Raw genomic sequence first — 144179 nt, forward strand, 5'->3', positions numbered from 1 at the left:
ACAAAATGTGTCATGTAAAATAAGTGACTGCATAATTATTCACCCCTTTTAAAGAAACAGACCTAATTCAACAGAGATTCAGCCAACTGACCAGCTACAGCTAGTAGTCTCACAGTTAATGAAATGAAGATCACCTGAGTGCAGTGAATGTGTCTCAAGTGGTTGTAATGTAAAGACACCTGTGTCTGGAAGGGACAGTCACTGCTTTATCAGAATTCCTGGCTACCATCACACCATGAAGACAAAAGAACACTCCAAGCAACTCAGAGGAAAGTTTATTTAAAAGTAAATGTGACGGGGTGGACATCCCCCAGAGTTCAGTTAAATCCATCATCAGCAATATGGAACACATGGTAGTCTTGTACTGGGTGAGCGTGCGAGAAGGAGACTAGTGAGAGAGGACACCAAGACACCTATGACTACTCTGAAGGAGTTCCAAGCTTCAGCAGCTGAGATGGGAGAGACTCTGCAGACAACAACTGTTAGCCAGTCTTCACCAGTCAAAGCTTTATGGAAGAGTGGCAAAGAGAAAGACACTGTTGAAGAAAACTCAGATTCAGTCTGGACTAGAGTTCCCCAAAAGGCATGTGGGAGACTCCATGGTCAAGTGGGGGAAGGTTCTTTGGTCTGATGAGACCAAAATGGAGCTACTTGAGAGAGAATTTGTGGTTGGACTTGAAAAGGGCTGCTCATGCCCAATCCCTGTGCAACCTGACAGAGCTTGAGCAGTTTTGCGAAGAAGAATGGAGTTAAATTGCAGTGTCCAGATGTGTAAGCCTTATTCAGATGTATCCACTCAGACTCAGTGCAGTCAAAGGTGTATCTATATATCCTACTATAGATGCCGTTGTCAACTCTAAACTCTGCGTTTACTGTCAGACCAGAGCACTATACTGATGACTTTCAATAGACTATTTAAATTTAAAATGTCTTCATAATTTGGACAAATGCCTGATGGGACAACTTTTACTTTCAGTTTTGCTACTTTTACAAGGTTTTTAGCTCCTTAAAAACCTTTAAACATTGTAGTTTCAGACTTTATAGTTGTGCTTTTGTTGTTGGATTCTCGTAAACTTGTATTGATAGTTATCAGCCTCTGTTTCACTTTGTTTTTAGACTTTTGTTCTCAAAGTTTTATCACATCACTTAAAAAATAATTTGTTTTCTTGGCTTTTCTCTGTTATACAATATAAACAGGTGAAAATCGAGATTATGGATTTGCTTGTATTATCAGTATGAATTTATAAGAAAAGGCATGGATACTTATTTGACACCTGTACTCTCCTAGAGTTTCTTTTGAGACAGTCAGAATATTATCAAAATGATTATCCTTTTAAAACATGTCTAGATATATATTTTTCTTAATCTGACTCTGATGGTTCAACCTTGTATATAACCTTTTTTTTAATAAATTCCCCCAGCATTTTCTCTTTCCATAAATGCACTGGTTAATCCAGAAGAATACATCAGAATTTTAAACATGTATAACAAAGCTTTAATGCCAGGAAACAGCTCAGAATAAATGTGAACGTTTGGTTGGAATAAAGAATTTAACTCACTCTCTCTGCCCTGCCATCCTTTGACACCAATAACGCCTCTGCTGTATTTATCACCATTAAATATAAAGCAGTGTATGGTAGACACAGCAGAGATAATGAAGGCTCACTGAGATGGATCTGTCTGAATCCATGTAGCTGATCGCCTGTTTATGTTTGTGCATTATTAACCATCTTCACATTAGGAAGAATCAACTATGGTAATATGCTTTATCTCTATTATTAACAGTACAAATCTGATCCTAACAGGCTCTATATTTAAAGTGTCATAGGATTACTGTAGCTGTGGTTATAAATATTAAACAATATCAGACTGACAGGCTGGTAGCCAGCCCAGTAGTTTGTTTTTAGCTTCAAATTAGAGCGACACATTCAGATCACATTAAGTCATTCATATACAATTATGTAAATCACTGACCTAAAATTCTTTTCAGCATTTACATGCTCCCTCTCGGTCACATCATCCACAAATACAATCTCAGCTTCCATTCCTACGCCAATGACACAAAGCTCTATATACACATCACTCAGTTTCCTCCCAGAATCCACCATCTCTTTCCAGTCCCATATACAATCTGTTACTAAAACTGTCTTTTTTCACCTTAACAACTCCGATCATCACTTACAGAGTCTGTGGCAGAAGCCCTCATACATTAATTTATCACCTCACATCTGGATCTGGATGGACTGTAACGGATTCCTGTCACCCGCCCAATGTGATAGGACACAGGAAAAAAGGTGTCAGGTCTCAGGAACAGAGGTGTCCCAGGAAAAAGGTGGTTCCTTTGAAAAGAGGCATTAGGTCACAGGAAATAATGCCTTAGGTCTCATGAACAAAGGAATCATATCTCAGAAAAAAAGCTGTCAGACCTTAAACAGCATGGTCCTAGGAAAAAAAGTAATCAGTTCCCTGGAAAACAGGATTTAGGTCACAGGAAGAAAGGTGCCAGGTCATAGAAAAAAGGTGTCAGGTCCCAGGATAAAAGGCATCAGGTTACTGGAATAAAGGTGTCAAACTCATACGACATAGTCTCAGATAAAAAGGTGTCAGGTCCATTGAAAATAGGCATTAGGTAATGGGAAAAAGGTGTCAGGTCTCAAGAAAAAAGGCATCAGGTCTCAGGAAAAATGGTATTAGGTCACAGTAAAAAGGCATTGCTCCCAGGACAAAGGGTGCCAGACTTCAAACCAGGAAAAAAGGTTAAATGTCCCAGAAAGAAAGGCATCAAGTCTCAGAAAAAACATTATCAGTTCATGTGAAAAGAAGACTTTAAATCCCAGAAAAAAAACAGGTCTTAGGAACAGAAGCATCAGGTCAAAGGAAAAAAGCTGCAGACTAGACAAGATAGTCCCAGGAAAAATAGGTGTCAGGTCGCAGGAAAAGAAGCAACATGTCTCAGAAAGAAAGGTATTAGGTCACAGGAAAAAAAGTGTTGGGTCTCTGGAAAATGTGCCAGGTTCCAGGATAAAAGGCATTAGGTCCCAAAAAAAGAGGCTTCAGATTCCAGGAAGAAAGGTAAAAGTGAGAAAAAAATAAAAAGCATCATGTCTCAGGAATTAAGGTGTCAGATTTCAGACAACAAAGTCTCCGAGAACAGGCATCAAGACTTCAGACAAAACATCAGAAAGAAGATAACTTTACCTTTGAATCAAGTATGGAAAAAGTGCAATGCCCTTTTTTTGAAATCTGGAGGTCTGAAGTCTAAAAACTTTTTCCTGAATCTTGTACCTTTTTTCCTGAGACCTTTTCATCTGAAGTCTGACACCAGACAGAAGTTTTCCTGAGACCTTATGCTGTTTTATCTGAGATCTGACAGCTGACTCTGAGACCTGATGATGTCCTAAACTGTGCACGAGTCATGTGCATAAATGTAAAGGGGTTTTGAAACCTAAAGCCCATGGGCCACATCAAGCCTCGGTCCTCCTGGTCTTTCTATACTCTGGTAAGGCCTGGATGCTTACTGATGGCCAGGGATGCTGACTGGGCTCCTTTGTGAGTTCCTTTCAGCACAATTGTGTATCATTGCATTGGCCATGTGTCTGATACTGACAGGACCTGGTGGTTTTACCAGGATTTTGGGACACCTGCATCAGGGAAGAGTCTGCTGGGAGGATACCTAGAGCTATGGAGGAGGTCTGGGTGATGGTCACAGGAGGACAGCGCTGTACACGGTGATGCATTTGCCTCCATACCCTCATTGATTGGTTAAGAATTTTAACCATATAGGCAGTTACAGAGATGCCAGTATCAGAGTAGGGCACAAACATTAAGGATAGCTCCTGAATAGAGTGAATGACGGTCCTGTAAGGTGTTGTTATGTAATGAAAGTTTCCTGACAGCTGTGATGGGACATATGTGCGTGTCAGCTCTGAGGCTGAGACGTCTGTGCCATGCTTCAGCCTGTTTTAGGATGATATAGTGAAGCTGACGTGAGGCGTGGTGTTACATCTCGTCTTTAATCGTGTGGAGAATTATGAGGCGTGGGGCCTGCGCTCATCATGTAACACATGGTTTAGGGACGCTCAGATGAACGCTCACATAATTCAGACAGGAAAACGCCGAAGGCAAAGCTCAGCCGCTTAGTCGACTCCTTTACTCAAGAGCTAAATTAATTAAGAGGTTAAAATACTGTCACTAGGTGAGTGAAGGGAGTTTTCTTCTCTGCACGCAGACTTAGGGGAGCTCTGTCCATATCACTGGTTTGAAGGATTCAAAGTGAGAGTGTGCATGAAATTAGAACCGTGAAGCATTTGGGAGCTGCGTGCATTTTTAACGGAGCATTCCTTTCCCAATGACCCTGAGAGGAAACATGCAGGCAAATGAATAAATGAATAAATTTAAAAATATTGTGCTTTACTCAGATTGTTGGCATTATTGACCACGTTGGCTACGGCCTTCAGAGCTGTTTAAGTTGATAGAAGGTGTTTCTGGATCTTTGAATTTTTGATTGTGAGCACTTTTTCCTCAATCCCTGAAATAAAAACTCCAAAAGAAAGTTTAGATTTGGACGATCTGAATGCAGACGCCTAAAAACAACCTTGAAAGTCAGAGTACCACACTGTCCTGAGCACATTTAGCACAAGGCTGAAAACTCACCAAACATCTGAGCACATCTCCTCCTAAAGGAAGCGTTTCTTCCTGGGTTATTGATTTACTAAGAAATGGACATAACTTGAAAACAAACTAGAGAAGTTAAGAAAGGCAAAAAACAGGAAAAAGAGAACAAATATCCCAAATATACTCATGGATCTGGGATTTAAAGATGTGACAGCAAAGACGGAAGAAGAACTCACCATGAAACTCACAAACTTAAATAATACTGCTGTCGTAGGAACATGCAGTACAAATAAAAGTTGTTCACCTCTTTGGGTGTTTTAACCTTTCTGAAATTTATAAATCCATCATTGTCAATGTAATTTGGCTTTTATTTACAAAAAATATTATAATGTCGAAGTGACAACTGATTTCTATGTAGTTATGTCAGTTTAATGAAAATAAAAGGTTCAGAATAAATGATCACATAAACATTGACCCCCTTTAAGTCAGTATTGAGTAGATGCACCTTTGGCTGCACTGACTCCGTCAGGTTGCACAGGTTTTGGGCGTGATCATCCCTTTTCAAGTCCAGCCAAACTGGGCTTTGACTCAGCCACTCCAGAACATTCACTGTGTTGTCTTTAAACCATTACTGGGTAGTTTTGCTGTATGCTTGTTGGAAAATAAATCTTCTACCTAGCCGCAGTTAACCATCTACCTCTACAAGCCTTCCAGGGCTGGCGGCTGAGAAGCATCCCCACAGCATGATGCTGCCACCGCTATGATTCACAGTGGGGTTGGTGTGTTTGGTGTCCGCCAAACTATAGTGTCTTGTTTGATGGAGCTCCATTTTGTTGTATAGTTTCTGTATGAGTAATACAATGTATGTTCACAGTACAGGTTTTAAAACAATGGGTAGATTTGAAATGACTGGTTGTTTTCATGTTGTTGGCAGAAAGTTTGGACCTCCTTGTTGTGGCTTTTAGTGTTTATGTTTTTATTCAACACTCTAAAAATGTAAATAAGTACAAAACTTCACTCAAAATATACTTCAGTAGAAGTAAAAGTAGTGATTTTTAAAACTACTCAAAAAGGTACGAGTACACAAAAAAGCTACTCAGTTACAGTAATCTGAGTAAATGTAATCATGTACTGTCCACCCCTGATTTCCTGATGATGGATTTAGCTGAACTCCAGTGATGTTCACTGCCTTGGAATTTTGTTTTGTATCAATCCCCTAGCTTATACTTTTCAATCACCTTTTCTCTGAGTTGCTTGGAGTGTTCTTTTGTCTTCATGATAAAATGGTAGCCAGGAATGCTGACTAACAGTGGATGGACCTTCCAGACACAGGTGTCTTATCACTTGATGCACATTTTCTGCACTCAGGTGATCTCCATTCCACTAACAGTGAGACTACTAGCACCAGTTGGCTAGACCTCTGTTGAATTCAGTCCATCACTTTAAATATTATTTATGCAGTTACTTATTAAATATTATCTTTTATTCAGTTGACATTACTTTGTAGAAATATGTTTCTTTGACATTAAAGTTTAAAGTTTTTTGTTGTAATTTTTTTTATAAAAAAAAGCCATATTATCTCAAGCATTATTGATTTATATAATTGAAAGGGTAAAACATCCAAGGGCATGACATGAAGTGAAATAGGGTGGGTCTGACCACATATTGCAACTGACTTACTTAACCATACTCAGTAGTTACGTCAAACTCCTCCTTTAACGATACCAAAGTCAGGCTGAAGAAGGTTGAGAGAAAAGTGAAAACTTCTCTGTCATCTAAAGCTTTAAGTGAAGTTCTTAACTCTTATTTTAATGAATAAACATCTAGTTCTGATTAAACTGCTACTATATTAGAGCTATATCTAAGTTAAATGCTACACCAGCAGCAGCCATTGCTGCCCTCTAGTCCAACTAAACCCGTCGTTCTCCTCAAACGAGGCTGATTGGTCTGATCTGTTTTAGACCTGGCACAATCGCTTCAGATTGGAGCCTCACCTGATGACAGACCTGGGATCTGGACAATCCATCTGCTTTATGAGGCTAACCTCTGTCTCTTTAACCATGGTCCCAGCCAATCACTGTTCAGAGAAAATCTACATACTGTTACTATCAGTGTCCAAATATTACAAGCGTAAGTGTCTTTTCTACAGGCATGTTTGCTGTCCTCTTCGATGCGCCCTAGATCACACTCAGAGCTGTTTTCTACTTCTTCTTACTCGTCCTTTGACCTCAATTTAAAACCACAACAATGTCCAAGAGCAAAATCAATAATGATGAAAGATTTGATCATCACACACTTGCCCTTTGGTGACCATATTATTATCTCCTCCCCTCGTTTATTTCCCCTTCCAGTTTCTATATTTATACCCTCTTTTTCCTCCACGTCCTTATCTTCTCCTCTTCATTCAAACCTTTTGTCCTTCTCTCTCTCTCTTCCAGGCTTTTCTGTCCCTTCAATCTTTCCTTCTTCTCCCTGAAACACAATAATAGATGTAATTGTTCCTGGGGGCGTCAGGATGCTGTAAACAACAACCATTGTAGTCTACCTTTTACACTAACCTTCTTGAACTGAATCTCACAGATTCTTACTTTTTTCCACTGGTAAAGCAGGATCACCAGCAGTACCTTTTGTCATTTTTTTCAATTTTCTGCTTTTTTCCCATTTATTGCCACTTTATGACAATTTTTACCCATTCATGCCACATCTTTGCTCATTTTTTGCCACTTTTAACATTGTTTTTGTCAGTTTGTGTGAATATTTTTTGTGTTTTGTAAGCCTGTATTTGCTTTTTGTTATCCCATTTTAGCTATTTTTACAACTGTTTACCTACTTTAGTTGCCTTTTGTCATATCTTGCCCATTTTTGCCAGTTTTAGCCCCGTTTTTAACCTTTTGGGAATTCTTTTTACCACTTTACTCCATTTTTGCCACGTATTATTCAATTCTGCTACTGACTGTTTTTCAGTTTTCACCCATTGATTTTTGCCTCCTTTTTGCTACTTTTCACCAATTTATGCCTTTTTCTTTTTAACTCTATTAATCCATTTCGTCACTTTAAAAATCAGTCATCACTGTTTTGAAACTTACAATCCTTTTGCAACTTTCTGCCTATTTTAGCCACCTTTTGTCATTTGTGTCCTCATTGCCCTTTTGTGACACTTTTAACCAACTCTTGCCAGTTTTTGCACGTTTGTTGCCTGTATTTGATCCTTGTTGCCACTTTTTTGCCACCTTAAGCCATTTTTGCTTATTTTTTTCCAATTTCACCCTTTTTTTGCCACTCTTTGCTCATTTCTGCAACATCTTTTTTCAACTTTTTGCCTTTTTTGGCACCTCCTGTCATTTTTACTACTTTTGCACGTTTCTGCAAAATCTTTCTACAGTTTCTCCTCTATTTTACTTGCCTTTAGTCATTTCTTGCCCATTTTTGCCACATTTTAATGTTTTTTGTCCCGTTTTGTTTAATTCCCCCTTTTTTGCCACCTTACCCCATTTCTGCTCCTTTTCCCCCAATACTGCTACTTCTTTTTTTTGCCACTTTTCACCTATTTCAACCACTTTTAACCCCTTTTTGCCACTTTTCTCCCACTTTTTGTCTCTTTTCACAATTATTCTATTTTTTTCCTAAAAAGCTGTCTCAGTTCCTTCATGTGTATGCATCCTGGCATTTCTGCACGTTATGGCCTAGCTATGAAGTCTGACATGACTTTTCTAATCATTTAGTTGAATGTGCAGATCCACATTGTTTATATCACTAACAAGAAGGTAATTTTGAAAAATGTCATGTTTGTTGCTTTGATTAGAGTGGTCACTATTAAGGTTTAAAAATTTATATTGTGATCACAGCCTAACTTTACAGTGGACCATGAATTTGTCGACCTCTATGGGCCCCCAGTTTGGCAGGGCCTCAGAAAGCTCTTCCCTTTTCCCCCCTTTATGGGTGGCCTTGGGCATGACCTTAATCAGGCCGCTCATGCTGAAAACCCTCCAATGTGGCTGAATTAAAATAATTCTGCAAAAAAGAGTGGGTCAAAATTCCTCCACAGAGATGTGAAAGACTAATTACCAGTTATTGCAAAAGCTTGCTGAAGTTGTTGCCACCAAGCATGGAACAACCAGCTGTTAGGATGGGGGCAATGACTTATTCACACGGGGTCAGGCAGGTTTGGATGGCTTTATTTCCTTAAAATGGGATTATCTGAAACATTTAAGTGTGACAGTGATACAACAGTCTATTCAAATCCATCCGTTTGCTCTGTATGTTTGTGTTAAAGAGAAAAAACAGTAATCTGGCTCTGCTCTAGCACCTACCTGAAATGTTTACCACTAATCTGACCATACTGTGAATGTTTTCCTCCTCATCTTCAGTTCTCTCCTCTCACATTTGCACATATCACCTCTGATTCAGTACAGTTGAAGATGGATGATTGACTAAACGCCATCCTGAGGAAACACCACGTTCCAAACCCTACTTTAATACATCACAGGTTCCTGTTTTATATCCCCTGGGTGAGCAGGGCTGCTGCCGTATGCAACATGGGAACCAACAGTAGTATACATAAGGCACTGTGTTTGTCTCCAGGGCTCCAGAAATGCATTACATCCTCTATATTTATTCTTTTCAGTCTCTGCATCTCCCTCCAAGACCAACACGTATATGTGGGTTTATGTTCCTCCCCATGGCCACAGCACAACAGCCTCTCCTTTCTCTTCAAAGCACAGAAATTATATTACACAATATCCTCTGCCTGTTTGCCATCTCCTCATGAAACATAGCATAGGTCCGGTATGGTCTCATGGCAATCCCTATAGGGATGCAATAACACAGTGTGTACCTCCACTCCATCAGCCTAATGTCATATTATTATTGACCATCTGAGAGATGATTGCTGCTGGATAATTATCTGCATGTATCACAGGCATGACTATTGCAGAAGCCAGGAGACAGCTCATAAAACTAACCCATATAATGAACCGCCAAATGATACTAGCAACGGCATTTAATGACACCACGAATGTAAAGGCAATACTGAGGCACAGAGAAGAAGCTTCAATATGAGCGCCTTCAAGGGAATATGAAGGAAGGAGATGGTGGTTCGAAACAGCGGACGGATAGAGGCATGTGGCCAGGACACTGCAGACTGTAGACGTTTAAGGTAGAGCTGGGAACACAGCGGTTAATTAGCATTACGATTTTTAAAATCTTAAACAGGGAGGTTCGTTTGAAAACTAAACTTCCTTTAAATTCTGTTTCTTTAACGTTATTCTCAGAGCAAATGGCCTCCTGTGCTTTAGAGAGCTGATTGAATAAGCCAAAATGCCCCAGGGATTTTATTGTGAAATGCTGCATCACCATCAGAAAGCTACATACCTAAGACAGACCATATTTCACAAACGTCTCTGTTATTTGCAGATTTAAAGTTGTCTTTTCTGGATGTAAGGTGCCCCAGATTCAATTTTCTGGATGGTGGGGGGTATTTTCTGATGCAGGATCTTTGTGGTGAGCGTGGAGATTTGAATCCAGAATGCAGGCAGTATCAGGTGTGATCAATCAGCCTCAGAGGAAGAAGAGTGAAGTTAGCCACAAACACAGGAGACACCGGAACTGGAACCCACCAAAATAAGATCAGTGCAGACGAAATCACCCAATCTTTGGGGTTCAGGCAGGTCAGGTATGGGAGGATACGCTGGTTTGACTCTTTGCCACATCAGCCTTGGCTCTGTACTGCTCTTGACTCCTGAGAGCAATCCTCCAGGCCTGCTCCAGGTCTATGCCCCATCTCTCCAGGTATTCCCCAGCTGACCCTTCCATGATGCAACAGGTCTGGTCAAAACCACCAGGTTTCAAGCACCCACTATACAGTGAGCTGGGAGAGGCCCAGGTGCCGTATCCAGCAGCTAACCCTTCCCACGTTAGCGTCAGACACTCGGTCCAACAACGATTCTCAAAAATGCATCGGAGAGAAGTCATCACAAAGGCGTTCAGCTGGCGTCCCTACCCATCAGTCCACATCCAGGCCTCACGAGTCTATAAACCAGGAGTACCAGGGACCAAAAGACTGAATTTCATCCACATGCTCAGATACCGTGACCACACCGCCTTGCCTATCAATTGCTCCTTGTACAAGGTCAAGTCTGTGGTTGATATCAGCCTCTAGTTGGCAGTAATGTTAGTGAAGAAAACACAAATTTACTCTCTGTAAATCAGAGAGAAAACAATCAGATATTGGCAAAATTCAGACATACAATCCATTCAGAGAGTATTCAGACACCCTTTACTTTTCCAATTTTCTTATCTAGCAGCCTGATGCTTCAGTAGTTTGGATTTATTTTTATTCTCATTGATCTACACTCTGTACCCCATAATGACAAAGTAAAAACAGAATTTTACTGCCTGCAAAGCTCAGAGGGCTTTGCAGGCAGTTCAAGAAGGACAGCCATCACTGCAGACCTCCACTGATCTGGACTAGACAAAACACATGGAAGATTATTAGTGAGAGAAAAACAAATTCAAATGATTATAGCATCAGGCTAAAACATACACATTTTAAAAGTGAAGGGGTCTGAATACTTTCCAAACACACTGTATTGTTTGTCCTTATTTTTATGACACATATTTAAGCTTGAAATGCTAATCCCATAAATACACATGGGGACAAACTTCTTAGCCCCCCTAAAATGTCAGTTTTTCTCAAGTATTTCCCAATTGTTGTTTGACAGATTGGAAAGTTGTTAACATGGTTTTTCCAAACATACTAGTTTTATTTTGGATGCTTACATTATTTTACTTTGCACACAGAAACAACATTATTTCACCAAAACCAATAACTAGGGTTGTTCCAATTCCGATACCATTATTGGCATTGAGAGGGACCCAACTGCAGTCAAGATGGCCGACATGGGCATCGCTATACATCCAATACATGGCAGAAGTCCCAAACGGAAGTTTCTTCCTTGTGTTGGACTCAGCTGCCAGTGTTCGTCAGTCTTTTTTGCGCCTAAGCCTAACCTTTTGGTCTGGATCTCAAATATATCACCTTCCCCACTGCCTTACCCTGAACCTAACCACTCGTGTTTTAATGCCTAAGCCTAACCTTAGACATACGGACTTCAGGTTGAGACTTCTGGTATGGATTAGATGTATGCTGCATCTTGTCTGCAGCAACGTGCTCTTGCTCGAGAGGGCACCAAAACCAAAAGAAATCAGTTCAGACTTGAGAAAAGAAGTGTTGATGCTCACAAAGTAGGAGAATGATCTACAAAGTTAAAGTCACAGCATTTTCAACAGTCAAGAACTGGAGTGAGAAGGATCATCAAGAAATTCAATGAGAGCCACGCGGTCCAGAACAAGCCTGGCAGAAGTAGGAAGACCCTGGACAGAAAACTAGTGAGAGATGTGTCTAAAGACTCCAGAAGAACTGCAACAACTCTAGAGAAGGACTTAGCCAAGTCAGGAATTGTTGTCTTAAAGAAGACCATCACTAGAGCCCTGCACACAAAAGGACTGTGAGGTTGCAGAACAAAAAAAAAAAAAAACTCCTCTTTAGCAGAAGAGACCCCTTCAAGCCAGACTGAAGTGTTCTTAGGAGAAGGATTTTGATACTGGAAGTGTGTCCTTTGGTCAGATGAAACTAAACTAGAGCTCTTTGGCCACAGAAACGTTGGTGATGTTTGGAGAAAGAAGAGAGAGGCGTGTCACCCAAAGAACAGCGTCCCCTCAGTGCAACATTGGAGGATTATGCTGTGGAACTGGAAACCTTGTCCAGGTGGAAGGAACCATAAAGAAAGAAGGATATGTGGAGATTTTGAAAGAAAACCTGAAGCAGTCAGCAACGAGACTGGGTCGTGGTCGTTGCTTTGTCTTCCAACAGGACAAGGACCCAAAACATACGTCGCTCCTGGTGAAGAACCTTCAGAAGACCAAAGTGAGCATTAAAGTGGCCTGCACAAAGCCCTGAATTAAACCCATTAAAATCTGTGGGGTGAACTAAAGACCAAGGTCCACGCCAGGAGACCAAATCTGGAGGAGCTTGAGAGATCAGCCAAAGAAGAATAGGCTGGGATTCCTGCATTTTACTGGATTAAAAATAGGATTATCTAACTCATCTTTATCATGGGCCCTCCACTTGTCTGGGCCCCAGAAAGCTCTTTCCCTTCCCCCCCTTAAGAACAGCCCTGCCTCTGATTGTAGGGCTGGTAACAGAGTATTTTTGCTGCTGTTTTTCATCTTCTGAAGGTAAGAAAGCCTGACTTACAGGATAACACAGAAACAAATGAAAGACCAACTGACTCAGAGGGATAAATAGAAAGTCACCATGGTGAAGAGAAGACGACTAAACGCGTCAGCCAGACAGGCGAGGAGAGAATCATCACAGAGATGGAGCGAGATGGACAAACAATACCCATCACAGGCAGTAAAACAGCGTTTGTTGTCGTGTCCATAACTCACTCTCCCCTGAGCTTTTCCTCTGAAATGAAAATCGGACATTGTAGTTCCTCTGCTGGGGCATCAGGGGAGGAAAAATCCATCCCTCTCGCCGCCTCTTCTCAGATCCCTCTCTAAATCTCATCTGGTTTCATCATAAAAAACGACAGGCTGTCTTGGTAAAGCACAGGGCTTATATCAGTATGGGGTCTGGATGAGTCCGAGACAAAGGCAGGACAAACAGGGCCAGCATGGAGCCGCTCCTTCTTCCTTTTTGGGAGTACAGTCACTGTTAATCCCTCACAAAGTCAAAACTAAAGGAGACAAACAGGTGAAGGGGCCATTCTGAAGTATCCGAATATGATTTAAGACCAATTTAAAGCATTAGAAAAAAAAACTGTATTATACCTTAAAGAATGAAAGCTTCAGACAAGACTCACTTTTGGGTTTTATTGGGTTTAAAGCCTATTAAATTCGAGTCTCAAACCCATCAGTTTATTTTATAATTCCATCAAGGTTATGAGTAATTTCCTGTTAAAGAGTCCAACCATTTTTAGTTTCAACAAACCTCTCAGAGGAGAGTAAATGTCCAGACTCCATGTCTGTCATCAGGTGGATCTGTGTTGCAAAGCTTCAAGCTGATTCTCTTGTTCCTGGTTAGAGAAGGAAATGGACCAATCAGCTTCATTTAAGGAGAAAGAGGTGTGGCTTTGTGGACTTGACTGCAAGCCTGTAAACAATGTCGGCAGGTGAAAAGTCTAGTGTGAATGGAGCCAAAGCAGAAGTTTGAGCAGAACCAACTAGCTCCACTGAAAGTGAATAACTGTGGAAGACATGACATATTGTGACACTACACTAGTCAGTGGTCATCAGGTGCATCTGCACAGGGCCAGATTTAGTCTTGATAGGGATTGTAGGGGCTGGACTTTCAAATATACAAAAAATAAACAGTTTTTACTAGTTTTATTTTATTTCAAAATGCATGTCATTTTTTTGCCCTTGAAAACCGAGAGACTGGGCCCTAACCAGTTGTGATTTGGCACCATTATTTACCCAGTTTTGACACTTATAACCCCTACTAATTACTTCAATCAGACATATCTGCAACATTTTGCCAATCTTAACCCATTTTTGCCCACTTTGCCACTCTTTAACCCCAAATTTCCAGTTTCCTGTCAATTTTTGTTCCTTTGTGCCACTCTTCAACCCCTTTTCAGTACTTGACCAAGCCATTTTTGCAACATTTTTGCCACCTATGTCCCATTTTTGACAGCTTTTGCCCCTTTTTGCCTCTTTAACCCATTGCTTGCCATTCTTTAATGCCTTTTGACTACTTTTCCTACACATTTTAGCCACTTTGTGCCACTTTCTTAATCAATTTCTGCCCATTTTTGCCACTATTCCCCTGTTCAACACTTTATCCAACCATTTTTATTTGACCCTTTCAACCCATTTTTGATAACTTTCAACTTTCAGATACATTTTTGCCACATTTCCACTCTTACCCTATTTTGCCACTTTCCTGCCCGTTTGTGCAACTCTTTAACCCTCTCAACTCTTTTCCTACATTACCAGGCTATTTTAACAATATGTCTTGCCACTTTTTAACTTTTTTTGCTCTTTTTTGCCCCTTTAACCCATTGTTTTCCATTCTTTAACCCATTTTGACCACTTGTGTGCCAAATTTTGCCAGTTTTAACCCATTTTTTACTATTGCTGCTCTTCTAACCCATTGTTTGCCATCCTTTACCCCCTTTTGGCCACTTTTCCTGCACATTTTTCCCCCTTTGTCCCAATTTTTGCCACTCTATAACCCCATTTCAAAACTTTATCCCTCCATTTTGGTGACATTTCTGCCAGTCTTTGTCTATTTTTGTCTTTTCCCTTTTTAACCCATTTTTTCTCACTTTTTAAACTTTCAGATACATTTTTGCCACTCTTTAACCCTGTTCTGCCAGTTTCCTGCCAATTTTTGTTCCTTTGTGCCACTCTTCAACCGCTTTTCACTACCTTACCAGACCATTTTTGCAATATTTTCGCCATGTTCATCCCTCTTTTGACTATTTTCCCCCCTTTTCCCATTGTATGCCATCCTTTAACCCATTTGGACCTTTTTTCCTGCAGATTTTATCCCCTTTGTGCCAATTCTTACCCCTTTTTACCCCATTTTGACTATTTTTGCCATTTTAACTCATTGCTTGCCATTCTTTAACCCCTTTTGACCAATTTTCATACACATTTCATCCCTTTTGTGCCACTTTTTTTTTTTTTTTACCAATTTTTTGCCACTTTTTGCTCATTTCTGCCACTCTCTAACCCCATTTCAAAACTTTCCTCACCATTTTGCTGACATTTCTGCCAATCTCATTATATTTTTATATTTATTTGACCCTTTTAACCCATTTTTGATACCTTTTTCAACTTTTAGATACATTTTTGCCCACTTTTTTTGCACTTTGCCCCTCTTTAACCCCTTTTCATTACTTGACCAGGCCATTTTGAAATAGTTTTGTCAGTTTTAACCCTCTTTTGACTATTTTTCCCCCTTTTCCCATGGTTTGCCATCTTTTAAGCCCTTTTGACCACTTTTCCTGCAGATTTATCCTCTTTGTGCCAAATCTTGCCCCTTTTTAACCCATTTTTGCCACCCCTCTGGGGACCGGATAGGAAGCTTTGGGGGGCCTGATATAAGGTAAGTGTACCCATTAAGCCCACCAAAATCTAAGTTCATGTATTTTTCATAGATACAAAGATGGTTTATAAACATGATCATTTGTTAAAATGAAGAATTAATCTCTCATTTGAAAGTATATTTATTTACTTATGCATATTTTAAAGAACAAATTAAAGAAATTTTATGAATAAACTCAAAAGTCTGGCATGGGCTTAATTGGTACCGAAGTACCATTTAAGCCCATGTGTGTTCCAAATAAGCCCACAACCACATTTATTGACAGAAATATATATATATATATATATATATATTTTTTTTTTTTTTTCAGGTAGTAAACACATATTAATTCAGTAACATGTTATACATGTTAAACAAAATTGATTTTTTTGAACTTGGATTTAATGTTTGGCTTGTAAAAATGGACCATCACACACATGACTAAGTAGGCCTAAAACTAATTTTCACTGGCTTCAGTATTTAACATTTCATTAAACATTTTATTTAATATTTACAAAATTTGATTCAATATTGACTAAATAGAAAAATGTATTTGTTTTTAAAAGTATTAAATGACATTACAGTGCATCAACAATATCTTATTGAACTTGGATTTAATGTTTGGCTTATAATGATTATTTTAGGACAGTTACTGTAATTCTTCCATTTTGTTGGTATTTTTCTCACTGTAAACAAATTATTTTGCAAAATTAACCGACGTAACAATTCTTCTGGGCAGTGTGTGATCTGTTAATGAAGTTAGTATGACAACATCCAACACAGGATTACAGTGAAAAGCTATCAAAACTGTCATTATTTCCTATTCAAACACATAAGGTGGGAACACACTGGGCTTAAATGCTTCTACAGTGACTTCCATGGAAATAAAGATAATATTTTCTCACCAAAATGAAACAAATGTATAAAGAAATGCCTGTAGCCTAAATATGCTGTAAAACTTTCCATCCCTCTTTAGCCAAACTTTCTGAATTATCAAGTAATTCTTGTTCAAAGTTAGCTTACGCTAGCTGTTTTTTGGGTCACTGTACCATTTAAGCCCACCTTGGAAAGACATTTTTTGAAAATATTTCACCCACCCAAACCATTTTTTGTGTCTTAATTTGAAGATTTATGTAAAATGAATCAGAAAACACTTAGTTTGTGTACTTATGTTTAATCTTTAAGCAGTGTATCTATCAGTAGGGCTACATGTATTGACTAGTGATTAGCTCGCTACGCTAGCTAGCATGACTCATCTTTTCACATGAAACTAAATAGTAAGAAATGACAAAAGAACTACTTGTTTATACACATTAAAACAAATCAATAATCTCTCAAATTACATAATATGAATGTAGTCAATGGCTGAAAATAGTTGAAAAGAGGTTTTTTCTGAGGGGCCCCAAAACACCAAAGTTTTGAGGCGACTTTATCTGAGCCTCCTGGGGACTGCACGAATGTAGGCAAGCCTTTTTCAGTATCGACAAATGTGATTGGTGTCAAACAAAAACTGAAATATAATTAAGAAATTGTGTCATTGGACACAATAATGTGTAACATTAGACAGGCCCCTCTTTTTTTTTTAATTGACTTCAAAGTTGCAAGTGGGCTTAAATGGTGCCTGGGCTTAATGGGTACACTGACCCTAGCCCTTGGGTCACCACTTGATGATCAGTGCTCTCCACAGCATGTACGGTGTTTCAGTTAGAGGTGTCTATCATTTAGGTGTGCCTGTTTGATCAGTGGTTTTTCTGACTGAGCGGCTGTCTTCCCTGGGTGTTACTATGATCAGTGATCAGTGCCAGGCCTGCCAGGCTCAGTCGCCTTGAGTAGGCAGTGATGAGTCTGCGTGTGGTATCATAATGGACGTCCCACAGTGTCATGGCGTTTCATGTGAACAATAGAAGCTGTCAGCCAGTCTTCAGGAATGTGGTTGCATTATCACAAAGCCACCCACGTTTAATGAGCTGCAGAGCTCATTGTTGCCATGGCGCACACATACCGATAGATACGGCTGTTTAAGGTCAGTACACAATCATCCTGCAATCAACAGGTCTATTATTACTACTTTACTAGATAAGTTACAGCAGCAGAAGGTTCACAGCTCTCCTCATCAGTGTCTGCATCTAATAGAGAGACTCCGCTGAGAAATGGATCGTCAGATAATGGGCTTTCATTTACCACCACACAATCCTGCACTAATGACTGGCTATAAGAGTCCAGTTTTCTATCGCCCCCTTTGGCAGACTCATCAGACCCTTAGACACAGAAAAGGGTCAAACAGGATACAGCTTTACTGACTTTATTAAAAGCCACCGTCTCAATATGGGGTTGAACTGGACCACCAAATATTCTATCATTCTCTGCATTTCATAAATACGAAGTATGCTTTTCTTCTGTCCCCAGTTCAGACCAGAGACACGATGCAGTTAGACTATTCTAAGGCGGCTTTACATAAGGGATCCCAGCCAAAATCTGGTTCTGTTTGGTCAATGGCACCATGTCTGAGTTTTCTAAGGCAAAATATTACACAGGGGCATACAATTACCCCTTTAAAAGCCAGGTTAAAATAATGTGTTTTCAGTTTTCTTTTGGCTTTCAAGTGGTTCACACTGAGGAGATGCTTCTGATCAGCCGCTCTGCTATAAAGTCCAGATCAGTGTGGGACTGCAGTGATGGTTGTCCTTCTGGAACTTTGTCCCATCTCCACATAGGATCTCTGGAGCTCAGTCAGAGTGACCATTGGGTTCTTTGTCACCTCTCATAAGGCTCTTCTCGCCCTCTCTAGCCAGGCAACCAGCTCTCGGAAAAGTCCTGGTTATGCCAAACTTTTACCACTTGACAATAATGGGGGCCACTGTGCTCTTGGGAACCTTCAGTGCTGCAGAAATGTTTTTTGCATCCTTTTCCAGATCTGTGCCTGTCAACAATCGCATCTCTGAGCTCTGCAGACAGTTCCTTTAACCTCCTGGCTTGGTTTTGGCTCTGATTTGTTTTATCAGCAGTAAGGCCTTCTATAGAAAGGTGTGTGCCTTTCTAAATGATGTCCAATCAATTTAATTTAGCACAGGTGAACTCCAATCAAGGTATAGAATAATCTCAGCAAAGATCCGGAAAAATGGGAGGATCCTGAGCTACATTTCAAGTATTGTTGCAAAGGGTCTGAATGCTTGGATCAATGTGATATTCCACTTTTTCCAGTGGCTTAGATTCTATTTCCACTTTGTCATGATGGAGTACTGAGTTTAGATTAATGAGAGAAAAAAATGGCTGAACCATCAGGCTGAAAGTGAAGGGAGTCTGAATACTGTCATGACACATGTATATACATTTAAATACATAGACATTAAATACATCCTAGGTCAAAATAACATTGATTTTTCATTCTGATTATTTATTTGTTTACTTATTTTTTTGTGTACACAAAATAACAAATAAACCTGGATAAATACTTTTAACAGTCAAGGCTTATTTATTCAAAATTATTTATTTTCCTCCTAATTTTAACATAGTCCATTACTTCAACTGTACTGTTGCTTTTGACATTATTTCTAATATATTGTACAGAGCAAATGGATCTTATATTAATCTCTAAAACACAGTGGATGGCCATGGATGCTGTCATTTTGACACAGGGGCTCTTATTTTGAAATATTCACTTTTCTCACTGGGTCACATGATTTCTCTTTTCTCAAGGATTTCATTAACGCACCAAAACAAAATAACTGAATTTTGGGGGAAAATTGCGTATTATGCCTTACGGGATAAAAGCTTCAGACAAGACTCATCTTTGGGTTTTTGTGGCTTTAAGGCCAATATCAAGTCCTAAACCTATCGGTTTATTTTTCAAAATTGTGCTATGGGCTCTATGCACGAACTGCTTCCACATTTGGCATTAGACCGCTCCCACACTTCCAGTGGGGAGAAGAGGAAGATGGATGATGGCAAAATCGTTGCGGTTTACTCGCTGTTTGCATGAGTTACCTGAGCTGACTGTCAATGAGGAGTTTCATTTAGCTGAAGATGTACATTGCAGCACGCAGCAACGATGTCCAGAAGTGCTTTAACCTGTTTTTGAAACATCATTTTAGCATGTTTGGATGCCAAGCGATGACGGTAGAGTAAACACAAACAACAATCAAAACAAACCAAAAAAAAAAAAAAAAAAACAACAAAACGGACAAATCAAGGCAGTATAGGAGGGTTTAGATTCCGTTTTATGCTTAGCACGTATCGTTGGGCGGAAGTTGAGAACCAGTCTTATTTTCCATTGGAAATACACCACCCCCTGCCGTGCACAGAGCCCATTTGTTTTCCTGTTTTGTGACCAAAAAAAAAAAACTGTGAAAACAGATTTTTTTTTCTTTTTTTTCCATTGTTTTTAGCAAAAAAAAAAAAAAAAAAAAAAAAACAAAAAAAAAAAAAAAAAAAACAGAAAATGGCTTATTTTTCAGTTTTTGTTTTTTTTCATTTTCTGTCCAGAATAAGTAGAGCTTTTCCTGATTTCAAACAGGAATTGGAACCGCCACAAAATGCACTGATCGTGGAGGAGGAGGTTCATTTAACTGGAAAATAGAGGAGCCAGCTACAAAGCACCAATCTCCTAACCTGACAGGCCAGATGGATGTTTCACACATCCATCTGGAATACCTTCATTACTAAGTGTTTGGGAAAGGGCAGAGGATTTGAAAAAACTTGGAGTGTGATTGGATGAACGTTCTGTCTGTCACATCTCTATGGGTCAATCATAGCAAAAAAACAGGTGATGTAGCAGCGATTGAGGGGAACGTGCTCAGCTACCGAGGAATAACCATAGACTGTAGAAAGCACTGGACAAACCCCGTGTGACGTCAGTCGTCTGCTTACAATAGGTGGACTCAAACGGTTCTTGAAGCCCTTTCTTGGAGGCTTCCATATTGAAATCCCGGTCTTAACTGATTTTTTGATCAACCTAATGGCCCACCCACTAAGCACAACTTCCTGTCAGCCTGCTAGCTAGCATTCTGGTTGACAGAAACGGAGCCTCTGCCTGCCGAGCTACCTGTCAATCAAATGAGAAGCGCCAATCAGCTTTAATCCTAAATATAATCCAAACGATGGTGGCACAAAAAAAATCACCCCCTGTACAGTGGGAGCACAATAAGACACTAGCTAATGAGACACATCTGGTGTTTTGAACCATGCTGTAAACCAGTTTATTTCTAGTGTCAAAACCAGCTGTTTAACATGTCCAGACGGGACTTCCGGTGTTCTTGCAGCCAGCCTCAAGTGGACACTCGCGGTATAACAATTTTTTGCACTTCTGCATTGGCTTTATTTTTCAGGACCGGAAGTTGCCGCTTGGGAATAATGCACCATGGTGACTGTAGACATGTCAATACATGACTCTTGTCGTTTTTGAAAAGAAAACAACTTATTGATGTTCTTTGTTCTTCTTTTAACGAAGAAATGCCGTCAAGTTCTGATAAAACTGGCACTTTAGCATCAACGTTAATGTCTTCCGCCATGACTGCGCCAGCTGTTGCTGCGTGCTTATGTCACGAATGGGGCCGCGCCCGAAAGTACTGCCTCTCGTCGCTAATTGGTCCTGTCACTTTCTAACCAGGCCCAAACTTTTCAGATGGGAGCTTTGCAAGATGGATTTGCCATTGAGAACCAAGGAAATAAGCGTATCCATCTATTTTGCAAGGTTAGCAATCCCCTCAATGCTTGTTGACATCTGACTGAAATGCGGTAGGATGTTGGATGAAGAAGCCCCTCCCCTCCTGCCTCTTTTGGACATGCATGTCCACATGATTTGATGTCTGTGTGGACCGAGTTGTTCACAGGATTAATAAAAAAAAAAGAAAAAAGCTATTATTGTCCCTGTTGTCAAAAATTTCGATACGAATGAATGGGGCCTACAGCAACATGCCTGGTCGCTGTGTGGTGCTGCAGATCTCAGCTGGGAAATGAAGCTGCCTTCAGATGGTCCACCTCCATGTGCCACTCGACCCTGGTGATGGAAGCCTGGGTTCTGGTCTGCTGTTGATGGGCCTTGCAGTTTCTCCTTGTTCGAGGAAGAACATTTTAGAGGTTCTCTGGTGGGATTTGCTGCTCCACCAGCTCTGCTAGCTTCCTCAGTACTTGATCAGGCCTCCACCTGTACTGTCCTTGTGTCAGTGCACTCTTGCAGGTTGAGAGGTCACAGCCCTGGTCTTAGCCCAGCCACTGCATCTACTCTTACTCATACAAGGACTTTGACTTCACTGAAGGTTGCTTTCTACATATGTAAAGGTCCAATTACAGCTGTAAAGTACTGATGGCAGTTCCCCACTTCAACAGCAACATGCACAAATCTGAGCATTAAATAACTGATCCTTCAAAAGTGTCTTTTTCAACCCCAGTTTTTGTCAACAAACTCAGTTTTTCAGTTCCTGTTTCTCTCCTGAGTGAAAGGCTGAAGGTAAGCTGCAGAGTAATGAAGGAAAGAGTGAATGGAGTGAAAGTATCCTTGACACTCTTAACGTCCTAGTTTGTTAAAGTTGTCGAGTTTCCACTGATTCTCTTTCGCTGATTTTGTCCTCGCTTACTCGCTCTTACTCTTCACCGCCTCCTCCACCGTCTGCCCGTCGCCTTATCTCTGCAACAACCTTATTGACTTCAGAACCGACTGCACAAAAATGTGTTTTCAAACAGTCTGAGAGCGACTGGCAGGACTGTGGCTTTTAATCTCCTGCTGCTTTGCATTTTAAACCAAGAGCAGAGGGGCAAGTGACAGAAAAAAATGCTTTATGTCTGTGTGCATCAGACAGAAGAGAAAAATGACAGAGAGCTACCCTTGACCTCTACGACCAGACGCAGAGTACTTACTAATCCCCTTTACCAGTTGCCAAGGGAACGCAGACAATCCAAATAAAATCTCGACAAACGACAGCTTCCCTTGGTGGTTATTTACTGCCACTGGTCGCTACACAAATGCCCTTAAGGCACACATGCATGCAGACATGAGCATTAACAGACGATCTTAGCACCAGCAGTGGAGCAAATCACATGTAAATAATTCCCATCACGGTCCAACTGGAGTTGGCAAGGACGTGGAAGTCAACAATAAACCCACCACACAGATATCAGACCCATTATTGGGTCAGCCAATCAACATTGGATGCATGATTTTAGAGGTTTGCTGTTTTTAGGCTGTTAGATGAGGAGAAGACCCCGTTTATGCTTTAACATCCGTTTTGAGCAATTGGATACCACACTCTGCATTAAAGGGATATTCTGTATTTTTGACTGTTTTGGTTGGTAAAATGGGAGCCAAAAAATTCCAAAATGGTATAAAGTTTTTTTTTTCTTCAAGTTAGTCATTTGTTATTGAAATTAACATGCAAGCTTAGTAATTAGCTCTGATGCCATTTGTTAACCAGATATCCATTTAAGGCCAACAAACGGACATCTGCCTTGAAATCCCCCTGGATATTTCTACCCAAAATCAGTGCTTAACAGGTCATTTTTGGTTGGATATGCATCAGGTTACAGGCCCTCTGCCCTCTGACCTTTCCAGAGGGTCAGATGTCTGTTTTTCAGGAATCACCCCATGGAAAGCTATGAACACTTGCTTAATTTATGAACAGGTGGAGAAATAACGTGATCCTAACCTAACACGCCAGGTGGATTTGTTTCACACATCCATCTGGGAAAGCTTCAACAGGAAACATTTGAGAAAAGGCAGAGGATTTGAAAAAACCTCGGAGTGTAACTGGATGAACATTCTGTCTGTCACATCTCTACGGGCCAATCAGAGCAACAAAAAATGAGACGTAGCTGCTATCAAGCTGCATGTGCCCAGCTACAGAGGAATAACACGAAACATGGCAACTATGACATGTTAGTACTCGACTTTTGTCGTTTTTGAAAAGAAATCAACTCACTGCTGTTCTTTGTTCTTCTTTTAAAGAAGAAAAGTCTGAAAAAACTGGTGCTTTAAGAGCATCCACGCTAATCTCTTCCTCCATAACTGCACCAGCTCCTGCTGCTACTTGTTTACATCACGACCCTGCTGCAGGCTGAAAGTACTGCCCCTCATCGCTGATTGGTCCTGTCACTTTCAAACTGGGCCCAAACGGTTCAGATGGGAGCTTGAGATGGATTCACCAGTGAAAAACAAGGAAACGGTCATATCGCTCTGCTTTGCAAGGTTAACGTGATCCATGATCAATAAACAAAAGCTGCACTCTCCACTCGCTGTGACACACACTTTGACGGAGAGACGCACACACTGTGCTGTGGAGCATGCTCAGTCCGGCTCCTTGTAAACTAACTAACTGTTTTTGAATCTCTCCTGTTATATTCCATCTTCTGTTGCTGTTTAATAAATAAATGTAATTTGGTAGTATAATCACCTTGAATAGGATCAATGTGATATTCGAAGTTCCCTCCTCACACATTTGTTTATTTATTCAAGATTTATTCATGACTCAGAATCAAGGTTAAAATAGTTTTTCCATTATAGTGTCAGTTTTTGTTTTGTTTTTGATTTTTACTTTCTTTTTCAGTTTCAGTTTATTTGTTTTTTTTAAGTTTAACTGTTAGTTTGTCAGTTTATTATAACATTATATTTCTAAAAACAAAAAAAACCCAACATAATTTTAGTTTTTTTTGCGTTGGTTGTAGTTTGTCAGGGGTGAGTCATCATCTTACATTTATAAAAACCCATTAAAATAGGCTTTTTCTCACTTTTCATTTTATTTATTCACGTTTTATATTTGAAAACAACAAATCGGGACATTTTACTCTCCCCAGGCTAGGTGTTAATGACAGCCAGGGTGCTGCTGTCTAAGACTAACTGCTTGCACTTATATAGACTCACATAAGCATGAGGGCATGAGGGTTGTAAAGTTCAAAACACACAGATCTATTTTCATGCTTGTGTAGAGCATAAATGAGCCTAAAGAGGAACCATATTCAATACAGAATCATGTCATACATAAAGGCATGATTCATTAGTGTGGACAGCAAGAACACCCTCTCACTTCTCTGTAGCTGGATGTCCATATGTGGGATGTTCTGGCTAATCAGCAGCAGCAGTGTGGGAAAAGCCATCGATGAGAGGAGTACTGTACTGAACTTTCCACAGTGTCTCTCTTCAGGACTAATCAAAGAGACCACTTTGGATGGATTTACTGTTTTAGCCTGGGTTACAGTTGAGATCATCAGTCTATGAAGACTAATATGGGGTAACTGATTTTAAGACTCTATTTTCACTTATAATGCAGAGTTCTAAGGTGGTGTCTAATTAACTGAACATTGGTAAGTTATTTGGACAATCTGTTGGAGTTGTCAGAGGTGGATGATATATGGCTATCATAAGCTGCTGAGTTATGGTAGCAGCTAATGTGCTAATGGGCTAACTTAGAACTAACGGTGCTAATGTGAAGCTAAGTGCTGTTGTTTATGTGTTAATCGTAGATGTATATTGCACAAATGACTGCATGTGTGTAAGAGAGCTCACAATTTTCTTTATGTTTTTTAAAATGACTTAAACAGAGACAAATGAGAGAAGATCTTTCTCAGTCATTTCCAACGTCAGGTCATGAGTAATATGAGTCAGGAACAGGACGTAATGATCGGGTAAAACTTATTCTGGTTTACCGTCATGCTCAGTTTCTCCAGTCTAATAAAATAAAGCTGTTTTCTAAGCCCTGTTTCAGCGCAGAAATAAAGCTTTATCACAGTGTTTTATATGTTTTTATTGCTGTTGAATGAGGGTTATTGGTCACATCTATGTTGCTGACTCCCAGGCCTTAAGTTCTAACTTTAAAAAGCTTTGATACAAAGCTGATCAGAGGCCTGCTTATTAGAGAACTACCAAAACTTTCCTCCATGTCCAAACAGAGATCATTGATGGCACAGTTAGTCGTCTGTCTGGTCTGCGCCCTGGTGAAAAGACAAACTGACATGAGAGTGGAGTGTTTTGGACAAGTGTGCAGCTTTGGTCAGCCCAGAGAGACTTTATAAACCGAGAGTACACAGAGAGAGTGAACAGTTTGGGACTGTGAGTTTGAATGATCACACCTGTCTGTAGACTTCCTGCTTTGTTAAAACCTGTCATTAAAACACATGATAATCTATAAATGCATAACTATTAAAGATGATACCAAGGCTCAGCTCCTGAAGTATTTTAACACACACAGCTGGCTCCTGCTCATCACGGCGGCCTCATCTATCTTCTCAGTATTTCTTATTATTTGGTCTGTGGGTCACAGACCCTGCAGATTTCACGGATCTCTGCTCCTTATCAAGATCAATTCCATTCAACTTCATAGGAGCTGAGGCCTTTTATTACATAATTGAATTTGGGTTGATAATGAGACTAGAGGAGAGTTACAGCACCTGTGGTCTGTGGAGACATAGGCCTGACCTCCTGCTGCTGCCAACACATGACACAAAAACTTCAGTCAGAGGGACTCAGAAACATCACGTTGAGACGAACGTGCAAGAGTACAGTTTAGTTTGATAACTGCAAAAGCTGCACAAGTCTACCTCACAGCCTCTGTAATCTTTTCTTTTTTATTCAGCAGTCAGTAAATCTATTAGTTCTTAGTTCCTCTGGTCTGAATTATTGACAGTTTGTTCTATTGTAGCATAATTAACTCAGCTACATTCTTTATTCACATGAGACGTTTACAAGTGGACTAATATGTGATGTCAGATGAACATGCTCTCCAACTGGTTGGGATTTTTGCAGTTGATAGACAATTTTGGATTTTTGCCAAGATCCAAAATGCTGATTTCCAAACTCGGTTTATACTGATATAGACAAACCTTTTTCATTGTAAAAACACCAGGTGTTTCCTGTCAAAGGGAGGATGAATCAAGCAGAGCTAAGAGGAAGTAGACAGTCTGGTAGTTGATTTGCATTTAGGGCTTCATTTAAAATGTTCAAGGCTCAGAGAGCCTCCTTGAGTGTGGGGCCTTAGACCAGTGGTTTCAACTGGTGGGCCGGGACCCACAAGTGTTGCAGGGCAGTTTTCAGTGGGTCACGACTAGGTGTCTGAAAAAAAATGGTGGCAAAAGTCCCGATGTCCTAAATGGACATGCATTGATACCTTTAATTTTACCCTGTTTTACTGTGAAATTGGGTAAATTTAAATGTTTGATCAATTTTCAACACATGTATCTCCTCCTCTCGCAATAAATGGCTACTTTTCCCAAGATAATTAAGTTATTTCACAATTTATCTGGAAATTGGCAAAAATGTACACATGATGATGGGGAAAGAGGGTAAAAAATTAGTCAGTTTTGTCCCTTTTCTTTTTTATATCAGGTGTTTTGGTCCAATCATGTTCCAAAGTGCAACATATTCAATTAACTAAACATGCGTTGTTGAAAATTTTTGGAATCTTGGGTCATGATCTGTCATAAAGGTCGGCTATACTCCTTTTACGTACAAAAATGTATACGTCCTTTTCAAACGATGTCACCGTCACTGCTCACATACTTCCATGCGTCCTTTACGTTGGCATGGATGTTAACCAATACATCCACGGGGGGGGGGAGGCCCAGGGTCAAAAGTTTATGACAACAACAAACTAAAAACAAACATGGCGACTGTGGAGGAGGTATTGATAATGTACCTCTTGCATAAATAACAACAACGGAGGCACCATTATAAGGAGGCGGTGGTCGGTGAGGCTGTTAAATACATCGCGACTGGAGGACGGAGAATTCTTTTCTCTAGTACTGCCAATCAGAGAAATTGAAGATGAGCGTCATTTTCTTGTCTCACTAGAGCTACGTATCAGGTGGTGACAGCAACACTGCCCCCATGGTTTCCGGTGGCACTGCTCTGTTTGACCTGTATCCGTAAGCTTTATGGAAACGTGCAGAAATACGGAAGAAATGAACGCGGAGCACGGACAGAAGGCTACGTCCATATCCAGATTCGTATTTAACGTTGAGCATAAATGGGCCTTAAGGTAGACTGGTGGGTCCTGAGGCTTGAACAGTTGAGAACCACTAAATATTTATTTATTTATTCAAAATTAATAAATAACGGGGTACCAACCTAAAAACTAGAACAACAACCAAAAAGGAGCAAAACCAGTCTCAGAATCCAAATTGAAATACTAATATTATTATCATTCAATGAATATTGCTAGTTAAATTAATAGAAGGTCTGAAATCATACACTGACCCTCTCAACCAGCAGTTTATTACAGTGTGTATGAAAAGTAATCACACACAGATTTTCTGTAAATATGCAGTATAATAGAAACCAAGTGCTGTAACACTACAGTTTGTGTTGGTGAAGACGCTGTCATGGACATTAATGGACATCTGCTCATCTTCATCCGCTTATCCGGAGCCGGGTTGCGGTGGTAACAGGCTAAGTCCACCCAGATTCCTTTCACCTGCAACACTTTCCAACTCCTGCTAGGGGATCCCGAGGCATTCCCAGACCAAACAAGATACATATTTCCCTCCAGTGCATTCCGGGTCTTTCCCGAGGTCTCCTCCCGGCTGGACATGCCCGGAATATTTCCCTGGGGAGGCAACCAGGAGGCATCTTGATCAGACGCCCAAACTACCACAACTGGCTCCTTTCGATGTGATGGAGCAGTGGCTCTACCCCTGCTTCCCTCTGGATGTCTGAGCTTCTTACCCTTTCTCTAAGGCTGAGCCCAGACACCCTCTAGAGGAAACTCATTTCAGCTGCTTGTATCCATGATCTCATTCTTTCAGTCATTACCCAGAGTTCATGACCATAGGTGAGGGTTGGGAGGTAGATCAACTGGTAAATTGAGAGCTTGGCCTCTCTGCTCAGCTCCCTCTTCACCACAATGGTCTGGTACAACGCCTGTAGTACAGCTGATGCTGCGCCTATCCGCCTGTCAGTCTCACAGTCCCTTTTACCCTTACCCCAAGATACTTGAACTCCTTCACTTGGAGCAAAGACTCACTCCCCACCCTGAGGGAGCAATCCACCGTTTTCTGGTGTCAGATTTGGAGGTACTGACTCTCATCCTGACCACTTCACACTCAGACGTCCCAATGCCTGCAGGAGATCCCCAGCCGAGGAAGCCAACAGAACCACATCATCTGCAAAAAGCAGAGATGAAATTCTGAAGTCCATGAACCGGAAAACCTCCTCCCCCCGGCTTTACCTTGAGATCCTGTCCATGAAAATCACAAACAGAATCGGAGACAAGGGGCAACCCTGGTGGAGGCCAACACACACCGGAAACGTGTCCGCCTTTGTACTGAGGATGCGGGCACAATTCTAACTTTGGTCATACAGGGACCTGATGGCTCGTCTCAGCAGCCCCAGGACCCCCTATACTTAAATAGACAAAGCAAAGTAACAGCAACACATAAGCATGAAGATAATAAATGCATATTTCTGCCAAAACAAAGCCTCTTATTTGTGTCAATCAAGTGTGATGTCCAACTAGATCCAGGAGTGAGCAGAGCTCCATACATTACTGTTCTTCTATAGTTTTTCCCAGCACATAGAAAGTCTTTAGCAGCAGGGATCGACTTTCTGATGAAAGCAAGCTTCTAACTTCTTTCTAGGGGCAGTGGACCAGTTCTTTCAATGTCCTCATTCAGATTTTTGGGGCTGTCTGTAGCCCTCGTATCCAGATACATTTCTTGACATTGGCGGAAGGATCGAGAAAGGAAAACTCTTGGTGTTCAACCAGGCTGATTGTGCTAAACCTGAACTGAAGCGGGGAAGACTGCTGTCCTGCTGATGAAATGACCAGGGTATGGGGGGTCATTTGAGCTTTTCTAGTCTTGGACTTCCTGCACTTTCTCCTCAGGTCTCCTCCTATCAAAGAAGAGAATGTGGTCTTTTCACACCTCAGCGTGAAGTGTTGCAAAGGATCCTGGGATGATGTGCCCCTTTGTTTTCATGGCTCTTAAAGTGGCATAAAACAAAACTCAAAAGTGGGGCCACCTAGAACCCACAGACAAACTCAAGTGGGGCCCATACTGTAGCCCACATATAACCCATGGGGGGCCCACAAGGACATGCTGTCTAGTAATAGGCTTACTTATGTAACAAGTTCTTGCAAAAAGATCTATGTATACACTATCAATTATTATGAAGGTAACTGAAGGTACCCAAGAGCACAGTGGCCTCCATAACTCTCAATGGAAGAAGTTTGGCACAACCAGAACTTTTCCAAGAGCTGGTTATCCCATCAAACTTAGCAATCAGGGGAGATGGGTCTTAATAAGAGAGGTGGCCAAGAGCCTGGTGGTCACTCTGACTGAGCTCCAGAGGTCCTGTGTGGAGATGGGACAGAGATCCAGAAGGACAACCATCACTGCAGCCCTCTGTACATTTGGGCTTTAAGGCAGAGTGGCTAGACATGAAAGCCCACTCAGAGTTTGCTAAAAAGCACCTGAAGGACTCTTTCTTTGGTCTGATGAAACCAGGCTGAACTGTTGGCCTCAGATCTATACTTTGTTTCAGGAGGAAACCACTCACCGCTCATCACCTGCCCAATAACATCCCTACAGTGAAGCATGGTGGTGGCAGCATCATGCCGTGGGGGTGTTTTTCATCAGCAGGGACTGGGAGACTGGTCAGAGTTGAAGGATAACTGGAGAGTCTGAATACTTAAGTTAATGGGATTTTCAGTTTCCTATCTTTTATAAATGTGCAAAGAAAGGCCAAAATTCAGTTTTCCCCTTGTCATGAGGTTCTGAATGGACATTCATGAAAGAAAAAAGAATTTAATCCACTGTAGCATCAGGCTGAAACATGAAGGAGGTCCAAATACTTTCTGAATGCATTGTGTATTTTGTCATTATAACAACTCTAGTTTCATGTTTCTTTTTCAAGGAAATCAAATGAAAGTGAAGCCCACTCCAAGTTTTTCTTCTCTCTGTGTCACGGCCATCTTCAAAGATGCTAGCTGTGCAGGAGCTCTGAGTGTCGGAGAGCAGGGAGAGGAAACATTTTGAAAGCTTAATGATATTTCAAACTTGATTTTCTGCTGGGGCAGTCCTCAGAAAGAATAGTCAATGACAGATTTTAAATACTTTATATTTACAAGCTAACTGTCGTCAGCAGGGGTTCAGATTTGAGCTTTCATTATGCAGACTGATGATCTGTCTTCTGTTGAAAAGGAAAATATCAAAGCCAGGGGACGTCATACATATGTTTTCTCTCCACCAAGCGCTGGCCCCGGCTGACATCCGCGGTCCTGCTGCTAATACAAATGAGCTGTCAGTGCTTTCTTCTGCCCACATGAACTCCATGCCCCCACTTATGAACCAGCATACCTCAGGCTCATTAAATGACAAACAACATGCAAGCTGGAGCACTCCAGGCAGAAGCTGTTGGGAAATTTAACAGCAGACTTCATAAAGGGTGTGAATGACCATGATTCGATTTAAATCTCAATTCAAACTGTGATGCAATTTTCTGACAATTTGTTAGATATAAAAATTTGGCTAGATTTGATTTGGCAAATTGAGGTAGTCTCAATAACTTTTTGCTTCACAAAACCGAGAAAAGCTAAGAAAATATCATTTAAAATAAGTGTCTTTGATTTTAATTATAAGGGCCAAAAGCACAGGCCTCTTTTACAATCAAATATTCTGACATTATGTTCATGAACTGAACTGTCCATGGCACAAGTAACACCAGTTTAAAACTGATGCCATGTTTTCTGCTTGACGGCTGACACATGTTTATTTGGGCTCGTACCATCACAGCTGTCATATATATAGAGTTATTATTATTGTGAAAATCGAGCATGTTTAAACGTGTTGGCAGCTTAGATTTTCTGATTGTGGTCTAAATTTCTCCTTGCTCTCTAATCTTTAGTTGCCTGCTCAAATTTCCTCCTCATTCAGGTTTCTAGTAACCTGACACACCAATGCATTTGTTTCACATGTCCATCTGGTAAACCACTCATAGACAAGGTTTGGGACAGGGCAGAGCATTCGAAATAAAAAATCGCAGGGTGATTGGATAAATGTTCAGTCTGTCACATCTTTACAGGCCAATCAGAGCAACAAAACACGTGACGTAGTAGCCCCAAACCGAGGTGTGCCGCAACAGACGAGTAAACTCCAGAGAGAGCCACATAACAGGAACCATGGCGACTGTAGACGTCAGTACACGACTTTTGTCATTTCTGAGAACAACTCAACGCAGTTCTTTGTTCTTCTTTAAACAAAGAAATGTCGTCAAGTTCTGATCAAATGGACGCCTTAGCAGCATCCATGATAATGTCTTCTGCCATAATTCAACCCGCCTCTTGTCGCTGCTTGCTTACATCCATTGACTGTAGAAAAAATTGAACAAACCCTGTGTGACATCAGCCATTTGCTTACAATAGGCAGACTCAAACTGCTTTGGAAGCTAATCCGTGGTGGCTTCCACATTGAAATCGTGGTCTCAACTGAACTTTGGATCAACCTAACAGCCACTAAGCACGACTTCCTTTAAGCTAGCTAGCTAGCATTCAAGTTGACAGAAATGTAGCTTCAACCTGTCGAGCTGTCTGCCAGTCAAATGAGACACGCCAATCAGTCCGCAGTGAGGTTTTTCCTGAATATAATCTAAATGACTGTGGTACAAAAAAAAATCACCCTCTGTACAGTGAGAGCACATGAAGACATTAGCTGATGAGACACGTTTGGTTTTTTTGAACCAGGTTGGAAACCAGTTTTTAAAAAACTGCTTTTTGACAGGTGTTCAGACGGGAATTCCCATGTTCCTACTGCCACTCTCAAGTGGACACTTCCGGATTGGCTTCATTTTTCAGGACTGGAGATTGCCGCTTGTTTACGACACAACTCTGCCACGCCCAAAGGTACTGCCCTTCGACGCTGATTGGTCCTGTCACTTTCTGCTCAGATTGGAGCGAGAAACACGGAAAACGGGCAAACCCATCTGCTTTGCAAGGTCAGGTTTCTAAATTTTGTCGGTAAAACTGCCACTTTGAATTTGTCTCATACGAAACTTTATCTGCATATCCCAAACACGTTTCTTGGATTTTTTTTTTTTTTGGTGAACAAACCAACAGAAAACAGGTAGAGGTTGGACCAATCATTCCTGCTCTGCCTGTTGTTGCTGTTCTCCAGAAGCTTTGATCTCGCTCAGAGTCCCAACATTCTACCACATACACACTCACTGTAAACGTCTGAGAGCCAAAAATCATCATAATACTTTTAGCAGTATTTATTAAAAATCTGTGTAAGTTATAAAAGTGGATTCGGTGTGAAAAGCTGAATAATTTGTCCACTTTTTAAAGCTAAAATAAAGTCTATAGGAGGAAGTGTGATGGAGTTAGGGAACTCAACAGTGCCATCCCACTTTTTTTGGCACCACTAGTTGGAGAAAAAAAATTCACCATTTATCCCCCCCCTAGAAATGTTGTAAAATCCTTGTGTTTTTTTACATACTGTGTGTTTAAAGATTTTTGAGTGAATCTTTCTATCTTTAGACGTGTTTTTAAAGTTGCTAGTGACACCTGAGGGCAGGCGATGTTTGACTCAGTGACTCAACAATGAGATGGTAGTGAAATCATTTCAGAAATTCAAAAGCAGCCTGTGTAGAATTGGATTTGTCTTAAACCTTGAAAGTGATGAAACCATTTGTATGCAGCATGAGAGCGCTGGAGTCACAGCTAGTTGAACCAAACGACTCACCAGAAATCCTTTGAAATAATTTCGTTCATCCTTTAAGCCTGATTTCTCATTCTGGCGTTCGCTAACTCTTTTCCATCTTCCTCTTAACCTTTGAGTTACTTCTCCTCCATCATCTCTCCCTCTCGCTCCTTTTGGAGTATTTACTGGACCTTGACTGTGCCGCACTCGTTTGACATTTCAGCGCTTTCACTGCAGGTGGCCGGCCTTTCTTCTACTTGAAGTGGGTCAGGATGTTGCTTTGGGCTGGTGTGCTTTCAAGAGGAGGTAACACATCACAGGTGAGAAAAAGTTCATCCTGCCAAACACTCCCGAGTGGGCGCAGCGAGAATGTTTAACAGGAGAAAATGCATTTTTCACTTGCACTCTTTGTCTGTCTCTGCATCGACACACATCATCATCATTATCAACCTCTCCCTGGTGGCTGAGATACCCACAGGTACTCTATTATTCACACCATGCACATTATGGGCCTTTCTCTATGCATGAGAAAAGAGACATCCACACATGAAAATGAGACATCCGGACTATCTGAGCGCCGCAATTGTGTGCTTTTCTCTACTGTATGTTGGAAATAAAAGGTTTGCATATCTGAGGACAAAGAAACTCATGCGTGCACTTGTGTAAAGTGATATGAAGTGGAGAGGAAAGCACTAAGTGCTTACACAGTAGAATGAATCATTTGTTATTATAAGGACCAGATATACTAGAAACTAAGAGGAAGAGTGTTCAACCTGTCCTTGAAAATGTTGTCAGATAAAATAACTGGGCACAAAAATCTACTTTGAGTCACGGAGCGAGGCTTTTTGTGTTATTTTGATGTGTGAGAATTAATAATAGAGTTTCCATTAACCCTTTATGGGGCAAAGAACCATATATGGTCACTTTGACCTCTAGCCAACTCTCGGATTCATTATAACCAGAATAATTTTTCTCAGCCAATCAGTGGAGATCAGTTTAGTTGCTGAACATGACATAATTTCATCTGACCAATCAGCAGTGGCTTAGAGTGTCCCAGACTTCCTGTTTCCCACAAAACTCATGAAAGGCATCTCTTTTGGTCCCACGCAAAGGCCCTAACATCAAAACTAACCATGGCAAGTAAATGAAACTGACATTAGGACATCAATGCTTGTTTGTTTTTTCTTAAGTCCTGTGATCATGCAAAGTCACTGGCAGGTGTGTGGTCTCCAGTGATCTCACAGTCGGACTGAGATGTCTAGTGTGTGTATTCAGAGGGTTAAAGACGCTGTAAAGTAAACAGGAATCTGAACATTTTTGTTGTATGACAGGTTGCTGTGTTGTGAACTCCTAAATCAGATTTCAGTCAAATAAAACACCTCTAAGTTTAAAAATCAAGCTTCAAAATCATGAAAAAATGAGGCAGTAAAACCTGCTCCAGGATGGTGTGGGCGTGTCTGTCGAATGAGCTGAAGCCACGCCCACTCAGGAGAAACAGGATCCTCTTCTGAATGTTGACTTTACGATCATAGAACAGCTGCCTGGCTCTCTACCAGAGAAGAGACAAAGTCTGTTTTCTGGCTCAAACCTCTGTTATGATATTTTAGATGATCCATAGACCAGTGGTTTCCAAATTTTTTTGCCCAAGGCACACCTAAGGTTAAGCCAAAATCTCAAGGCACATCACATCCATATCAACACGAAGCTAGACTTTTTAAATAAGATAACAGTCAAGGTGGCCCAAACAGTCAAGGTGGCCCATAAGGGGGGATAAAGGGGAGAGGTTTCTGGAGCCCAGACAACTGGGGGCAAAAGGGGCAAAAATTGGTCAAATGTGATGATAAAAACATGGCAAAATTGGGCAAAAAGTAGCAAGACAAAGTAAAAAAATGGGTAACATCTGGCATAAGGTGCCAAAAATGGGTTAAAAGTGGCACAAACATGTCGAAAGTGTCTAAAAGGTGGAAAAAAATGGTTACAAGTGGCCAAATTGGGTTAAATGTTGTAAAAAGATGGTAAAATTGGTTACAAGTGATAAAAATTGGGCAAAATCAGCCCAAAAAAAGTGGCTAAATAAAGGAAGTGAGTGAAAATAGGCAAGAAGGTGGCAAAATAGATTACAAGTGGCAGAAAAGTGGCAAAAAGGGTCAAAGTGTCTTAAAGGTGGTAAAAAAGGGTTAAAAGTGATGGGAAAAAATGGCAAAAAATTACCAAATAATAGTAGAAGTAGGCAAAACCCGGTAAAAAGGCTGAAAGCTAGCTAAAAGTTCCAAAAAGTTGTAAAAATGGGTATGAAGTATTTTTAAAAAGTTGCAAAATTGCAAAACGGCAGCAAAAATGGTTTAAGTTGTCAAAATAAGTGGCAAAACAGGTAGAAAAATTGGTTAAATTTGAAGGTGTCTGAAGGTTTATCACCAGGTGTGTAGATCCTGATTGCCTGGATTAGCTGCAGCTGTGACAAACCACGAGCAGTTTTGGACAAAGTCTTCAACTCCAGTACTTGAGTCAAAGTATTGATACCTGTGGTCAAATCTTACTCAGGTACAAGTAAAAGTTGCCCAGTGAAATTTCACTCAAGTTAAAGTACTAAATTACTTACTTTTAAAAATACTTAAGTATTCAAAAGTACAAAGTACATTTTCTAATATCAGTACATTGCTTTATTGTTTTCTCAGTGCTTTTACAGAACCTTGTAACTCTCTGAAACCAGCTAATGATGTTCCGACTTACATGTAGAACCACTCTGCTACAAAAAGTCTATAAAAACGCCGGTAAAATGGGTGCGCTGGTTTGTCAGCTTGAGTTTCTCCTACCATCTCCATTGCTGAGTTTTGTTTGAATGAAGGCGGGAGAGCTTGCTGCACAGAGCGAGGATGACGTAGCCTATTTCCAAAATCCATCCCAGGTGTGAGCGGTGACTGTGATTGGTTCCTTTCTGTGAGGAGCGCAGCGTGTGGCCGACTGCATTTTAGAAAAGAAAAACAACAACATCCGACTACAAAGCTATGCTGAACCTAAAAGGAACGAGTAACGACAAGATTCCTAGAAATGCAGTGGAGTGAAAGTCAAAAGTTTCTAAAAAAACAAATACTCAAGTAAAGTACAAATACTGAAAAAAAACTTAAGTACAGTACTTACGTAAATGTACTCTGTTACTGTCCACCACTACCCACGAGTGATGGCAGCTGAACTGAAACTGAAGTGGGCGTGGCTAAAGTTTTACTCCAGCAGATTTTCCTCTGTCTTTTTACTCCAACTCTGACAGATCCTCATTATACATACACTCAAAAATAATATATTTTTTTACTATTTTGGAGTGAAATATATTTTACTTTGGAAAATTTACTTCTGATGTATGTTTCTCTGAGGACATCAAAGTTGCCAGTGCCATGCACACGATCCACATCAACATAAGATTTTAACCTCTCCCTCCCTGTGACCTGGCAACCCCTGACCTAATTCAAGAGTGAGCTGAACTCTGCAGGTTGTGTCAGACTCCTTTTCATATGAGAATTTTGGAGGCCACTGTGCTCCTGGGAACCTGCAGTGCAGCAGAATTTTGGTTGTAGCCTTCTCCAGAACTGTGCCTTCAACGGTCCGTCTATGTTAGAAAACTGAAAAAGTAAATGGGTCTGAATTCCTCCTGTAAGGAGTGTTGAAGTCAGAACCTGACATCAAACTAACACACTATGTTGCTATAAAAATGTTTGAACATTTATAGACGTGAGTTGACTGAAATAGAGGAAAGTTCAGAGAAAGAGTGCATGTCGATTGATGTTTATGTCTTATGAAACCTTGACATGATGTCTGGTATAGAGAGACACAGGCATACATAATGTAACGTCTACATTTTCACTGGTACAACATTGTGTACGGGTCTGTCATGGTGTGTTTCTGTGCTAGTGCAGTTAGTGTGTCCTTAGCAGCAGCTCTCAACATCCTGCTGTATATAAAGCAGCAGAAATCACAGCTTAAGTATGTACAGCTCCTCCTGTGGGAGCCCTGGTTTAATTTTGCATGCCTGCAGAGAGTGTCATAACACATTCACATCACACAGCTCAACAAGCTCACAGGGTCACTCTGCAGAAGAAGAGAGTGTCTGCGTGTATGTGGACTCCGCCACAGTTGCTCCATACATATGCATGCGTACGTGGAGCATATATGATTGCATGCATGCATCACATGTTTGCTCATATGTACGCCTGTTTATGTTGATTCATGTACAAACACTTGGCTACCTCCTCGTTCAGCCTGCTGTTGTTGTGGCTAGTGTAGCATGGATCTGAGCAGACCACTTAACCTTAATTAACAGCTCATCTACACGCGGAGTCTATGATAACAGAGTAACCGCAGCAAATATTTAAAGGTCTGATCCATAGTCTAAAGGCCAACCAAAGGTCAAAGCAGACAACAGGAGAAGAAACATGGAGCCTTTTGTTCTTTAAGATTAACAGGCCCATTGTTATGGGGGCTTATTGGTCCCTAAATGTGAACGCTTATTGATTTATCGTCAGGCTGTTTAAAATGGGCATAAATCGCTGCTTGTGAGTAATTATTACAGCCAATCAGATCTTCAGTTTGGCTTCATGCTCTGGACAGATGCTGTGTTCATTGTTCCTTTTAACCTCCTGAGACCTGAGCTGTAAACATTCAGTTAAAAATTACCCAGAAATCCCATGTCAGTTCCTTAAAATTTTCCCCTTTAATTTTTTTTTTTAATCAGTTCTCTATTTAAAGTTTAGTTTAGTGTATTTTTTTTTTTATCAAGGGACAGTGTGCTATGAAACTGATCATTCATACAAAGTAAATGAAAACATGGTTGCACCAGATTTAGCAAGTCGCTAATTTCCATATACGGTTCCCTATAAAACTGATGCACAACATACATAAAAGTCCCCAAAAAAGGGCAGACACCTGACACCTAAAATACATATATACATTCCCTAAAATTTCATGTATTTTTTTAGATTTTCAAAGGACATAACTACTACAATTCCCAACCAGATTAATAAAAATTAGTTAATAAAATTCCCAATTTTCCGTAAAATAATCCTTAAACGTTGTACTTTTATAACATTTATATATATATATATATATATATATGTGTGTGTGTGTGTGTGTGTATATATATAGTCTTTTTATTATTTTATCTTATTGTTTTTTCTAAGTAATCTGGGTTTTTTTTCCAAAAAAGGAAATTCATTCAAATATATTTCCTAAATTTCCATGAAAATAGCCCACAATTTTTATTCATTAAATCTCTCCAAACACCCAAACAAAATCCTCAAAGCTTCCATGAAATCTTTTAAATTTTCAAATGACACAAGTACCAAAATTCCAGACTAGATTGAAAAACACAAGTACATACGTAGCAGATGATAGGATTGCAGCCTGTGAATTTCACCAAAACACTGATTTCTGGTCCTATTTTATGTTCAGAGTCTTTTCTCTCCTCTCCTGCCTGCGTTTTTGGAGCCTCAGTGTGCGTGTGAATGCGTAGCGACGTCGGTACATGCGCGTGCAGCACCCGCTCTGATCAAAGCTTTTACCAGCATGATCAGAGGTAGGTAGATTCTCAGCAAAACTCCACCAATAAACTGTTTTAAAAGTTGTTATTCGTCACTTTTTTACCTTAAAACTGCTGCGTTGAGTTTCATATGAACTCCGGTTTGTTCTGTGTCCGCTTTGTTGTTTTTGTGAGGTCGCTAACTTGAGTTTAATTGAGTTTTGTTGTGAGAGTGGGAGCCGAAGCTGTTGGGATGCAGCATTCATGCTAGGTGGGGAAATTCCCCCGTTTTGACGTGTGTGTGTGTGTTTTTTTATCAGAGAGAGAGATGTGCGCTGCAGCCAGAATCACACTGAGGATTTCTGTATTTTTCTCCTATGAACACAGGTATGGAGATATTTCTTTCTCTGTGATTTAATATGAAGTTAAGCTGTTAAAATGTGGAATTTCGGTTGAGGCAGCTGCACTTTTACGTTGTTTTTAGAGCTGCTTAAAATATGTTTAAATGCATATAAATGCTTATGTTGTTCAGATGTTATTTCAATGTTTGCCAAATAAGGAATGCTCTGAAAAAAAAGCTTTTACCAGCATGATCAGAGAGAGAGAGATGTGCGCTGCAGCCAGAATCACGCTGAGGATTTCTGTATTTTTCTCCTATGAACACAGAGAGCTTCCAAAAGTAAAGATCCAGAAAACATGCTTCGTTTCCCGTGTGGTTACTAAACAAGTGCAGAACACAACGCAGAGGACGAGCACTCACGCATGGGTTACACATACATAGCAATTATTATTGTTATCCATGAATTTTCAATGTTACTGATTTACAAAAAAAAGAAAAAATAGTAAAGCACATTATTATTTCTTGATTAACATGTCAAATTATAGTTATTTACTTGCATTCCTGAAGAGCAAAATGAGTTTTAGTGGTTGAATGTTATGCTTGATTCATTTCTGATTTCTCAGAGAAGCCCAGTGAGCTGGCTCAAATTTGGGTGAATTCAGTTTGAAATTCCTCATTCCTGTTCAAAACGGTAAAATGCGGAGAGCTGACTGAAAATGAAAGAGTCAGCATTACAGCACTTCATGATGCTGGATGGTCTCTGAGACAAATAGGACAGGTGGTCTAATACATTTGTTAAGCACTGTATATGAATATGATTTGTTCATGCCAATAAAGCAAAGTTGAAATTGAATGTATCGAAGAAAAAATAAATTGTTTAACACTTTTCAAAATCAAACTCCCCCAAACATCCAAACAGATTCCCTTTAATGAAAGTCCTCCCACCAAAACAAAACAAAACAAAAAAATCAATACAATAAAAAATAAAACGAATGGATTTTCAAAGGAAGCCCCCCCAAACATTCAAACAAATTTTCCAAATGTTCCAAATAAACTGAAAAAAGTATTCCATGAAACTCTTCAAAATATACAGATAGATTCCAAAACAATTCTTGTCAATAACAGAAAATTATCCAAAATAGTGGACCTTCTGGACAGTTATTAAATATATATATATATATATATATATATATATATATATATATATATATATATCAGAAATTATTAAAATGTTGCAGGAAAGCCTAAGTATAATGTCCTAATATAAACATGCACCGACTCAGGAAGTTAACTCATTTGAACTCAATTTAGTCAAATCATATCATCGTATCCATTTTATCCTGTATCATATCCTAGAATACTGTATAGTATTGTCTTGTACAATACTGTGAAAAAGTATTCCCCCCTCTCTGATTTCTCCTTTTTTGCAAATTTTTTACACTTAAATGTTTCAGATCAACAACAAAAACAATGATATGAGTAAATACAAAATGTCGTTTTTTTAAAATGATGATTTATTTGCTAAAGGGAATGAAGCCATCCAAACCCAACTCACCCTATGTGAAAACAGTCATGGTCATGTCAGTCTGTAAATGGTTACAAAATCATTTTTAAGACTTTGGGGTTTCAGTGAACTCCAGTGAGAGCCATTATCCACAAATGGAGAAAACTTGGAAAAGTAGTGAACCTCCCCAGCAGTTGCCGACCTACCAAAATTACCCCAAGAGCACATCCAGGACTCATCCAGGATGTCACAAAAGAGCCCAGAACATCTAAAGACCTGCAGGCCTCACTTGACTCAATTAGGGCCAGGTTAGGTTCAAACAAACCAATGTAGTCTGACATTTTTAGTGGTAATTTCCAACATATGACGGTGTTGTCCAAAACTTCAGTGTCAATTTTATATAAAAAACTAATGTAGTCAAAAGTTTTAAGAACTCATTTTTAAAATACAGGCCTATGTGATCCAAAATTTTCAACAGCAATATAAATACAAACCAATGTAGTCCAGCATTTTCAACAGTGTTTCAAACACAAACCAATGTAGTCCAGCATTTTCAACAGTGTTTCAAACACAAACCAATGTAGTCCAGCATTTTCAACAGTGTTTCAAACACAAACCAATGTAGTCCAGCATTTTCAACAGTGTTTCAAACACAAACCAATGTAGTCGAACATTTTCAATAGTGTTTTAAACACAAACTAATGTAGTCCAGCATTTTCTTTTTTTTTTTCTTTTTATTACTTCAGACGGTGAGTACAAATATACATAAGCATACACAAGCATATCGGCATACACATAGATATGCGCAAATGCATACATATATGTCCATATTGCATACCCAACATATCTACATAGTTACATTATATATACCTATACACACCCATATACACATGTTTACACATTATACATGTATATACATGTATATACATACATATACATACATAAACTCACATACACACACACACACACACACACACACCTACACATACACCTATACTGTACATATATGTACACACATACACATACAAACACATACATACTGTACATACATACGCATACATACATGCACACAGTATACCAGTGCCCCTATACAATAGGCCCGCCACAGGCAGAATCAAATCATTATTAGTATTAATATTAATAATTTTATTGATTCATTTACTTATTTATTTTTGGCATAAGGAAGGACCTTTCTGGAAATTTTGTAGTCTATGCACCTTGAGTTGTTGAAGGTTGAGAGTATTACCTCAATAACTTTTTTTTTTTTGCACATCCAAGTTTTTATGCACGCTTGTGCAGTGGGTCCGCCACAATATGCAAAAAAAAAAAAAAGAAAAAAAGGAAAAGAACAATAAAACAAAACAGAAAAACCCAAAACAAACAAAAAAGACCATCTGTCTGAAGTAATTTATTTTCATTTTCTCACCTGCGTGTACCCTAAATACCCCCCCATCCCCCTCAGCCCCCCATCCCAGCAAGCCAATCTTTAAAAAATGAACTGCATTGAGTTAAATTACATGATTTGTTTTAGAAAAGGCTCCCATATATCGTTAAATGCTTGTAGTTTTCCATTGATCTTATAAATAAGGCGCTCATAGGATGCAGTCTCTGATAGAGTTGTGAACCACTCTGTACACGTGGGAGTCTCTGGTGTCTTCCAGTATTTTAGGATTATTCTCTTTGCTGTAGTGAGGGCTACTTTTATCCATGTCGTCTTATTACGACTGACAGTTCCCTTTAAATTAGGTTGGTTCAAGATGCACAGGGTTGGTGTCAGATCAATATTTACTCCTACAGTGTTGCTCATCTTTCTTATAATTTTCTCCCAAAATGTTTTGATAACTGGACAATAGAAAAACATATGAGTTATATTACCACTTTCCACATTGCATCTTCAACATAAATCGGAGCTACTCAAACCTGCCCTATGCATTTTGACGGGTGTCCAGTAAAGTCTGTTAAAAATGTTTAACTGTATTAATTTTGATCTGGCATCTCTCATAGGTGTCAACATATTTCTGACCAACATCGCCCATGCCTTTTTTTCAACGTTCCTCTGGAGGTCTTTCTCCCATACTTTTCTTAGCCCGCCGTTTAAGTTATTAATTTCCTCCATGAGGAAGCTATAAAATAAGCCCACCTGATGTCACAGTGATTTGATTCTTTTAAATGTATTTTGAATTGATGGTTCAAGGGGAGTTTTAGGATTTGAATAACTTAATTTCTGTAGACAGTCTCTGAGCTGTAAAATTTCCAGAGGTCTTTTTTCTTTATATTAAAATTTAATTGCAAATCCTCAAATGATTTGATGGAGCCGTTGTTATATAGGTCCTCAATATGTTTTATACCTTGAGAGTGCCAGTCTTTCCAGAAAAATGTCCTGCCCCCAATCTTTAAACATGGGTTATGCCAAACGGATGTTGTTCTTGTTAGGAGGCATTTTCCTTTTGTGGAGTTGTTGCCAACAGTCAGTCTAATGGTGAACAAATTTCTGCTTCCAAATTTACCCATGGTGGTCTCTTTGTACTTTTGCCAAAAACTGATGCTATTTGAGTACATATAAATAATTGTTGGTACAATTTTATATTTGGCATGCTCAACCCTCCACACTCCTTTTCCACCTGTAGTCTCTTTAGATTCATTCTAGGCTTTTTACCAGCCCAGAGAAATTGGGTTGGCATTTTATCAAGATTTTTATAGATAGCCAGAGGGATATTAAGAGGTAACATACTAAACAAATAGTTAAGCTTAGGTACTACCACTATCTTTACAGCTTGAACTCTCCTCCATAGGGACAGTTTCAATTTTTCCCATTCCTTAATAAGCTGCTGAATCTTGCTTAATGCTGGATCAAAGTTGTTAGATATTATTTTGTCAAGGCCTGTACTTAAATAAATGCCAAGATATTTCACTTTTTGCAGGACCCAATGGAATTTCCCTGCTTGAAAATCATTTTTGGTAGAGAGACCTGTAAGTGGCATAACTTCACTTTTATCCCAGTTAACTCTATAACCCGATATACTGGTAAAAGAATTGACTAGGTGTAGAAGTGGTGGGACAGGTTTGTTGGGTTCTGAGAGTAAGATAAGTACATCATCAGCAAATACAGACATTTTGTTTTCTATGCCTGCCATTCTTATTCCAAGTATATCCTTTTTGGTCCTTATTGCTATGGCAAGAGGTTCCAGTGCAATAATAAAGAAGGGCGGTGAAAGAGGATCACCCTGCTTTGTACCACGTCTAATTTGGAAGGGAGATGAACTAAGGCCGTTTTTGTAACAATAGACTTGGAGTTTTTATATAGAGTCTGAATGATATTTTGAAATATTCTGCCAAAACTGAATCTACCCAGAACACATTGAAGGTATCCCCAGGAGACCGGATCAAAGGCTTTCTGGGCATCCATCGAGATTGCGGCTGTAGGCCTATCTAAATCTTTCGCCTTCCAAATTAGATGTAGTGGTTGCCTCATGCTGTCTGAAGATTTCCTCCCTTTTATGAAGCCAACCTGGTCTTGATGAATTATACTGGGTAAAAACTCATTGAATCTGTTTGCCATAATTTTTGTAAATAGTTTCCCGTCACAGCACAGGAGGCTGATTGGTCTGTAGCTGCTGCATTTCTAACGGGTCTTTGTCTTTCTTTGGGATGAGTGTAATTACAGATTCGGACATTGAGTTAGGGAGTTTGGCCGAGGCAATAATGTTACTAAATGTAACAAGAAGTTCTGGGCTGAGTTCCTCAATGAATTTTTTGTAGAGCTTGTTACAAATACCACCTGAGCCTCCCGCTTTCCCTCTAGGTGATGTAATAATAGCTTTTTTTACTTCCTCTGTTGTTATTGGTCTTTCCAAGTCACTTGCATTCTTTTCTGAAAGTTTGGGCAGATTTAAGGTGTTAAAAAATGTTTCAGTTCTGTTTATATCAAATTCCCTCTCCTGGCTGTATAATTGTTTATAAAATTCCCTAAATATACTGTTAATATTCCTGAGATTGGTCACTGTCTTGCCGTCTTTGTCTCTAATTCCACTTATTTGCTCAGCTGTTTGTTTAGATTTAAGCTGGCTAGCTAGAAGCTTGCCGGCTTTATTTCCCGATTCATACCATTTTTGTTTTAACCTGTATAGAGAGTATTCTGCCTTTTTGAAGAAAATGATGTTTAATTCATATTTTGCCTTCAGTATCTTGTTCAAGATCACATTGTTAGGATTCAGTTTCATATTTATTTACATTAAGTTGCTCTTCCCTTTAAATAATTGATGCTTTTTGTATAAAAATACCTCTAATAAATGCCTTAAATCCATCCCAAAGATATCCTTGTTCTGTTGTTCCTTTGTTAATTTTAAAATAGAAATTTATTTGGTCTCTGAGATATATTAGGAATTTGTCCCTGTCCAGTAAGCTAACATTCATTTGCCAGGATGTGTCTGTTTCTCTTCTCGACTTAATCAAGATGCATACCTCAATGGGAGCGTGGTCTGAAATACTTATAGTACCTATTTTACAACTAGTAACACTATTGATTAAAGAGTGTGAAAGCAGAAAAAAGTCTATACGGGTAAATACAGAATGTCTATTTAAAAAAAAAAAGGTATAGTCTCATGCAGCTGGATTTAGCATTCTCCAAAAATCTCTTAGGCCCATATCTGTGCAGATCTTTTTTATAGCCTCTTGAGATTTTGAGGGTCTAGGTATACGAGTAGTGCTTCTGTCCAGGAAGTTGTCCATCACTTGATTAAAGTCTCCTCCCCAAATAACTGGGAAGTCCCCAAAGTCTAGTAGATTGTCTTGACCTTGTAGAAAAAGGATGGGTCCTCCTCATTAGGTGCATAAATATTGCTCAAGATATATTTTTGATTACATATATACCTGCCAAAATAATGATAATTCTTCCGTCTTTATCTTTATATTCCTTTTGTATTTTAACTTTTTTTTTTTTTTTTTGAAAATAGAAAGGACACGCCTCTTTTTTTCTGATTGAAAGTGTTGTGGATAGTATATCCAATCTAGCTGTCTCTGAAGGTATGTTTTTTTTTCCCAGAAGGTGTGTTTCTTGAAGCATTACAACATCCGCCTTCATCTGTTTCAGATGATTTAGCACTTCATGTTTTTTTATATATGATCCTATACCATTAACATTCCAAGAGAGAATCTTTATTAGCTTGTGTATCATTTTTTCATCATGTTTGCAGATAATAAACCAAGCTGGAAAAGAGAAAATAAATAACTAAAAAGTTGGCTGGCTTGAAATTTCCCTATGACTCGTGCCCCAAAGGCCCCCCCCCCCCCCCCCAGTGAATTCTACCATAATTCCTGTGAAGTGTTCTTTTTGGGCTTGTCAGTGCAGACTCCTCAACAAAAACAGTGAAAGTATAAATAAATTAGTCCAGCATTTTCAGCAGTGTTTCAAACACAAACCAATGTAGTCAGCATTTTCAACAGTATTTCAGAAAATAACCAATGTAGTCCAGCATTTTCAACAGTGTTTCAGAAACAAACCAATGTAGTCCTAACCTGACACACCAGATGAATGTGTGAAATAAAGCTTTAATCGCAAACATTTGTGAAAAGGCAGAGGAACTGAAAAAACTCGGGATTGGATGCATGCTCTGTTACATCTCTACAGGCTAATCAGAGCAAGAAAACACTTGACGTAACCAGAGATGTCAAGTAACGAAGTACAAATACTTCATTACCTTTTTAAGTAGAAATTTTGGGTATCTATACTTTACTGGAGTAATTATTTTTTAGCCGACTTTTTCCTTCTACTCCTTACATTTTCACACAATTATCTGTACTTTCTACTCCTTACATTTTAAAAATAGCCTCATTACTCCTTTTCATTTCAGCCTGTTTTCATTCTGGCTGGCCAGCAAGGAAATAGTAGACGTATGTAGCCTAGTACGAAGATGTCCGTGGCAGAGACTCAAGAGAACTGGAGCGAAATGTCCCAACCAAGCACCAGGTTGGTAGCCAGGAAGACCAATACTTATAGGCAACTAGTCATCATATCTTCCGCTCCATGAAACACGTGTTAATGCTCAGTAGTACATATAAATGGTTCTTGAATGTGTTTTCATTGTACTAAAATGTGTTCATTTTCAATGGGCATAAATACGGCTGAAACAGGTGCATCCCAAATTTTTTCTTGATGTCATTTTTCCCCCTTACATTACTTTTACTTTTATACTTTAAGTAGTTTTGAAACCAGTACTTTTATACTTTTACTTGAGTAGAAAGCTTGAGCTGATATTTCAACTTCTACAGAAGTCTTTTTAAACCCTAGTATCTATACTTCTACCTGAGTAATGAATGTGAATACTTTAGACATTTCTGGACGTAACCACTACCGATGTGGTCCCACATTTTCATTTCATTCTCATTTTTCAAACCAATAAATTTCTACAATTTATGCAGTTTCTCACACCATAAACCAATGAAGCTCAGCATTTTCCTTTTATCCAAATAAACACCACAGTCTTCTGTTTTGGCATAAATTTTAGCACAAACCATGAAGTCCAGTGTTTTCAACACACCACTCTAGTCCTGCAATTTAAAAACTCATTTTTACACAAACCATTGCAGGTGGTGATTTCAGCATCAAATTTCAACACAAATCAGTTTAGTCCAGCATTTTCAGCAATGAAGGCCAGTATTTTCAGCTATAATTTCCACACAGACTTCTGTAGTCCTGTGTTTTAGCATCATTTTTTCGCACAAACCAATGAAGCCAACTACTTTTTCACAGCACTGTTAAATAGGTCAGTGACACTTAAGCCAATGATGTTGTTAGTTGATGACCTTTCCCTTCCATTCAGTATGTTAAGTCCCGTCACATAAGAACTGAAAGGTTTTTTGTTTGTGAAGAATCATTAAAACTGCCTTTGTAGTGTCCGTTTCTTTTATCTACAGTGGATGAAACAATGATGAATAGAGCCATGTAGATCATGCCTGTGTCCACACTACTGAGAGTCAAGCTGCACAGTAAACATGAAGCTACGATCACCTTTGAGTGAGGCTAGGGGGAGCTGCTCTCACACACCTAAGGTTAAAACACACACTAACACCCATGCACTCAGCACTTAGCACATCACTTCAACACTCCTACACCAGCCCTGTTTAATTCATTGTCTGTTGGTGTGACATGACCATCACATATATACATGCATTCACACGTATAGGCTCAGGACAGAATGAGGCCATTCTGCTCTAAAGATGATTAACATGTTTTGTTCAACACTTCCTACATATCCTATTCTGTTCTTCTTATTTCTGACGGGTCTTTGGTCCTTATGTCATCCCCAGTAGACAGATTGATAGTGTATAAAATTAACTATTCTCTTCATTATCTCCTTAATTCTCTTCTTTGTCCTCTCTCTGAGCTTCTCTAAGTGTATTTCTGTCATATTGTGTACAGCACCATAGGCCTGTTCTCTGGCTGGCTGTATAAACATCGCGGGGGGCAGGTCTTGTTCTGCATCCACATATTCCCCACCCCCAGCACAATGACAAGGTCGAGACCTGTGTTAGTGTGGCCTGAGAGCAACAGCGACACACACATACAGTAAAGAGACATGCTCAGAATACATGGACAAATGCTCTCAAGATAAACACTCATGAACTCCAGATAGGTGTTCTTATGCATCTGCATCAAAGGGGCCCATGGCATTATTTTTCCAGGTTACCTGTCTTTTAGTGCATTAATCTTCAACGATTAACTGATGACATTTAGGAGGTCATAGGTCAAGGTCAATGGACTTTATGTCCATCCCTTGCATGTGAATGTGATATTCACAGCAATGTCTGATATTAATGAGTTAATTCACAGTACATTTTTATTATCATTTCTTTTGTGAGAAAGTTAATACTAATGACCATTGTGGGTTTTTCTTTCTTTAATGGAAGCGCACCAACAATTTTGTCCACATGTCTACTGGACTACATTGGTTTGTGGTTTTTTGTTTTTGTTTTTTTTTTGCTAAAAATGCAGGACTAAATCAATTTGGACTTCCTAGGTCTTTGTTTAAGTTCTGTGGTGAAGTGCTGTTCTGCATTGGTTTGTTTTTAAAATTGAAAATGGTCACTACACTGATTTTTGTTGAAATAATGAGCGCTGAAAACGCTGGACTACACCTTGAGAAAGCGAGAAAAAGAGATGGTTCAGTCCTACAGACAGGTCAGAGGTGTAACAGAGTGTTTATTTGTCAGTTCACAGGTCTGGTACCTGTGTGTGTAGGTGACACAGCACAGGTAAGTGTGAAAACAATGAGATGGAGGTGTGACCTTGACATGCCACTGTTAGTCTGAGGATGGGAACTTTTATTCAAGTCTTTTATTAACAACCTTCATGAGTTTATTCCCCTGTTCCTTTCTCCTCTCATTCTTATTCTCCTCTTCCTCGTGCTGAGTGAGTGTCTTCTGTTAGAAATACATCTCTATGTGTTGGTTAAATGAATGGGGAAAAAGCCCCAAACACATACACTGTAAACACAAGGCTGAGAATTAAATTAATTTAAATGAGTAGACCGTTGGGATCCACTGGTCCCAGTGAGGGGAAAACAGACAGGTTAAGGCCAACATTACCCACTAACATTCAACGTGAGGGCAATTGGTGAGTTAGAAGCAGCCAATAGCAATAGGCATCTCCTGTAGAGCTTTAGTAAGGTGGTATTGATGTGCTGTGTTGTTAAAGATGGCTGAAATGCAGCAGAAATCCTCCTCAAGTATGGCTGCCAGGCTCAGACAAAAGGACTCTTATCTGTTATGACTTCTTGAAGACCCTGTGATCTTGAATACTTAATTCTAAGTGATTTTCAGCTTGACACAAGGTCAATAGCCCAATCCTGCCACCTGTAAGGCCATTTGGATTAGCAGCCAAATTGATTATCCCGTTCAGATCTTTCCCTCATCCACAAATCCCTCCCTTAAACTTAATATGTTCAGAATGGGGTGCTTGAGACATGTGATGAGTAGCGTCTACCCCTCCCATTTCCCGAGGGGCCCCTGACCCGACACAGTGAGAATGAAGTGATGTCACTTTAATCACAGCTTTCATGTTGTATCAGGTCAGAGGCATCACTTAGAAGACAAGAAGGCTCTTAGATGAAGAGCGTACGGGCAGCAGGGAATTAAATGTGACACAAGCTATGGCTGCGGCTGTCGTGACCAGTCCTAATGATTTTCTCATAAGCTGAATCCATTAAGGGAAGTCACACACTGTTTACACTTCACACAGACATCAACACATGATACATAACACTGAAACATGATATATATAACTGAAATATGATATATATAACTGAAATATGATACATATAACTGAAACACGATATATATAACTGAAATATGATACATATAACTGAAACACGATATATATAACTGAAATATGATACATATAACTGAAATATGATACATATAACTGAAACATGATATATATATAACTGAAATATGATATATATAACTGAAATATGATACATATAACTGAAATATGATACATATAACTGAAACATGATATATATATAACTGAAATATGATATATATAACTGAAATATGATACATATAACTGAAATAAGATACATATAACTGAAATATGATACATATAACTGAAACATGATATATATATAACTGAAACATGATATATATAACTAAAATATAATACATATAACTGAAATAAGATACATATAACTGAAATATGATACATATAACTGAAACATGATATATATAACTGAAATATGATACATATAACTGAAACATGATATATTTAACTGAAATATGATACATATAACTGAAATATGATACATATAACTGAAACATGATATATATAACTGAAATATGATACATATAACTGAAATATGATATATATAACTGAAACATGATATATATAACTGAAATATGTTACATATAACTGAAACATGATATATATAACTGAAATATGATACATATAACTGAAACATGATATATATAACTGAAATATGATACATATAACTGAAATATCATACATATAACTGAAACATGATATATTTAACTGAAATATGATACATATAACTGAAACATGATATATATAACTGAAATATGATACATATAACTGGAACATGATATATATAACTGAAATATGATACATATAACTGAAACATGATATATATAACTGAAATATGATACATATAACTGAAATATGATATATATAACTGAAACATGATATATATAACTGAAATATGATACATATAACTGGAATATAATATATATTTAACTGAAACATGATACATATAACTAGAATAGGATATATATAACTGAAATATGATAAACATAACTGGAATATGATCCACATAACTGGAAAATATGTCATATAACTGGAATATGATAAATATAACTGGAATATAATCCGCATAACTGGAGTATTAGTGATATATATAACTGAAATATGATACATATAACTGAAATATGATACATATAACTAAAAAATGATATATATAACTGAAACATGATATATATAACTGAAATATGATACATATAACTGAAACATGATATATATAACTGAAATATGAAACATATAACTGAAATATGATACATATAACTAAAACATGATACATATAACTGAAACATGATATATATAACTGAAATATGATACATATAACTGAAACATGATATATATAACTGAAATATGAAACATATAACTGAAATATGATACATATAACTAAAACATGATACATATAACTGAAACATGATATATATAACTGAAATATGATACATATAACTGAAATATGATACATATAACTGGAATATAATATATATTTAACTGAAACATGATACATATAACTAGAATAGGATATATATAACTGAAATATGATAAACATAACTGGAATATGATCCACATAACTGGAAAATATGTCATATAACTGGAATATGATAAATATAACTGGAATATAATCCGCATAACTGGAGTATTAGTGATATAACTGGAATATAATCCACATAACTGGAGTATTAGTGATATAACTGGAATGTGATAAATATAACTGGAATATGGTTCACATACCTGAAATATTATACATATGACTGAAATATTGTATTTATAACTGGAATATGATCCACACAACTGGAACATTAGTCATACAACTGAAATATGATGTATATGACTGGAATATGATAAATATAACTAGAATATGATGCACATAACTGAAATATTATAAATATGACTTAAATATGATATAAATAACTAGAATATGATATACAGCACTTAACAAATTTATTAGACCACCTGTCATTATGTCTCAGAGACCATCCAGCATCATGAAGTGCTTTAATATGGACTCTGTCATTTTCAGTCAGCTCTCCATGTTTTACCATTTTAAACAGGAATGAGGAATTTCAAACTGAATTCAAGCAAATTTGAGCCAGCTCACTGGGCTTCTCTGAGAAGTCAGAAATGAATCGAGCATAACATTCAACCACTAAATGTTGCGTGTGAGTGGTGAATCGTCGTGGGATTGAGTGCTGTACAACGCTGCAGGTGAGCGTGGAGTGAGGCACTGGAAAAGAACAGAGAGACACATTAGAAAATAGCCAACAGGCAGGTACTGGAAACATACAATAATGCACGAAGGTAATAAGGCCGAGCGCTGGAAGTTTACCACAGGTGAGTAAGAGCAAAACTCTGGCACTGCAGAGAATCATGAGCAGCCTCTTGTAGGTAGTCGAGATTGGATGATTCGCAGCAGGTGTGATCCTACTCTGCAGCGCCGTGGGGGATGGTGAACCTCAGGAGAAGCACTGACAAGTTACCCAACAAAACAACGGATGCCGGAAGTCGGCAACCGGAAGTATCATCAAAATAAAATACAAAATAAAACTCACAGTCTGAATACACCACAGTACCCCCCTCTCTTCAGGAATACAAGTATAACTATACTTTGACATATTAATCAAGAAATAATAATGTGCTTTACTATTTTTTCAGGTTTTTTTGTAAATCAGTAACTATGAAAATTCATGGATAACAATAATAATTATATTTTAGCATTAAAAATATCATTTGGGTCAAAGAGCTTCTACATATTGGTGTATTAACCATTGCAGAAACATAAAAAAATGATTTTGGTAATTACCAATGCTGTTAATTTAGGGCAGCTGTGGCATAAACCTTACTTTGGTTAGGGTTAGGGTGGTCTAAAAAATTTGGTAAGCACTCTATATATCTGGAATATGATCCACATAACTGCAATATGGCGTTAATCACTGGAATATGGTACATGTAACTGAAATATGGTAAATTTAACTGGAATGTGGTATAACCGGATTATGGTGTTTATTACTGAAATATGGTTCAAATAACGGAAATATGGTTCTTATTACTGGAAAATGGTTAGTATAACTAGAAAATGGTTCTTAGAATAGGAATATGGTTCATAAAACTGGAAAATGGTACATACAAGTGGAATATGGTAAATATAACCGGAAAATGGTAAATATAATGAGAATATGGTGCATATTACTAGAATATAATGTTTTTCACTGAAATATGGCACATACAACAGGAATATAGTGTTTTTTACTGGGAAATGGTAAGTATAACTGGAAAATGGTGCCTAGTACTAGGATATGGTTTATTTCACTGGAATAAGGTACATGTAACTGGTATATGTAATATATCACTGGAATATGGTAAATGTAACTATAATATGATCAATATACTTATAATATGGCATATATGGTGGTGGTACCTCTGCCACCTCCTGCTGGTGGAGATTTTCTAGTAAGGGCAATTACTTTTGTCTTTGGGACATTGATTCTTTTGTTCCTATAATTCCTAAAGTTCCAAACATGAAGAGCATAAAGGTGGAGGAACAGTGCTGGGCTGGTATAGAAATGATCACAGTAAATGTGAGCGCCAGATCTAAGGTAGTTTTCATTGATGAGTGAAATCACAGCATTGAAGGACAGCCCCTTCCCAGTTGCCAAAGTGGACTTACCTGTGTAGATGTTGAAGTTTACAGTGTAGCCTGTGTTGTCTGACGTTACAAAAAGTTTTACCCCTCACTTTGTTGGTTTGTTCTTTATGTACTGCTTCAGGGCAATCCTGGCTTTGCTGGCTACCATGTGCTCATTCGCAGGAAGCTTTTGCAGTGGGTGGTAAACAGCTTTGCAGGCTACACGTAAGCTCACTCATGAATGTTCCAGGTTATGTTGAGGAACCGGTCTCTGGACATGACCTCCAAGGCACAGGGTGCCTGAGAGGAGCAGGATGGCTCAGTCTCCTCAACATCATAAACACTGCACACAGAAGAAGCTACACAGCGTGTTAGATTATCATGGCTGTATCTCATTTTGTCTATCTGCGGTTAAAAATAGATATGCAAATGAGAGCGCCGGTGCTCCTGCAGGTTTACAGAGGTTAAGACATGAGACAAGGCCTATTGAATAATGAAAATATCTACTTGTGAAAAATAATACATACCTTTTGTTTACGTTTTGTTCTGCTTATAACCTCTGAAATGATGAAGTCTTTGTAGACTCTTAGGTGAGAGGCAGGGTCCAGGTGAGGAAGAGTCTTAAACAGCGGATCTAGTGCAGTGCACATGTGAAGGAAGTCATGCACCTCATTCTCTGAGCGTCTGTTTTGCAGATTAGCTTTCAGTAGCACGTGAGGTCCATCCATCTGTTGTCAGTGCAACAGCCGGGGCAGCAGAAGACTCATGCTCTGTGCCTGCTCAGGTATGACTACAGTGTAGGAACGCTGACTGGATGGAACATTGCACTGAGGCTAGAATACTTTCAGTAAAGTCAGGCTCCTCTACTGCTGAATACCAGCACACTGCTATTGGAATATACACTTATAGCTTTGGTAATGTCTTTGTCCCTCCCTGATTTCATTTCTAGAAGCTTTTTAAAACAACAGGGATAGGTTGTTGGGCAGCCGTTTTTCTTTTCTTTTGCCTTGTTCTCGTGAGTAGCACATCTCATCTAGCATGTTCGACATGTTTTCACAAATATACCACACTGCTGTTAAACAATGTCCACACTCCGTCCTTGAGCGGTCCACCACTTCATTGTTGTTGTAGTCCACTGGGAATCCAATCAATTTCCTATACCGCTTATTCAGTTCCGGGTTGCGGGGGGGCTGGAGCCTATCCCAGCTTACATTGGGCGAGAGGCGGGGTACACCCTGGACTGGTCGCCAGTCAATCGCAAGGCTGACATATAGAGACAGACAACCAGGCACGCTCACATCCACACCTATGGGCAATTAAGAGTCACCAGTTAACCAAATGAGCATGTTTTTGGTGGTGGGAGGAAGCCAGAGTACCTGGAGAGAACCCATGCATGTACAGGGAGAACATGCAAACTCCGCACTGAAGGGCCCTGGCCCTGACCGGGAGGTGAACCAGCGACCTTCTTGCTGTGTGGCAACAGCACTAACACCTGTGCCGCCGTGCTGCCCTTCTAAAATTTTCCTATGCAGCCAATTTAAAGGAAGCAGGCGGGTCTTCAAACCCCGGTCTGTCATCCGAACTGGCCACAGTTTTTCCTTGTGTGTTTTGTTTTGTCTTCTTCCTCTGTGTTTGTAACATAATGGCGGCTGGCAAACTGCTTTTGTGCTCTCTGCTGCCACCTGGATTGGAGTGTGGTAACTACAATGTGTGAGTGCTTTTGTTTTGCTCTCTCACTCAGACGTATTCGCTGTGTTCCTCCGTTCAACGAATGATGATTTGGGACTCCATGCGCCATCCGGCAGGTGCTGAGTTTACATTTGCAAGGTAATGTTAGCTATCTCAAACAGCACACGTGACTAAACTTTGCAAAGGGTAAAAGAGTAAATGTTTAACAATTATTTTATTTTATTTTTTTTAAGGCAAAGACTGAGTAAGAGAGGCAGTTATCTCCAGGGAGTTCCATGCTAAGTTATTTGAGCGGTGTTAAAATGTTAATGTCCTTTGTACATATCTACTGCAGATTTTCTTTAATTTCTCAAAAAACAAGTTATTGAGTATGAAGCCAACTTCAGGCTCGCTGAGACTGTAGAGCACTTTAAGTGGTGAACTCAGAGAAGCTGTGTTTCCTTTTCTTTGCCCTTAGAAATGCACTAAAACCTAAATAGCACAATAAAAAAAAAATCGTAATGGGAACTAGGGCTGAACGATTAGCAAAAATAATGCAATTGCAATTTTTTTCCCCCTATATTACGATTGCGATTTAATATGCAGTTATTACTAGAGTACTCAACTTGTGCATTTTTCAACAAATTCCAGCAATAAATCAATATTTTAACCTACATTCAATCAAGAACACTCATCTTACATTTTACCATGTCATTGCAGAATGGATATAGCCTACAGTTTAACTTGGCAGGGAAGGCTCTGCTCTAAAGATGCTACCTGGGTTAGCATCTTTAGAGCACATGGCTAGAAACCCCCATATGGATGGACACATAAATGACAATGTGTATTGAAAAAGATGTTTTTTTTTTTTTTTCAGAAGCACGAATCTGAATCTAAATATGAGGATGCAACAAGCTGTAAGCTATAAAGGAGGCAGCTGGGGTGGAGGAGGTTAAGCTTGTGAAGCTGCTGCAAAAAAAATAAATGTATTAATCTGCTTTATTGACATATTTCAAGTTTAAGAAACATTGCAACCTTTGTGATTTGTAAATTGCAGAAGGCCATATTGCAATTTAATCTAATTTGCAATTAATTGCCCAGCCCTACTGGGAACACCTTAAATTAGAAAAACCTCTGAAATATCGCTAAACAGTTTTTACACCCTCAGGAGAAGGTTTTCAGATGTTTTGAAATAGAAATAAATAGAAAAAGTGCAATGGAAACACTTTTTCTGCATTTACATGTCACAGAATGTAACGTACGGTGTCACATGACCAGTTCACTCCGAGACAACATGGCACAGTATGTGTGGACAAAAGAGGAGATGAGACTTTTCAACATCATACCCTTATACTCAGCCATGGCCGTACATATATACATACGGACTTTGCCTCTGAACTATCCTCCATTGCAAACACATAACAGGTTTTGAGCATCCATCCTTCTTGCAGCAGAGTCTCGCGAGATGAGATTTTACAAGAATTACTCGTCTCATGCCCAAAATTGCCTTCAATGAAAACTTATTCAAATTGGAATTGTACTTAGTCAAAATTTTAGGAATATCACTTTTATTTTATGAAAAACTGTAATGGAAACACACCTAGAGTTCAAGCAGTTTATGCACAAATTTTGAAATACCAGCAAAAAAAAATGTCAGCAACAAGAACCCAGTAATTCCATGGTTTTGTACCAGGAATGGGTGTAGCTTAAAGACTGTAAAGGGAAAATGAATCTGTATTTAGGTGTGTTGTGTGACAGGTCACTGTGTTATGAACCCCCAGGTCAAATTTCAGTCAAATAAAACATCTCTAAGTTTATAAAATTAAGCTTCAAAATCATGAAAAATGAGCTGTAAAATCTGATCCAGGATGGTGTGGGCGTGTCTGTTGAATGAGATGAAGCCACACCCACTCAGAGAAATCCTCTCAAATATAGAAAATGTTACAATCTGAATGTTGACCTTATGATCAGAGCACAGCTGCCTGGCCCTGTACCAGAGAAGAGACAAAGTCTGTTTTGTAGCTCAGATCTCTGTTATGATGCTTTAAACGATCCATAGACCACTGTGGCTGATAGATTTGGCAAATTTACCTCACAATGAACAAAAAAAAAAATGCATTTAACTGACTGTTAACTTTTAATAAAGGCAGAGACATCAGCTAACAACAGACTGGACTGGGATGAACTGCTCCGTGATTTTAGACTGTAGCGTTAGAGGGCCCTGCCCACATGAGACCAAGCCAGGAAAGAGGTAAAAAACTTTCTAACAGTCTGCATCCAGAATTCAGTCGCATGTAGATCTCAGTGTTTTCACATTTTTACAGCAACCACATTACAACATATCTAGCGTGTTAAGACAAAAACTTTGCACTTCACTTTATAGGGACTTTAAAACTGTCATCAGCAGGCCACAGAGTGGCATATTTTGTTTTTCATTTAAGAAATCCAGCTTACAGTTAAATGCTTACAGGGTCAAAGTGCAGTGACTGCCATACTGCAGCCAACTCAACTTGAAGCTGCAAAATAAGCAATAGGCACATTCGTGCCATTAAAGGGGCAAGGTTCCATTTATAGCAGGCATCCCCTCACCAAGAATCAGCCTCATGAAGTTAGCGTCTGCCTGAAGAGTCAAACCAGTGAAGTGATGACATTACTGTCATCTGCAGCCTGACATTAAAGAGGAGACACAAAGACTCTGCTGCACAGAGCTCACTTCTCTGTCCTCTGATGGTGATTTCAGGCAAACTTAAATGCACGTTCATCATTGTGCAATGTTGGCTGAAAGCACATAAGTGGCAGTGTGACATGCTTCAGGGTCTCCTTCTCCTTTTAAGTTACAGGACATGGCGTGCATGGTTTCAAAAAGGAATTTATTCTTTTTTTTAATCTGACCACAGCACAGTTTTCCATTTGCCTCAGTCTATTTTAAATGAGCCTTGGCCTGGAGAAGATGGTTGCGTTTCTGGATCCTGTTCACATTTGGCGTCTTCTTTGCATGATACAGCTTTAACTTGCATTTGTGGATAGCACGGCCAACTGGGTTGACAGTGATTTCTGGAAGAATTTAGCCCACGCAGCGATTTCCAGGACAAAATCGTGCCTGTTTTGAATGCAGTGGCCACCTGAGGATCAGAAGATCACCAGCATCCAGTGTTGACCTTCAGCCTTGACCCTTCCTCCCAGAGGTTTCTCCAGATTCTCTGAATCTTTTGATGACATTATGGACATTAGATTGTGGGATATTCAAAGTCTATGCAAGTTAGTGTTAGTGGACATCTTTCTGAAATTGTTCCTCAAGTTTTAGATGCAGTTTGTCACAGATTGGTGAACCTCTGTCCATCTTTACTTGTGAGAGACTCTGCCACTCTAAAATGCTCCTTTTATACCCAGTCATGTTACTGACCTGTTGCAAATTAACCTGTTACGTTGCAAAATGCTCCTCCAGCTGTTTATCATTCAATACTTCTCTAGCCTTGAAATGGTCAAATGTCTCAGTTAGAATGTCTGAGCTATGGGTCTACTGGGATTAAGCCATGGTCTACCCTAACCAAACCCACTGCTCGCGGGTTAAAGGGAGTATGGTTATGCTCATTTTGGTGCAAATGTCTGAACTGCAACTGAAGGTAAAAATCAACACGGCTCTCCCAAGTCCAATGAAACCACATCAGGGCGTGCCACGCTGTCAAAGATTTATCATTTTTACCGCCTGCGTTATCGCAAACAAACACTCATGCAAATAGCGGCACGGAAATCCAGGCACCGACACGTGCGTGCTCAAAGCGTTCCTGTCATTTCACAGGTCAGGACGGATTATTTAGAATCACTTTGTCTCCCGTCATGGTTTAAGAAAGCGTCACATCAGCATGAGAGGGATGTTTCAGAAGCCCGAGGTTTGCACTTCATCAATAAATACACACAGAGCCAAGCTCAAGTAAAAAAAAAACGAAGGAAATATCTCTGAGGCACAAAGGCGCGTTATTAAATTAGATAGAGAAACATGCGCCCAGTGCCTCTAAGACAAGAGCCTTTCTCTTTTTACCTAATCCCAACAAAGGGATGCTTACTGCTTTGTTCTACGCTCCCTCTCGTCTCCGTCCGGACAACGAACGAGGGATCCAGGGATGGGAGGAGTGCTTGCCAAGTCCAGGCGGAGAAGAGAAATCTTTCCCTTTCTTTGTTTGTTTGGTTTTCTGCAGAGTTAATCTCAGCGCTGCTGATTAGCGGGTGGTACAGGACTCGGTCGTCTTCTCCGAGAGGAAAGGACGGGAAGAGAGAAAAAAGAGGAAGAGAATAAAAACAAACAAGTGCCTCCATCTCCAACCATCTCAGGAGAGACGGGCTTTTGCCACACACAAACCAACACTTTCTGTACAAACACGAAGAGAGAGGAGATAAAAGAAGCTAAACTGACAACAAGAAAAAGTACAAACGCAATCTGGTCCCTCTGGGCCGTCCATCACCTCACACAACAAAGCATTAATATTGATCTTTTACAAGATTAATCACCACGAACCACGACTACGGCAGAGGGTTAGTCACCAAAACCAGAACAAAGATGACCACAGGAAAGCTAAATATTAGCAGGGATTACATCCTAATCTCACGTATGATGGCAATGTTGACAAAATAAAAACCAAGCAGAAGAAGATGAGGATAGAGCGGGACACGATGCAGAGAGGGGAGAGGAGATAAATTGGGTATTTTGAAGAATTAATGAAGGCTGCTAATAAACATTGGTAAGGACATGTGGGAAAACAAACTGCCAGGATTCAGGAGAAGAGACGGTTCCCTTCCCAGCGCTTATCAATATTCATAAATCAGTCGCAGAAATGACAAATTTAAATGGGACGTGCTGTGCTTATCTTTATCTCACTGAGATGTCCTGGCTCTGACCTTGTCGTCTAAAATACTGACTCAACCAGCAATCTGAATGATAATCTGGACTAATTAGTGGGTGGACCAATCAGGAATAACTCACGACTAAACGTCCATGAGATTCTTGGCTATTGATTTAAAGATCATTTATATTAGAAGGCCTAATGACGCTGAGAATGTGTCAGCTATGTTTATATCATGTCTAACCAGGGCCCTGGTAGCCTCATGATTTGTCTGCAAGTCTCATCTAGAGAGGCTCTAATCCTCACCATGGGTTAAAATCAGGCCTTTGGCTCCTTTCCTGCATGTCATTGAAATGTCATTCTCATTAAAAATCTATTTTAAAAGTGAAGTGTTCTTAACAGCATGTCTCAGTAAGCTTCACTTTTATATTTGTAAAGGAAAACAAGAGAAACTACAAGCCAGTATGTGATACTAATTTTGTAATTGTTATTGGTAAATATAGCCAAAAAAGCCTGACATTTATGACTGATAGAAGCTTATATTTAAATCCAAAATCAGCTAATATTTCCATCCACTGATATTTTTAATGCCAGTATTTTTGTGGTGAGATCAATGAATGAGTCAAACCTCTCTACATCTATCTTAGGGCAAACTGGCCATATTTACACAAAAATAAACCCAAAAGATGTACACTGCATTTCAATATTAACAGCTAGTAAAGCCTGATATTTAAAGCCAATATAGGCCAATACAAAAGGCTATTTAAACCAGTATATACTAAAAATAGAGCCTAGGATTTGAAGCCATATGGGCCAGTATTTAAAGCTATTAAAGGCCAATATTTCCAGCCAATAAAGGCCAATATTTGATGCTGATATAGACTAATATTTATGGCAAATAAAGGCCAATATTTTTATCCACTATAGGCCAATTTTCATAGCAAGTACAAGCCAATATTTGATGCCAATATTTGTAATTTCATGGTTGGATTTTTGCCAATAAATCTTGATGATTATCACCAATATAGCCGATACTATAATAATATTTTTTGATATTTCCATTCAATAAAGGCTGATATTTTTAATATATGACTAATATATGATATATTTTTAATAATGATAATAAAATAATAAAAGCTGATAGTTGATAGCAATACAAGGCAATGTTCTGGAAAATTTAACCTGATTTTTACAGACAGAAAAGCCTGATATTTAATGGCAATACAAGCCAATATTTCCAGCCAATATAGGCCACTATTTACAGCCAGAATATGCCAAAATCTAAGGCTGATATAGGTTGACATCGGTGGTCAATACAGTCTAATATTTTCATCCAGTATAGGTAAATATTTGTTATTAATATTGCTGGATATATCCAAAAATCACTGATATTTACAGCTAATAATGGGAAATATTTACAACTGAAATAGGCCAATATTTACAGCCAGTAAAGCCAGATATTTATAACCAATAGAGCCTGATATTTAATGCCAATACAACCTAATATTTTCAGCCAAAATAGGCTAATATGTAATGCTGATAAAAGCTGTTATTTGTGGTCAATATAGGCTCAAATTTTTATCCATTATAGGCCAATATTTGATGCCAATATTTGTAATGTATATGGGCAGATACAGCCAAAAATACTGATATTAACATTAGTAAAGCCTGATATTTATGACCAATATAGCCTGATATTAAATGGCAATATAAGCCAATATTTACAGCCAATATATGCCGATATTTACAGCCAAAATAGTCCAATATTTAATCCTGATATAGGATGATATTTATGGCCAAAATAATAATACTTTAATTGAATAAAGGCCAATGTTTCAATCAAATAATCGTCAATATTTGATTCCCAAATCTGCATATACAGGCCAGTATTTGTACTGATATTTACAGACAATATTGGCCAATATCTGCAACTGAAATAGGTCGATAGTTTTTCCTACAGTATTAAAACAAAAATAGAAAAGGACACCAATTTTCAAACTTGAACTGAGTTGTCATTTTAATATAACTGGGACCCTAAGAGGGTTATTTACTAAAAGATACACTATATGGACAAAAGAAGTCAGGGGCTGTATGTAATCATATTAGAATACATGTACTTAAATGGCCCCCTTTTGCAGCTATAACAGCCTCCACTCTTCTTGGAAGGCTTTCCACAAGATTTTGGAGTGTTTCTGTGAGAATTTGTGCCCATTCCTTCTGTAGAGCATTGATGAGGTCAGGCACTGTAAACGAGAAAGCCTGCCTCGCAATCCCCCTTCCAGTTCATCCCAAAGTGCTCAGTGGGGTATAGGTCAGGACTCTGTGTGGGCCATGCAAGTTCTTCCTCAGGAACTCATCAAACCATGTCTTTATAGTCCTTGCTTTGTGCTCTGGAGCACAGTCATGTTGGAATAGAAACGGGCCTTCACCAAACTGTTGCCACATACTTGGAAGTATAGCATTGTCCAAAATGTCTTGGTATGCTGGAGCATTCAGGGAGCCAAAAGGCCTAACCTATACCCTGGAAAATAGCCCCATACTATAACCCCTCCTCCTAAATAGAGACTGCATGGCTAGGTGCTTGATTTTATACACCTGTGGCAACAGGTCTGATTGAAACATCCCTCCATCCATCCATTTTCTATACCACTTATCCAGTTGGGGGTCGTGGGGGGGCTGGAGCCTATCCCAGCTGTCATTGGGCGAGAGGTAGAGTACATCCAGGACTGATTGCCAGTCAGTCGCAGTGATTGAAACATCTGAATTCAATTTTTAACAGGTGTTGCCAAATACTTTTGTCCATTTAGTGTACCAAGCCACAGGCAAAGAGGCCAGTGGTGCATCTTTAACTGTTTTTCGCACTCTTTTTTGTCATAAAAATGTGTTTAAAGAATGCAGTAATTTACTTCTTAGCAAATAAATCCTGTGGGGGGGCTGGTTATCTATCAAAATGAAAACTCAGTTCAAGACAACAAGAGACCAGCGAGGCACGTTGGATGTAAAAAAGCCTGAGAGCTGCAGAAACAAGGTACTGTATGTGGGTGCTGCTTGTATAAGAGGTGGGATATTTAGTTCCTGTTGCAGGTCATCACTGGAGATGTTTCGTCAATGCATAATAAAAAGGCACATATTACAGTGCTGTTGACTTGGTATCTGAATATAAAAGATGGATGTTAATGTTTGATGTAAACAGGGTTGTAGTTTCCAATCAAACACAGCAGGTTTAGTGAACATGATAGTGAATCTCCAGGGCTGCAGCCTTGAACAGGAGCCGATAAAGTCACTCACATGGGAACATCCCATCGGTCTTTGTTGGCTCTCCTTGTAAAGAACATCTGGCTCGTGTCTGTATACGAGTGCCTGTATGTGGCCAATCACGGCCCTCTCCACAGTCTGCTTGGGTTGCTGCTACACAGCCCTTTTTGCTGTCTGATAGAATCAAACCTCCCAGGGGGAACATGCACGGCTTTCCTGATTGGCTAGCGGCACCAGAGGGTTACACTCAGGGGGAAACCACTTCAGACTGAATCTCACACATCCCATCCCTGTGGTGAGTGGTATCTAGGAGATCAAGAGTGTGAAGAGAGCTCTTGCTTCATGCACACTTGTCCCTTCTTTATCTGTGGAGCAGACGTGTCTGGGGAGATGACGTCAATTTGGTAAATTAAAAGCCTCAGAAGCTACAAAGTCTCTTTTTTCATGGAGCAGCTTGAGGGCAATGAACTGCCTTAATGTAATCCTCCCTCTCCTAACATGTTATTATTTGTTCTCTACAGATTTTGTGCCTCTAAAGTCAGCGTCAGTCATGGACATCAAGTCTTTGGTTGTTGGCTAAATTCTAGATTGTCAAAGTTGTCTCTGCCTGAGGAACAGGGGCCAAAGCTTGGCAGAGTGAGTGTGAATATGCCTGCAGGACAAAATTGGTTCATTAGCAGAGCTGTGTACCCCAGAGAAAGTGATGGACTTTAACTGCACTCAGGTATTTCCCATTTCACTAACTAGGAGACTACTAGCTCCAAATAGCTGGACCTCTGTTGAATTAGGTCAGTCACTTTAATTAAAGGGGGTAAATATTCATAGTCACTTTTTTTATGTTACACGTTTTTATTTCATTGACATTTCTTCATAGAAATCTGTTTTCACTTTGACATTAAATAGGCTTTTTTGTCAAACACCAAATTGTATTGACAGTGATTGATTTAAAAAATCAATGAACATGTAAAACATTCAAGAAGGTGAATACGTTTTTTTATAAGCACTTTACTTTTATGTACTTCTTCTTGAGTAGAGATGATGTGTATACCACACTCACCTCTGACCACAAGGTCGTCATTCAACTTAGAAAACACCCCATTAGACATGACCATGCCCCTGACCTCTGGGCTCTGTCATAGTCTGGCCAAAAACATTTTGGTAGCTCAACCTTTGAAGGGGAAAACAGGAAGTGTGTACAGTTACAACATATTGGACATGTTGTGGAGGGCTGGTTAGAGCCAAAACTGCCAGAGATAAATTTTATTACCACTCCCAGAAAGGGGCAAAAAAAAAAAAGAAAAAAAAAAAGGTTCATAATAAAAAAAAAAAATGTGTTGACAGTGGCAAAAAGGATTAAAAGTGGCAAGAAATTGATTGAAAGTGGATAAATTGGGTTAAAAGAAGCAGCAAAAAAAGGTTAAAAGGGGTAAAAATGAGTTCAAAGTGATAAACTTTAATGTTTAAATGAGCAAAGGTAGGTTTAAAAGGTAAAAATGGGTTCAAAGTGCTAGACGTGATGAAGTTGGCAAAAATAGATTAAAAGTGGTAAAAAATGGGTTAAAAGTAATGAACATGGATTCAAATTAGCAAAAATAGGTTTAAATTTGCAAAAACTGGTTCAAATTGTCACAAAAAGGGCACAGAAATAGCTAATTATGTTTAAAAATGCACAATTGGGCATGAAATTGATGAAAATGGATTAATAGTGACAAAAATGGTAAAAAGATGCAGCAGTAGAAGAACACAAATGGAAAAATGGGGTAGAAATGGTACAAAATAATTGAAAAAGGGCAACAGCTAACAGTTTAATAGTGTCAACATAGGCAGAAAGCAGGAAAAATAGGCATAATAACAAAAAATAGGATTTAGGTTGCAAAATGGGCAGAAAAGGTGTTGAAACAGGATAAGAAAGTGGCTAAATTGGGTCAAGAGAGGGTCAAATAAAATGGGTTAACAGAGGCAAAAAATGGCAAAGTGGCACAAATTGGCTGAAAGTTCCAAAAACACTCATAAAAAGTGGTGAAAGTGGCACAAATGGATTTAAAGTGGCAAAAACAGCATTTAAATGGGTAATTTCAGTTAAAACTGCACAAATGGGCATTAAAAGTGATGTAAATGGGTTAATAGTGCCAAAATTGTCAGAGAGTGTGAAAATGGGCAGAAAAATTGCACAAAATTAATGAAAAGTGGCACAAAGACCGGTACCAGTGTTACAGATCCAACACTGACAGAGTTCCTGTTCATGATTCAGTCTGTTTTAAATTTACCACATGTTTTTCTGAGGGCTGACAGCTCATGCCACAGTGCCCTAAATTTAGTCTTACAGTCATGGCTGATTGCTGATGGATTATCAGGCCCAGGTTAAGTCTGTCTGATGTTAGGTAGAAGCAGTCCTGATGATGCTTGTGAGTGATGGGGCGTCCCATCATAACATGCGAGTGCGGGGCCCAGCGTTGCTTTAATGTGGCCCTGCATTTACCTCATCATTTTGATGTTGACCCCAGTAATTGTATGTTTGATAAGAAGTGAAAGGTACCAGTAGAACTGTGATGCTATCACCTCCAGATAAGCAGCTTAATGTAAGGAGGAGCTGTGACAGCAGGAAGGATTAGTAATGAGGGGTCACAGCACTGACATCCACAGGGATGCTGCGTAAACAGAATGCTGGCATGAACCTCGCTTTTATTGTCGATGTTTTCTGTTATTCAAGGACACATTTGTCGTGGGGTGGGAGGGGGGGCTTAGCTGCTCTGTGAGGGAGAACGGACTAAATCACCTGACACTGCTTTTGATCCCTTTTGTCATGGGAGGAAGATCAGATGGACAACTGTTATCCTTTCTCTAAAGCTGCTCCTCTGGGGGAAAACGCTCACTCTAACACTCACAGACCCACTATGACGCCCTGATTCCCGCACAAACACACGGAAAAGGAGCGTCAGGGCCCGCAGTCAGTTTCACTTCAAAGGCCCCTGCCTGATTGGGCCACCTGAGGTTTGGGGGTAAAGACGGGACAAAGCTGCTCCACGGAGGAAAGATGTGCTCTCACTCATTAGAATCAGGACGTTAGACCGAGTTCGAGGCTTCAGGAGGAAATAACAAAAACAATATGTGAATTTTAAACAGTTAGGAGAGTAAACAGTACTCTGTTTATCTCCTCATTTTACAACACCAACCTGAATGGTTAAGGAATAACTCTGTTTTTATGTCAGTTTCAGTCTCTAGGAGTCAAAAAGATTCAAACTTGTATTCTTTTGACACTTTTCTTGCAAGATCTGATAACTCCATCCAAATCCATTACATGGGAGTTGGACCAATTGGACCACCTCACTTTGACAACCTGGTCATACCTTTCTGTCCACCCTGAGCTACAGTCACTAGAAAAAGTATGTGAACCCTTTGAGATTTCTTGGATTTCTGCATAAATTGGTCATAAAATGTGATCTTCATCTAATTCACAACAACAGACAAACACAGTCTGCTTAAACTAATACTGCACAAAAAATGATATGTTTTCATGTTTTTATTGAATAAAACATGTAATCATCCACAGTGCAGGGTGGAAAAAGTATGTGAACCCCTAGGCTAATGACTGGTTGTCCCTCCTCTGGCAGCAATAACCTCAACCAAACGTTTCCTGTAGTTGCAGATCAGACCTGCACAACGGTCAGGAGGAATTTTGGACCATTCCTCTTTACAAAACTGTTTCAGTTCAGCAATATTTTTGGGATGTCTGGTGTGAATCGCTCTCTTGAGGTCATGCCACAGCATCTCAGTCAGGTTGAGGTCAGGACTCTGACTGGGCCACTCCAGAAGGCGTATTTTCTTCTGTCGAAGCCACTCTGTTGTTGATTTACTTCTATGCTTTGGGTCGTTGTCCTGTTGCATCACCCATCCTCTGTTGAGCTTCAGTTGGTGGACAGATGGTCTTAAGTTTTCCTGCAAAATGTCTTGATAAACTTGGGAATTCATTTCTCCATCAATGACAGCAATCCGTCCAGGCCCTGAGGCAGCAAAGCAGCCCCATGATGGCCCCTCCACCATATTTCACAGTTGGGATGAGGTTTTGATGTTGGTGTGCTGTGCCTTCCTCAGCAGTGTCTTCAGCAGTGTCTTCCTCCGTGGTGTCCTCCCATGAACTCCATTCTTGTTTAATGTTTTACTTATTGTAGATTTGTCAACACAAATGTTAGCATGTGCCAGAGACTTCTGTAAGTCTTTAGCTGACACTCTAGGATTCTTCTTCACCTCATTGAGCATTCTGCTCTGAGCTCTTGCAGTCATCTTTACAGGACGACCACGCCTAGGGAGAGTAGCAACAGTGCTGAACCTTCTCCATTTGTAGACAGTCTGTCTTACTGTGGACACATGAACATCAAGGCTTTTAGAGATACTTTTGTAACCCTTTCCAGCTTCATGCAAGTCAACAATTCTTGATCGTAGGTCTTCTGAGAGCTCTTTTGTGCCAGGCATGGTTCACATCAGGCAATGTTTCTTGAGAACAGCAAACTCAACACTGGTGTGTGTTTTTTATAGGGCAGGGCAGCTTTAACCAACACATCCAATCTCATCACATTGATTGGACTCCAGGTTGGCTGACTCCTGGCTCCAATTAGCTCTTGGAGAAGTCATTAGCCTAGGGGTTCACATACTTTTTCCACCCTGCACTGTGAGTGTTTAAATGGTTTGATCAATAAAAACATGAAAACATATCATTTTTTTGCACGGTATTAGTTTAAGCAGACTGTGTTTGTCTATTGTTGTGATTTAGATGAAGATCTGGACACATTTGATGACCAATTTATGCAGAAATCCAAGAAATCTCAAAGGGTTCACATACTTTTTCTAGCGACTGTATTTTTAGAACGCTTTCAGTCTAATCCAGTCCACTTCTCAATAGACAGATTACACCACATTTTTACTGCTACCTTGTAATCCATTCCATTTTTTTCTGGGTAAATAAATCTGCTTTAAAGAAACTCCTTGTCGTGTTTTGACCGCCAGGACGAGCCCAATGTAACATACACCAATACTCAGCAGAAGGGTACAGAGCATTCAGGACCGAGTTACCTGGGCCTGAACTGTCACCACAAGTCTGGCATTAATTTAAACTAGAGCCCAACGGGATTCTTTTTTTGACCCTGAAGAGCTCCTTTGAAATCCTAGTGCATTTGTCCTTAATTTCTGTCAAATTCTCAGCAAAAGCAAGATTGACTAAAATGTAAGGAATTATTAATTGAAGTAAACTGGACTAAAATGTTTTTAGCGCTTGTTAGCTAAAGCCAGAAAAAAACTATGAAGGGTAGAAATGACTGAAATATGACTAAAACCAGTGCTGAAAGATTCGGAAAAACAATGTTATTGCAATTATTATTTCCAGTATCGCCATTGCAATTTTATTTGTGATTAATTTCTTAGTTCCTCATCTTACGCATTTTTAACCTACACAAACAATAAACCATTCAATATTTTAGGCAGTAAAAAAGGACAGAGATTAAGCTACAACAAAATTAAAAATATATATATTTAAAAAATATTTAATTGCAATTAATTTGACTCGTATTGGAAATCCGATAATTGAGGGGACGATCATTTTTATGTCATTCTCATTTTGGATAAGAAAAAACTATTAAAAAATAGGATTTTTAAAAACTTTTCTAAAACAATAGTACTTATATGTTTGCAAGATAGGTGGAAAAATGACATCGGCTGCATTTTGACACACATTTCAAGTTGAAGAAATACTGCACCTTTTGTGATTTCAAAATTGCAGCAGGCCGTATTGCAATTTAATCTAAATCGCAATTAATTGCCCAGCCCTAGCTAAAACTGGAACATGTTATCTTTCAGCAACAAGAATCCCACTTCATATAAGAATGGGACAACATTCCTCTCCTCAAGCTCCAGCAGCTGGTCTCCTCTTTCCCAGATGTTTACAGACTGTTGTTAAAAGAAGAACCAGAAGGCCTTGTCCCTACTTTTTTGAGATGTGATGCTGCCATCAAATTCAAAATGAGCTAATGCAGGGGTTTTCAAAGTGTGGGGGAGTGAGCCCACCTAAGAAGAAATTATTCATTTGATGGACCGCCACCCACAAAAAGTATTCAAATTGAAAAAAAATAAATAAATAAACAACATTTCAGACAATTATGTTTAATCTTTAAACATTTTTAATATTAATATATTTTGGATATTTTGGTTTACACATGTCCTTAAACATCTGTCTTTCCCTCTTATTCAGTGGAAACTAAACATTTTCATCTGTACTGTTGATGCACGACTGGATAACAGCAGACCATCCTTCGCCTTCTGCCTTTCCTGGTACTTGTTTTTTTACAAGTGCCGGCGCATTTATTAGTGACCGAAAGTCCTTTCACTTCCTGTTAAAAACTCCCGTAGTTTCGTCACTAGACTTTTTGATCAGTCTTAAGATGACCCCAAGGTTCACACAGCCTCATGCTGTCATTAGCTTGTAAATCTTTGCGAATTAAACACTGTGACTTGAGCATCATCAGTATCAATGCAAGAAAAACCTAACTTGAGTCGTTGCCTCTATAGCTGCCTCTAATGCTGAGGCATTTCAACGTATTGTTCTTCTATGACTTTCTTCTTCTTTTTCTTCTTCCGTACGTTTTTTGACACTTTTCACAGGTCCCACAGTTTGTCCCATTTTCACCGTTCAACTTTTATCATGTTCAGCATGTTCTGGAGAAGTGTGCTTTTATTTTTCACATTTCTAACCCTTTTACTGTTTATAAGATTTAACATTTTCCACAGTTTTTGGCCCCATTAAAATGAATGGAAGATTTTTGCAGTTCTGCCTAAAACTGCTTCAACTTTGAGATTCAACAGATTCTGCATACTTCCACTTACAGACTTCATTTTTGCTTTAAAACGTTGACAAACTCTTCAGCAATTCAACATGTCTTCAGCTTTTAGATATCTTCTACAGTTTTTGAGATTTCACAGTTTAAGCAACACAAACTTTTGGGGTTTTACACTAAAAAGTCAGACCTTAGAGTGAGTAACATCATCAGTCACAGTGCAGCAGTCTGCTGGTGACAGAAGAAATCTTTGGTGGCGACTTGTTTTTTTTTTTTAGCCAGGCAGTGTATTAACATGTTTAAATTTAAGGTTGATGAAACTATAAATTATCTTGGTTAAATTTCACAGCAGTATTCATTTTTAAATCTGTACTTGTATTCACACATATGTATGTTTTCTGTTTTCAGTATGAATGTCAGGATGGCCGTGGGACACGCCAGAATCTGTTTGTAAGCGCCTGTAGGATTGGGGCACGCGGCCTCAATCTTCTGATCTCTTTTTGGAGGAGGCATAAAGCTGCCCAATCTCGGATTAGGTATTTGGAGAGGGAGATACAAAGTCTGAGGAAGAAAGTGGAAAAAATGGAGGAGGTGGCAGATTTAGAGACCATTTTTCAGCAGAATGGTCAGTGCTTTTGTTGAGTAAGTATTCTTCAAAGACTATATTATGTTGAAATGCTGTGGACACTTATGTAAAACAACAGACTAACCATTTTTTTTAGATTTTTAACAGGGGTTTTTAATCATTTTAGTCTTGTTTTTACCAGTTTAGTTTTTATCTGAATGGAGAGGCCAAAATGGCAGTCTACCTCAGTTGGAGAGACAGACTACAGGCTGGACCTCTGATCCTGATCCTGTGGCCTTGTGGAAGTGCAACATTAAAGCCAGGCTGCAGCTGGAGTTTTGCTTCCACAGGGCCACAGGAAACATGGATAAGTTTATGGAGATGTGGGGGTATGAGAACACTCTGTGTCTGATGGAGAACTTATATTTCAAAACCGTCCAATCTGAGTTTTCTTGTGTTGAAGTAATGTAAACTTTAAATGTCTGCATGTTAAAATTTTTATTGTGTAAATAAAGTTTTTTTTTTTTTTTAAATAAATAAATAAATAAATAATCTTCTTCTTCAATATTCTTCCGTACATTTTTTGGCACTTTTCACAGGCTCCACAGTTTGTCCGATTTTTACCGTTCAACTTTTATCATGTTCAGCATGTTCAGAAGAAGTGTGCTTGTATTTTTCACATTTCTAACCCTTTTACTGTTTATAAAATTTAACATTTTCCACAGTTTTTGGCCCCATTAAAGTGGCTAATTAGCTTTTATCTCAGATGTAATGTCATACAGGCATTTGTTACCATAGCAACATAGGAGTCCTACATACACGTACATACACAAAGACATGCTTTAACATTCTCCGTAGCTATAAAATACATGTGGCTTTAATTAAGCGATTTTAAAGCTATCATCTTCACATTATAAACACACACACTTTCATACAGACACACACCTTCATACAGACACACACACCTTCATTCAGACACACGCACTTTCACGCAGACACACACACCTTCATACAGACACACACACCGTCATACAGACACACACCCTCATACAGACACACACACCGTCATACAGACACACATCTTCATACAGACACACACACCGTCATACAGACACACACCTTCATACAGACACACACACCGTCATACAGACACACATCTTCATACAGACACACACACCGTCATACAGACACACACCCTCATACAGACACACACACCGTCATACAGACACACACCCTCATACAGACACACACACCGTCATACAGACACACATCTTCATACAGACACACACACCATCATACAGACACACACCTTCATACAGTTCATACAGTTGTGAGTAATTCCACATTTCACTTCCTTCCAACTGTGTATGTTTCATTTAAGACGTCTGCTACAGATTTTGTTCTTTCTAATTTTAGGCTTTCACAAGTTTATATATATATATATATATATATATATATATATATATATATATATATAGGCCATTTTACAACTTCTTTTTGCCACTTTTCCACCATTTTTTCCACATTTATCCAATTTTTGCCCTTTTTTTACCTGTTTGCCCTTGTAGGCTACCTTTTATTATAAAAACTCATTTTTTTCACTTTTTTTCTTTTCTTTACTTTTTCCCATTTTTTTCAACTTTTATCCAACTTTTTTTGCCCTTTTTTTTCTTACCATTTTTTTGTTTTTTTGCTACTTTTTGTCCATTTATGCTACCCTTTGACATTAAATACAACTTGTTTCCCTTGTTCTCAATTATTGCCTTCCTTATGCCATTTTTTTTTGCCCTTTTCACAATTTTTTGCCACTTGGTGCCCATTTAAGATACCTTTTGTCATTACGTACCACCTTTTTCCAACTTTTTTTTTTGCCCATTTTTGCCACTCTTGACTGCTTTTTACCCATTTTATTCACTTTTCACTATTTTTTTTGTCACTTCTCACCAATTTTTGCTACTTTCTGACCATTTTTCCACTTTTTGCCACTTTTCACCAATCTTTTGCTGCTTTTTGACCATAGTTGCCACCTTTAACCTATTTTTTTTGCTACTTCAAGCTGTTTTTACAACTTTTCACCACTTAGATTGTGGCTCTTACAAAGGTATTTTTCAAAAATTTGGCTCTTTGGTCGAGCTGGGTTGAGGAACACCGCTCTATAGCATAGTCCCTACAGTCAATATAAGTCTATCAATTTTGATCACTGCACAGCAGAGGTTAGCAACGCAAATCACCTTTTTTCTGGTTTATGGTTCCATGCCTCCCCTGAAGTTCTGTGCCCCCCCCCCAAGGTAGGCCTGCCTCACACTTTGAAAACCACTGAGCTAATGTATTTCATGACATGGTAAATGTCTTATTTTTAGCATCTGATATGTTATTTATGTTCTACTGTGAATTAAATATGAGAGTTGCAAAGCATTGCTTTCTTACAGTGTCCCAACTTTTTTTGGAGTCAAGGTTGTATACAATGGCATTCTGAATTAGAAAAAGGATGTTATTGACAGCAGCATACTGGGTGACGTGAGCCATATTTAAGGGCATAAACCAAATACTAAACCTCAGCATTATTCTGCCATGTTTGGGTAAATTTTTATTCACATCAGCAGCAAATCTGAGATAATCTGTTCTCTATTGACCTTGTTTCCCTTGAAATCATTCTTGTCCTTTTGATTACATTGAGCTGCAGCTTTCAGAGCCGAGTCGGTTACAGAAAGATCCTCTCAGAAACATTTAAGGATTTTATTCAATATTGATATTCTGTCAGATATGCTGAGAAAAGTCTTGGCAGCACAGCGGTGTCTTTGAAACTGAGTTTTTATAGTCTGGCAACTCGTTCCAGTTCAGTTGGTCTTGGAAGTTTCTCTTTTGGGGAAATGATGATTTCTTACTAATGGTCAAAACGATGAAATTAAAGGTTGGTGCATTTTAACAATGACACTCCCATTAACAAATCCCTATGGGACTCAAACTGATGCTCAAATTTTTGTTTTAATTATGCGGCTCTCGTGATTAAAATAGCTATCTGATTGTAAGTTTCAGTTCATTGCAGTGTGAGAGCCAGTGAGCTGCACACAGGGCCTGCTGCCATCACCTCAGCTGCCGCTTAACTGGAGCATCTACACCAGAGAGTAGTGGGTGATACTGCAAAATTTAATATCCATCCAATACCAAGTACATACAGGACCTGTATCACCAATACTAAAACTTTTTAATTATAAAAGCAGCAGTATGCATAATTATTAAACTTATATAAAAACTTTATTTATCAATCTTAATACATGGAACTATTTCTCTGAATTATCTTTAACTATTTACTAAGTATTCAGAGTAAAACATATTTCAAAGCAGGGTTTTAACTTAATTTATATTTTTTAAAGGTGCAGTGTGTAGAAGTTGGCTGCATTTCACCAAACAGAAACCGTGTAAATGGGATATAATGTTTACATATTTATGTGAAGTATGTTAAAATAAGTGCACAATCATCCCCTTTAAACTTTCATTTTCTTTTTACAAAATTAGAAAAAAGCTTTTAAATTTACATTACTGCAGGTCGCCCTCACCGAGGCTGACATAACGAACCGCCATGTTGTCTATGGCAACGTTTTGGGGACAGAAAGAGCGAAACGCGATTTTTAAATACAAATCTGCCCGCCAGTCCTGAAATCTACCTGGAAGGCAGGCGGAGAAGAAGACTGACCAATAATCTATAAAAATAATGGTTACAAAAATGAATGAATAAACCCTCACCTCGTCACTGCTGTAAATGATGTCCGGCTCACGATCCTTTTTGGTCTTCACAGGCTCTCATCGCGTAGTGATGTGATGTTTTGGTTACAGATTGGCTCATTCTAAAATCTGAATGTTAGATGTCACTAAAATTCCAATTTCTACACACTGCACCTTTAAGTAATATGGGACTTGTTTTTATCTAATTTGTAGGCCCCACTGTACCTAATGTTTGGACTGTTTAAATTAGTGAATTAATCTTTTTACTATTCAATGTGTGGTTTAAGAAAATGCTTCAAACAACAATCTAAATCTTTGGAAAAGGTAGTCAAATTGTGGGTGAAAAACTAGCAAAACTAGCATATCCACACCTGCTACTGAGGAAGTTAATGATAAAGATTTAGAAAGAATCAGAACTGAGAAACACTCATTCATCTACTGTAACTCAACAGCACCCTCTTTAGTTGTAACAGAACATGTTAGTCCTATAGCTGCATGATATACTCAGGTGTCAGTGTATAGACATCGACACTACCTAGCCTTCAACCCGGGTCTGATTAATGTTAGTTGCTGAACTCGCTGATCCACTGAGGAGTGGACACATTACACCTGCATTTCCAGCAGATGAGGCTACAACAACATGCAGGTAAATAGTTGTTTTTCTGCCATGAAACTCAAAATGCATGTGGTATTTGAAGTTTGGATCATATGGAACATTTTAGTTATCAAGGCAGATAATGTGAAGTTATTGCCTTGAAAATTAATGAAGAAGTAGTTGAACAACACGTGAAAAAATATGTTAGTGTTGGTGAGGATTCCGTGGTAGGAGTGAGATTTGAACCTTTGCTCATTTTCTTTCCCTGTTGTGGGAATTACCAGCCAGTTGCTTTAAGGCTGACTAAGACTAGAGGAATTTAGCCATGCAGTGTCACAGCTCATCGTCAAAACTCGGGCCCGATTTAGAGAGTGGGGAACAACACAGTCGTGTGACATAATTAACGACACGTCTGACACGACCACGATTCAACAAGACTAGCATGTCAGAATTTTTCTCACATCGTCGTCTAGTTTGACACCATGACCCGACGTCAACGACGTGAATCCTGACGTCTAACAACAGGAGTGTTTGCTCCTTAACTCTGCATCATCATTTACAAGATTTACCACTTTTGATCTCCTTTTATTCCCTAAAACTAATGTGCACATTTTATTTTATTTACGTTATTACATGCACACCTTAAGTTCTATCGCAAGGAGAGCAAGTCCATATTATCCTCCTCTTGAAACATCCATAACTGTTATCCACGATCCAATCCATATTTGTGTCTTATTTTCATTTTTTACGAGCAAAAGACCGCTACAATTACTTAGCGCTTCTGTTGTAGAGTGACTGACACTCTTTGACACCCCCCCCGTCAACCTGTGAACTCGCACTCAGTCACGGAGACAGTGGTGACGTCAGCATACGGTGAGCGGTCAGGACCACTCTTGTAGTGTGGCCAGGTTGTCAGCCAAGATGGGACAAGATTTTGGTTTCATAGTCTGACATGGTGCTGTCATGAACGACCAAAAGAATCATGTAGTCTGAGCCGGCCTTAACTGAGGTAACGTTGAGTGGAGATCACTCGCACTTTTCCAGCATATAAGAACGACAGCAGATGGAAAAAAAAAAAAAAAACCCTGTTGTTTCTGTTTTAAAACTTTGAAATTTGTGATGTTCCAAATATTGATCAAATAATAAAAAGTGTTAAGAACACTGATCAGAGCTACAGTCCTAACTTGTTGCAGTTGGCTCACATGTATGGCCTGTTTTGATGAACGCTTGGCAAAGTGCGGCGTGAAAGCTATGAACCGAGTAAAAACACAGAAATGTTGCAACTAAATACCAGAATCAGATCAACTACCCCAAACCTTAAATATGAAAGCAGTGTGTTTCCCCTAGATTTGTCATCCTATCAATAATAACAAAACATTGATATTATACAATGTAATTCATTTGCAGCTAAATATTTCTAAGAAAACGAAGAATATTATATATAAAATTTCAAAATACTGTGCCTTTAAAATGTATTCAACTCCTTGGATCTTTAATGCTTTTATTTCTTTCATAAACCAGACATAGAAATATTATTTGGGTTTTTTTTTTTTTTTTTTTTTTTTTTTTTACAAAAAGATACAAAAACTCTCTTTAGGGTCAAAGTGAGAAAAAAGATTTCGACAATATAAATTTCAATTAAACAAAAATATGTCATGTAAAATACGTGACTGTATAAATTTTCACCCCCTTTAAAGTGACTGACCTATTCAACAGAGCTTCAGCCAATTGGTGCTATTAGTCTCACAATTAGTGAAATGGGGTGCAGTGAATGTGTCTCAAGTGATTTTAGTATAAAGACACCTTTGTTTGGAAGGTCCAGTCACTGGTTAATCAGTATTCCTGGCTACCATTACACCATGAAGACAAAAGAACACTCCAGGTAAGGTGACTGAAAAGTTTACGTCAGGGGATTGATACAAAAACATTTCCTCCAGAGTTCAGTTAAATCCATCATCAAGAAATGAAAGAATGTGTCACACGTGTAAAGCTGTCTAGATCAGACCGTCCTCACAAACTGAGTGAGCGTGCAAGAAGGAGACTAGTGAGAGAGGACACCAAGACACCTATGACTACTCTGAAGGAGCTCCAAGCTTCAGCAGCTGAGATGGGAGAGACTCTGCAGACAACAACTGTTAGCCAGTCTTCACCAGTCAAAGCTTTATGGAAGAGTGGCAAAGAGAAAGACACTGCTGAAGAAAACTCAGATTAAATCTGGACTAGAGTTCACCAGAAGGCATGCGAGAGACTCCATGGTCAAGAGGAAGAAAGTTCCTTGGTCTGATGAGATCAAAACGTTGCTTTTTGGCCATCAGACCAGAAACTATGTTGCACATCACCACAAACACACAGTGAAGTATGGTGGTGGCAGCATCATGCTGTGGGGATGCTTCTCAGCAGGCGGCCCTGGATGGCTTGTAAAGGCAGAGTGGAAAATGAATGTGGCAAAGCAGAGAAAATTCTTAATCAGTCTGTAAGAGACCTACAGGAACGCTTGGGTGAAGATTTTTCTTTCCATTAAGACAATGACCCAAAGCAGCAAAAGCCACATAGAAATTATTTTAAAGACAACAGGAGTATATTTCCCATGCCATTTATATGTGAAGCGCAAGAACCTTATGAACATACATGAATCTTGGATGAATCATCTATCCTCAAAAGCCCTTCTCATTCCTTTCTTTAAAAGCCTGCTCTAACTCCATGTCCACGTCTGCTGGGGTCATCTCTGTCCAACAGCACGTCTATTCATAGTTACAGGAAATTGCTTCTTAAATTGCTCTGGCAGTTATAAAGAAAGATTTAATTTCAATTGTTATTGCACATTAATGTTTTCATAAAAACACCCAATAAAGACAGGAACTTGGTGATTATTCATACGGGTCTTTATTTACATACAATCAGTCCATTTGAGCCCTCAGCCCTCTGTAATAACAAACTTCAGTTCTGGTGCTTAATAGGAACTCAGACTACAATGAGGCCCCAAAGGTCATGAAATCAAATGTTCTCAAAGTAAAAATAGGGCTTGGTTATTACAGGAAAGCATGGCCCTGAGAGGACGATGAAAGGAAACTAAAGCAGATAGATGGATGATTTACAAACTCATATCTTCCAGTACATAAAGGGCATGATGCTTTCTGCACTGCAGTTAAACACTGAGTTTTAATGTGAGCGGAGCATTGAAGAACCACCTTAAACTCATGTGTGCTTCCTAATGATAGACCCTGTAGTGAAATTAAAGCAGAGGAAGACAAAAGGACGAAATCATAAATATGGTATGTATTTAATGAGCTCATCACACTTATTGATAGAGGTGGGAACTGATCAAATCCATTATCATTTTATGTTGGCATTAAGATGGTGTTAACTTTAGCATGTAAGCTAATCTAATGAATGGTTATAAACACTTTGACTGCCTCTAAAGTCAGTCTCCACTGATGTCATCTTCAAAGTAAGAGCATATAACCTTCTGTCCTCATGAGAGCTTCTGAATAAATGGCCAAAATGCTTGTTTCGCTGCAGCTCCACCAATCAGAGACATCGGCGTGATACTCCAGGATGTAGGTAATGTGGTACTGTTAGCTGAGATTGCCAATAAACTTCTTTTTTTTCCCTTAATATGAGGGTGGTTATATATGAAATAGGGCCTTCTCCATGATCCTATATCTACCTTGAATGGCTCTGACATTATGGCTAATAATCAAATCTCAATAGCAGCCCTGATGTTGTGGCTGATGAGGGACAGTAGGAAGACAGAAGTGAGCGTGTCTTGTCCCCTCTCCCTTAAAGACCCTGTAAAGTGAATTCCAAAGTTTTTGTCTTAACACTCTAGATATGTTGGAATACGGTTGCTGTAAACATGTGAAAACACTGAGATCTACATGTGACTGAATTCTGGATTTGGACTGTTAGAACGTTTTCCCCCCTTTCCTGGCTTGGTTTCATGTAGGCGGGGCAAATATGTGGGCTCATGAGCCCACAGTAGAGAATGACCCCATCCCTCTGAAGTCTTTTACACACTGTCGCGGGGCAACTCACCGCCTCCAGTCATTTTAATGAGGGAAGGGCGGCAGACGGGAAGCAGTTTTAACCGCAGTGGTAGGACCCAGAAGCGGTATGCTGCCCACATAAACGTGCACAGAACTTGCCCTGCTTCTTAGAGTTCAGCGTGTTCAACTTTCTGGCAGCAGCCAATCACATCGAAGGAGGGAGAGAACACAGAACTAGCAGGCTTCGCAGTTCTAAGCAAACAATAGATGAGCTCATAATGTAAAATATCCTGAGCTCTACAACACGGCTCTACCATCGTAAAGCTTATTTTAAATATAAACACACATTCAACAATACATTAAATGCATTGGGATTTTAGTATACAATGTAAAAATTTGTGTATATATATGTATATATTCAATTCAACTTTAATGTAAAATTGTGGAACCAACCATTGAAACGTATTTTCTAGGGGGAATTATTTTGATGACGGAACCGTATTTTTCCCTCCATTTTATAGTACATTATATGTGTTAATATACAGAGATTGTGAGGTACTCTACGTGTGTTTAGGAAGGACTGTGATGGACTGTGATGGACCGTTCTTAGGGTAGTTACCGCGCCGCGGTGCGTAGCCGGCTTAACACTACAATCTAAAATCACGGAGAAGTTATTCTCAAGTCCAGTCTGTTGTTAGCTGACGTCACTGATTTTACTGAAAGTTAACAGTCAGTTAAATGCTGTTCTTTTGTTCACTGTGAGCTAAATTTGCCAAGTCTATCAGCCACAGTGGTCTATTGATCATTTAAAGCATCATAACAGAGATTTGAGCCAGAAAACGGACTTTGTCTCTTATCTGGCACAGAGCCAGGCAGCTACCCTCGCTCATAAGGTTGGTCTGGTCAGTGTGAATGCAAACAAACTGCTCACAGACACCTGGACCCACTTGGGTGCAATTCCAGTGGACTCTGGCACAGTTTCAGATGAGATGTGAATGAAACCGCGTTCAGATATGGGACAGAGCGTCACATCAGCTTTATGACGCCATCATGAAAACTAAACCACAACCATAGTTGGACCACTTTTTTTTTTTATTTTTGAATGTAAGTTGGAGCCTGACATCCCTGTTCAGTACAGCTGTGTTGTCACTGATCAAATGAATCAGACTTTTAGGTCAAGTGTAATCGGATCAGGTCCTGGACTCTAACCTGAAACCACTCTAACAAAACATCCTTGAAGGATTTTTATTTTGAATAAGAGATGTTTTTATTTCCCATCTTGCCTGTGCCTGGTAAATTTCTTTTTGTAATGAAATAAATGAATCAATAAATAGTCCCATTCAAAAAACAAACTATGAACAAAGCAGGCTGTTTATTTTCCTCCTGATGTTTGAGAGAGTCAGCTTCACTGACTTCACAATAAAGGAACCTCATAATAGGCTGTGAATTCAGGAGAAAATTCCTGCAGTCATTGTTGTTTAACAGCACACATTATGTGGTCTGTCTCAGATATATATATGTGTTTTTTCCCCTGCAGGTTTTCTTTGTATCTCTGCTGTTGTTCAGGGTTTTATCACTCCTGTTTCTGTCTTCTATTTGGCCTCAAACACAAATTGATTTTCGAACAGTGCCTGTAATTTTCTGTAATTTCCTATTCGATTGTGCGCTCCCTTAATGCAGACATGTCACACTGCCTCACACATGCACCAGCGCATGCACACATAAAGACCTGAATGCATGGATTTGTTCTGCCGCTCAGACGTATGATCCCAATGATTACTGTGTCAGAAAAAGATTAAGGGGGAGGTAACGGGGGTGGAGCGAGAGGAGGGGGGTGTTTAGCAGATGGGGCAGGTAAATGACAGTGTACCATTAAAAAGACAAAGTGCTTTAATCTGGATTTAATCCTCTGCACAGCTGCTGGATCATCATTATCATGTGGTGAGCCGTGTGGTGACCTGTGACCCAGAACAGCCAATATAACGCCCCCCTCTACAATCACGCTGTGGAGGATTCTCTCTCTCTGCTTTTAAATATATGCTGGAAACAAGGAAACTTACCATCAAACCTCTCTCCTACAAAAAAAGAACCAAACAATGATGATGGAGGTCTTATGAGTAGGATCCAACAGTTACCCCCTCATCAGATATTAGCTATGTGCTGATAGAGGATTTTTTCCAACATACACCACTTTCCACATTATAATGCAAACGACATTTTCCTCTTATTTTCCAAAATATTTATGCAAATGACAGAGTATTTTTCAAGTCATCAGCCGTTAGAGAATAATTTAAATGTTTTTGAACAAACTTCATAATGATAACTGTTATTTGTTTTTAAATAAAAATCTCAAAATGCACTTTTCCACATTATTAAGCAGGCCACAGGTTTCAGCAATATGGGAAAGAAAAAGGATCTCTGCTGCCGAAAAGTGTCAATTAGTGTAATGCCTTGGACAAGGAATGAAAAACATGAGCTATTTAATGAAAAATTAAACGTGATCATCGTACTGTGAAGAAATTTGTGGCTGATTCAGAGCACAGACGGGTTTGTGCAGATAAAGACATAATGAGGAAAGTTTCTGACGGACAAATTCATCAGATTAAGAGAGCAGATGCTAAAATGACATTACAAAGCAGCAAACAGGTATTTGAAGCTGCTGGTGTCTCTGGAGTCCCACCAACCTCAAGGTGTAGGATCCTCCAGAGGCTTGCAGTCATGTATAAACCTACTATTCAGCCACCCCTAACCAATGCTCACAAGCAGAAACGGTTGCAGTGGGCCCAGAAATACATGAAGACTCATTTTCAAACAGTGTTGTTGACTAGTGAGTGCCGTGAAACCCTGGATGGTCCAGATGGAGGAGTAGTGGATGGTTGGTGGATGGCCACCATCAGAGCAGTTGAGAGAGAGTTATGTCAACTCCATAGACGCCAATGGGCCAATAATTTTACAGCAATGGCGGATCATGGGAGCCCCTGATAGTTCCAAACAATGCGACTGTGTCAACAGGATTCCTATGGCGAAGGTATGTTTCTCGCATTTATCTAAGGTTATTTTACAGGTAGGAAGCTATAGCTGACATTTTAATGATGACCATTTTACAAACACATTTGAATCAAATTAATGATGTAATTTAAAGCATGATACCTCCTCAATTTCAAACAAAATATTAGTTTTAATGTTAAGTTAGCAAAGACTTGTGGCTAATGCCAGCAGTTAACTATCTTACCTTTGCTATCGGTGAACTATGATTGAAATTACCCTCAGTAACTTAGCTAGTAGGATATTGCAGGACTTTCTGTAGCCTTCTGAAAGTCTCTTTTAATTAAGGATATTAGCTAATGTAATGTTATTTTAACAATGGGTGCTAATATGCTAATACTAATGTTAGTTGTTTTGTCTGAAGCGAAGTGTTAGCTCCTTAGTTTGATGGGTGTTTTTGGTTATTTAGCAATTTTAACCACCAAATATTAAGCCCACACTATGCCTCAGAAGCGGTAAATGGATGATGTTGATAATAACTGCCTTTTGAAGTTTGTTTAGGCTGAATCTCCACATTTTCATGTGTAAGCTAACCATTTTGATAATAATAGTGATAGTTTCTTGCAATTCAAGTTTATTCAAATGTTAGGTATAGGTTATGTAAGGTGATGCGATACCTTGTTTAGCTATTATTTGGCATAAGATGCAGTAGTAGTCTAACGTTAGCTTAAATGTGTCGTCTTTTGCAGCTTCTCTGTGTTTATCTGGCAGCTAGAGGCTTCAGCCTGCACATAGGAGATATTGCCCTGGAGGACCTACACAATTTGAAAATACTGCTTTTCCAAACACTATTAAACTGCCCAAGCTTGATTTCTGTTGATATTTTACTGACTAGACTTCTTCTGACCTTGCAAGATCCAAAATAGACAGCCAGCCTTTACTTCTTTTTTGCTCTTGGAAGACTGGATGCAACAAGAGGCTTCACAGCAGCGATGAACATAGTCTCCCAATATGTAAACTGAGTGGGACACTTTGCTTTGTTAATAATAATTCCAGATTTTTATGGTTTTTGTTTTTCCTTTGTAAATCAGAGGGTGTCATGTAAAATTCCCACTGTGGCATACTGAGTGCCTACACAGGTGTTGAACACTGGTCTGCCTCTTGTTACTTCTCACATCTTTGATGAATACTCTTTTGCATTAGGCCTGTATGGTTAATCTGGAAACAACAGGATTGAATAAAATGTTTTTAAGAAATCGTGTAAACCATTGTTTTATTGCTAGAACAATTAATTTTTGTTGATTAATTAGTATAAAGTAACACATCGCCCTGGGTTGGTTTTCCTCCTGTCCTCCCAAGTTGTTTCAGTCACCTGCTGTCACTTTCATATTTTTATATACATACATACAGCAGATGGATACGATTCTGATTTTTCCCCCTCCACCACAGCATATTGCAACTTGGAGTATCCTGCAACAACTGTTTTGTATGGACTACAGATTGATCACTTAGATATTTTAACCTTCACAACACAGTTTCCCACATGCTTTACGTTAATAAAGCTAAGTTACAACATAGACATTGTCCTTGAAACATCTGAACATGTTTTACTATTCAGGTTTATCACACAGGCTGCTTCTTTCTTCGTCTGAAATGTTAAAACAAAACAAGTCAGTAATTTTCAAAATCAGCAATGTTGATGTTATACACAAGGAAATTTAGTAACGTTACAGTGTCAAGCAATGTTTGCTAGTCAAGAACATAAGTAAAGCCAGCTAGTTTACTTTCCACATTCTTCCTTTTCAGAGGAAATTTAAGTGATTTTAAAGGCATTATCGCAATAATAATGTTCCTGCACATGCGCATAGAATATGTATCATGTTGAAATATATCTATATCTATATATGAATGTAAAAAAACGAAAATATTGGTAAGTAGTTACCAGAAATTGCGGCTAAGCAGTTCTTTTAAATGGCCCGCCAAGCACTGTTTGGAACTATTCGGCTGCTACATGAACCACGTGACCCTCTAGCTTCCAGACCCCTCAATGACTTAACTCTCTCTCTCAATGGCTCTGGCCACCATGTCCCAGTAAGGCTGTGACGTCAGCAAGGAGGGGGTGGAGTCATGTTTTGGGCCGGATTCATGAGGATAGAGCTGGTGGGCCCCTTTAGGGTCCCTGGAGGTGTGAAAATGACCTCGGCAAAGTATATAGAGTTTCTGACTGACCACTTTCTTCCATGGTACAAAAAGAAGAGCAGTGCCTTCTGTAGCAAAATTTTCTTCATGCATGACAATGCTCCATCTCATGCTGCAAAGAATCCCTCTGTGTCATTGGCTGCTATGGGCATAAAAGGAGAGAAACTCATGGTGTGGCCCCCATCCTCCACTGACCTCAACCCTACTGAGAACCTTTGGAGCATCCTCAAGCTAAAGATCTACAGTTCACATCAAAACAGCAGCTCTGGGAGGATATTCTGACATCCTGCAAAGAAATTCAAGCAGCAACTCTCCAAAAACTCACAAGTTCAATGGATGCAAGAATAGTGAAGGTGATATCAAAGAAGGGCTCCTATGTTAACATGGAACTTGACCTGTTAAGATGTTTTTGATTGAAATAGCTTTGATTTCAGTAAATATGACCTCCTAATGCTGCAAATTCAACAGATGACCATTTTCAGTTCTTTACAACCTATAAAATATTTGAAAACTCTGTCGTGCCTAATAATGTGGAACAGTGCATTTTGAGGTTTTTATTTTTAAGAAAATAATATAATTATGAAGTTTGTTCAAAAACATTTGAATTATGCTCTAATGGCTGATGACTTGAAAAATATTCAGATCGTCATTTGCATTAATATTTAGGAAAATAAGAGAAAAATGTCATTTGCTTAATAATGTGGAAAACTGTGTACAGTATTCTGATATTCACAAACTCCTTTTATCTGATACCGATACTGATGCTTAAAAATAATTCTGACCTGAAACTTGAGCCCTTTAAAACCACTTTAAGCATAAAGAAACTAACTTAAGTCCTCAGAACACATTTGAAACCCAAAGCTTGATCCAAAGAAGCAGCTGAACATGTCAGTTTTGCTTTTATTTTGTGGAAATGCTTCATATAAATGTATTTCTTATTAGCTTTAGGGTAAAGGTCTTTACACTCTGGGTCAGTTGTTTTCAGATGTCTGGATCTTTAATCCAAACAATCGTCATGCACTCAGACCTTGCACACTGAGTCAGTTGCATTTTCACTGTATAAATTAGTAGAATGTGGCAAATTGTTTCATATTGCAAACCTGTGGCTCTCAGTCCTTTAAAACCACTCTGGATCCATCCATCCTGACAGAGAGCTTCATACAGCAAACACTCGTGCTTTATAGCACTGAGCAAGGCTAGAGAGATGAAAAACAACTTTTTAATTCAGTCTTTGTTATGGCCTGTGAGTAGGGTCAGTGTATTTTCTGGCAGATCCATTTCCTGGTTGAAACCAGATTTTAAAAATGGGACAAACTCTTGGTATTCAGTTTTCCATTTTTGATCAAAAAATGGAAAAAACTGAATGACGAGCTATTTTTTTTTCATTTTGGGCGCAAAAATGGAAAAGCATATAACATTTTTAAAAAGGGGTCAAATTTTTGAATTTTCAATTACGTTATGTTGTTTTCTTCATTCAATGAAATACTTCAGGAAAAAGGAAATCATGTGACCATTAAGAAAGATGAACATTTCAAAATAAAAGCCTTCATGTCAAACAAGAGCCATCCATTGTGTTTTACAGTATTATAACAGGCCAAATGCTTGATATACAATGTATGATAAATAGTGTAAATTGTAAACGTACTGGCTTTTACTCTCATTTCGTATAGATAGATGGATAGTAAGGGTGGGAATCAAAAAAACGGTTCCTACTTAGAACCGTTTCCAATTGATCACTTCCATTGGAATTGTACACCTCTAATGTTATTGATTCTTCTTAATGATTCTTTCATTTCCTTGCACAGCGTCATGTCGCGTCACGTCACGCGTTGCGTCACATTGCTTTTACATCACATACTATGTGATGCAGACCTCCCTCAGCCACAGGGAAACATGGAGAGGAAGAAGCGGTCTAAAGCTTGGCTCCATTTTAGTAAAAGAGACGAGAATAATGCTGTGTGAATCAGTGCAACGCTGTCATCTCATGTAAAGGTGCAAATACCTCAAATATGCTTAAGCATTTGTCGAATCGGCATGGAATTAAAATCCAGGAGTGTCGAGTGTTTGACCGTCTCAGTACGAGTGCTACTGTTAACGTTGCTGCTGCTAGCCAAACAAGCTTCACTGTGACCTCAGTATATGAAGGTAACGTTTACATTAAATATATCGTGCATTTGGCACACTGTCACCCTGCAAGCATGCATGCAGTTTTTGATTAATAAAGCCAAGATAGTACAAATATTTTCCTTTTTATTTTAGATAATGATGATGATGACAATGGTGACACGGATAGCTCTCAGGCAGCCATCTCCTCGACTTCAGCTTCAAGTCAAGTTACCCCTTTCACGCTTGCTGCTCAGGGAGCTAGGTGGAATGAGGAGAGGATAAACAGTGCCCCATGTTCGAGTCTAAGTTGGCATCAGCCTCACAGTCAGTGGATCTATGAATCACGCTGCCAATGCAGGTGAAATGCTCTACAACCTCCAGAAACTCTCAGAAACAACAGACGCAGATTCGATGGCAGCATTCAAGGCATCCTGTGGCATTGGAGGAGAGACCAGCCTGGAATGCAGGGTTTGCTTTAACAAAAAAGTCCAGATTCATTTAACTTCAGGGAAAAGGGCAGGGGATCAAACAAAACTTTGATTCCTCCTGGACTGGGGTAGTCTCTATCCTGAGTGGACAATGCTGGTGTCCTCCTGGAGAGATAGGGAGAAGAGAAAAGACTATAAGGATCAAGGCTTTTACTCCTTCACTCTTCTAAGTTCTCAGTCCTCTGCCTCCTGCTTCTCTCTCATGTCTGCCTTTTTCACTCCTCTCCTGTTCCAGCAGTCTCTAACATCTGATTGTCTTCAGCTGGGCCCTCTCCAGCTTTGGGTCACCTGGCAGGGTAAGTATCTCTGATTGACTACCCTGCCCAGCTGGTGTCTGCTCTGCCCTGCTCTTTGGTGCCCTCTGCTGGCGATGAGGCAACAGTGGTGGGGAGAGACACCACAATCCCCAAATGCGTGAATCTTTGTTTTGGACAAAGGACATCTACAGTCTCCACAAGGATCACAGCATCAGTGATCTGGACATCGCCAAAGCACACTCCACAGTTTGCTGCCTCTGTTACCCGGCCCATTATCCAGTCCATACAGGTACTGAAGAGCATAGGGGCTAAGGTGCACCCCAGCCTCACCCCAGAATCAACCAGGAAGAAGTCAAAGGTGGAGCCACCACACTTCACAGTAACAGAATATAGGACAGACTTCAGTTGGATTCTCTGGAGCTCCAGAATCCTCCAGAGAGCATCTCTGCTCACCAAGTCAAACACTATGGAAGTCAGCATAGGCTGGAAGTAACTTATGTTGACTTCTGGAAGTATATAAGGTTTATTTACTCAACATTAAACCACTGTTTTGGTTTCATGGATGAATTTTGCTTAATGATGTGAAAAGTTGTTAAAAGTGGCTTAATTGGTTTTACCTGTGAGCTACTCCAGAAGCATTCTGGATCACATACAGCATGAAAGGAATGCTAGTTAAAATTAGACCTAAATCTCTTTGACTTCCTGGTCTGATCCGGTTTTTATGTGAAACCACCCTAAAACAAAGAAATGGACGGTCCACTTTACCTCCAGACCTTCAGCTTCCATCTCATTTAGGAATGATCACTGCAGGATGTATTGTTCATGAGAAATACCCAAGAGACAAAAAAAGTGAGACAACCAGACCTGGTCTCCCCATCTATGTGAGCGAGGCCAACCTATTTGTAGTGACGGGCTTCTGTAAGTGGTTACCATGGTGAAAATTAGCAAGCCAAACCGCCTGGCTTGATTACCCTTTCAGAGATATGGGGATACAAATAGCAGTAGTTAATCTTGTTTAGGCCACACAAATTCATTGTGACAGCTCGGCTGCCTCAACCCTGCACACTGTCGCAGTGGAAATTGAACAGACTGATTGTAATAGAGAGAAAAAAAACAGAGAAGGAAACTAGCATAAACTTTACAAAAGGAAAATAGTTTGGACTGGATTTAAATTGTTTGCTGTACTCTGAGCGTCATCATCATATTTTTTTTTTTCTACTTAACTTTTAAAACAAGAAAATAGGACTGCAGAATTTGTATGCAAGTGTGACTTGGCCCGGCTGTGACTGTGTAGGGGTGAGTTATAGTCCAGCCATTTTTCATAATTTGCCAATTAACATGCAGGGAGATATTGGACCCATTAAAAACTTCACAGTCCAAGTAGACAGAGAGGAACCAGCACAACCACACAAAGATACAAATAACGCTCACACACCACCTTTACATTTATTTGGGACTAAATGCATACATAACAGAGCAGATACATCCGAGATAAAAAGTCCTGGGGATTTGAAACAGCAGCAAATAACAGGAAAGAAACGAACCTGGGCTGTTATGATTCTGTAGGATCTAAACAGTTGTACATATCTTAGCATGCACTTCTCCCTGCAGGGAACATACAGTATGTAGGAAACTAGATTAAAAGGAGGCTGATCTGCAGTAGTGTGAGGTGATAACAGTGGATATGTAATCATGAATGCACCAAAGGAGAGGTCCCAGATATGACCCATGAAGGTAGAGAGGCTCTTTTGGGGGAAACTGGAAAAACGTCATATATAAATCCATGCAAACCTACCTGCCACGATGTCAAAAAGAAACTCCCCATTAAATCATGAATTAGCTGCCATGAACCACATTTCGGAACAACAAGCCACAGTAAGAGCCATTATCCACAAATGGGAAAAACTTGGAACAGTGGGGAACCTTCCCAGAAGTGGCTGAACTACCAAAATGACTCCAAGAGCAGATCAACAACTCATCCAGGAGGTCACAGAAGTACCCAGAATATCTAAAGACCTGCAGGCCTCACTAGACTCAGTTAAGGTCAAAGGTCATGATTCAACAATAAGAAAGAGACTGGACAAAAATGGCATCCATGGGAGAGTTCAAAGGCCAAAACCACTGCTGATAAAAAGAACACAAAGGCTCATCTCACATTTGAGTAGAACTTAGTGGATGGTGGTCGTCTCGTTACATATGGAGTAAAACCAACACAATATTTCATTTTCAATTTTCAAAAGATCATCATACCAACAGTCAAACATGTTGGTGGTAGTGTGATGGTCTGGGCCAGTTTGCCCCTTCAGAATCTGGACCACTTGCCATAATTCATGGAACTACGTGTTCTGCTCTTTACAAGAAAACCCTGAAGGAGAATATCCCGCCATCATTTCATGACCTGGGTGGGTATGGCATAAGAAATAAAGACAAGTTTGATTAAAGGTCAGGGGTTAGGGTTGACTGTTAAGTCCAGTGACTCTCAATGGCAGTAAATCACCAGAATCTTGTGACATCACTTAAAGGTGACACAGCCACTGTTTCGAACACACTTCAGGAGTGGTGCATTTAAGACTACCAGACAACCCTGTGCCAGTTCAACAACCTGTTTTTAATCTAAAAGAGAATACAAAATAAAGACACAAGTTTTTTCCTCAATAGGGCTCCACAGCCCCATTCATTCTTTCCAGATTTGAGTGCTAGTCTTATCATCTGAAGTATCTGGTTCAGACTCACCACGAGCTACCTGACTGTGATATTATGATATCCTCTTGTACAAGAAAAAGTTTGTAAGAAATCGTTTTTAAAAAATTAAAAAAAAACAATTTTATTCACAATCTCACGCAAAAAATACTAAAATACCCACAATTCTTGAGTGTCACAGTGACATCTCTAATTGGTGGGGTCTCCAGGTATCATGGTAATACCTACCAAGCCTGTAAGTGAAGGCTGTTGACTGTTGATGACAACAATAATGCCTCTGCAGGTGCAGTGTGAAGACATAAATATGCAAACTAAGGTTATTTACAATATTATGGGCTCAATACACGAATCTCTTCTGCATTTGGCATCAGGCAGCCCCTGAACTTCCAGTCTGGAGACTGAACACAGAAGAGAACGTCGTATGATGGCAGATTCGTTGCGGTTTACTTGCTGTTCGCAGGAGTTACCCAAGCTGACTGTCAATGATGATTACATTTATCTGAGATTGTACTTTGTTAACCTGACATGCCAGATGGATGTTCACACATCCATCTGGAAAACCTTCCATAGGCGGTGTTTGGGAAAGGGCAGAGGCTTTGAAAAAACACTGAGGGTGATTGGATGAGCAGGCTGTCTGTCACATCTTTATGGGCCAATCAGCGCAACACAACATGTGACGTAGCCGTTACAAAGGTGTGCCAGTACCGAGCAGTAAACTCCATAGAACTGCATAATGTGAACCATGGCGACTGTAGACATGTCAGTACACGACTTCTGTTGTTTTTGAAAAGAAAATAACTCAGTGCTGTTCTTTGGTCTTCTTTTAATGAAGAAATGTCATCAAGTACTGATAAAACTGGCGCTTTAGCAGCATCCATGCTAATGTCTTCCACCATAATTACACCAGGCTTTTGCTGCTGCTTGCTTACATCACGACTCTGCCACGCCCGAAAGTACTTCCCCTAGACCCTGATTGGTCCTGTCACTTTCTAACAGGGCCCAAACTGTTGACATGGTAGCTTTGCAAGGTGGAAACACGTAAACAGGCGAATGCATCTGCTTTGCAAGTTTAGTTCATTGTAGCATACAGATGATGCTGAGAAGAGCTGTTAACCCATTTTTGAAACATCATTCTAGCACGTTTGGATGCAAATATGATAAAGAATACACAGAAACAACCTTCAAAACAAACAAACAAACAAACCAAAAAACAAACAAACAAAACAAACAAACAAAAAAGGACGAATAAATGCAGTATGGTATGGTTTAGATTCAGTTTTGGCTTAACACATATAGTTAGGCGGAAGTGTTGAAGCAGCCTTGTTTTAAGTGTTTTCAGTGTGGAAATCACATCACACATATATATATATATATATATATATATATATATATATATATATATAACCTTTGCACTGATGATACATGATTTTGACATTTAAAAAGTTTAAAACTTTAACAGCTCACAATCTGAAAAAATTAAATTTATTAGTTCAAAAGGGTCAAAAAATGAAATTGAACTTGAAAAATAATGTTTTTAATGACAAATATATTAGAAAGAAAGTAAAAATTATCAGATTGAAAAGTCAAAATTTGAAATAAAATTTGTAGTCATTAAATTAAAAGTCAAAATACGATTCAAAATTTTCAATTGTGGGTCTAAAGGTCAAACTATGGGATTATGACGTCAAAGTTTGAAGTTGAAAATATGAGGTAAAATACAATATTGGTTAAAAAGGTCAAAATATAACTTAAAAATTAGAATTATGAATCTTAAAGCTCAAAATATTACACGAGAAGTCAAAATTATAAGTTAAAATGCTCAAAGTATGAAATTAAAAGTCAAAATTCTAAGTTTGAGTCCTAATTGTAAGATGCAATATTGAAAATCACATATTAATTTTCCTAAATTCCTGATTTATCTAAATATTTTTACTCCTTACTTTTTAAGTTTTTATGACTTAACAAGGATATCTTAACTCATCAAGGATAAGCTCACATTTTTATACTTGTGGAAATCAATTATACTGCATACTGATGGGCCAGTTATTACAAAAATATGAGATCATCTTGTGGGCCAATTGGCCCCCAGGCCTTGAGTTTGACTCCTGTGGTCTAGAGGAATTTTAATAGCGAAATTCACTTCCTGACCCAGCGCCTCCAAAAATTGGGCGGATGCTGCTGAGCTTGATTACGGTTTAAAAATGGGAAAGCAAAACATTCAAAAATGCATAGCCTGGGTGCTTCAGGCGGTTTGATATGAAATTAAAAATCAAGAGACGAAAAGTAAAAAGCAAACTTTTTCACTTTTCCCACAAAAAGTAGAGAATAAATAAAAAAGGGTTTGTTTTTTTACCTTTTTGTTTTGAGGTTGAATAAAACAAATGTGAAAGAACGGAGCACTGGTGGTGAAACATTCTGTCCACACCTGCACCAAGTCACACAAATGTGGAAAAATAATGTTACAGCCCAAGTGTTCCATTCTTTGATCTTTGTTTTTTTTTTCAGAGCATAACAATACGATGAAAAATGACCTCTGTATCATTAACCTCTTCAAACAAAAACAGAGACAGGGAAAATGAAAGAAAAGAAAACACATTGTATTCTGTTTCTTGATTCTCAGTTTGATATCAAACTGCCTGAAAAAGCCAAGGGCATGTTCTTGTATGTGTTGTTTTCCCATTTTTAAACAGTACTTGGTAAACAGTTTATTTCTAGATTTTGGATTTGTCATTGTATGGAATTTGACTGTTTTTGATGATTTCTGTTGTTGGGTTCTTACTCTCTCTGTATTTGACACATAACTCAGTAAAAAAGGTCAGTGTTGTTTTTAGATATAAAACACTGTCACATTCATTTAGGCTTTAAATTGCCTGGCACTCGCTGCCTGCCTTTGGCTTTGCGTCAACTGAGTGTCTGCACAGAGACTGCATGGTCTGCTGCCTCCTAGCCATTGGATGTTTGTCCTAGTATAACCCTGTCGCTCTGGTCTAATCATCCTATAAAGGATATGTACAATTAGTCCTGTCTGCTCCATTCCAGTTCGCTTTGGTGCCGGTTAGACTGCTGCTCCGCTGTGTTGATAGGGCACTGAAATGATTGTGAAAGATGGCATGAAAAATTTAATTTCCAATGTGGAGCTGCCAAATATGTGCTGGAGGAAGGCTGCTTTGGAAGTCGGTAAGCAGGAAGTCATCATGAGTCTTTAAGCAAAACATTAGGTGACAGAGGATTTGTCCACACGTAGGCAGGTCATTTAAAAAGATGTCTTCTTCTGTTTCCAAAATAATCCAGTCCACACAAGCTACTCTCTCAAATCCATCTTTGACCACATGAAAATGAAAAAAAGCACGCCATGTCCGTAGTGGTCTGTCCTTCACTGTGGGACAGCAAGGGCCTCTACAATCACCTTTTCATTTTAATAGTGGTCGCACCAACCCGAATAGTCCCGCTTCAGATTCGTCAACATTGGAAGTGGGAACTGTGTCTTCAGAGTGTTGCTGTGACCTCTGTAGTCCATCCAGGTGACCCTGTTCATCAACACAGCGGGAGAGCGACTGAAATTAAATGGTTAAGCATGCCAAACACTCAACTTAGCAACTTTAACACGAGTACAAGTTTGGCCACGCCCTCTGTTGCTAAAAACAAAAGCTATCAGGTTGCACACAGTTGATGTTACAAGCAAAAAAAAAAAAAAAACAACAAAAAACAAGCAGACAAAAAAACAGTCTTGTCACCTAGACATAAATGCCAATGCAACCCCATACCATCAGAGATGCAGGCTTTAGAATTGTGCGCTGTTAACAAGCTGGATGCTCCCTCTCCTATTTTTGGACATGGCATCCGTGGTCACCTACAATAATTTCAATTTTTGATTAATCTGACCACAGAACAGTTTTCCACTTTGCCTCAGTCAACTTTAAATGAGCTTTAGCCATGAGATGATGCCAGGTCCAGATTGTGTTCACAAATGACTACACAGCTTTATATTGCATTTGTGGAATGACGGCCAACTGTGCTGACGGACAATTTCTGGAAGTGTTCCTGAGCCCATGCAGTGATTTCCAGTACAGAATCATGCCTGTTTCCAAGGCAGTTGGCCCCTGAGGGCCCAAACATTACCAGCATCCCATATTGACTGTCAGCCTCATCTCTTGCTCATAGAGATTTCCCCAGATTCTCTGAATCTTTTGATGAAATTGTAGTGGGGTACTCTAACCTGACACACCTTCCATAGACAGCATTTGGGAAAGGCCAGAGCTTCTGAAAATAAACTTGGAGGGTGACTGTGTGAACATCCTGTCTGTCACATCTTTACGGGCCAATCAGAGCAACAAAACGTGACGTCGTAGCCTCAAACCGAGGTACGCTCCCAGTAAGTGACGAGTAAACTCCATAGAGAACTGCATAATGTGAACCATGGCAACTGTAGACATGTCAGTACATGACTTTTGTTGTCTTTGAAAAGAAAACTTAATGCTGTTCTTTGTTTTTCTCTGATGAAGAAATGTCATCAAGTTCTGATACAGCTGGCTCTTTAGCAGCATCTACGCTAATCTCTTCCACCATGATTGCACCGAGGTCTTGGTGCTGCTTATGTCGTAACTCCGCCTTGCTCGACAGTGCTGCCCCTCAACGCTGATTGGTCCTGTGACTTTCTAAAAGGGCTCAAGCGGTTCAAACCAAGCGGCAACCTCTTGTCCTAAAAAATGAAGCCAATGCGGAAGTGCAAAACATTGCAATACAGCGAGTGTCCACTTTAGGCTGGCTGCAGGAACACCAGAAGTCCCGTCTGAACACCTGTTAAACAGCTGTTTTCTACACTAGAAATAAACTGGTTTGCAGCCTGGTTCAAAAAACCAAATGTGTCTCATTAGCTAGTGTCTTCATGTGCTTTCACTGTACGGGGGGGTGAATTTTTTTGTACCACAATGGTTTAAATTATATTCTGGACAAACCTCACTAAGGACTGATTGGCACGTCTCATTTGATTGACAGATAGCTCGACAGGTAGAAGCTACATTTCTGTCGACCAGAATGCTAGCTAGCTAACCGACTGGAAGTGGAGCTTAGTTGGCGGGCCGTTAGGTTGATCCAAAGTTCGGTTGCAACTGTGATTTCAATATGGAAGCCGCCGCGGCGGGCTTTAAGAGCCGTTTGAGTCCCCCAGTTGGAGGCAGATTGCTGACCTCACACAGGCTTTATCCAAATCCTTCTACAGTCTATGGTTCAGACGGGAGCTTTGCAAGATGGATGCGCCAGTGAGAAAAGCGGAAACAGGCTAATTCATCTCGGTTAGGCGTATTCACAATTTTTGCAATTTTACATTGAGGAACATTTTTTATGAAATTGTTACACAGGGTGAGGTTGAGTTTTTTGCATTTTTTTTGTCAAAAAGTCAATTTATTTTGAACTAGGGCTGTCACGATTAATCGCATTGAACAGAAATCTAAGGCTGTTAAAAGATTAAAAACAGAATTTGCGATTGATGTCAGGATTTCTGTAGTTAACTGTGATTAATTACACACTATTAATCACATTTGAAAACCCTTATTTTGCATTCGGAATTGTTCTGTCTTAAACTAAGGGTCTTTGACTTCCTTTTAGGACCTACCTTTAGGTAGGTACAGACCTGCCTTTATAGATATATTAAAGATATTGAATGTGAACTTAACCACAAAAAAGGAACTTATTGATTGAAATGAAATAGGTGAAGAGTGAATAGGTTAAAAAAGGGTATAATTTAGTGTGGATGAGTCATGATTTATCCTCTGAGTTGTCTGTGACTTTTTTCAAGTGAAATGAGACATTGAGGAGCAGTGGTGGACTTATTTCACATCCCTGTGGCTGCAGGGAGAGGCTGCGGTGGCTAAAGAGTGCCTGAAGAGACGTAAAAAGTAGGATTAATCATGATTTAAAAATTTTAGAGCACTTATTGTGAATTGTGTTTAATCGTGTTAAATGTGATTAATCTTGATGGCCCTACTATGATCATCAATAATTGGACTACATTTTTTTCACTGTGGTTAATTACATGCTTTATTTTTGCTTTCAACAAACATAGTTATGCCTTTAACATGAGCTATCAAACATTGATCTTTTTACTGTTCGTCTATTTCCTTTTAACCCATAACAAGGTCCTGTTTCCACAGTTAAATTTGTGGTAAAATCTTCAATCGACCCATTAAAGCAGGTCTGTATCAAAACTGGACGTCAGTTACCTTTAGATTAAGATGGTTGACAAAAAAAAAAAGAAATAAACAAAAAAGTTTAAAATGCAGACAAATGGAATTTTAGAATGTGATAAAATGGGTGCCATTAATTGCAATTAACTACAGAAATCCTGAGATTAAAGGCGATTAAAAATTGTAATGTTTTGACAGCCCAGTTTTGACCATGATGATTTTATTTTTTTTTAAATATCTGCCTACCTGTGGACAGGGCCTCAGTGGGATCAAAGCAAATGCCCCCCTTGAGAACAGCACTGAGCAAATCTGATTGGTCAATCCTCTACCTGTTTCCTATTGGTTGGTTTAACAAAAAATCCAAAAGCAGAGAAACGTTTGACTGCACAGAGAAAAGTTTTGAACGCACATAGAGAAAAATCAGAGCATTTCCCAAACAACCTGAATGAGAGGAGGATAAAAGAAGGAGAAGCCCAGGAAATTTGAGTTAGCAACTAAAGATTTGAGAGAAAGCAGACATTTACAGCACAGAGCAACACACACCAATCATGATTCTATACTTTTCCTTCATAGCTACTTTTATTTTTATCAGCAGGATGTTAAATGTGTGAAAATGCAGAGCACAAAGCCAATGAAAATTGAAGTAAAAGGAGGAGATAGGCAGCTAAAGAGGAGAACAGATATCCCTTTCTTTCACCTCCCCTCTGTGGTCCATCACCCTGTTGGATTTCACGGCTTTGATAAGAATAGAAGTACAGAGAGTGAGAGAGCGAGGAGAGATAAGACCAGGCAAGAGTCCTCGATGTGTTACAGTTTTTAAGGCTTGTTACAGGAATCGACATCCAGCAGGGTTTCTGTCTTCTGTCTGAGACTGCAGAGTGATTACCTGATGAGAGACAGAGACGGAGGGAAAGAGTGATCCAATTAGTCAGACTGGAGTGTCGTTAAAAACTCCAGTCTGTGTCACAGCACAAGTGCAGTGACTTTCATGCTACCAGCTTGTTGCTGATAGAGTTCAGGGTAAAAGTACAGGACTTCTGTTTGGTTAAAATATCTTCTTTAACAGGTGAGAGTTCAGCTAAAGAAACAGTGGCCATGAACCCCGGTTACAGCTTAAAGGAAGTGATGTATAAACTTACTCTTAACACCCCCATGGCTGTCCCACTTAGCCCTACCCTTAGGTTTTGTATCCCCTTGACCCCGGAGGTCCCCCAATTGGGGGATTTTGAGAGGCACTGGCAAACACAGTGTGAAATAATGCACTAATCACGAAAGAATATAGTGGTGTTGCACATCAAATTAAACAGCAGAACTGCAGCTACAAGGCTATATAAACCTTGTTTACATGACCAAACACAACTCAATAACAACTTGATGAATTACAACATATCAAACTCTGTACCGCTCAGCTGTGTCAACCCACTCACCATATTTCCAGCTCTACTGCTGCTACACTTCATGCAGAACATACGATCTACACCTCAAATAAAAGCAGGGACTCCACAGATTCCGATGATATATGCCAAAGCAGTCTGCACCAAAGTAACAGAGAGATAGAGGCCAAAGAATCACAAAAACAGGAAATCGCTTTTCCAAACTATAGTTGTAATATTTCTCTTACCTTTGCTGTTCTGCCAAAAAAAAAAATATTTTTCCGGTAAATCCACACTACATTCTGTTAGACCTATTTCCTGTGTTACACTCAAAACTTTCTGTCTTTCGCTAACGTACATTAGGACCCGGGGGGAAGCCTTACAGTGTCCGTATGCAGCAGGCTGCACATCCCCCCACCAGCGTTCTGCTGATTCTGACTGGCAGACAGTACTGTCAATCTCATTTTGGTGAGTTTAGCTTCATTCTGTTGGCTCTCACGATTCCAAAGAGGTGTCAATCACTCAAATCAACCAATCTGTGACGGAGATAGAGTATTGACATGCAGCTACATCCGAGCTAATGTAGCTTATGCACCAGGACGCAGGGCGCACAGCATACAGTTGTTTTTAGATCGTTTGCTTCATTTTTCTTGACATTTTCTAAATAGTGAGAGAAATATGGCCAAGCAGGGGTCAAAGAGACATTTTACCACCGAGGAGGTGTTGAAACTACTGGAGGAGGACGCTGAGAGCACATGCATGTGCGTATGTATGAGTATATGCATATGCGTATATGCTTTTGTGTGTGTTTTGACTTCCCCAGCACAGCATGTGTTTATTTTTACCACATTTTTTTCTTTTTTTGTGTTAACATGAATTGCATTTTCCTAAGCAGGTCACTGAATAAATATATAATTGTTGTTTTGGTTTTTTTTTCACACATTTGGGTTTACAGCGATGAGGATGACGAGCCACTCCTGGTCAGTGTCCCAGGACCTTCTACCTCAACACCTTGAACAAAAGCAGGTAGACACCCGGCTCCAGGAGTTTTACCACCCCCACAGTTAGCACCCCAGCCAGGCCCATCAGCACCTCCCTCTACCACTCAGCAGAAGAGAGGACATACTTCTCAGGGAACTTCTGCTCCAGCCAGCAAAAAGCCTGGAAAGAGGACGTCAAAATCTGCAGAACGTGAGGAGGACATCAAACCTGACCCTCCCAGATTCATGCCCGCCAGGAACCCGGGCTCCACATGTGATACCACAGCAGCAAGGCCTCTTCCAGCTTTTCTTGTTCTTGTCTGTTTTCAGAAAAATAATTGACGTCACAAATGCTAATGCTGCCAAAAAAAAAAAGCAAGCTGGGATTGCATTCAAGTGGAAAGTGCTCACGGTGAAGGACTTTTACACGTTTCTAGCCATCATCATTTTCACTGGCCTTGTGACAGTCCACCACAGGTCAGATTGTTGGAGGAAGAAATGGCCTTACAACTTTCCCCAGTGAGAAGATGTCACGAGACAGTTTTGAGGTGATTGTGTAGTCACTTCATCTTAGCAACCCAGAAGAAGACGAGGAGAATGAAAGGAAAAGGAACACTGCCCAATATGACAGACTTTTCAAGATAAAGCCCTTTCATACAGAGATGGTGGATGCATGCAAATCCCATTTTCAGCCCCACCAGAATCTGTCTATTGATGAGAGGATGGTTGCTACCAAAGCCTGCATTAGCATGAAACAATATATGAGGGACAAGACCACAAAGTGGGGGTATAAACTTTTTGTGCTGGCTGACTCTTCCATATTTTTTTGTGTACCAAGGCAAAAGGAAGTCCCTCACAGGCCATGGCCTGAGCTATTCAGCTGTGATGGACCTGTTACCTCTTCCTCTCCTCGGTAGCGGCTACAGGTTGTTCACAGATAACTTTCTCACCATCCCCACTCTCTTCACTGATCTGTCCAAAATGAACACTGACTCTTGTGGCACCATCAGGAAAACCCATCTTAGCTTCCCACAGATCCAGATGAATGACCTGCCCAAAAAAGCTGAAAGAGGGGACATTCGATGGATCAGGAGTGTGAAATGGATGGACAGGAGAGAGGTGATGATGTGCTCCACGTTACATCAAGCCTACAGTGGACAGACGGTGAGGAGAAGAGTGAAGGAGGCTGGTGTCTGGAGAAACAAATCCGTACCTGTTCTGGACTGCATCTCGGACTTTAACAAGAACATGGGTGGGGTGGATTTGTCTGATGCACTGCTTGGATTCTACAGCGTGGAAGACTTTTTTTTTTTGTTTGTTTGTTTTACCACATAGCTGTCATCAACAGGTTCCTCCTTCAAAAGGAGCTGTTCAAGCTCAGGCAGGACCCCCCCCAGACAAAGCCCATGACCCACAAGGTCTTCAGGAAGCAGCTCGCGAGGGAAATTCTCGAGTTTGCTGAAGGTTCAGCAGCCATTGGCCATTTCCAAAATTTCCAAAGACTGTTGTATTTGGATGTATCGATCACCATTGGTGAAATATAAATGAAATAAATAGTTTTGTACCTGAGAAAATTCAAATGGCACAGATGGTGCCAAACTGTGCCAAAATGGCCATTTTGGAGACCTCGCCTGAACTCTCTGTACTCAAACCTCTCTAATTTTGTTCTGCTTCACTTTATCAGAGTCAGCCTTGCAGAGATAATGTTCATATGTTGTACTATGGTCTGATAAAGGTTTAGAGCTGCAGCTGCATCATTTTTAAAGAGATATTCATCCTGAAAATGCTTTTTTTTTTGACAAACTTAATTTTTTAAAATTTTTGCTGTGTCCCATCTTCATGTACTCTTCACCAGTATCACGTATACTTATATTAACACATTTAAAAAAAAAAAAAATCACAAGTGTCCCTTTGCTATGACACCAAAATTACTCAAATAGACCATGTGATCAGAACAGAGAAGTTTTTGCCTTTGCCAGCTGCAGTCTAAACCTTGCAGAGATAAACCATGCTGCTACTGTTTGGCTGTGGTTTTGGTCAGTGGAGAAATGGAGGACTTACCTGGACGGTTGTTTGTCCAATCGTGACAGATCATGCCTACTTACTTTGGGTCTTCAAAACAACCAAACCCAGCACACGACTCATCAAAGGGGCTTTAAGACTCCAAGATTTGACTTTGGGTGAATACCGGAAAGGAAAATACAACACTGTTTCAGATGCCCTCTCTCACTCCTTACCAGACTATCATCCCACCTTACCTGTTTGTACTACCATCACGTCTGCCTCCCCCAAACCATCAAAAGAGCTCCCACTCTCGATTGAGGTCCTGTGGAAGGCACAACAGGAGGACTCTGAAGTTCAGGATCTGTACCAGCAGGTAGCAGAAGAAGAAGTCACCATCAGCTCAAAAACCTCTTACACTATACTGGATGATCTCCTCTACAGACTTGTCGCCCTCCCATATTAGACCATCTATCGACTTTACATATCAGTCAGCTTCAGGACACAGTTACTGGATTATTTCCACCGGGACCCCCTCTGTGGACATCTTGGCAGACACAAAACCTACCGCAGACTCCGACATCTCGTCTATTGGCCCAAACTGAGCTGGGATGTCTGGAAGCATGTGAAAAATTGTTGGCTGTGTCAACAGTATAAACCTGAAAACAGAGAACTGGCTGGAAAACTACAACAAACACATCAGCCCATGCTGGGTATGGATCTGATGGGACAACTTCCTAGGAGCACAAAACAGCATGTCTACCTCCTGGTCTTTGTGGACTATTACTCTCGATGGGTAGAGCTGTGTCCCCCTCAGGAATGCCACTGCAGAAACAATCACGCAGATTCTGGTGTAAGAGATCTTCACCAGATGCAGCATTCCTGATTACATTCTCTGCGACCGTGGTGGACCGCAAAAAAATGAGGCTGTAATATCTTCTCCAGGAATGCAAGGGCGTGTCAGCTGACTGAGCCGAAGCCATGCCCACTCAAGAGACACATATGATAGATTGAGCAAATTCATTTTGTGTACTTATTCAGAATATTATTCTTGTGTTTGCTTTTTTCATACAACTGCTTGTAGGAGATGTTTTTTTTACATGTTTTGACTGTCAGCTACAGTCTTCCTCAGAAGCATCAGCTGACTGCTGTGACGGTCCTTAAATGCTGTTTTTCCCAGCCGTGGTCAACCTGACAGGTCTATAAGGCTGACCACGCCCCCCGCTGCCTTGCGGTCCCTGGAGGAGAGAGTCTCAGGTGTGGGAGTATGAATGCCCCCTTGTCCCAGTTGATGATGCTTCCAGGTTTCAATGGACTCTTTAATCCAGCGTTTGTGATCCAATTATCCTTTCGTTGTCCCAGTTCATGATGTGGTTTTGGTTGTTTGCAGTGGTCTGATATTGCTGATTTGAGGTTTTCCTGTTTTGCCTATTCTTTTTCTGGCTGACCATGCCTTGGAAGAACAGCATTTAAGGTTAGGTCACAGTGGTCAGCTGACTCCTCTGAGGAAGACTGCACATGACATGTCAAAGTTAAAAAAAAAAAAAAAAAAAAACACATCTCCTACAATTGTCTAAAAAAAAGGAAACACAAGAATAATACAAGAAACACGACCCTCTCAAATAAAAAAAAAATGCAACTTTATGACTGGAGGAAAGCACTGATGCTATTAGCCTGCCCTCTGACTGTGCCAGAGCAGAGACAATGTCAGTTTTCTGGCTCAAATCTCTCTGTTATGATGCTTTACACTGTAACTGTGTGTTCACACCAAGTGCAAACGATCACTTAATTCACGCGAATTCATCGCAAATTAAGCAAGTTTACTCGCTTGATTTTTTTAATTTGCATGAATGATCCGCTCCATGAATGTATGTATGTATGAATAAATTGCTGCCCAAAAGCCGGGGAGGGGCTTCCTTCACTACTTCCTTCTTTATCCAGCATCACCTGTCAGTTGTGATCAACATGGCTGAGCTTAACTACATTGAGAGGATTGCTGCGTTGTCTCTGCTGTGGAAAGCCCAAAAAAGACGTAGACGCCGATCCTTCAGAGGTGCCCACAGCTCGGAGAATTCCACAACCTTCTCCAGGAACGCCATCTGGATGACGGCTGTTTCCAGCACTACTTCAGGCTAACACTCGCCCATTGGTGCTAGGATATCCCTCCATGATAGTAACTACAGGCACTCTATCCCTGAGTTTCACCGAGTGAAACACAAATAATCACGGTGAAGTAGCAAAGAACATAAATATATATTATCTGCTATATATACGAACCCACACACGTGGGCCCCAATGCAATGATTTAATAAAATTACACATCAAGGGTTCAGCAAGCTGCATTCATTTACTTTTTAAAGGTTATTTGTGTTTCATAAAACTTTGAAAACCTCTCTAGCTGCTTCCTGCTGTTGTCCTGCCATTCAAATAGATATGACCGCATGAATTGTTTTATCAACCACAGTAAAGAGGCAGGATATCATCTCAGCCAAATTTAAAGAAACATTAAAGTGGGAGGTAGATTTCACACCATTAACAATTTACAGCAGAAGACATGAGGACTTCCAGGTCGGTGTCTCCACCTCATTCCAGATGTTGTCATTGCAATCTGGGGCTGCCTTGTGGAGGAGTTCATGACTTTGCCCTCCACAGAGGAATGGAGGTCAGATGCAGAGGGCTTTGAGGAGCGCTGGAATTTTCCCCTCTGCTGCGGAGCACTGGATTGCAAGCATGTCATTCTGAAAGCTCCCCCTAAATCAGGATCCCAATTCCTCAACTACAGGGGAACTTTTCCTCCGTTCTCCTTGCAGTTGTGGATGGAAAGTACTGCTTTCGGGTGACTGATGTAGGGGGGTATGGAAGAACGAGTGATGGTAGAATTCTGTCAAACTCAGCATTTGGTCAGGCACTGCGAGCTGGCACCCTCCAACTGCCCGCTGACCAGCTGTTACCAGAAGTGGAGGATGCCAACCACACGTCTTTGCGGTTGATGAGGCTTTTCTCTCCGGAGAAACCTCATGAGGCCATTCCCTAGGCGTATCCTTCCAGAAGAGGAAAGGGTTTTCAACTACCGACTGTTTAAGATTGACTCTTTTTAAGTAAATTCACACTAGGTGTCGAGACAAGAACTCTGAAGTTAACAAGGGAAACAACACACAATTCTGGGAAAGGGATGTTGAGTTAGGGATTTTTGAGGTAATTCTGGTTTTGAAGATTCTGAGCACTTAGGAGGTTGAAAGAGTTTTTTTTTTACTGTGGTCATACGGTTCCCTGTTGTGCCATGGACTATTGTAAGTCTTTGAACGTCTTTTCTATTGTTGAGGTCAGACACCCATCACATGGAGAGCCTTATTCTATTAAACGGAGGCCAAGTCAAGTTGGATCAATATTTGCTTAAACTGTTGGGAGTGTACAGAATTAAAGGAGCTGTAATGAAAAAACTTGACAGAGCCCTTGACATATTCTGAGTCAAGTGCTTAAAACTGCTTTTCTGATGGCTGCACATAGCATCATCTCTTATCTTATATCTTTGTAGGAAAACAGCATTGAGTTGCAAAGAGAAGCTGTAATCAGAGGCCTCATTCTCTATGGAGAAAAGGTTGAGGATTTAATCAAGGAGTACAAGGTAAATGAGACATCTCTCTGTTAATACTTTGATTTAAACTCCTACCTGTATGAGAAAAGAGATTGTCCTCTAGGATAGCTGACATTGCTCGTGATGTCTTGTCCTCTGGTTCTAAACTGCAGATAGGCAGTAGGGTATGAACAGAAGTTATACTGTTCAAGAGTCTTGTTTAAAACTTCAAGAAATAAACAAAATATGTCCCATCTTTTTTGTTTTGCTGTTTTCTTCTAACAGTGTTGAATGGCAGGTGTAGAAAATAAAGCACAAACACTTAACTGTAGGTAAAGTACATTCTCTAGGTTACTATGGTATGTATGATTTTATTTTTTTTATCATATACAATAACTGCCTGCTCTCAGCTGTTAAAATAATTGAAAAATACAAATGAAGAAAGCTACTGTGTGCATTGTGTCTGTTCTGCCCTCATTAAAGAGTCCCCTTCCTTAATTAGACAGACGGATAACTCCTTCAACACACTGTGGTCAATAAGCAATGCTTCCTCACGTTTCACCGCGTTTTATTGATAATGTGCAGAATGGAGTAAAACTGAAAAGAATGACAAAAGATGATTTGAGTAAAAGTATGCACAAAAAAACAAGATAACATATTCACATGATGTAAAACATCCTCTATTTCTGTATCAAGTATGCCTTATGTAGCTGAATTTAACTAAAAGCTGTTAACTTAAGACATATCATACAGAAGGCAATAAAAATGTCTATTAATACAAAATATAAGCATAGAAATGAACAGAGTAATGTATAGATTATCTCACTTACAGACAATGCTCCCTCAGGTGCTCATGTATAAAGGATGGTCATAGATCCTGCAGAGCGCTTCACCATGTGGTGCTGCCAGTGACTAAAGGCTAAATAAAATGGCCGTCTACGGCAAGTCATAAGTCTTAAAATGTAAACAAAGAACAGGTGCCGCCTAGTGGCTGCAAGAGGAAATGTACCCTTTTCTCAGGTCGGCACAGTGTCCATCAGACTGGTATGAAAGCTATAGATTTGATTCTCTATGATACAGCCATCCAGGAGGCCCTTGCTACATTTGTCCTCAACATCTTTGTGGTCTGCAAAGCTGAGAGTAAACATGAGAGGCCAGCTGGAATAGGCATTGAGGGAGCAGAGGTACTGTTTGGTATCCCTGATGTGGCACATGCTTGTGTTACCTCATGGGCCCCATCTATGCCCTGGAACTGTGCTACCCTAATAAACTGAAGTACACCTCTGCACGGAGCAGGGAAGTGGGAACAAACAGCAGACAATTCAAACTTATTGATAAAGGGCCACTATTGGCCCAGGATAAGGTCTGGATAATCCTGATATAAATCTAACCAGTGTAACAATCAGATATGTCCAACATTTTAAGACACATCCACGTGAGTAATCACATCCACACCTGTTTATAATGTAAATGAAGAAATATTTCCGTTCTCTCAAACACAGAGTGATAGTAACTTAATAAGACAGTCACATTAAAGTTAAATGGTTAAAAATAACCCATTACCTAAATTTTCTATACTCTCAGAGTCTGTTAACAGTGCATGCATTGTGTTTTACTCTTGACTGTAACAGTTCTCCTCTCATCTCTCTCCATGCATTGCTGTCTGTCCATCTGCCTCATATCAGACTTCATTAACACAGACATGTATTGGCTCATCAAGTAACCAAAGGGAACTACAGTATCTATGGGAGGAATTATTAGGCTAATTGTTACTCGAATTTAACATCATTTAGACTACGGGACTTTGTGAAATCTCGAGTCCGTCCGACTCGAGTTTGAAGCCTCCGAGGGGTGAGCAGGTCCTCAACTTAAAACTTCATTTGTGTGTCTTGCGCTTAGACATACCTCTCTCTCTCCGTGACTCTCTGGTGTGGTGTGGTAAAATAACTCGAAGCACGGATGAGTTTTCTTGTAGGTGTAACATTATGTCGCCCGCTACTGCCCTGTGTTGAGCTACGTGATGATGCTTTGACATGCTGTTATTGTTTGGGAGGGGGTGGGGTGAGTGTTTGTGAAGTGAGGCACACATTGTTCCCCGCTTCCGTGTTCGCCCGGAACGTTTTCTTCAGTTAAACGTTCCTCTTTCTCATTTCAGGCAAATTCCACCCGACCACAATATAAATACCGGCCTTTTTATGCTCGTGATGCGTGTGACACCGGTCATTAAAAGGGGCCCGGCCACAGATTAAATCCCGGCCTTTATTTGAGGATTTACGGTATGTCAGTTTTATCCACAATAACTTTGTTTTCCTCAGGTTTACTGTAGTTTTAAAGACTGATTTAAAGAATAGCTTTGGCAGTGTGTCAGTATTACATTAAACTTTGAAATGTCGTGATTTCTAAAAAAAAAAAAAAGAAACCAAAAAACCAAAAAAAAAAAAAAAAAAAGGGGGGGGGGGTCAAGATTTTACATTACACTAAATACTGATTTTAATAAATTATCCTTAGGTTTAAAACCTGTTTTTTAAGTTATACCACTTTCTGCAAATGAACTGCAAATACTGTACAAGAAATTTACGACAAAGCTTCTATGCAACCTGTCATTGACGCATTAAAATGGCATCAAAGCATTTTCATTGCATGATTATAAAATCTATTGTTTTTACAATGTATCTTTACCAACAGTTTAAGTTATAGTTTAATTTATCTGAAACATTTATTCATGAAAATTGTAAAAAAAAAAAAAATATATATATATATATATATATATACACACACACACACCCCCCACACACACCCACACCCACACACACACACACACAGTATTTCTGCTGGCTGGATCATCCTGTTATACCACTGACATTACTGACAGAGATGAAAAAGTGAAGCGTGAATGAAGGTCAATTCATTTTGAGCATATGACTGATATTATTAATCTTACAGATATTTCTACAATAGTCATAATCACTACCCAGTAACCAAAATGTACACTTTGTTAAAATAATCAAACTATATCGTATTGCAAGCTGTTATGAAGAATGGATCAGAGACCAATCTTGATGTTTTAACAAGCACCTGTGTTGTAAGCATGAGCAATTGTTTTACTTCGTTCTTTCTTTTTTTAATCATGTTTCACTAAAGAGAGACACATACAGACAGTCAAGGCCGGCATCTTAAATCCTCTGAACGCACACACGAGACGACTCAGCCAGACTGCGAATCGGGCTTAAAATCCTGTAGCGTGTGGCCAGGCTTAGTCTGCAGCAATGACTCCCTCCCTCACACTTTGTAAAACATTTCCCACTAAAACATGAACTAATGAACAACACATGCATAATTATGAACATTATAGAACATTAAAAAAACACATTCTATCCCACAAGGCAATCCCAGAAGTCCTTGGTGACTGCTGGACAATAGGATTGAATAAACACCTTCAATCTACCAACATTTCTGGACAATAAGATCCTCTTTGATTTGTTGTGGAAAATGTTGCCTTATTTGGTCAAAACTTGTTCAGTTTCCTCCTAAAACCCTTAAATAAACGTTTTTTTCACATTTAGTATCCTCTTTTCAACTATCGTGGATTTGGGCTGCATAATCATCCCATGACGAGCACACACGCTGACTGTTTAAGCCAGACTGGAGTCAGCTGTGCCCAGACGCAGCTGAGTCGCCTTTGTGGAACGAGTTGAGGCTTAAGTGGAAGTTGTAGCTAGTTCATCAGGTTAATTTAGGAAAGCTCAGCCTTCGTTAGCTACTTTAAAGGAAACCTCCCTGATGTGTATCTTGTTCTTTGTCTGCATGGATAGTTTGTCAATAAAGCAAGATATGGAACAACAAAAATGTTCTTTTTTTCCCCCCTTTCACCAGTCTTTGCTTCCCTCAACCCCAGGAAATGCCATGGACATTACTATTGGCATATTATCTTTTAATAGTAATATGAGGCTTGCATTCTAGTAATAAGGAATAAACACTTCATGTTATTTATAAATATGAGTATGTTTGTAAAATATACTCAGAAATATGGTAAGTACATGATCTGACTAAATGTGTTGGATTCTTACGACCCTGGCTCAGGGGAAGCCACACAAAGGAGCAGATCAAACCAATCAAAGTTTAACAAAGGCAGTTTATGACCAAAACTCAGGCTTAACAATGTAAATGAATATGGTGGCTGAAGCAACACGGCTGGTCTGGCTGCAGGCTGAGAAAGAGTGAGGAGAAGTTTTGTTTTAGCTTACAAAGACTCCCCACAGGTGCAGGTGATCAGAGCCTGACTGTGTAGGCTGAGCAGTGCTATCCATGGAGTCTTCATATGGAGGCCATGAAGTGCCACAGAAGACCAGGAACAAATCAGCCACAGAGTGCCTCAAAGAAAATAAACGTAAGTATGGCACATAAAACTTCACACATACAGACCAGGAGCTACGTCGGGGGTGTCAAACTCAAGGCCCGGGGACCAAATCCGGCCCATGGTACAGTTACACCCGGCCCACAAGATTATATCATGTTCTTATTAGTAACTGGCCCTAAAATATGAGGTCTGCAGATTTCCTCCAGTATAAAAATGTAAACTTAACCTTGATGATATGAAATATCCTTGAGTCATAAAGAGTAACAATAGAAAAAATAGAAAAAAAGGAATGTGGGAAAACAAATCCATTTGTGTTTTCATTTCATATTTTCAATTTTGCATTGCACAATTATAACTTCAATCTTTACTTTGGAGTTTTATTTCATATTTTGACCATTTTCAATGTATTATTTTCACTTTATCTCATATTTTGACATTTTCTATTTTATAATTTTGACTTTCTATCTCATATTTTGACCTTTTCAATAATTATTTCAACTTTTTATCATATTTTGACCTTTCAGGTGCGCCATTTTCAATTTAAAGCCATATTTTTGCCTTTTGGCCTTTTAAAAGCATTATTTTAACATCTCGTCTTTTGACCTTTTGAATGAATAAGTTTGACTTTTATCTCAGATTTTGAGCCTTTTAATTTATCATTTTGACTTTTTAAGTCTCAAAATCATTTATCATAATTGCTCATTTTTACCTCATAATCTATTACTGGCGAAAAATGATGTTAACAGTTTGGTTAAATGTGGACCCTGTAAGGCTCACAGGTTAGACCTTATTTCAGGATCCGGCCTCTTCTGTGATTGCCATGGAAACACAGCCAAACACAGTCAATGTGGGCTGATGACATCACCAGCCCACATATTTGTCCCACCCACATTAAAACCAGCCTGGAAAGGGGTGATCAGTCTAAATCCAAAATCCAGCTAATGTAGAGCTCAGTGTTTTCACATTTGCAGCAACCTTATTCCAACATATCTAGTGTGACACACATTTTTGATTTGACTTTACAGGGTCTTTAAAGAACTGTACTGCCTGTTGTTTAATATAAGAAGCTATCAGTTAGAGACTTTTATCCTGCCTCTGTTTCTCACTTCTTCAGTTAACTTATTAAAGTTTCAGAGTTCAATCATCTTTTTACCTGTTAATTATCTTTAAATAGCAGGTGTGAAATCCCACATATATAAACCTGTCAAAGGTTTTGATAACATTTGTATAAAGCACGCATTTACAGAGGTTTTTGAATTGAGGTCGCCTTCAACAAAAAACACAAAGGTGGTATAAATCAAACAATATTTAGACACACTGAACACCATGGCTTGCACAAGCAACAAAGACACACAGCTGGGGCGCACACACGGAAATGACACTAACGTGCTGAACCTCCATGTACAGAGAGTTGTTATGCAAATCACGAGCGGATGATGAGACAGTTTTCAGTTAAGCTGGCACGTCAGATGTGTTTCACACATCCATCTGGAAAACCACTCTTACACAGCGTTTGGGAAAGGGCAGAGCCTTTGAAAAAACTCGGAGTGTGATTGGATGACTGTTCCGTCCGTCACATCTTTACCGGCCGATCAGAGCAACAAAACACGCTACCGAGCTACGCCCCAACCAACTAACCATGGCGATTGTAGACATGTCAGTACACAACTCTTGTCATTTTTGAAAACAACTCACTGCTGTTCTTTGTTCTTCTTTTAATGAAGAAATGTCATCAAGTTCTGGTTCAGATGGGAGCTTTGCAAGATGGATTTGCCAGTAAGAAACACGGAAACGGGATAATTCATCTGCTATGCAAGGTTAGTTTTCAGTTATTTTGGGGGAAATTTGAGACCCATATGTGCCAAATTTAACCTTGCAAAGCAGATGGATTCTGTGTTTCTCACTGGCGAATCCATCTTGCAAAGCTCCCGTCTGAACCCAGTTAGAGGACAGCACTTTCTGGTGTGGCGGAGTCGTGACTCAAGCAAGCAGCAGCAAGAGGCCGGTGCAGTAATGGCGGAAGATTTTAGTGTGGATGCTGCTAAAGCACCAGTTTTATCAGAACTTCACATTTTTTTGTGAAAAGAAGAACAAAGAACAGCAGTGAGTTGTTTTCTATTCAAAAATGACAAAAGTCGTGTACTGACATGTCTACAGGCGCCATGGTTTGCATTATCCACTTCTACATGGAATTTACTCCTTCAGGAGGGGCACAGCATGGTAGCAGCTACGCCACGCGTTTTGTTGCCCTGATTGGCTCGTAAAAATGTGACAGAACATTCATCCAATCACCCTCCGAGTTTTTTAAAGGCTCTGCCCTTTCCCAAACACTGTCTATGATAGGTTTACCCGATGAATGTGTGAAACAAATCCATCTGGCCTGCAAGGTTATGCCTCACTGCAACAAACATCTAAATCAAAAGGGCTAACTCTGATAAAGTCAACCCCCACTGTGACTAGATAGGGTCAATCTAAGGCTACATGTATTTGGCTTGTTGGCGGGTGTAAATGTAAGCCCTGGCAGTAAGTGTTTTAGGGCTGTCGCGGTATACCGGTATTGACAATAACCGTGGTATTAAAAAATAAAATTTCAATATCGTGTTAAAAATGTGCATATGATAATATCGTGTAAATGATCCAGGGCCACTCCAGCGCCGTCACGAGCCCTGAACATTTTTAATAAGCCCATCAATGTAGCAGATCTTCAACTCCTGCTCTCCTCTAACCTCTGCGCCCCTCGTTCTGAAACTGTCCAGCCTCACTTCGCCGCTCGCTCTCTCTCTTTCTCTCTCTCTCTCCATGCGCATACGCACACTGTGAGCCCAGCAAGACATTTAGAAAACACACATTTTCTTTTTCCTCTTTTTCACACAGCTCTTAACGGACAGGATGTAGAGATAGAGACCTGCGTCGGACAGCTAACACCCTACCTGCCCATTCCCCCTGATTTCCTGATCATTAACACCTACTGGTGCGGTGTGGGCCATCGCTCCCTCTGTCCCAACATGCGTGTCCAATTCCTCCTAAAGTCTGACCATCCATGTAATGCACAGAATGACAGAAGCTGTGTTCAGGTTAAGAAATTATAATACTGCGTTCACTTAAGCACTGCCCTTTACAAATAAGGTTTTTTCACTGTTCTAAACCAAGTCTTCTCACTGAATGAAGCACGGAAGAAAAGTCTTACATCCTCATCAGCTACAACGCTCCAAAAACATCGGCAGCTGGCAGCCTGGACTAATTTAACTGGGCAATATTGATAAGAGTAACATCAGGGTGATATTTACAGACTACATCCTTTGTTGTTTAAGCCGTAGGTGGAAATATTTTCCTGATCATTGTTTGTGAGTGCCAAAGAGCGCAGTGCTCTGTCAGCTCTCTCTGAGAGTTTGTTTTTACTCTGTTTGTCCATCTCTGTCCCTGTCCTTGTCCGTAAATTAAATGCTTTATGAAAAGAGGCCAATTTTTATGGATAGAAGTGATTTCCCCTCAAATAACAGCACGTTGGCTCAGTATCTCTGTGCCAGTCCCTTCCTGTGCGTCATGAGGCGCATCAGAGCAGTGGAGACGCTCATACTGCCAGCAGCGCTATGGGGAGCGTTAAAGCCTCTGTGCGCATTTAAAGAAATTACACTGTGCTCTGTTTACTAACTTAAACAGTTTTAGTGCAAAAATTAAATTCAGCCTGATCCCAACGCAGCTATCTAACTCAGTTCTTTTAGTAGAGCTAATTGGATAATTCTTGTTAAAAACTGCTGCAGGTGCTCTTGAAATATGTCTGTAATTAATGACTTCCTAATGTGTTTATAACCCTACGTTTCTGACACTGTTTTGGCATTATGATAATGTAAATCCTGTGTGGTGGATAAGTTTATCAGTCAGAGGTGGAGCCATGGGGGGGCTTGTGGGGTCTGTGCCCCTAATGTTAACTCAAAAGCCCCGAATCTTTATCTCTGGTGAAAATACGTTATCTTTGATAACTGATGAATGTAAAAAGAAATATCTTGGATTTTGATAACAGATTGACCCTGCTGATCACAACATGGAAATTTCACTCTTGTTGCCAAACTGAAAAAACCCAAATCAGATGTTTTTTTTTTTTTTTTTTTACTTTAAAAATCTTAAAAGCACATGCTACAGAATAAATTAAAACCTTACATTAATATTTCTGCATTTTTTTAAGAAATATGACCCTCTGCAATGACACAACAGCTGCAGTACTTCCTTAGACAGGTATTTTGAGTGTAATTCATCTGCCAAAAGAGGGAACACAATATAAATGAAGTTAAAGATAAAGTTGATTAATTGTCCCATTATTATTTATATTTTTATTGATATTGTGATAATATCGTTATTGTGACATTTTTTGCCCACGACAATCATCAAGTGAAAATCTGATATCGTGACAGCCCCAAAGTGTTTAATAGGTACATACAAGGTTTGAAAGCTGTCATTAACAATGGATAAAATTAATCGCAATGGATTGTACCTCTGCTTTTTTCCCTCCTTTTTCTGAATGCTGTTTTTACACTAGATCAAATGTTTCACAGTCATGAATACTAAGGTGGCTGGTTAGTGAACCTAAATGTTGTAAAAAGGAATTTCAGAAATGTCACTGGGGGATATGAATGGCAAATGTCACTACTAGAACCGGTGCCACCAAAAAAGTGGACAGGCACTGTTGAGCCCAGTTTGTTTAGCCTGCTAATTCATTTCCGTTCTGTGTTAGCATCAAGCTAACAAGCTGATATGGGCCATCTGTCTGAAACTCTAACCTCTCTGAAGAACCATTTCAGCTGTCGCTGTTAAAAGTCTGTCGGATAAAGTGAATATATTCCATGCTGATGTGATTCTGTCCTCTGTGGAAGGTAAAGTAGATTTGAGGTTTTAGGGGCAGCGTATGATTGGATCTTGAGCTTTGTGTCTAAACAAATACTCACAGGTAATCAGTGATGTTGACTCTGGTGAGTCTTGGATGAAACGGCGTCCTTATTACCACCACTAAAACCCATCAAACAGCTGACCTTGGCTCCATTCTCTCTCCTAATGTCTGTCTCTGTATTCTGATGATTTGGCTCGTGATTCCCCGCTCTGATTAAAGCTTGTCAGGAGTGGCCACCACAAATTAACATGCACCCCTTCATTTATTTCTCCTTTCATCAGCGGCGGGGAGAGAGGAAGCAGAGGGCCTTGGGGAGGTTGGAGCGGGTTAGTGAAAGAGGCGTGTAAGCGCTGAGAGGGAAAGAGGGGTGTAAGAAGCAAACAGAGCGGAGAGCTCCCCGCGGCCTTAAGGGAAACACAGAGACGAGGCTGAGGGTTGGAGGAGGTGTGGATAGAAGACGCTGGCATAAGGAACAGCGAGAGACGATAAGAGCCCCAGGGGGGAGAGGATGGAGGCATAAGAGAGCTTGGAGGGGCGGAGGGGGACTTTTGTTTGAAGCAAACTTCATATCCACTTGATCCACTTCTGAATTTTGATCACAACTTCTTAGATGTCTGCAACTGCCTCCCATGCCTTCCTTTTCCTTGTTTGGCTCCACTCTCCTTTTCTCCTTGTCATTTCCTCTCCCATGATCCTTTGTTTCTTTTGTGACACAATGGGACTTTTGTTAGAGAGAGAATAAAAGGTAGAGAATGGGACAGGAGCACAGAAAAGGAAAGGCTTGAACTTGAAGCTGGGCTCAGGAAGAACGGTACACTTTAACTTACCTTTGAATGATTCCACTTGAAAACCAAGGTGAGTATTTTTGTCATTCACCACTTTAACTTTATCCTTTTATTTAATTTCCTATTGTTCTCTCCTGTCTTTGGTGGAGGGTCTACATTCTTCAGAGAGTCAGATAGAGCTGTAATGTTCAGATCTTCACTTTGGCAACATCAACAGATGAATCAGACACTTTCAAATTGACATTCTGATTTTTTTAAAACACTTTTTGTTCAGTAGATGTTAAACTATTTAAATTTCAAGTCTAAAACAAAAACGTTCGAATAAAACTTACTGCCAAATTTACAATCCAAACAAGTACTCGCCTGGGTCTACCATGGTCTTAAAGTATGGAGTCTATGGGTGTGTATTGTCAAGTATCTGGCGAGACGACACGTATTGCGTTACAAGGGTGCCAATATCAATATATACGACACTATGAGCAAGGCGATTTGTATGTATATGTGGGTGTGTATATATAGTATTTATAGAAATAATAACTATGTAAGTTAAAATGGCATATAACAGACCAGAATTAAGCTATTAACAAAAATGTATTAAAATTATATGTGTAGTATGTAAAAAGAAAATACATGGTGTATTATAAAATTTACAGTCTTGCACCATTTATCTAGAGTTTTAACTCTTTTTGTGGAATTTGAAGATGAAGATTATTCCCATTTGTTGTAATCAATTAAAATGCTTTCAGGATTTTCAAAAGAGAAGTGGCAAAATAAATTAGTATAGAGTAAATGTACTGATATCTTTTACAGTTCATGGTACACCAGCTTGTATGTCTTAACATAATGACAAGGTGCTTGTGGAGGAAGACCCAAGACCCAGCTCCATTCAAAGAGCCACAGATCCTGATATTTCTCTGTGGCGTACGAAACTTTCTCTGTCCACCCATAATGTATTTCTCCTTTTTGATAAACCGACCAATAGGAAACAGGTACAAGATTGAGCAATCATGTTTGATCTGCCTGTTGTTGCCGTGTTGTTCTCCAGAAGACATTTGCTTTGATCTCCTGCTTTGAAACCTGACCTTTTTAACCAGAGCATGGGTTTGCAATTATGGATATGTGTTTGTGAATGTATTCATGTTATTTAGCTATGTTATACTTGTTTTTCTTATTCTGTCTTTTATTGTATTGCTGCAGCACGCTCCTGGAAAAAGACCTTAGTCTCAGTGAGTCCCGGCATTCTTGGGTCAAAGTATAGATACTCCTGTTAAATTTTACTCCAATACACGTAAAAGTAGCTCAGTGTATTTACCAATCACATAACTCACTGCTGACTACAGTCTCTGTCCACTCCTTGTTACTCTCCCCTAATTTCCTGAATCTTCTTTGTTTGACAATCCTCTGAAGGCTGAGCTCATCCCTGTTGCTTGTGCTCCTTTTCTTACCACACCTTTCCTGTCAACTTTCCATGAATCTGCTTTGATAGCCTCTGAAAACAGCCTGCCGTTTCAGCAGTGGTGTGTCAGTAGCTGCATTTCCATTACCTTTAGAAATGCACAAAAACTAAATAGTGCAATATAAAACTGTTAATGAAAACACCTATATTTAAATAAAAACTCTCAAATATCATTAAAAAGTTTTTACACTCTTTTGAGGAGGTTTTTCAGATGTTTCAATATACAAATATATCGCAAAAGTGCAACGGAAACACTTTTTCCACATTTACAGGTCTCAGGACGTGACGTATGGTGTCACATGACCAGTTCACTCTGAGACAACATGGCGCAGTATGTCTGTACCCATGTGAACTTAACATCATACTTATACCCTTGTATGTGGCTTTTGCCATATGGACTTTGCCTCAGAACTATCATCCGTTACCTCCGTCTTTTGTTTAAAATTAGCAAGGCAACTGCTGTAGATGGAATCATAACCGTACCAACACGCAGCAGGTTTTGAGCATCCAGCTTCCTTGCAGCAGATACTCGGAGATGAGATTTTACAAAAATTCTGAGGCCCATGCCCAAAACGCTCATCAATGGAAGCACATTCAAAGCAACACTGTACTCTGGCGAAAATGTAGAAATATCTCTTTTATTTTGCAAAAACTGTAATGCAGTGGTCCCCAACCTTTTTCAACTCAGGGCCCACTTTTAAGTCTCAGAAGTTGTCGCGGCCAACCTCCGACCTCATAAATATGGAGGCCATGTAATGTGTTCTCAGAGCACTTTTTTTTTATTTAAGATTGAACATAAAGGACTGGACTGAATACAGGAGAAACATGTTGGAAGCTCCATGGTCGCTAACACAGCATCTGCAACATGTTGCAACACCTTCAGTATTACAGTTTTCAAGGAGCTGTCCACACAATAACCTCTAGATAACAACAAAAGTTCCTATCACTTATTTGCTTGTCACATGTCTAATACTTGAAGGAAAAACAAAATTAAAAAAAGAATATTTTAACATTTTTGATATCCTTTTAAAAGTAACTGAGTTTTAACTTTTAAAACACTATTCCATGTATTTTTTTTTTTATATAATTACCACCCCCCACCCCCACACACAAATCATACTTTTTTGGAAATGATGTGGCGGCCCACTTGCAATACCTTTGGCCCACAGGTTGGGAAACACTGCTGTAATGGAAACCCTGCTAGTGATTGTCCTCTGGACAATAGTGAAGTCAGCAGTCTTCCCCATGATTGTGGTTGTGTGTACTGAACCAAAGATAGAGAATGAAGGCTCAGGAAACCTTTGCAAATCAGACTTTTCCACAATATTCTAATATTTGAGATAGCTGATTGTAGTGTAGTTTTATATAAGTGTAGTGTTGTAGATTTTTGTGTGCTGTAAGATGTAATCATCAAGATTAAAAAAAAGTCTAACTTTCTGAAGTAAAAACCCTGAAAAAAAGTAACCTTTACATGATATTCTACTTATTTGAATGTACCTGTATATTTCTGTCTGGGCTTTCAGAGTAACTGCCAAGGTGATTTTAGTTGTCATTTAATACACAACATGAATCTCACAGGTGAAAGCAGTGATGGAGCATTAAAATGTTCATTTGCAAATTAACTTTTCCCAACAAAAATCAAACAAGTGCCTCTTGACAGTCCGAGTAAACCCGCCCTGAGGCTGGAAGGATGTCAGCATTTTAAAACCAAAGATAGATGTGTGATGGATAAACAAACACTTCTTTAAATACTAACAGGGATGGTGTTGATCTCTTCTTTAGAGACTACAAGGACAGGGCACTCCTAACCCTGACACCCTCCTCTTTCATAGATTCATAAGTGACGCAGCTTTCACTGAGGGTCCTTCAAGTCTTCTGCTTTCATGTTGGTAAAGTTATTTCAAAGTTGGTTTGGAAAGAAGACTCTTTATTGCTTTCATATTAAGAATCAAGGACATGGTGGAGCTGAGGGTAAATAAAGCTGAGATAGTTACATGATTAGTCCTCCATGCCAGAGAGAGTTTAAGTTTGACTAAAGCCACTCTTCTTCCTTTCTCATCTGGCTCCTTCGCTCCCTCTTTTCATTTCTTTCCTCCCGTCTTATTTAGCAGCTCGGCTGTCCCCTGGCTGAACCACTTCTGTTTAATATGAGCGTCTGTGTACATGCTAAGCCATCAATCGATTCTCTGAGTGGAGCTGAGGCTACCGCTTTAGCTCAGCAGCATTAGAAAGTTACTTCAAACGTCATACTCACTGAGAAGGAAGGGCCTGTGTTTTCAGGATTTCTAGGGAAGGATGGAGAGGCAGTTTGACGGGGACAGATGGTGATAATGACTGTGTGGGACGTCACAGAACTAAAAACCCTGTCCCATTTATAAACCATGGTCAATATCATCTGGCTTTTCTTGACAAGAAAACCTTTTATGTACAAGGGAAACAGATTTCTACATGGTGATGTTGATTAAATAAGAATATGTGATGTAAAAGACTGCATAAATATTAATCCCCTAAGTCTGTATTTAGGCGCTTCCACACCACAGGTCACACCTGATGAAATAAATTCACATGATGAAATAACTAAACTGCAGGATGCTCAGTGCTTCTGAAATGTTTATTTTTTTCCATCCCCTGGCTTTGACATTTCAATAAACTTTTCTCAGAGTTGGAGTGTTCTTTTGCCATCATGGTGTAATGGTAGCTAGGAAGACTGATCTACTAGTGACTGGACCTTCCAGACACAGGCGTCTTTATACTGCAATCATTAAAGTGATCCATATTTCATAAATTGTGAGACTAGCAAAAAGGGGCTCTATGTAAGATTTTTGCTTTAAAACTTCCCACTTTTGAGTCTATAATGGTGTGCACTTTATCCAGATGTGAAGAATGAGGCTCTTCATGTCTCCCTCATTTGCCTGTATAAGCCTGTGGAGTCATTTCTCTGTGAAGAATTCGGGCTGAATTATCTGCGAAATCTTAACGGAAGTGACGTCGGGTACTATGTAATGCATGCACCCCCTTGCTCTGTTTATACCTGACAACGGCGTGTTGAATGGAGAAGGCTGCTTCCAAGAGTAAACTGGCTAGCTCAGCCCAAACACCCACACAAACTCCGCGAAAACAAAAAAACTGAGGTAGTTTTATCTGCTGAAGCCCGTCAAGCTCAAAGAGAGTGTGACCGACGCAGGGGGAAATCAAGGATAAATATCGGTGGAGCGTTTGAGAAATGGAGGGAGCTTCACTCAGCACTCGGGATAAATACCGATCCAGAGATGGCCGTCGTTCTGTTGAAAAGGTAAAGCATCACTCCGGACCATGAAATACAATGTAGTGTTTTATGTTGTATTAACCATATGCTACATCACGTTAGCTTGCTTACAAAGATGCTATCCAAACAATAAGAATGTCAAGTTGCTCATTTAGTGTTTTCCAGATAATATTGCATCTTTTTCTTGCTTCCTGGCACTGGACTCAACTTACTGAGTTTATTTTTTGATATTTGCTTCGTAAAATATTTTCAACACATAATGTCAGCTATCTGACATCCGCGGTCGAGGCACCATTATCAGACCAATGTTTGCCCTGTTGCTTCTGCTCTAAAACGCGTCCCATTCAATACACATTACACATTACACACGTAAAAAGACAATTAAATAGGTCAGTGCCGCACTAAGTAGCGAATTTGTTCATTCATAGAAATGGTCGTGAAAATATTGTCCTTTTTTAATCACCTCATATGAACCAATATTTAATTTTGTGCCATGTCTGCACTAGAGGTTCAAATATACTTTGTTCATTTTCATTTTTAGTTCGTTGAACTTTTAAGTGTTACTTCACTTACCTCCTCTGTATACATGATGCCTGTAAATCACCTTGGTCTGTGTGTCAGCTGATAAACCGGAGGTTTGTTCGTCAGCAAGGATTACGCCATCGTGGACGAGAAACACAATGTTGTTGTAGTTCACCTACTGGCCGGCGGTGTCGCTACACTGATATTTTTCTAAATCTTGCATAGAACTCCTTTAAAGGGGGTGAATATTTATACAGTCACTTAATTTATCGTACATATTTCTAATTAATTGATATTATTTTGTAGAAATATGGTTTTACTTTAACATTAAAGATACTTTTGTTTGTTTGTTTTTCAGTTTCTATCAGAAAGCCACATTATTTTGACCATGACCCTTTTATTGAATAAAATCAATATACAAGGGGGTGAATTATTTTATAGACACTGTAGTTTTCCTTAATTTCTGCAGTGGAATATTAAGCAGAGTTAAGTAATCTGCCTTGCTTTAGTGCCCTCAGGCTACTGCATTATAACGCCCTCTAGTAGAACAAGTGTTAAGGTCTTTGCACACTGATTCTATTTTCATGTACATTCCTCTGATCCATATTTAGATAGTGCACTCAACGCTTGAACTCTGAGTCTAATGCATTAATTTTCTAAAAATTACAATATGAGCCAGTCATGTAATGCAAGGAAGAAATACTTCTGTTTGCAAAGTAAAAAAAAAAAAAAAGCATCCACTATAAAATTTCCATCTCGTCTCCTCAAGTAATGTTGATTTGGTCTGTGTGGTGTACCACAAAAGTGCTTGGAAGTGATTTATTTTTTAAAATAAAATGCATTTGACTGCTCTGTTTTGGCTTGATATTCTCCAATGTAAATATTCTCGCTTTGTCCACTAATCTTTAAATAAGACTTTATTTTAAATAAGACCTTTCCTTCAATTTCATCATGATTAAGTTTAATTGGAACTGCTAATAAGTCCTGTGAGCTTTATAATTAAAGTTTACCCCACACAGCCTCAGTCTCAGTGGAAATTACTTGTCTGGAAATTAAAAAATGCACACAAACACAAGCACTGCTTTAATATGTGGGAGGGCAACACTCTGTAGCTCAGACAACCAGAATGACGTTGGCAGATTTTCCCCGAACAAGCCAGCATCATACAGTCAAAAAAACACCCTTTGAGCTAAAAACAGAGACATTATTGAATAACAGACACAAACATGCTGCCTATGGTGATTTCACTGTAAAATAGTCTGAAATCAATGTACCATTATGAAGGAATATAGACTTTGCACATGTGCCAAAACCTCAGTGGAAACATTGAATGCAGCCTAGCATGCTGTCAATATGCATGTTTGTTTTTCACTTCGGTTGGACGTATGCTGCATTATCAGGAACATGAAATATTGATAACTCCTTAGGTAGCCCTAAGGGGCCTTCCAGGAGTTTATGGGACCATTTTGTCATTATTTCAAGCAAATAGCTTTTTCATTGCTGCCATGTACCTTTTTATAGATTAAATATATTTTAATATTTCAGTGATTGTTGTTTAACGTTTTTATAGCCTACATGGTTTGGCAGGTTAAAGGAGTTTTTATCATTCTTCTGGAGTATAGTACTTTTCACTGAATCAGGCCTCTGAAGCACTACCTAGAGGACTTCAATCTCAGAGTCCTCATTCATGTCGAGAATTTGGAAAAAGTTGAAGGATTGCATAATTTATCATGATCAACTCCAGGCTAGGAAATTGGTTAACCCATGGGAAAAAAGCATCAACTCTGTAGAGCGTGGGCATGATACCCAACGGTGCTTTGTGCAGATCCATCCAGAGCGCAAGTGTACCACAGTCCTACAACCCCAGTGGTTCATCACCTTTGTTTTCACTTCCTGCCCCATAATTTGACCATTACACCAGCAGGTGTTTGGCTCCAATTTTTACTGACCTCCTAAAACCTTTGTGCTTCACCAGTAACAGCTGTAGGTCTTTGCAGTTTCCCCAATACACTTTGTGATCTGTTGAGCCCTTGTGATCAGCGCTGTTGTGGGTAAATGGCATTATGAACGCTGGTTGGTGGTTAAGGAAATGTGGGAGGGTCTGGTCGGAGAACTTCTTCTTCCCACACTCAGGTTTCCGAAATCCTCAGCAACATTTGTACTTTAGAGAACAACTTTATCTGACCAAGTGTTGCTGGAGATTTCTGTTCTCTTCAAGACTTTCTTCGTCCTCCATGCACCTTGGAAGTTGGTGAAGTTGTGCCAGAGTTACCCACATCAGCACTCAGGTTTCCTCATTCCAACAGAATGCCGAAACCTTTTGAACTTTAAAGACAAGCTGGATTTCTCCGGGACCTCAGCCGCTTCCTGGATCTCTTGCATGGCAGCTTCAGGGACTGAATTCTCCTGCTGACTCGGCTCAGTCTTCTGCTTATCCATGAGTTTCTATTGCACAGCTTGGAGAGCTCAAAGTGGAGCGAGGACAGATCCTGATCTAAGCATGAAGGTTGGTGTGAACCTTGTCTCTCAGTACCTCCTCAGCCATCTTCCTAAACGTAGCTGTAAACCAATCCTTTAGCTCCTTCGCTTCCTTTGACAGATCCTTCTCCTTCTCTGATGTCTTTTCTTGCAGAGCCTCAAACTCCTCTGGCTTCTTTCTATGCTCAGCCGTCAAGTTTGCAATGACTCTCTAGTCTCCCATCCCCCTGTCTGCATTAGTCTCAACTACCTTTCTGAGCTCACTCTGAAGGATGTCAACCTGATGTCAGACAGTCACAATGTCCTGCTCATACTTCCAGCAGAGTTTGTTGAATGAACTGCAGAGGTTCTGCTGTTCCTCTTTGAGAAGGTTTTTCTTGTCATTTTCCAGGATGAGGTTGGCAGCAAACTTCTCCTGTTCTTGTTGGAGTAGCTGGTTCTTCTCCTTCTCGAATGCAAGATCTGCAGCCAGTTTCTCTTTTTCTTTTTTGTCACTGGATCTTCTCCTTTTCCAGCACAAGATCGCCTGCAAATGTCTCCTTTCTTTGTTGGTGGTCCTTGTTTTTTCAGTCTCCCTGCGGAGCTCAGCATTTAATTTTTCCTGCTCTTTTTTGGAGACCTTGGGTCTTCTTCAGCTGCAAAAGTCTCCTGTCCTCTTTTGAGATGGTGGGTCTTCTGTCTTTCCAGCATTAGATCTTGTTGGAGAAGCTTGTTGTTCTCTCATTCTCACTGGAACTCTGCAGCAAACTTCTCCTTATCCTCATTTCGCTCCTCATTCTGTTTCTGAAGATGCTTCTGGAGGCTGAGCTGGTCTTTTAGCTGTTTCACCTCCTTTAACAGGTATTTCTCCTTCTCTGAAAAACTCTTCTGCAGGGCATTGATGATCTCTAACATCTTTTTTGGAGGGCTTTCTGCTCGGCCTTGAGGTCTTTGATAACCTTCTGATCTTCCATAGTGCTGTCTGAGTTAGACTGGACCTCCTTTTCAAGTTTACTGTGAAGGCTGTCAATTTGCTTTTGGAGAGTCACCACCTCTTTTTCATGCCTTTTCTTAAGGATCTCCTTTTCTTCTCTGAGACACTCATTTGTCTCTTTTTCCCGGGCAAGATTAACAGCAAGTGTGTCCGGCTCCTTCCTCTGTTTTTTAAAAGATTTCAGAGTTGACAGCTCCTTCTCTCTTTCAGATGGACCTTGCTGCATGGTCTCATCTTCAGCCAGGGCTGAGTCACGTGTCTGCCTGAGTAGAACCACCTCGGACCAATGGGAGAGCAGCACTGTCGTTCAGTATTCAGCGTAAAATCATTGCGTTGATGACTCATTGCTACACCAGCTGTGTTTCCATTACATTTAGAAATGCGCAAAATCTAAATAGCGCAATTAGAAAAAGTTAATGGAAACACCTGGATTTCGAAAAACCTCTCAAATATCGCTAAAAGTTTTTTACACTCCCATGAGGAGGTTTTTCAGACATTTTGATATATAAGTACAGGAGACCAAGACTTTTCTGAACATCATACTAACACCATTTTACGTGCTTTTGCCATGCATATGAACTTTGCCTCTGAACTATCATCTGTTACCTTCTTCTTTTGTTCAAAGTTGTCAAGGCAACCACAGTAGATGTACCGTAAAATACCAAATAATAGCCGGGGTCCCTTTAATCGCCGGGTCCCAATTAACCGCCGGGTGTAGCAGTACATTTTGATAAATACCCGCCTGTTCCCAATAAATCCTGGCCTTGGGAAACGTGTGCCTTGGGAATTTGTACAACCACGCATTATTAAGAAACTGTGTTCTACCCATCTTTGCTGCTATTTGATATTTTGCCACGTCTTGTTGCTATTTTTGCACATAGCAAGGGGATGATTCCATATTTCTTCCCAAAACAGCTGTTTCATTGTACTTTAGGTTAGGTCAAACTTTGAGTAAAATTTAAATGACTTTATACTTTTACTTGAATAGATTTATAGAGCAGTACTTTTATTCTACTTAAGTAAATTCAAACTGTACTTTTACTTGAGTACGACAGTCTGCTGCATTTTCCACCTCTGCTTTTTAGCCCATTTTTGCTACAAGTGTGGCCCATTTTAACCTCTTCTCCCTGCCACCTTTAACCCATTTTCTTTTTTTTTTAACCCCATTTTTCCCACCGCTTTTTGCCCAATTATGAAACTATTTTTTCCAGCAATTTTAACCCATTTTTGCCATTGTTTGTCCCATTTTACTACATTGTTTTTTGTCATTTTTAACGAATTGTTGCCACTTTTAACCAATTTTTGCCACTTTTACACATTTTTAACCCACTTTTACTATTGTTCAGCCACTTTTTGCCCAATTTTGCCACATTTTTAAATCTTTTTAAACCCACTTTGCCACCTTTTTGCCCCTTTTTCGTCACTTTTAACCTGCTTTTGTAGTTGCTTGGCCAATTTTGCCAAATTGATTTTGTCAGTTCTAACCCATTTTGCCACTTGTGTTGCCACTTTTTGCCCATTTCGCAATAATTCAGCCACATTTTGCAAAATACTGCCACATTTGTTCTTATTATTTAAACCCCTTTATAGACACCTTTTTGCCACTTTTCGACCACTTTTGTCAAAAATTTTTTGCACAAACCCATTTCTTGACACTTTCATCTATTTTTGTCATTATTTGGCCTGTTTTTTTTTTTTTTTTTTTTTTTTGCAAATTTGCCACATGTAAAAAAAAAAAAACATTTAAAGCTCATTTCTGCTAGTTTTGTCCAATTATGCTATGTCAACCCATTTTGTCAAAATTCACACATTTGTTGTCTCTTTTCACAGTTATTCAGTTCTTCTCAATCAAAGTTGTCTGTTTCTTCCAGCATCCTGATGTCTGTGCACAGTATGGCCTAGCTATGAAGTTGGCATTACTATCCTAATCATCAACACTGCTAACATTACCACTAAAAAGCCTTGGCTATATCATTATTTAAAGAGTCTATTTTGTAGCGATATGAATATGGTGGGCCTTATATTTTGGCTTAATCTTAGTTTTGCCTTGGGCAGAATGAAGGTTGAAAACTACTGGTTTACACCACTCCATCCGACACTTGGCATTGGACTTGGTGGTGTAACTTTTATCACCAAGTAATTTAGGCTGAGCAGCTGCATGCAGGCCTTGCATCATGTAAGGCCATGGGGACCATTTCATGAAGCTCCCTCCACGTAGTTTTAGTGCTTAATGCCATTAATGCTTGCATCAATGATCTCGTCAGGGATGGAATCAGCAGAGCTTTGGCAGCTATGCAGTTGTTGATCCTGCTCTGGGATTTTATGTGATCTTTAGCTTTGTAGCGAGTTGCTGTTGTTCCTAAACACTTCCACATTCTTCTGTCCCATTGAAAAGGTGGCATCCATCACAAAACCACACCTGAAGTCGCTGAGCTCTTTGACTCATTAAGGGTCACACATATGGCTAGCTGCTTGATTTTGTACAATAACAGTCTGATTGAAACACCAATTCAAGAAATACTTTTGTCCATTGTATTTGTGTAGTGCATCTTCAGCCTCAGCTAGTTTCACATTAAATATTCAGCCCTGATCCAGGAACATTTGACCTTAGAGTCTGGATCATTTGATTATTACAGTCACAAGTCTACCGGGTAGGTTGTCTCAAGCTCTAATTATGAGTACTTGACCAAGGTTGGTGGGAGATGTGCTAAGCTACCAAGCTCTAAAACAGAGTACTCATCAGAAATAAGACCTGTAAAGGTCCTTTTAGACATCTCTTGCCTCCTTAAGCAGTATACTGCCATCTATTGGTCCACACAGGTTTGTCAGAGCATGAAATGATGTTATTTAAAGGGGCAATCACATTCAGGCCTGGTATGAAACAGTCATTCTTAATGTGGATCCACCCTCACTCTTTGAGTTCACCAAGGTCTGGACTCTTGGACTTGAACAGTTGTCCTTCTTATTTTAGACTTTAGATCAGATGAAGATGTGAGTGATGTGAAGGCAGACACCGTGACTTTGTGGCTGCATTGACAGAGCTCAGTCCACCATGGATAATATCTGGCTTGCTTGAAAGTCCACAATCCTGACAGCTGAGATGAGTATCTATACCAGACTGTTGATGTCCTTGTTGACTGTTGATGCCGCTCAGAAAAAGTTTAAACTTAAATTTAGATCCAGATTTTTAAGTCTTTCTCTGCTCCTGACAGTTTCTGTTTCACTCAATGTAATGGCACTCCACTGCTAAGTTCAACTACAGCTCATCTGTAATACAATCAAATAGCAACTAAATCCTCAGACCAGACCAATTATGACATTCAAATCAAATTCTGGGATTAAAGCCAGAATTCTGAGGAAAACCAGTAAAAACTCAAAAATCAAAATTCGGATTTAATCTAGCTTTTTCACTCTGAAATCCGAGACGAGAGTCAAAATTCTGAGATCAAAGTCAGAACCCTAAGAGATTATGGTTGAGATTGTGAGTTTAAAGTCAGAATTCCGAGATAAAAAAAAAAGGTAACAATTTGAGATTAGAGTGAAGATTCTAAGATTAAAGTAAGAATTCTGAGATTAATGTAAAAAATTTGAGATTTAAGAGACAATTCTGAGTTTAAAGTCAGAATTCTGAGTTAAAAAGCACTGAAGATAAAAGATTCTGACTTTCTTTCTTCAGACCAGAAATCCGAGATTGAAGTCAAAATTCTGAAATTAAAGTTGGAACTCTGAGATTAAAATCAAAATTATGAGATTAATGTGTATAATTTTTAGATTAAAGTCAAAATTATTGATGTATACATTCTAAGATTTAGGTGTAAATTCTGAGACTGGAGTCAAAATTCTAAAATAAAAGTATAACATTTTGATTTTAATTTTGAAATCTGAGATTGAAGTTAGAATTTTGATATGAAAATATAAATTCAAAGATTCAAGTTAGAATTCTGAGTAAAAAATATCACTTTTTAGGCAAAATGCTATGATTAGAGTATAAATTCTGAAATTAATAACAAAATCCATAGATTAAAATATAACATCTGAGTCTAAGGTCATAATGTTGATTTTTACAGTATAAATTCTAAGACTATAGACAAAATTGTGATTTGAGTCAGAAATCTGAGATTAAAGTGAAAATTCTGAGATTAGAGTCAAAATTCTGAGATTAAAGCATCATATTTTGAGATTAAAGTCAGAATACTTAATTTAAAGTGTAACTTTAAAGTGTAGCTAAAGTGTAAAATCAAAATTCTATAAATAATGTAAGAATTTAAAGATAAAAGTATGAGACAGTGTAAAATGTTGATTAATTGATTAATTTATGATTAAAGTCAAAATTCTGAGATTTATATCTGAATTCTGAGATTAAATATTACTTTTTGAGATTAAATTCACATTCCCGAAATTAAAAGCTGAATTTTGAGATTAATGTGTAAAATTTTCAGATTAAAGTCAGAATTATTTGGTTAAAGTATACCTTCCATGATTTAGATATGCATTCTGAGATTGAGGTCAGAATTTTGACTTTAAAGTATACCATTCTGAGATTAAAGAATAAAGTCTGAGAGAAAGTCAGAATTTTGACTGAAAAATTGGAGGCATTTAGAATTCAGAATTCTTAAAAATGATCCAAATTCTGGCTTTAATCTCAGATTCCTGATTCCAAAAAAGTCAGAATAAGAGTGCATTGTGTTTTTTTCTCCCTTCAGGCGTCTGACTTTATTCCCACAGCTTAGACTTTAATTTTAGAGTGGGAGAATACATGCATCAAACACTGTGAATACTGGGAACTGATGACCTGTGTTGAGAACCAAAGCCACTGTAGAAGTGCTGATTCTTAAAAAGTCAAAATTATGAGATGGTAAGTCATAATCATGAGATTAGAAATTGAATTTATGAGTAATAATAAGTCTATATTTCTGGACAAAAAATTATAATTTTGATGTTTCTGACTTATTATCTTGTAATTTTATTCCAACCCTTATAATCATGAATTTTATCCAGTCTTTTTTTTTTTTTTTTTTTTTTTTTTTTTTTTTAACCACTGATTTTGACTTTTCATCTCATGGTTTTATGTGATGTTTTGGGTTTTTTTCAATAATTATCTATTTTTCTTTATTTAAATGGTGGAAACAAGCTTCCATGTACACCAGTGAAAGCAATAAAAACATGAGTATTTGGCATTAGCTAAACTGTTAGGTTATCGGTATCAGCACTAATTCTCCTCTGTAGTTTCTACCTCTGATGGTTAATCAGGAGCAGACAGACATGGCAGCCTTAGTGTATGACACATCTCAGTTAAAGTGTGACAGGAGTGTAAATATCTGTCAGCACTAGCTCTCTGTTAACTCTAACTCATCCACAGTGTTCCTCACCTTTCACCTAATAACAGTCGGGTCAGCTCCAGCCCCCTAACCCCAAACGTGATAGGCAGTGCAGTTAACGGATGGTGACAGAGCATCCCATTTTAGTGAGAAGGAGGTTTTTATGTCTGTCTAAATCATGTCTCTGATATTACTGCTGTTATTACAATGCTAAGAAGTCTGCTGAGGCTTTTGGACAATATGTCATGATTTATTTATGAGTCTATGTTTTCAAAGATCCTTTGTCCATCGTATAATGCCGAAGAAAATGATGAAATTATTGTGATAATACCTTCCCAGGTGAAATAAAGAGCCACGGTATATATGAGTGGACCCTCACAACGGCAGAGCGGCCTCTTGAAGTGGTGAGAAAGTACGGTGTTAAGACGAATAATGTGTTGTGTTTGAATAAAGTGTTTCATAAGAAGCGCGGTGGAATCTATCAGGCTGTAAAAGGTAAGATTATGTATCAACCTGAATGCAAAAGGACAAAGAAATCAAGCCACACATGCATAAACACCCTCAGAAGCACACCAGCACTTAGCCAGGAAATGTTCCTGCTCAGATTGTCTCTGCTTAAATGCCTTTTACAGACACGTACACTCAGCCAGATGGGTTTTTAGGTCACTGCTACGCCTGCAGCCCAGTCAGGGAATGATTTCATCCCAACCCTTTTGAGATGTCGACTCCAGGCAGTCCTTAGAAAATAACCTGTTGACCGACCTGAATGTCCTCTGAACAGTGAAGTTTACAGGCAGGAGGAGCTGATGGTTGGCCTTTAGACATTTTACACATTTTTTCCCAGTCTCCTGTGGTCTAAGTGAAGCTTTGGTCAAAATATGATGTTGATTAACCACCAGGACAGGTGAATAACCAGCACTAAACTGCCTTTCTCAGAACAGTCTGTGTTTTATTATTGGGATAAAACTAATTTCCAAAACTGAAAAAAATCCAAGAAAAGTTTACTATTGTCATCAATTATGGTGCTTCAAAGAATGAACACGGGTATGCTACAGGCCAAGTACTGGTATCAGCAGATCAAGCCAAGAAAAATCAGAATCATTCAAAGATATTACAGTTTATGTTGTGCCTACATCTGCCTACATTTATCGTTAACATCTCACCGTTGGTCTCTTAACATTAAAGTAAAACACGTCTTTGTAGTGTGCTGTTTTGCATGTACAAGGTGAATTGCTCTATAAATAGCAAGAGGGGAGTTGTACTGATCAGGTTTATGAGGGGAAAGTGGAGCATGTGCTTTGTCTCATACCAGCAGAAATGCCCCTAGAATTGGCTGGGCTCCTGAAAAACTCCAAAGAATGGGCTTTCCTCAGTCGTTATTTATTTATGATGTCACTGCATGTGTGTCGGATCAGTAGCATTGGTGTTTCAAGCTATTATTGAGTCAATTGTTATTGTTTAATGACACTTTTTACCCAGTTTTGCCACTTTCAGACCAATTTATCCCGTTTCTAACCCATTGTAAACTATTTAACCCATTTTTACTTTTTTGCCCCTTCTAACTCATTTTCAACTCTTTGTTGCCAAATTAGACAACTTTCTGCCACTTTGAGCCCATTTATACTACTTTACTTCTACTTAAATCCCTTTATTTTCTCATTTAGAAAAAGTTTTTTTTCCACTTTTAGCCCATTTGGAAAAATTTCTGTCACCACTCTTTACAACTTTAAACTGATTTTTGACACTTTAAACCTAGATTAACCAGTATTGCCACATAATCCCATTTATGCCCTTTTTGAGCACATTAAACCTTATTTGCCAATCTTTGCTGCTTTTAACCCGTTATTTTTCCACTTTTAACCCATTTTTCGCCAACTTCTTGCCACTTTCAACCCATTTTTACAACTTTCTGCAGTTTTCAACACAGTTTCACCTCCTTTCTACACTCAAAAAAATAATTGTGCTTAACACCTTGACTTTAAGTACTTAAATAAAAATGTAAATTTTCCATTTATTTGTATTACATTAGGTCAAGGTAAAATATTTCATCAAATTAATGCTTTAAACTTTGTAGAGAGAGCTTAAAATAATGAAGTAACGTGGTCATATATCATTGAATTAGAGTTATGCAACCTTGCACATAAAGGTGAAGTGTTGATTTAGTTACTAAATATAAACTGAAGTTAATCTTTCACAACATTTTTATTTGTTAATTCAAATACACAACAAACTAGTTTGATCTTCGCTGACCAGGAAGTAATGCTGAATTTATATTAACTTTACAATAGCATTTGATTCGAGTTAATCGATCCCAAAACAAAGATGAATTATTATTAAGGCCTAGAAACAGTTCTAGTGCACTTTCAAGCCATTTATACCACTTTTTTTTTTTTTTTTTTACCACTTTTAACCCATTTTCACCACTCATCGCCCATTTTTGCATCATTTGGCAATTATTTCAGTTTCACTTAAGTTGTCACTGTTTTGTTTGTTTGTTTGCTTTTTCTTTCAAGCTTTACAATAATACAATACAATACAATAACTTTATTTATCTCCAAAGGGAAATTCATTTTTTCTGAGTCTCATCTGTTTATGGTAAAATTATTGTCTTATTGCTGATGGAATTAAAGATTTTCTAAATCTTTCCGTCCTGCAGCGCAGGGATAGGAGCCGTCCACCACCGTTGTTTCTTTGCTCATTTAGGGAGATATGAAGTGGATGATCCATGTTCCTCAGAATGGCCTCCACCTTGCTCAGTGCGCGTCTCTCCACCTCATCCTCCAATGAGTTCAACTTGATTCCGACCACAGAGCCAGCTTTTTTTACCAGTTCGTTCAGACACCTTGCATCCTTGTGTTTTACACTGCCTCCCCAGCAGACTGCAGCATAAAACAGAACACTTGCCACCACAGACTGATAAAACATCTGCAGCATCTTACTGCAGATGTCTATTGATCGGAGTCTTCTCAGGCAAAAGAGGCGGCTCTGCCCCTTGTTGTAGATGAAGTCTACGTTTTTAGACCAGTCCAACTTATTATCCAGGTCTACACCTAAATATTTATACGACGTCACCACCTAGATGTCCACGCCACAACTGTTCACTGGCTGAAGAGGGGGTTCGGATCTGCGGAAATCTATGATCATTTCCTTTGTCTTTGAGGTGTTGAGTAGGAGGCAGTTTTTGTGACTCCAGTCACTGAAGGCACTGATCAGATCCCTGTATTTGGCTTCATGTCCATTTCTGATACACAGTGGCGTGCACAGACTTTTTCAAGGGCAGAGAGCAAGGGAGTAAAAGAGGACATACAGCGCGTTCTTGCCACTGAAGAGTGCGAGTTTTGCATGTTTTCGAGGGCTCTGGAGGGCACCTTTGGCTTCCAAGAGGACACTCTAGCATGCGTTTTGGCTCCAAAGAGGGCACTTTAGCAACGTTTTGGCTCTCGAGGGCACTTTAGCACGTTTTGGCTCCCAAGAGGACACATTAGCGTGTGTTTTGGCTCCAAAGAGGGCAATTTAGCATGCGTTTTGGCTCCCAAGAGGGCACTTCAGCACGCGTTTTGGCTCCCAAGAGGGCACTTTAGCATGCGTTTTGGCTCCCAAGAGGACACATTAGCGTGTGTTTTGGCTCCAAAGAGGGCACTTCAGCACACGTTTTGGCTCCCAAGAGGGCACTTTAGCACGCGTTTTGGCTCTCGAGGGCACTTCAGCACACGTTCTGGCTCCCAAGAGGACACTTTAGCATGCGAGGGCAGCAGCTGCTTGGCTCGACACTTATGCCTCGATAGCAGTGTCATCAGAGTATTTCTGGATGTGGCAGGACTCAGTGCTGTATTTGAAGTCTGATGTATACAGTGTGAACAGGAATGGAGCCAGGACTGTTCCTTGTGGAGCCCCTGTACTGCTCATTAATGTCCCAGAAACACAGTTCCCTAGCTTGACAAACTGTGGCCTTCCTGTCAGGTAATCTGTGATCCAAGAAACACAGGAAGGATCCACTTTATGACATCATGTTATCATTTCCTAAAAAAGGGTTATTCCGTTTTTAGAAAATGGCTTTACATCTTGTTAGAAATTACATTATACTACAGCATTAATAAATAAAATTCATTTTTGTTGCTTTGGTAAGAGTGTGTTTTATTCGGGCTACTAATAAAATGTGGTTACCACATTCTAACTGTTATGGCTTGGAGTTTTTTTTTTTGGGATGGACCCAAAAGCAGACACAGACGAAGATTAACAATTTTTTAGCCGGTTTATTGCAGAGACTGGGGAATGGCAGAGTTGATTGCTGGCTGGTAGGTTTTGGGTAAAGCTGAGGAGACACATGAATTTATGGCGCTTTTGGCCTTCCATAGACTGAAGAGTTTTACTTGAGGTGTTGAGTTGATGGCTGTAGTTCAAGGATCTGGTCACAGAAAAAACGATAGTTAGAATCACTGACAAGAACATAGAAGCAGATAACTCTGAACTTTAAATGCCCAGAGCAGCCGATAAAACATACCACAGTGGTTGGAATAATCTGACAATGAGTGGAGCTGAAACCCAGCTTCTTACACTGAGGCACATAAGTAGATGGGATGCAGGTGTGTGATCCAGGTGATCCTGCCAGGTGTTTGATTGTTGATATGAGGGTGTGGCACACAAACACTCAGGAGTAGGGGACACAAGGGAAACAGAAGAAAAACCGCCATTTCTCTCACCGCCATGGGACCCCCATGTGGCAGGGCCAAGAGAGAAAGCTCTCCCCTTGATCCGTTACCTATGGGCGGCCTTCCACTTCAGACGTACCCAAATCAGATGAAAATGAATTTCCAATCAACAAAATTGAGGCCCTGGATGCAGCTATAGTATGGCAACAGTTTGAAAAGTTTGCTTGGTAGAACGATGTTTGTTCTTCTGACCAGTTTCAGCAACTGGCTCCGCTGATGATGAAGGATCCTGGATGGACATGACAACTGCTGCCTGTCAAGCTCACTTTATGCAGTTTACTAATCGAGGCAGTGGACAACTATTAGGTCATGGTTTGTTTATCTGATTGGTCCATAATGGGCATGTTCTGCCCTCTTCAAACACCATCTATGGGGCATTGTCCATGTGGATGTATGAAATATGAAGTATATTTGATGCCATGGATGTGTAACACAATCTGTCGGGTGTTTCAGGATGATAAACAATTGTTCAAAAATCAATACTCCAATGTTCTTTTGCATTAAGATTCCTGTTTTGTTGAACTGTGAAGTGAGCATGCATTTAAAGACCTTGAGCATGCAGTATTCAGTTTGAGCCTTCCATGGATTTCAGCTCTTACCTTGACTAGCACAAACATTTTCAGTGGGTTCTTTCAGTCTGAGAGGAACATTAAGTTCACAGCACAATAGTGAGAGCAGTTCATTATTTTACAGCTCTGCAAAATTAAAAAGGCTTTAAAAAACCAGCAGCCTCTATAGAACAGTCATTCAAGGCAGACATGAATGAAAAATCATAATACAAATAAAGGTCTAATAAGGATTCACAAGGTTTTAGACATGTGATGGGATGTTTTTAAGACAAGATTTTCAAGAATATACACACTCATATCACTTTATTAGGTATACCCATTTAACTGCCCATTAAAGCAAATATCTAATCAGCCAATCACATGGTGTTGTTTCAAATCAGACAATTTAAATATTACAGAAATATAACCGAAATTAATATAAAAGTTAGTTTTTTAAATGATGATTAAATGAAGAAAGCCATCCAAACCTACCTGGCCTGATGTAAAATAGTCATTGCCCCCTAAACCTGATAATGGTTGTTCCATCCTTGGTGGCAACAGCTGCAAGAACTGGCAATCACTGCGGAGGAATTTTTGCCCACTCTTCTTTTTATTTTATTATTTAATTTAATTGGAGGGTTTTCCAGCATTAACGGCCTGTTTAAAGTCATAGCACAGCAGCTTAATCAGATTTGAGTCCGCACTTTGACTAGGGCACGCCAAAAATTCCATTTTGCTTTTTTAAGCCGTTCAGCAGTGGGCTAGCTCGTGTATTTCCAATCATCGACCTGCTGCATCACCCAAGTGTGCTTGAGCTTTGGGTCATGAACTATTGGCTGGACATTCTCCTTCAAGATTTTCCAGGTAGAGAGCAGAAGTCATGGTTCCATCTATTACAGTGAGTAGTCCAGGTCCTGAAGCATCAAAACAGCCTTGGAACTCCTATGAATGCCATTCTTACCCAGTCTTTTTCTTGTTGTAGAATCATGAACACTGACCTTAACTGAAGCTGGGTTTCCATTACCCTTAGAAATATGCAAAATCTAAATGGCACATAAAAACTGGTTATGGAAACACCTGGATTTCGAAAAACCTCTCAAATATTGCTTAAAGGAGCAGAAGCTGAACAGCGGGGATGGAAAGGTAGGACTCGTCCAGTAGAAGTGGAATGTAGAGGGCTTGTAGCAAGGTCAGCTGTTTCATTACTTAGAGAGCTTGGAGTTCAGGGACAGAATTTGTGAAAGACAGTCAAGGAGATGTCAGATGAAGCAGCTCAGACCAGCCAGTGGATTTGGATGAGGAGGAGTAATGCCAGCTGGGGCAAAAATGAAGGTTGACGAAACCCTGTAACTTCTCTATCCCTTAGTTTTGTTTAATCCTCTCTCTACTCTGCCTTCCCTCATGAAAATGAGGAGGTAATAATTGTTGCACAGTAATCATGAGTGGTGTTGAGGAAGGTAGTATCGGCATTGTCACTACCTGGAGCTTGCATTTACGGAGCCTGGGTCTGTTGAAGGTGGCATGCTGTTGAGGCTGTTCGGGCCATGTGGTAGGATAGGTAAGATGATGTCTGCGTGTTGGCATGGTGGGTGGTGAGAGCCGGCATGGAGGGGGGTGGCTCTGGGATGCTGGAGATCACTGTTCAGCCCTCTGGAGGTGTCGTGGGACTAACTGGACGAAACACTGACGAAGGAGGGCTCCCACTTGACAGCCCCTGAGAAGTGCTGGTTTCTTATTACTCATGAGTGCACGGTTGATTTGTGGAGGCAATAGTAATGGATTAGGGATTTCTTCACTGAGCGCTGACCCTCTTTATAGGGCACAAGTATCTTGTGTTTCAGTCAAATTATACGCTCTCCTGAGGAGGTTTTTCAGGCGTTTCAATATAGAAATATATCACAAAACTATAATGGAAACACTTTTTCCGCATTTACAAGTCACAGGACGTGACATACAAGGTCACATGACCAGTCACTCCGAGACAACATGGCCCGGTAAGTGTGGACAGAAGAAGAGATGAGACTTTTTTTATCATCATACTTAAATCCCTATTCGTTGCTTTTGCCATACATACGGATTTTACCTCTGAACTATCATTCGTTGCCTTCATCTTTTGTTCAAAATTATCAAGGCAACCGCCATAGATGTAACCAAAACTGTACCAAAATGCAGCAGGTTTTGAGCGTCAAGCTTCCCTGCAGGCGATTCACGCAAGATGAGATTTTACGAGAATTGCAAGGCCTATGCCCAAAACTCCCTTCAATGGAAACATATTCAAAGCTTAATTGTACTTAATTGAAATTTAAGAAATATCGCTTTTATTTTGCAAAAAACTGTAATGGAAACCCAGCTTCTGTCAAGTGAGGCCTGCAGATCTTTAGATGTTGTTCTGGGTTCTTTTAGGACCTCCTGGATGAGCTGTCCATTTTGGTTGGCCAGCCACTCCTGGGAAGGTTCACCACTGCTCCAATTTTTCTCCATTTGTGGGTAATGGCTCTCACCATGGTTCGCTGGTGTCCCAAAGCTTTAGAAATGTCTTTGCAACCCTTTCAAGACTAATTTAAGTTGGTGACTTTATTTCTCTTTTGTTTCTTAAATTTCTGTAGATCATGATGTGTTGCTTTTTGAGATCTTTAAGCCTGCTTCATTTAGTCAGACAGAATCTATTTAAGGGATTTCTGGATTCAACAGGTCTGGCAGTAATCAGGCCTGGGTGTGGGGAGTGATACTGAACTCAGCTTTCCAACAAATGTGGTTAATCACAGTTAATGATGGGGGGGGGGGGTTACTTTCCCACATAGGGCCAGGGAGGTTTGGATGCCCCCCCCCCCTTACTAAATGAAATAATCGTTCAAAAACTGCATGTTGTATTTACTCTGGTTATCTTGGTCTAATGTCAAAATTTTATTGATAATCTGAGACATTTATGTGTGACAAATATGCAAAAATGTAGGAAATTAGGAAGGGGAAAATACTTTTTCACAGCATTGTATTTTTTATCAGACATAACTCCAAAAGAAATACATTTTTTTAATTTCAGTCTGAAATCATCAGTGTCTCAGCTCTGTCCTCTACCATTTAGCTCTGATTTACCTTCATGACTGATGGTTCTTCTGTCTTCTCGATGTTGTGACCAAATATGAGGAACTATGGGGAAAAAGAAAGGGCTTGATTTTCTTTAAACAAAGAGGAGCTGATGGTGCTGATCCAGGGGGCGGAGCTAGGACGGAGCAGTATGGATGACCTGACATGACTCCTTCAGTCTGTACCTGCTGACCTCCTTTATGAGGGAACGACAGTGAGCCTTCAGGCAGTGACCTCTGAACTTCCATTGATTTAATCACATGTCACTTAAAACATATTGATTGCTCTCATTGATTTCATTTCTGCTGCTAACAGGATAGATGGTGGTCAGAAAAGAGCATGAAGGCAGAGCTTAGAGATGCTGGGTTATACTGTACTGACAGTCAAATGCTATGAAGAAATACACATAACCTCAGTACCACAGAGACTAACAGCCATCACAGTAAAAAGCATGAGCTTTATGAATCAGGCTTTTATTCTGGAGTGATTGCTTCAGATTTGTCATATTTCCTGTTCCTGTTCTTCATTATTATGGCACGCTTTTAACTGTCGAATATTTATAGATGATCATGTCAACATGGGCCACATACAGTGCACTGTAAAAAAAAAAAAAACAAGAACAACAACAACAAAAAAAACAAAACAAATGAATTTCAAAAGGGCACTTGCTTGGTCCAGAGGACATCGGGCAGGTGCTATAGCACCACCTAGTGTCTATCTGTGCACACCACTGGTTTTAGTGGTTGAATGTTATGCCTGATTCATTTCCGTCTCAAATTTGGGTGAATTCAGTTTGAAATCCCTCATTCCTGTTCAAAATGGTAAAACGTGGAGAGCTCAGTGAAAATGAAAGAGTCCGCATTAAAGCACTTCATGATGCTGGATGGTCTCTAAGACAAATATGACAGGTGGGCTAATAAATTTTTTAAGCACTATATATACATATATGTTTTTTGCACTTAAATTGGCATTTAAAGATTTAAATCCTTATTAGATTAAACAACACTTGATATTTATGATCGGTTCTTTATTCTTGAATAAAGAATAATCTCAAAAAAGGGATTTTTTTCTGGAAAATATTTCATTCTTTTTTAAAATAATGTTGCCATTTTTGGTCAACAATGCCCAAGTACAACAATTTATTTAAATCTTAAAATTCAAAAGACAAACTAATAATAATCTATAATGGTCAAAGTTGTTGCTCATTACAAATATATTAGGGATTTTTTACATTACAAACATAAATGAATTATTCACACAAACTGGCAAGGGTAAGATTCATAAATATCAGTCACTAGATATTTATGATCAGGTCTGACCTTGATTAAAAATTTATGCCAAACAAGTTGGAAATAAAATATTAGTGTATATTATTTCTACTGCTAACCATTATTGCTACCAGTTCTGGTCACAAACAGCTTGAAATGTATTAAAATCTATATTGAAAGATAAACATTTCTACAAAACAAAGTTGTTGCTCATATTCCAGGCTGTAATAATCCCCTACAAAGAAATTCAATTTTGATGCTCATTATTTACACATTAATGATTTTGATAATCTCCTGTGAAAATCCAAACTGGAACCTAAAGGGTCAAATTCTCATGGATTAATCAAGATTTCTGATGGCTTTTCCCTGAGACCTGATGCTTTATATCTGAGATCTGATGCCTGAATGAGGTCCCTGCTCAGGTCTGATCACGTTTACAGAAATAATGCAAAAGAAATGTAAGAAATATGAATACTTATTATTATTATCGTTATTTATGTATGATGCCATTTTCATCACAAGCACCCTGAGGGTAGCTATTTCTTTCACAGTATTTGAGGTTTAACTGACACAGCACAAATACAAATATGTTGAATGTTGATAAATGAAAAACTACTGTTCTGTTTTATAAAGAGAAATATGCATTCCAAATTCCAAAAATAAAAAAAACAGTTTGGACAGGGAAGAAAAGACTGGGAAAGTTGTGGTCCTCTCTAAAAACACAATTGGACCATTTTAATTTTTGAGGTTTTTTACTTCCAAAAAGACTGTGTGGATTAATCTGACAGTTTACGAGCAGTGTTCCTCAGTGTGGCACTAAAAGATTTTTAGAGATTTGACCATCTACAGTCATAATATCATGAAAAGATCCAGAGAATCTGATAAAGATTAAAGATAAAACCAACATTGAATACTGGTGACCTTTGACCCCTTCGGCGGCATGGCACTAAAAACTGCCATCATTCTGTTATGGATTTTACAATGTGGGCTCAGGACCCCTTCAGACAACCACTGACATCTAACACATGACAATTTGACACTTTGATTTTGGAAATTACGGCCTTGGAGTAGGGATGGAACAATTTTAAATTTCAAAGCCATGATTACAGTGAGGAAAATAATCGCTGCCTCACAATTATCAGGATGATTTTGTATTGTCAGGTTCTGTGGTGCTGATTTGTCTGCCTTAGCTTGAAAAAGGCAAGAGGAGCATGACACAGGTCAGTTCTCTCTTTAAATTTCTCTCATTTTTTCACTTTTTCCATGTAGAAAAACTTGGATCAAAGAATGAGGAATGAACTTCATTATTTGACATAAATATTTAAAAAAAACAAACATGCTGTAACAATTATTTTCTTGACGTATAAAATGAAAATTAACTATTGCATGCACCACTGTCCTAATGTGCACCATGCTGACATGCATAAACATGCTAATGTCTGCTCAGCGCTGCATGCAGCCACCATTATGCTTTATTTCTGTTTTCACCTCACAGTGATGTATTTTTGAGCTGGGAGCCTAATTACCATGTATGAGGCTGCCTCGTTCTCCCCAGTAGAGAGGAAAGGAGGTGCACACCATCAAGCATGAGCTGAAATAGAAACATGACTAACCCCCACATCCGTCCCTGGAGTTTAATTTTGGTGCGACGTTTGTGGACATTCTCGGAGGGAGGGATCCGTGTTGTAGGTGGCTCTGATGACGACAGGAGAGGAGGTGAGAGTGCATCCAATAAAAGAGGAAAATTGGAAAATTACAACTGTGAATGTGAAGGAGCGCTGAATGCCGACCCATCCTTGTGCAGAGCAGAGCAGCAAAGAGGAAGATATGAGGTGAGATAGAGAAAGAGGGCGAGTCAGGGAGAGATGTGGAGGTGCGAGGAAGGTTGAGGAGATTTTTGCAGTCTCTGCATTGCAGGGCCAAGGTCAGAAATAAATAATGAAGCAAGTGAACAAAAGAGGGAAAGAAATGAATGAACTGATAAATGAGGGATACATGAAGGTTAAGCTTAACTGCAGAATCTGCATAATTCTGCTTCTGCAGGAAAAGAGCCACTTATACATGCAAATGAACAAACATGGTGGGATCTTCATTTTCTGCTCTAAAACACAAGCTTTATGTTTTCATATTAATGACACTTTAAAGCAGATTCAGTGCATTTATTTTTCTACTGTAAATTTACAGTGATCACATTTTTAGACAGGCCTGGGTAAAATTTAAAGGTCAGAGGTTAATCTGTTAATTATCTGTGCCTAGATTATATTCTATCCTGGACATTATTTAAAAATGATTAACAAAACAGTTGACTCTAGTGGCATTGTCAAAATGAAACCATATGACTTCTAGGACAGAGAATTTGCTGAATAACTGATCAAATTGCCGCAGGAGGCTTTTCTTGTGAAATCCAGCTTCGACTATATAAAGTTAGATTAAAAAGTTATAAATCCTTTGCTTTAAAGTGGAAGCTAACTGGATTTAACCTTAATAAGCCCTTCAGGATAAAATGTCACATTTTAATCATTTTAATCACCTTTCCTTTTCAAAAGTGCCAAATATTTGAATGCAGCCGAGGACCTCAACTTCATATCGGAGGTCGGGCAAGTGCCGCCACATCTTTGTTGTTTTCTTCGTGCATCACCACTATATTAATAAACTTAAAATAAAAAGTAAGGCCACTTTGTGTTTGGTACATTATTTCTTTGTTGTAACAATGCTTCTTGGTAATAAATCTTACACCATTGGAAAGCCTGTTTATTACCCTTTTAAATGATGCCACATTTGTAAGGATCCTGCATTTGTGGGATGAGCAGCAGAGCTGAGTATGTGGGTTATGCCCATGAAAAATGTGCCAAAACTTCTCTGCCAATGCCAAACAGCTGATTCTGCCATTGACTCTTGTCTGGTGTTTGGTGGATTGGATGATTGAAGTTTTAAGAAACAAGACATATTGACAATTTAACAATTTATTCATTTAACAATCAGGAGCCTCAGTAGTGTGTGGAAGAACCATACACAGCCACAACAGCCTGGCTCCTCCTCCTCATGCTGGTCACCAGCCTGGTCACACACTGCTGTGGGATGGCATCCCATTCTTCAACCAGCATTTGTCGCAAGTCAGCCAACGTGGTTGTGTTGGTCACTCTGGCACCAACAGCACGCCCAAACTGATCCCACAAGTGTTCGATGGGGTTAAGGTCAGGACTGCTGGCAGGCCATTCCATCCTCTCCACTCCCAAATTCTGGTCTCTGATAAACCCCGCTCTGTGGGGGCGAGTGTTGTCATCTTAGAGGATAGAGTTCTTGCTGACAGGGTGAGAAAACAGTATTCTTGGGGTGTTGTCTTCTTGGGACGCCCACTTGACATTCCCCGTTATATGGAACTTGGTCTTCAGTTTGGAGATGGTACTAGGGTTCACTCCAAACAATGCCGCAACTTGGTTTTGCGGAACACCAGTTTGAAGTTGCCCTATCACACGAGCCCTATCCAGATCAGTCAAACGTGGCATGCCGATTCATGAAGGAGAAATCTACTGACCACTGTAGCAGGGCCCATGCTCACAGGTGCTGCCAATCAGGCACCTGATTGGATGCAGGTCAGCCACATAAGGAAATACAAGTAGACGAAAAACACCTGAATTTTACAACTAACAAGCAAAGCCATAACATTACATAACTTTTAATGAATTGATTTATGATCCAAATTCACGTATCACTGAGCACGGAAATTACATGCAAGGGGAGACTGGCTGGCCAGGCGTCGACGCCGCTGCCACGTTGCCAGAGGCAGGTCCGCTACATGATTCAATACAAGTAGACAAGTCACTGAACGCAATCCTTGCATTTATTAGGAGATCAATTTCAGAAATGACTCAGTCCTGCTAACCTCCTAGCCTCTAGCGTTGTCTAGTCAAATAAAGGAAGACCGGAGGAGTCTGGAGCAGTCTAGTGCTGAGCTAAGAGGCTAGCTTAGCCTCTCTAACATACTAAAGAAATCCTCATTTTGTCACAAACATGCTTTTCATTGAAATGGTGATATATCGTCAGCTAAATCCTGTGGGGTGAAAGACAGAGTATTAATGTGCCATTAGTGATTTAGCCAGTTCTACTATATGGTTCTTTTATGTTAGCCACAGTAGCTAGCTCCCGTTTGAGTGCCACATTTCTTTCCTCCATGCTTTGTCATTATTTAGGTCATTTTCAAACCAGGGCTTCAGTTTTGGGCTCAAATTGCAACATTGTTGCACTTTCCTGTGGTTGGTTTCACATTCACATTGCACTTCATTAAATGAACCAAACCGTCTGGATAACGTCAAGCAGTTACACCTTTGTGTCGCAGTCGCCCCAAACAAAAGGCAGGGGAGAAGACAGGAAGACATAGAACACAGAAATCAATCTCCTTCTGCAGGTCTTTTTTTCTTTTTTTACCTCATAAACTATGAAACAACGATAAATGTACGCTGTCTTGGGGTTTTTGCTTTTGCTTTGGAGCATTATGAGCAGTCAGCAAGCCAGCTTTCCATCATGTCGGTCTTTACATGAGAGGAATGAATCAGCACCGAAGAAGGAGAGGCAAAATGAGAGCAAAGGACTACGACATGCTGCCATAGTTACGCTGATTCTGAGCGAGGTACCGACATGTATTTGAGTACAAGGGTTCTTAGGAGCTTTCACACCACACCAAACTACCCAGACTTTCCAGGGAAACTGACTAGAGTTCATTTAGTCGACCAAACACCTCCGATGTGACTGCGACCCTAATCCACGTTTAAAAAGCCAAACTGGGACCAAATGGAGAGTCATTTAGGAGCCAAACAACAAGTCAAATGATCTGGATCTCTAAAGAACGACCAATTTCCAGTCTTAACAAGTGAGACTCGACAGACAGCTGAGGTAACACGGTTAAGATTGTAGTTAGTTGAGTTAAAACATCACAATCAATTTATTATTATTATTTTTTTTTGCCTGAATATTTATTTTTTTGGAACACAATCAGAGCTTAAAAGTTAGGCATATACATTTTTGCACCATGAACACTTAGCATAGTTGTTAAAAGCTCAAAAGATGGCCATTTTGTAGCAGGTTCTTTAGAAGTCACTCCCTGCCCCCCCAAGGAGAGTTCTCTGCTACTGCAGAGAAACTATTATTTAAGGCACAACATCAGCAACGCTTCCTACTTCCACATCTACCGCACAGCTCACTGGATGAAATGGACCCAGTGCTGCACGGTATGAGGGTTTTTAAGAGATGTTTAGTGTTGACTTTACATGTCCGCTCCCTGACTAGTACCCCCTACTAGGGCAGAGTTGCATCACATCTCCTGTGGACCGTGCTCGAGTACACATGACTGAGACCTCCTCTTTCAGTGGACTTGTCCTCTTGTGTTCGCACTGATCAATTGTAAGGGTCAAGTGTATTTGAATGCATCCCTGGGTCTCTAATGTAAAAATCATCCTATGAGCCTATGCTACATTTGCAGTATAACTTATCTGACTGTAAGATTTTCTATTAAAACCCTGTGTCCTTCCAAGAAAACCAAAGTTATCTCCAGAGCAAAACTCAGCTCCATGTAGTGGAAGAGATGAGTCGACACTAATAAGAGAATTAATTTAAGTGGATCTGTAGACGTTTAAGAATTCACAGAGCACCTCCTCATTATTTTAATAAGATGTTTCATTCAATATGCAGCCCATTCCTGTTTACCCCAGTGATTCCCTGTTTATGAACACCCATGTGATTGCATCTCTTTTTAACCAAAAACATGGCTGACCAAGAAACAGCTGCAAGCCTCTCAGCTCAGTTCACCGCTAAAGAAACTTTCTTCTTCTGGGAAAATTACATAAAGAATAACAAGCAGAAACTCACATGCCCTGTATCACACGTTAGCTTTAATTCTGAAACACGACTTTGTTAAATATCTCTGAAATTACACCGCTTTCCACATTATTATGACAATGACATTTTTCTCTTATTTTCCTAAATATTAGCGCAAATGAGTATTCATCAGCCATTAGAGCATAATTCAAATGTTTTTGAACAAACTTCATAATGAAAGCCGTCATCTTTTAGAAATAAAAACCTCAAAATGCACTGTTCCACATTATTATGCACAACAGAGTTTTAAAAGATTTTATAGGTTGTAAAGAACTGAAAATGGTCAAAATGTGTTGAATTTGCAGCATTAGAAGGTCATATTTACTGAAATCAAAGCTATTTCAATCAAAAACATCTTAACAGGCCAAGTTCCATGTTAACATAGAAGACATTTGTGTCTGATTCAGAGCACAGACAGTTTGTGCAGATAAAGACATAATGAGGAAGGTTTCCGACAGACAAATTCATGGGATTAAGAGAGCAGCTGTTAAGATGTCATAACAAAGCAGCAAACAGGTATTTGAAGCTGCTGGTGTCTCTGGAGTCCCACCAACCTCAAGGTGTAGGATCCTCCAGAGGCTTGCAGTCATGTATCAGCCACCCCCATCCAATGCTCACAAGCAGAAACGGTTGCAGTGGGCCCAGAAATACATGAAGACTCATTTTCAAACAGTCTCGTTTACTGATGAGTGCCCTGCAACCCTGGATGGCCACCATGTCCCAACAAGACTGTGACGTCAGCAAGGAGGGGGCGGAGTCCTGTTTTTGGCCG

The sequence above is a fragment of the Cheilinus undulatus genome, linkage group 2 (assembly GCF_018320785.1).
Source record: "Cheilinus undulatus linkage group 2, ASM1832078v1, whole genome shotgun sequence".
In the NCBI taxonomy this organism is placed as follows: Eukaryota; Metazoa; Chordata; class Actinopteri; order Labriformes; family Labridae; genus Cheilinus; species Cheilinus undulatus.